Source organism: Poecilia mexicana, unplaced genomic scaffold, assembly GCF_051168715.1.
Source record: "Poecilia mexicana isolate PSO_F unplaced genomic scaffold, ASM5116871v1 scaffold_16, whole genome shotgun sequence".
NCBI classification, from domain to species: domain Eukaryota; kingdom Metazoa; phylum Chordata; class Actinopteri; order Cyprinodontiformes; family Poeciliidae; genus Poecilia; species Poecilia mexicana.
In genome coordinates this window covers 10233602-10366372 of record NW_028263385.1, presented here as the reverse complement: position 1 = coordinate 10366372, position 132771 = coordinate 10233602, and the positions used below count along the sequence as shown (strand labels likewise).

Genomic DNA, 132771 nt, shown 5'->3' with positions numbered 1-132771 from the left:
AGGGTCTATACTGGTGGTGAAGGTCGAAGAAGGATGTGCGGCTGAAGAGCCAAGAGCTGAAGGTGGAGATGGGGCGGAGGTGGGTTGATCGCAGCTGGTAAGCGGAGGAGACCATGGATAAAGGTCCTTATCAACTGGAGCTTGATCGATGATTGGCCATGGCGTGTCTTGATCCAGCGCTGATAGGTCCAGGGTGATGAGGGGGAGGCACTGATTGATGAGGTAGGTGAGGCTAGAGAGTCTTCCAGATTGAATTTGCGCCAAAGCTTCATTTGGAAAAAATGAGGATTTATCTGCTGAACAAGAAAGCAAAGTTCAAACTACAGGGAAGATAATGCAACTTTAAATAATAATAAATATATCTCTTTGTGATGGCACGTATAACTTGAATACATAATATATGCAATAAATAAAAAGTTCAAAACTGAGAAAACATAAAATCTTACCAAGTATTTTTGGTTTAGTTTCTAGTCCACACTTGAGATAAGACAAAACTAACTTACAAGTAACTTTTCAGGAGTTGTTTTAAAAATTAATTAATGTTGGTGTGGAAGTACTTGTTCTAATGTCAGATTATTACATTTATAAGAAGGGAAAAATCTTTTATTAAAAGTGAAATAATAAAGTCAAAATAGATCAAAAATACCTGGTAAGATATTATGTTTTTGCAGTGAAAGGCTATTTTGTAGGGTATTTTGTAGTTTGTAAATGAAATTAGAAGTGCTTTATAGGGGTTGTGACAGACTTCCAGGCAGAAAAAGTTTGTGGTGAAAGTTATTTTCAAACTTTATGGCAGGAGTCCTGAGTTTATTTTTTGCGTCCAACCCGCCATTGGCTGCGGCTCAATATTTTGTGATCACGCTGTGAATTCAGTTTTCATTTTATTTTCTGTCAGTTTTTGTTTTTGCTCCACAAACTGAACAAAACGTTCTTGGTGTAGATCCAGAAATGGCAGAGTTGTGTCCAAAAATAAGACTGGAGAAATTATAGTGCTCTGCCTTATTTTTGACAGTGCACTCATTGCACTTAAACCTTTTAACCTCCAGCATTGTTTCTGATGAGCTCCGGCAAGCCACATGAAGGAAGTGGAACCAGACAGGTCAGATGTGGGACAGGATTTCTTGGGTGTGAGAGGAAAGTGGAACAAAAACAGCTGTCATCAAAGTTTTGAAATGGCTTTGGAGTTTTCCAAAGCCAAGTTATGTTTTATGAAAAGATGTTTTATAATTTAACAGGGAAGTTGCTGCATTTTCAGTAAAATATCTATAATATTGCCAAACTTTAAACTGATGTGATAGATAAGATCTTCAGGTCCCTGAGGGTGTATCCTGGTGCTGAGCAGACAGTGATGAAATATTCTGAAAATCAGAAGAAAATGTGTGTTAATACAAATCTCAGCTTCAGAATGTGAGTCTGCTTCCGATCTGCAATAATTTCCAGTCAAAGAAACGGGACATACATCGGCAAAGTTTGCAAATGAAACGTTTAAGAAGTGAATTGTTACTTTAATGCACACTTTGGCTTTTTGTTAAATTCCAGTCTGCTACATGTCTATTTTCCCATTTCTAGTTGTGTTATTTTTTTTTGTTTGTTTCTGTGCCTTTCTTTAGCTTCCCAGCAGGCTACAGATGGAGCTGCAGGGGAAGCTCACATATCAGGTGGAGGTGAACCTAAAAGTTGCATAACCCAAGCTGGAGATGTACCAAGATGTTTTATACAAAAAAAACACCTTTTTTTATTGTCTTCCTTTCTTGGTTATTAGTTTTTATTTATTTATTTATTTATTTAAATTTAGCCTTAAAACAAAATTCCACTCAACATGTCTATTATAAATGTATAAATGACAATAAAGTCTGTCTATCTCAGAGATAGGAACCATATTTGGCAGCTTTGAAGACCAGACATGTTTCCCCTGGAGACTGTAGAGCCTAGCGAAATATTTTTATCTGCAGACATTGAGCTAATGTCACAGACAGTCACACCACAGAGTAAGAAATCAGCACAGAGCCACAACATGTTACACCATAGTGCTAGTTTGAAGATGACAAACAGCTATATTGTGCTCCCGTTTACTCTCAAACTTTCTGTCAGCACACTGAAAATAGAAATGTGATTAATACGTATTTAGATTTGTTCGTCTCATTTTCCCAAAGGTGAATTGAAAAGTTTTGAAGGAGAAAAAAAAAAAGAGACTATATTGGGACAATGCAAATCATTTTGAAGAATAAACTGTTTCAGCTTTTTTTTTAATGGCAATAAAACGTTTGTATTTCTAGCAGCAGGAAACCCGTGAGCCACAGACAATAACATCATGCAACATGAGTTTAATGATGCTAACATGCTGAGTTTTGCAGGATATATAAACTGTTCATCATCGCTACTTGTGAAGAAGGATAACAGTGTCTAATCAGCACTTCAGCTGACAGGAAAGTAATTATGTTTGCAAGTTTTTAGTCATAAAGCTGTCACTGTGAAGGGAGTAAAGGTTTGGATTCGTTCTCTTTGTGAAACGAATTTCTCTTTAAAGACGCATGAAAAATGATCCTCGCTAAAAATCACTTAATCTTTATTTGGAGAGCCTGAGTCATACAGAAGAGAGTAAAACGAAGTGTTTTGCATTGAACATAAAAAAGATGACACTTCTAGACATTTTAAATACAAATAATTATCAAATAAGAAGAATAAAACAATTACAGTGAAATAGAAAAAATATATTGCGCAGTGAAGAGAAACTGGAAATAGAAACATTTAAAATATTTTTAAAAATTTGATGACAATACCAACTGATTAATGACCAAATTTGAAGTCAATATCTCAAAAACCTTATGAAGAGTTTGTTTAAGTTCAAGGTGAGTAAACATCAAAACCCAGATTGGCCGCCTTCCTGTACTTTCTTTGGCTTCACAGGAATATATCTTTGTACCAGATCTCTTATGTAGCCCATTCCAGATTAGGGGGCGCTGTAGAGCAGTTTTGCCATCCCCCTTTTTGATTTCATTAAAAACATTTGATTTCACAATTTTGGGCCAAGTTTGTTCAGTTTTCGCATATGTTCAGGTACCAAATTTCCATTTTTGGAGACAGAATGACAACAAATCCAGCGATTACATTAGGGCTTTGCAGCACTTTTGCTGCTCAGGCCTAAATACAGAAGAAACAATCAAAGTTTCTTCTCATTATGATCCTAATCAATAGAGTTTTCATCACATAATTTTGTCAGTAATCAGATTAATCAGAGAGGCATTGCCAGGCTCAGGGCCCTGACTGGGTTGTGAGGAATTTCTGAATAGCAACGAGGAACAGATGCATTAAAGCGTTAATAAAACAGGACTGCATGCTGACAGCTTTCTGTTATCTCGCAGATGCACATGGACTCAGACATTCAGATTTCTGTTTATATCATGAGGACTGGTTCGCTGATTTTTAAATATCTTAAACTGTGACTCCAGCTATTTGCTGCTGGATTTGTTCCCCAGAACCGTGTCCATACGAAGGTGATGTTAAAGGCCTGACAAAAAGGTGAATGACTGGTCTGGTGTGATTAAAGAGAAATGTGACTGAATATTTATAATCAAAGGCTCAAAGACACTGATTTTCTAATTTGTGTTCAGAATGTCTTAACCTTTGCAGACTCTTTGAGACATTTTGGAGGTTCATTGGTGGACTGCTAAGTGTTTCATGACAAGGTGTCATGTCTGCTCAGTTAATTCAAATCCAAAGCTTTTATTTATCTCAAAATATAACCATCAGGTCTTGCTAAAACATATTGGTCTTTTTGTTTTTTTAATACAGAATAAAAGCTAGAACTTCTGACTCGTATAAAACTCCTTCAATACGAAAATATGAGAATTAAAAATCAAAGAGCATAATAACATTTGTGGAGATGTGTCAGAGATAGTTGACTCTGTGTGTGTGCGTGTGCGTGTGTGTGTGTGTGTGCGTGTGTGTGTGTGTGTGTGTGTGTAGTCTATAGCCTGCATGTAATCTGTACCCATATACGTGCTGTTCCAGTAAATATTCTCTGCCGGCATCATGTTGACAGATCATTGAGGTTTGAGGATAACATATCTCTGAAGCTGCAGGATATTTGACTTCTAAGCTCCTCTGAGAAACTCAAACAATTATTTCCAGGCTTGATTTAGTCTTCCACCTTCATACGTACCGTTTGCAGAGTTGCCATCACCTCTCTTGGACCTTTCGTTGATCCCTGACACCTTTTTTTCATTCTCACGTAGTCTATGTTGCTTTGAGGGCGTCTGATGTCATGAAGTGGGCCATGGGGAGAAATAACAGAAAAAAGAAAAAAAAAAGCCCTGTTACAACCAGTGATTTATATACTGAGGAAAGAAAGGAGAATGACACTGAATGCAGGTGAGGAGAGCAACACTTAGGGAACATAAATAATTAACACAAAGGAAGCTGAACAGGACACAAATAAACTACAAGCAGGGAAAGATTAACACCAAACGAAGAGAAATAAACCTAAATGAACAGGAAGCACACAAAAAATGGAAACTAAACTAAAGTTAGCATGGCAACACCTTTCAAACATTAATGAGCTCAGAGAAATTAATTGTACACCAAAAGATCTTTTAAGCAATAATAAAATTTAAAAAAAAAAACAACTCAGAAATGATCAAAACACAAAAACAAACACTGAAGGACTATAACACCTGAGTGGATAATGCTACAGGAATCTTTTTGGGTCAATATGTTAAGCAGAGGAGATAAAACTGTTAGAATATGCTAACTAAGACAATGAGAGTCATTTTTTACACTATCTGCCACTTGAATGGCATTCTCCCTTGTTTTCTGATTCTGAGAAGTATCTAAGAAAAATCCCATTATGTTCATAACTTGGGGGAAGCAGGAAGTCATGGATCAAATATAACCTCATTAACAGTTCCTGGACACTGTATGTTAATACTAAATAAGAACATACTATACACATTTTAAAAAAAAACAAAAAAAAACGTAACAAAGGCAGAAAAGGCTGCAGATCATTTATGCTTGTTGGAAAATAGCCTTGGTTTTATTGAATGTTTGAAAAATATTGTGTTTCCTGTAATTATGGAACGACTTGCCTTTGCAGGTTAAAGAGGCCCCTTCACTGTCCACTTTTAAAGCTCATCTTAAAACCCATCTATTTTACTTGGCTTTCAAATCCAGCGGGATCTAGTTTTCAATTGTATGTTTGTTTGGGGTTTTTTTAAACTGTAAGAGTTGGGTTTTCTTTATTGTTATGTTGTGTTTTAATGTACAGCACGTTGTATCAGCTGTGGTTGTTTTAAAGTGCTTTATAAATAATACCATACCATAATAATATGGTATGGTATGGTATGGTAATAAAACAGTACATTATGGCACTGGTGATTTGTTGAGAACCTTTCATTTTTAAGATTTATTTATTTATTTTGTTGTTGTATTTTTAGTGCACTGCTGTGCTTCTGCAATAGATGATGAATTTATTTAAAGGCTTTTTATGCATCTTTACTAGTGCTGTTAATAAATGGGTAAGACTCTGTTTTAGTAATTTAAATGTCATGGAGTAAAGTTATTCAATGAGTTACTAAATTAGCATATAATAATGTAATTTAAACAGGACCTAGTGAAGTCTTGAGTTATCTTTTATTCCTTTATATTTTCTTTCTCCAGTGATCTCCTAAGAATCTCTGAATTATTTTGAAGTGGTCTTTTGTGACATTTCTTCAGGTTTTCTTGGAAACACTTTTCTTTGGATGCTTTCCCCTCAAACCACTCATTCAGTCCAGTTACTGATTAGTTTATAAGAAACATTATTTAACTAAGTATCTTAAAAATAGCTCTGTAAAGCATTCAGACATAAAACAAAAATAATACAAATACAAATACATACAAATACAAATAAAAAAAAGTTAGCACAGTTTGAGTTAAAAAAAAAAACAGAGCACCAATAAGACTAATTTAAACATACTCACATTGTTGATATTTGAAATCTCTCTTTTTCTCATTGAATCCATACAGAAGACACCTGGCTTACAACCATCACAACCAACAGGGAACAGTCCTACATCTATACAACCATGTATCTAAAAATGATGGAATTGGGAAAAGTAGCAGCTTGAATTTATATTTCTTTTCTGCATCTACTAAAATTGACCTGTGTTTAGTATCTAGTGACCTTTTGATTACTGGACAACTCAGCCAAGCTTTGTCAGATCTTAAATTCACATTTAATACTGTTGATCACATTTACGCAGGTGACATCCAGTTGTATTGTTCCTTTAAGGATTTGGTGTTGCAAAAATAATATTGTTTTTAGATTTGGCCCTCCTTTCTGTTTCAGACACTGATCTGCTTTCATTTATTTTCACTACACCAACGGCTAGGCACAAGCACTGGACAGAAAAGTGGGGAAAAAAATCAGTCAGAAGACCCTTCAGAAAGCACAATGGATTATAGAAAAAGAAAAGTCAGAAAAGTCTGTCTCCTCGTTGGCTTGAAACACTTACAGATATCTACAGAGAAAACAAATGGATTTTTGTGAAGGTCTTGTACAGTAGATTTTGAGGTAATAAGAGCAAAAAAAATGACTTAGACACCTGTGAATCCCAAGCCATGCCAACAAAATTGATAAAGTAACATTAAGTCAATGTTTCTGTCTGACAGCAGCCAGCAGGTGCCAAGTTGTCTCTGAGTATTTCTTATGCAGCTGGAAGACTTTCTACCACAGCCTGACATCTGATAATTACATCTGCAACAAGATGATTTGTCATTTTACAGGACAGGAGACAGGAGGTGTGCAGCAGGAGATTTAAGTAATGTCCTCTCTATATCATCCACAGTCCTGACAGAAGCTGCGAAGGGGCTCCAAAGCCAAAGGAATTGTTTCCAGACTGCTCATTTAAACCATCAAAAGAATACCTAAAAGTTACACATATGGTTAATTATTCCTAATACCTAACCAGTTGTTAGGTATATGTTGAGTATCTCAGCTTAAACCTCACTGTAAGTGTGTAATTTCAGGTAGCACACTTTTACATCCTGCTGTGCATTAGTTCACAGGAGGTAAGTCTCAAGCATCTCAGCTCTCCAGCTGGTGTCAGCTGATCAAGCTTCTCACCCAGTTCTCTGGGTGAACTGTTCCCTCTTCTGGCGAGAAGTGGAACTGCAGGATTGTAACGAGATGGCGGTGGAATGAGTTGTCGGTCTCAAAGTTTGCTAAGCACCACTTGAATTACACTTTGAGGGCCACGGATTTAGACAAGCCAGGACTTACAGATTGTATACTCACAAATTAAACATTATTTCTTTACACTGAACAGTCATGACACTGAATTTGACAATATATTTAAATGGGAAACAAATATTTAGGAATAAATTAGAGCAATAAACCCTCCTTCAAAACAATTCTTTTAATCATTCTTCAAAACACAGTTTGAGAGTTTCAAATGGTCTGTGGTTTTTGAAAAACCAAAAGAAAATACATTTTGAGCTTGTTGCATTTTTTTTTTTTTTGTTGCCATTAGATGTGATTCAGATTCATGCAAGTGTAAAAACCTCATTTCAAAGATTGGTCAGACTGTTTCTTCAAAAGCACATTTTTATTCTGTAATAGTTATGATAAAATTGTAAAAGTCAAGGAGTTTTTTTTTTTTCTTTTCATTTCAAAGCACAATGAGGGACTTGCCTGGGGCACTGTTCATGCAAGAACTACCACTGTTTGCAAAATAATTTAGTCAATGAAGGCATGGTGGGCTTTTTAATAATGATAATAACAACAACACACCAAAATCTGCTAAACTGACACGTTTATGTGTGTTCACCTAACAAAAGGTCTGTGTCAGGTTGCTATTTCACTAAGCATGACCATATCACTGATGAGAGGGTAATCATGCAAAATAAGGATTCATCAAATGAACAAACACAATAGTTTAATATCTATTTTTGTTTTTCTGTGGATGAAGCTGTGACAAGAGCATTTAGGCTTATAGTGGGACATCTGGTTGCTCACGTTTCTATCTTATTTAAACAAAGCAAAGAAGCAAACACCATCATTTTTGTCAAATGGATGTAACCGATGTAACATCTTGGCACACAGGGACTGACAGCCAGAGTGAGAACATAATCACTGTTCAGCCCCACCCTACGGAGCATCTGGTATTAGAAAACCTACTTTGCCACATTTTTAATGACGCTGAAGCTCAGCACTGCTGTCTTGTCAGTTGGTTATTGTTCTCTCATCGTGCTGCTGGAAGCCAAATGGCTCCCCAGATTTCTGGGTTTTCTCAAATAAATCTGTGGAAACAGTTTTATTTAGCTTCAAATGAGCTAACATTATACTGATTCATGAGGAAAGGGGAAACAAAATAAAAGCTCGATTATGTGTGCTACACAACATAAAATTTAGCTGGTAAAACTTTATACCTAATAGCTGGTGTCGGCTTGTTGGTTGAAGTAAATTCAGTGAGGTACTTCTTGTAGTTCTCTGACATCTTCTTGAGGTCCCACCCATCACTTCGCAACTATGAGATGCTTGCTGGGGGTCTTGGATGTTCAAATTGTTTAAATTCACCCCACATTATCTCAGATCAAAGTCTGGCCTTTGTTTGCACCCAGAAGTTTCCATTTCGTAATTCTAAGCCAGTCACTGGTGGATTTAATTATATGTTCTGAGATAATGTTATGTTTCAGGGTCCAGTTGTGCTTCAAATTTAAAATGTCTTATGTTAGTGATCATCCATCCATCCATCCATCCATCCATCCATCCATCCATCCATCCATCCATCCATCCATCCATCCATCCATCCATCCATCCATCCATCCATCCATCCATCCATCCATCCATCCATCCATCCATCCATCCATCCATCCATCTTCTTACACCCTTGTCCCTTAGTGGGGTCGGTAGGGTTGCTGGTGCCTATCTCCATATAACGTTCTGGGCGAGAGGCGGGGTACACCCTGGACAGGTCTCCAGTCTGTCGTAGTGTTAGTGATCAAATATTTCAAATTTAGACCCGCTTGTCCAAAGAGAACTATTCAAGAAGTCCAGGGGTTTCAAGTACAAGAGATACACAAATAAGTAATTTATAACCTTTTGTATGCAAAAATCTTTGCTTTATCAGTAATGTACTGACGGTGGAAATGTGTGCAGGCCCACAGGAACTCCAAAGGAAGTCAGGGTGACCAAGTGCTAAATCTTAAGGCTGAATTTCCCCCTCAGCATGTTATTCAGCTCTGCGGCAACATGGCAGCGAAGCCATTCACAGAGTGTTGTATGCCCTAAAAGTTACAGTACAGTCACTTTAGAGAATTGAACTTGGGTACCCCTATAACACATTCTGGTAGATATGTTTCTACGCTTAAGAAAAGATAACATAATCCTTTATTAGTCCCAAAAGTGGGAAAATTAAGCTTCATGGCAATGGCAGAAGGTGGGTAGTACAAAATACAAGTAAGAGAAATAAAAAAACAACATAGTAAAAAACAGAATAGTGAAGAAACACCACACAAGCTAACTAGAAATATAAATGAAAAAATATAAATCTATATACGTGTATAATCATAAATAGAAATGTATAAATGAACACTGCCCGTTTTGGCGACACCCAGAGGCTGCGCTGCGAAATTGCATCAGACTTGATGAGCCTGTAAAAGGTGGTGCAGAAAATGCATTAAGCAAAATTGGCTTTTTAGTAAAAGAAAAAGAAATATCAAAAACAATAATTTTATCTAATTGAATGTAATTATGATACAATAAAAGTTAGGTAAAAGCCTGCAATTAAACAAGAATAGGGATTAAAATAAAACAAATGTATTTCAAAAGTTGGACCTGGGTCATTTCTTCAAACAGTTGATATGAATGGGTTCTCTCCTGCTTCCTCCCACAGTTCAAAAAGATAATTATTAGTTAACTTGGTCACTCTAAAATTGCCCTCATGAGTGCACACGTGTGCACGGTTGTTTGTCTCTGTGTTGCCCTTTAAGAGACTGATAAATGGGTTAAGACAATGGGTGGATGATTGTACCCAATGACCATACGGCAGATCTTGTTTAAACCTATATAATCTTTTTGCGACTAAGCTAACTGCACCTTTGAAAAATACACGTCAAAGCATAAAAGAAAAACAAATTTCAAGCATTTTTAAATCGGCTCACGGGTGTTTTCAACTACTTTGACTTGTTAATACCCTACGCTCAGGTTTGCTGCATGGGGTATTATGTGTGATCTAAACCTATGTGGTGCCAACAACAACATAATTGTCAGGGGGAAGGAGGGATGTGGATCAATGTCAGTTTTTATGCACATGTGCACAGAAACCAGGGGTGGGAGGAGTGCAACTCCTACCTGCACTAGGTAGGAATAGTGCAGGTAGCTGCACTATTCCTAGTGCAGCTACCTGCACTATTAGGAATAGTGCAGGTAGCTGCACTATTCCTACCTATTCTCACTTCTTTTCATGCAATCAATGAGAGACACCAGTAAATATTGCAGCAGTGGATCAAAATGCCAGCTCAGGGTGTGAAAGGATGATGGTCATGGTATATACGCCATGTTGCATGTTTGTTTTTTTTTACACATCTTTTCATTTACAGTTGTGCTAGGGCCTCTAGCTCAGTTTGAAAATTAATAGCTTGTTTGAAATTAACATTTTAAAAGCATACAATTCCCACCCATAAACAAAGCAGTAATTGCTCAAGTTTGAATTTGAACACGATGAAGATTTATGTGCCGATTTGCTCGGCGCAGAGAAGGAAGTAATAAATGTTGTCAGAGAGAGAATAGCTTGGAGCCCCAACAGACCCCAGGATCTAAAATTGCTCTGTAGCTACAAGATGCCACAGTGAGCATGTGAATTTGTGACAAAAAAAAAAATTATATCAAAGAAACGTGTAGACATAATTTAAACTGTGCACTTTATGGTGGTGAGTTGTGCAGTAGCTGTGCATAGCGACAGTGAATGGAAGCCGTTAGAAATCGGACTTTTCTAAACCATAATCAGATCATGTTTAACTCCATTTCAGTAATGTTATTCCAAGAAAATCATATTTGCTCTTCATTATTCTTGAATGGAAGTTTTCTGACAGGATCCAGTTGTCGGCTTGTGTATGCTTTGAATTAGTAGTCAAAAGCACCATTTAAAACAAAAGAAAAAGAACAATGTCTATTAGGTGATAATCAATTTTTCGTCAGTTGGATATAAAAGACTTATGAAGATTTTTTGGCCCATTAGACCACTAACATTACATTTCCGTTTTGTGGAAAAAAGTGGTCCAAGCAGAACCTTCCTCATCCTGTACATGGAAAATACACCAAGTCTGCACAATGTAAATGTTCTTTCCATTTAGGTCAGGTGGTTGTTCTGCCAGAGTTTAAACTTATTACATCCATTTAATATATATGATTTAGTGTTTTTAACACATTTATGCTACTTGGAGTTACTTTATCAAAACAGTGGCCTAAATTCTTATTTTAATTTGTTTAATGACATTAATTAATTCTTAATTATTTAAAAATAATTCTAGCCTTAGTCTAAAAAACATCCAACAATGACAACTGAAGTTAAGCAAAGCATTTTATTGCAAGTATTAGTCAAAGATACACTTCAAACTGAAGCAAAGCAACACTAAAAAGGCCAACAAACTATATGAGGGTTACAAAAGAAAGACATTTAAAACTTAAAGGAATAGAGCTGTTGGTACAACAGAGCCTTTGCAAAATACTGAGACATGGATCGTCCGTTTTTTATGTTTGACTGCTCAACATGTACGTCCGTTTGCTGGTGCCTCACTCAGAAGTATCAGAGCCCAGGATCTCTAATTTGCTACAGTGAAGACAAAAATAAGGATATTCAAGCAATCAGAGTATACAATGTTTTTTTTTGTTTTTTTTTTCAAATCCTTGGCCACTGTTATTCATCTTTCATCAAACCATCAAGTGTGTACAAGGTAAACGGCATCAGGAGCCTAATCTCATCTGCAATATTTGGTTTGAAATCTGCTGGAATGCAAAATGCAAAAAAAAAAAAAAAAAAAAACAAGAAAAGAAAAGAAAAAGGTGAAACGTGGGCTAAGAGAGTAAACATTCTGGTAAACATTTATTATACCAAAATGAATTTGGTTTAAAGGACAAAAGGGCCTATTTGCTTTGGAATATGTTTAACAAAACTTGAAAAGGTCCATGTCTCTGATCCTCCTGCAGGCTCAGGAGTAACCAATAAAAAAAAAAAAGAGAGGGAGAGAAAAAATCAGTTCATCACAACACAATTCATCCTTGGTTTATAGTACAGGCACAGGTCTCTGTGATCCAGTAGGCTGGGGGAACCTCATGGTTCTCATAAGGCCAAGGTCAAACTGTATCTGAAAATACTGTTCTTTGGATTTGCCATCAGTGATGAGACAATAATTGGTTGTAAAAAAATAAAAATCAAATCAAATTAAAAGATTATATTATTATCCTGAAGCAGACAGTGCTGCTCATCAGGTGGAAACAAATGCCAAGAAGGGTTTCCAAATGCCGTTTGACCCAGACTTGGCTTCTATTCTGCCAAAAGCATTATGTAAAAAGCTTACACTTCAGAGTTCTTTAAAGAAAATAAAAAGCATGTTAGTGGTTTCTGTGTGAAGTGAGCAGAAATGAGGACACCGGTTCGGAAGTCATGACAGATCAAGTACGCAGGCTAGATTACTTGGTAGGCCGCCCAGGAAAAGGCTTTGCAAGGTCAACTCTGTAAGAATGCATTTAAGGCTCAGGCATGTCTTCTCTTGTGGAATGAGACCTGTTCCTGCTGTAAAATATTCTGGCACCAGAAAGGAGACAATTTTAAGAGAATAGAAGCTAAGCCTACTTAAAAGAAAAAAATAAAAATAAAAAAACTCAACATGACCCCAAAAATATTGCCTTTTCAGATAACTTTCCTTCCTACCTCCCACTCCACTCGTCCCGTACATGGCTAACGTACCAATTAGCAGCTTGGGATGAAAATAAAAGTCAGCTTTTTGACACTCTGGTCAGTGTGGTTGAGAAATGGTTCCCTTCGTCAGAGATTAGCTATATGTGGGGGAGGGGGAAATCGCCCTCTCAGGTGGTAAAAACAAAACAAAAAAAGTCAAAGCGGAAGATAATGAATAAGTAGAAGAGTGAGCCCAACGCACGGCTGTAACAAGGCAAATCTTTCCTTCACCTCACACCCCCTGACAAATTGTTGTGCTTGCTTGTCTAAGAGAATAAGGCATCAACATTTAAGGGGAGGGGCTTAAAGAAAAGAAAAAGGGCATCTTCCTCTTAGCTCCGCCCCCCCACCACACTGCGAAAACGATGCGGAGACTCCAGCCGCTTCAACGCGCTCTCAATAAATACACCATAAAATATTCCGCATATATTTCATATATGTATATATTTATATATATATATATTGAAAGAACAACACATTTAAATAGGACAACAAAAGTCGGCTCAAGAACAATCTTTTTTTTTTTTTAAATCAAATGAGTGTTAAGACAAAACAGAATATTTTGTTTTTCTTTTAATATTTTTGTTTTACAGTTATAACTATTCTGACTCTAAAACAGTTACCGTATAAGAATATCGCAATCAGGCATTACTCAAGCATTATATGTCGTAATAAAAGCCATTTGCAGTTTTCTTTCATGTAGTATAACATATGCAGCATACCAAGGTAAATGAGGTGCAGTGTTTTGAGATTTCTTGTAATAAAAAGATTCGACCCTCCCCCTCCTGTCCCCGCCCACCCCCTTCGGAAAGAGAAGTCCCTCGGTTCTTAGTTGTTGCCATAGCGGCTTGAGACGAGGAGGACTGTGCTGGGCACACGTTCCCTCCATCAGAGACGACACACACAGGCAGGGTGTTGCATCGCGATGAAAAAATTGCCACAGGTTGTTGCTGCTGCTGCTACTAGGGCTGGGCATCATGTGTAAAATCTCAATACTGACACAGAACTTGCTTTTCTCACGGTTGGCTAAAAGGACACTTGACTATTTTTTCCCCTGCTTATTCAAGCATGTTGAGATCGTATTCGTCTTGCTTTCTTCAGTCGGAGAGAAACCATTTGAGAACATGATGTTTGTCAGTGCAAAATTAGTAAAATACATTTGCTTCAACATTTTAGGCCCCAACAAACTGTTAATTGATGCCCAGCTGTGGCTATAGCGACGCATCGAGTGGCAGTTTCTGAGAGGAAACGGACACAAGAGAGAAGGCAGACTCAACCGAGCCAAACGAAGCCACGAGAAAACGAGGCACACTTTAAATAACCGAGCGACGGGTTGGGTCTTCTCCAAGCCGGAAGGAAAACTGGAGGAACAGGGACTGAAACCTCTTGGCCATATGTCTGAGTGAGAGTGGCAGTCTCTAAAGTGCTGTGCTAAGTTCATCGCTCGTGATCAGCGTCAAAGAAACGACCCCCGCCGCCACCCATGCTCAATCCACGCAAACTGACCCCGAACCACATCCCACTGTCCCAACGAACCTCTGGTCCAAGACACCGAACATCCTACAAAGATCTACTTGGCATTATATTCTCCTATTCTACAGACTCACTGTCTCGGTACATTGACTTCCTGTTTGGATTGCCAACAAACTCTTGGAGAGCAGTAAAGTGGCCACCGCTGAGGAGATTTTATAAGTTCAGTTTTACATTTTCACATAACAGCACCATCGAGAGGAAAGGCACTTTCAGTGGACTTCTTCTCACTCCTTTGCTACCTCCCTGAAACAAGCATAGCAAACCAGGTGGGCCTATCAATTACTACAAAACGGTTAAATGTAGCTACTTCTACAACACAAAAAAAGGAAAACCTTATCTTCTACAGAAAAATCTAAGAGAATTAGGTGTTTTATTCTTTATTCTGCGCACCAAACTATTTCAAATCAAATAACATAAAAAAAAAAAAAGAGTAAAAAGGAAATGTTGGTTTCAGGAAAAAAAAAATACAATTGAGCGTTTACATCGGCAGGCCTGAAATGTTCTGGTTGTATTTGCAAGGAGCAGCTGATGGCATTAAAAACATAAGACAGGCAAACACATCCGCCATGTAAACATGTGTTCAACTGCCCTCAACATGCGTTTCAGCCTATGGAGATACAATCCTCCTCCTTCTTCTGCCATGCACTCATTTGTTCAACTTCCAACATAATATACCGCATAAAGCTTTCACTGATCATTTAAAAGTTCTTCCAAAAACACGCACACTTGAAATCTCTGGAAAGCCCACTAAATTGCCCTTCGGTTTCAACCTTTCATTTCCAGAGTGGGGGGATTGTACGGCCACTGAATGTAGTCCTCCGGCATAAAGGAGAACCTTTATTTAGGTGTAAAAAATGAGATTACAGGCTTTGTCACACTGATTTGCCGGTAGTCCGACGCTCTGGTCATGGAAGGGGCTTGAGGCCAGTTTTTGGAACAGGGGTTGCAGTGCGACGCAAATCCTTAGAGGATTTAACTCAAAGGAACTGAGAACTACGGCTCAATTGTCAAGTTATTTCCTTGATCATGTGGATTTGAAATGGATCACAAAAACTGCTCTACCCCGTCTTTACAAGGAGCAGTCAACACATTCAAAGGTATCAACAGCAAACTATTGACTACTGACTCTTCTGTCCTGAAATAAAATCTGCTCAGAGCATGCAAACATCATTTCATTTACTTTTCCAGCTGTGATAAAAAAAAAAAAATTAGAAGAGCATCAAGCATCTTGCAAGCTTCTTTTTTTTTCTTCTTTTACCCAAACATCAAAGAAAGCGGTGGCTGAAGTCCACATCCCTACCGATAACAGTCCAAACACGTCACTAGGTCCAACAACCCCACCGCTGGTCATACAGGTACTAAACGTCTACACACTGACACAGGAACGAATCAACAGTCAGCTGCAATAATTCAACTTTGTTATATCTTTTTAACCTTTACTTATGATACATTAATTACTAAGATTAATAATTAGACTACATCTTTTCTGTTAGCAAAAATAAGTGGTGTGCATTACAGAACTTAAAATGTACAAATATATTTCATAATCTGGCTTTTTAGAAAGGTACTAGTGAAATAACGAAGGCTCGAAACACTGGCCTCCAGACTGCAAGGCTGCGACAGCGGAGGCAGGACTCTACATTATACCTCACTGTTCAAAGGAACGTCTGCCGTTGTACCGTTCACAAGATCTCAAACCCCAAAAATCTAACCTTAAATTATTTGTAAATCTACTCTTTGCATCAACCATAGCAAAAGCACCTTATCCTGTCCTTCCATTCTGAGGTTTTCTTTTTTTTTCTCACCCTAACCTGCTTATTTAGAGTCTCGTGCACAGAGGCTCAGATTCAAACTCTTAGAGTAGCACCGTGCCTGTGTTACATTTAGAAACACATGCTTCTTTTAGTGCAGTTAACTTTTTAAAAACATGTTCCTGAACAAGCTTCAGGTCTTCAACGGAGAGGAGGAGTAACGTGGGGGGGCCGCACTGTAAACACTTCCAAAGAAAATCACAATCATCAACCCAAGCCCAGAGGCGTACGGTGGGGGTCAAAGTTTTTTCACTGCTGAAATGCCTCTGAGGCAGCAACAGAGGGAGCCACAGACTACACATTTAAAATGGGACGACAACACTAATGCTGCCATATTGGAGACGTTGTTTGCACCAATAAGGCACATCTGATGTGTGAAAAAGTCTTCGGTGACCAAATAGCTGCAAATCCCCCCACATAACTCCTCTGCTCTGTTTTGAGGCCACTTCCTATTCAGGGCCAGTTAGATGGGCAGGAATTACACCTGGTTGACGTCTTCCAAAAAAAAAAAAAAAAAAAAAGTTTCCTGAAAGTCTTTTGTTTCATCACAAGTTTAACTCCATACCCATAAATCCAGTCCATTATTTTAAAAGCCCACTGTAGCAGCTGGATTCATGTTTTTTGAATACTAAGTAAAAAAGGCAGCTCTAAAGGAAAGCTAACAGCTAACAAAAGAAAAAAAAAAGGGAATAAATATTTTGATCTATAGTTGTTTTAAATGAGATGTATAGACAAGTCAGATGGCTGTGGACAAAAATGACAGGCATCAGGTGAAAGTTTCCGCTTGTGACCTCTTTAACTGATTGAAATGAAATTCTTACAGTTTTTTTTTTTAAATAAAACATTTCTGCCAGGCACTTAAATACTTCTTCTATATGGCCTTTACGCTCCACTTTGCTGCCATCTGTTGAGAATCTTTGAAAAAAGAAAAAAATCTCAAACACAATCACGATTGGGAGTTTTAAAACCAATTATTCTCTGAAGCTATAGTGGTGCATAAATTCCTTCAGTTCAAGTTGAAAGATAATCACCATAACTGTGGTTGCACCATTTTTACCCAACAGCAATAGGTGACTCAAACAAAAATAATAATAATAATTACTGCCTCTTTAATTCAGAGGAGCTACAAAATAAATGAGTTAGAAGTGGGCGAACTTTTCATTGAAATATTAAATTCATGAGTCATTTAAATCCCCTAAATTCCTCTTCCCTTCGTTCAGCTGATTATTGCACTAAAGGAAACCATTGTCACAATCAAATTATCCACCATCATGAACAGGGAAAATGCAAGATAAAGCACTGAGGAAAACGAATGCACGATGATTGCTAAGAATGCGAACAACACTTACATAATTCATTAAAAAGGACAAAACAATAGTTTTCCGCTGTATGCAGATGAAATGACTGGATTAAAAACAGTGTTATACTTAAAGATACATGGCTGCAATTCAGCATTTCTTCCTTTAGATCAGCCAATACAAACTGCCCCAGTTCAAACCCGACAACTGACCGTTACAATAAATCATAAATCAAGACGACTTTTCGTTGTGACTTTTAGAGGGCATTTATACCTCGTCGCCAACAGATGGCAGTGTGCTCAAAAAGCATTTGTCTTCATTAAAGTAACACACTGGGTAAAAGTGACAGAAAAGGGGGGGAAAGTGGCAATGTGACGGACCTGTGGTCCATAAAGGTACACTCCGAATAATCATCTCTCTCGTTTCAAACCTCGGGGAGTATCGATAAACTACAGTAAAATTGAAAGAATGTAAAAGTGCTGCTGCTCAAACTGACTTGAGGTACTAGAGATGGTGCAGGATGAGACCAGTAGGAAGGTCTGTGCCGAAGGAGGGGAGAAGAAAAGAAACAAAAACACCCACAAGGTCACAAACGAGGGAAGAAAAGATAGGATGGGCCTGGAAAGGGTGGGAATAAACTAGTTGGCTGGTTTAATATTGCATAATAGTTTCTGTCTTGTTTGTCTTTAAAGCAGCGTTTGAATCCTCAGTCCAGTGTAGGGGTGCCTCCTCCCCCCTCCCTGCTCTCTCTTCTGCACAGTGTCAGGTCCACATTGACTCGGCATGTTGGGGGTGGGGGGGGCTGGGCATGCACCTATGAGGACTCCTCGACTGGCAAACCAGGCGTGCATGGTTGTTTTTGTGTTTGTGTGATAAAAGTGATCATGGTTTGGGGAGGGATGTTTGCTCAGGCGAAGTACATGGTCCTCAGGGTGTCGTGATGAATCTGAACAGCTTTGGCCAGCGCCTGGGGGTCGCGACCGTTACTCTGACCCGACACATGGCTGCCTTCGGCACTGAGGAGAGAAGAACAAACCAATGTCTGAATATGAGGCAAAAAAAAAATGTATTTTTTTTTTTAGAGGTTGCTTGCTCATCTTACCTGTCATGCTCTTTGTCAACCAAATGGTAGCGGGCGCGGAAGGCCACCAGGTGGGCGTAATAGGCGGGTGCAGGGATGGAGACGGAACGGGTACAGCGCACGTAGGTGTGGCACAACTGGTAGGTGAGCAGCTGGAACTCGTCAGCAGTAAAACAATTGTCATCCCACAGTACATGGTAGTGGGAGGGTCGGCTGGTGCCCTGAGAGGGGACAATTAAATGGTAGAGCTGTGTAATTACTAGCTTTTGACCACAATAAAAAAAAAAAAAAAACTCCCACAAGAGAATTAGAAAGATTTTCAGTCAAATATTGGTTAGATTACAACGCTGAGGTTGTGATTTTAGTAGATTACGAAGACAGAAGGTGAAACATCTGCATTATGAAGACAACCAAGGTTTAGCTATGATTTTTAAAAGTAGTATTGGATTAATATTATTGATTGTTGATAATGAATATTGATTAATCGTTAACTGGAGTATACAGACTCAAAAAAGGTCATTTTGCTGAAAACACAACACACTCAGAACAGTAATTAAGTTGAAACCGTACAAAAAATATTCATTTGTCTGTAAATATGTTCGACCCAGAACTCAACAAGTAGCAAAGTTTAAGTTTTACATGTTTCAAGTTCTACAAAATAAAAACCCTTTATATTAAGCTACTTTTGGCTGTTCAATTATTAATCAGTTAATCAAAAAATGGCCAACAGATCAGCCCTGCACTGTATTTATGTTCATTTGAGCAGAAAGGGCTGAATGTTTTACATGTCGATATTAGAAGTATTTTTGTTAGCTGCAGATGTAGCTTTTGCTACAAATAATTAAGTATAAGATAAAAGGAATGACATGTTGCATATTAGCCAAAAAAAAAAAGTTTTCTTATTTTAAAAATGAACTGAATCATTTCTTAATTTGCATTTTTATGCATTTCTAATGTATAAAAAACTTCAGTGGTAAATGAAAAATCTGCAGCGTGTGCAATTTTTTAAATAACTAATCGATTGTCAGAATAATTGATAGATTAATCGGTAATAAAATCCAATAATAAGATCCAGACCCACATTATATATTGAAGACTGACAGCATTATTTTTTTAAACACATCTTCATAGTGTAAATGTCAACCACAACTCAAACTTCAAATTGTCCAAAACAGGACACTTGAGTCATCTTATCTACATCATCAAATCAAAAAATAAAAGCAATGTGATTTTTAATCAGCACGTTTGAATTGATTCTACAGATAATGATAAACAAGTGCAAAAACTGCACTAACCTGGATTCCAGCGTGACTGCAGAGGTAAAAATCAAACTCGTAGGGATGTGTGATGTCTGTATCCACAGTAGTACCAGCAGGAATGTTTCCACTGCGTCCAACCTAGCAAAGGATTTAGTCACTCTCAGTTATTCTATACTAAGGATTTTAGTATTAGGAGAAAAACTAAACAAAAATCAACAGCACATCTAACAGGCACTCAATACGCTGAAGTATTTCACAGAGTAAAAGTTAAAAACAGAAACAGTTCATGGAGCAACAAAGGCAGACAACAAAAACAACCAATTAAAATCCCAGTGCCCTTGAGAGCCTAATGCTCTGTATGAGAGTCTGTGGAGAAAATAAGGTTATTACTGGCTTCAGCTCAGTCTGGAGACCTTGAGTACCACTCCAGAGCGATTGGTGAGAGCCCTAATGCTTTAATCGAACGCAATTACTCAGGTCAGGAGGGTTAATAATCCAGTCATTTAAAAAAAAAGACAAATAAAGAAGCATGTTTTCAGTACTTACCCTCACCATCCTAATTAACAGAGTAAACCAGAATTACCTCCTAATAGTTAAAACGCATCAAGAACCAGTGAGGTTGAGGTTTGTTTCTATGTTAAACTACAGAGATACTCTTCTTTCTCTCTCCTGCAGAGACTGCACCTCCTAGACTAAACATTGAGAAACAATAACATGGTAAACACAATGCTTCTCACTTATCATCGCTACTGTGGGAGCAAATAAATAAAAGGACTTAATATGATAATAGTTTTAGGTTGGGACTTACTCTCTCGTTTCGGTCGGCACAGAAGAGGCGAGTATGGTGGCGTTTTTGCACAACAATGTAGGTGATGCCCGGCTGGTACTCCTTCTCCAGGCTGATGCAGGCCTCCCGGATGGCCAGCAGCTCATAGTACAGCACCTGATGAATGAGAGGCATCCTTCTTAATGACTTTCAGTAAGAGGAACGAAAACGTACAGAAGTACTCTCAAATCACAAAATTAAGCTCAAATCAAATCCTCAATCTGCATCAAATGTTTCCTTCATATGATGGAAATGCAACACTATGGGTCGCTGTTAGTCTTTATTATGAGTTTTGGTTCTAACGGAGCAAACAGCCAACAATATTACAGGCAAGCAAAGTATAAACTAATCTCAAGCCTGCAGCAGCTGCAGCACTGATCAGCAAAGCACGGCTAGCAGCTGTTGCCTGCACACAGTGATGCGATCAGTGGGATATTCAAACATGCAAAGGTCTGGTAAAGCAACTGCAATAATCTAAACACATTTTATATAAGGAAGTTCTCCCATTTTTATTTTTTATTATTATTTTTTGGTACATGCAGCTTCCATAGTCACTTAACAGCCATGTTATCCAAAAATGGATAACATACTAGAAAACATTTCATTCGAGTTCATCGTTTTTAGATTTAAAATTCTGTCACATGAAAAGTTGAAAATATTAAATCTTCTATGTGACTGTTGGTAATATTAGCAATTAACATTACATAAAACAGAAATTAGCTTGTTTAACAATACATGTTCTAAAACAAACAAACAAACAAAAAAAAACAGCCAAGATTAAAATGTTCCAATGTACAAATATGTCATAAAAGATTAACAATAGGAAAAAGCTACAAAACAGTTTTTTATATTTGGGTTTCAATTCATAATCGGCAAGATTAAAGGCAAAAACAAACCAGGAAAATCCTCTTTCAGCTACACCAGATTATCCCGGGATAAATCCAAAAGCCTGGGGCAACAGATTTTTTTCCATCCAAGTAAAATTAAAAACAGTTTGAAGAAATAAAGTTTGTCAGAGGGAGCGCACCTGTCTGAACTGGCCTTCTGAAACCCCGTCCCTGTAGAAAATGATCCTGGTGGGCTTGTAGCGGGTCGACTTGTAGAACTGGATGAGCAGCTCCCGCACCATGGAGGCCAGATCCTGGATGACCTCCTGCCGGGGTCTTTGGACACGCACCGTGGCACAGTACCTGCTGGGGTGGGCGTCCATACTGCCAACCACCTGAGAGGGAACATTTGAGAGAGGAGTAGTAATGATGAATCACAGGAAGGGAAAAAAAAAAAAAAAAAAGAGAGATCAGGAGAAACAAACAGGAAAATGTCCAAATCGACATGAAACTAACCGCTGCAATCGAAGGCTTCTTCCCATCACCAGCTGGCGGATGTGTAACGTCTGCCCCCAAGAAGATAACTGGCTGCTGAAACACTGATGGCCTGAAAATAAAAACAACATGATGGTCAGATTAATCAGAGATATTTTAAACAAACTGTGAAGAAAGAGTGTGAAAATTCGTCATGACCAACCGTTGGTGAGGAACCAGGATGTTGTTTATTCCTCCCAGCTTCACGTTGATCTTCAGGCAGAGGTTGGAGAGAGTCTGAGGCGACGTCTTCACTACATTCTTCACCTGAACACATTGAGTCGCCATGCCCAGGAGGGTGTCTCCCACTCGCTTCACTTCAGCTTTGGATGATTGAACAAAAACAAAAAAGCACTTTAAAGGATCTTGTACAGTTTTTGTTGCTGGTTTATCTCATAAAAGTATTCAACTTTATTTTCTAACTACAACCACCTGTGAGCTATTTGCATTTTAAATAAAAAAAAATACTTATATTTGAGTAGTTTTCTAACCATAGACCGGAGTCTTTCCAGGCAGGATGACAATGATGAGCTGCAACCCAGCGTAGGTGTTCTTCAGGTGTCTGAACATCGGCTCCACGCTGTCGGCCCCCTGGGCGTACTTACAGAAGCACGGCTGGCCTTGGATGGGCATCCCAGCATCCTTTGAGATTTTACGTAGCTGGTCCGTGAAACCCCTGCAAGCAAGATTGAACGATTCAAAAACCACTGAGCAACATTCATCTAGAAAAAAAAAAAAATAAATAAATAAATCAGATAATCAAGGCCAAAAAAAAAAAAAAAAAAGTAACATATACTCCTGTGGTGTTTAAAGTGACACACTTTTCTTCCTTAGATACCAGACTGAGGAAGCAGCCTTACTTGAGAATTTCTTCCCGGCACTGTCTTTGTGTGGCAAAGCAGGCGATGGCCCACATCTTTATCTCCACTCCAGTGTGGAACTGCTTCCCCCTCATGTCCCAAACCCCGTGGCTGGGTGTGGCTACCGTGCGGTTCTGGAACGACATCACACACTCAACACATGGACTGAAGATTAAGTGAGCAAAAAATGTTCAGAAGACTCACTTGAACAGACAAACAAAAGTGACAACACTGGGAAAAATAAAAAATAAATAAAAAAAAGCACAAAACTCATGCACTCACCAACTACATCACTTATTCACTGGAGATCACACTGAGACAAGCAGCAGCTGGTAAAAGTTGTCAAACAGCTTTAACTTTACCACATTGTATCTCGTTACAACAGCAAACTTCTATTCTTGGGGATTTTATGATTGGAAACTTTAGATTTCTCTTTTGAAAAACACTTTTGAAAACTGTTTAATTTTTTTTTACCACTTCACATTTGATTTGTGTTGGTCCATAACATAAAATCCCAGAAAACAAGAGAAATTTGTCACTGTAACTTGACAAAAATGAATTAAATAGTAAATAAAGGTATTAAGAGATTCTAAAATAAGATTTTAAATTCAAATGTCACAATAGCTTATTGCAAAGAACTCTAAATTTTGGTACGTTGCTGGTGTGATGCAATAAAGTGTCTGAGAAGCAAATTTTGGGTGTGTGTGACTGATTTGAATGAATAAAAAAAAGGTGTGTTTCCTCCAGTAGGATAAACAAATGTTAATCCAAAACATAGTTCAGTCTCAATAGGCTGCCTTTTCAGTTTATCCTAACTAAATAAAGCTGTTGCATGTCATCTATGCAGACAACCATTAATACCAAGATGCTGGGAAATACACCAGTCAAACATAATTTGGGAATCCAAAACAATTTTTCTGATGCTTAGTTTCATAATTTAAGTATTTAAGGAATACTTTGGATCTAGAAAACCTTCTTTTTTTAATTATATAAATTGGATTAAAGGTTACACTATTGAGACTCAACATGGGCAAAAAAATAAATAAAAATAAAATAAAATAGGACATCAAATACAAACAGAAGGCAGTGATTAGTTCCCCACAGAGACAGAGGGGCAGAGCGTGTCAGACAAACGGAGAGAATGGGCGTGATTTAAAAGAAGGGTACCATAAAGTGCTCAGTGCTCACCCTGCCGCCGTACTGCAGCATGGGGGCGGGTAGCACTCGCCCCGTCACATGAGCCATCTCGTCGCGCACTTTGAACTGGAACTCCTGCACAAACGGGTCCGCCTCGTAGTTGGCACTTCGCACCTGCAGGAAAAGGGAGGCGAGGGATTAATTAATGGTCAGCAAGGTTGATGCTGGGCAGCTAATCACTGCATAAAAACACCTGGAGACTGACGGAAAGAGAACTCCCATCTAAACATTTTACGATTTTGTCTTCATCTTCTATCGGATTCATTATGTGGTTCTCACAGACACGCTTTATCAGACTGAATTTCTTTTTCATCCTGTAAGTTTCAGTCAGTAGAGCATGAAAACACTGTTTGAAGCGATCTCCTCCGCTCTAACCCAGCCATTTTTATTTTCAGAGAACAGCTGGGGAGTGTAATAAGGTAACGGCGCATTTACAATGCGTATTGTTAATCTGCCCTGGGCAATCAGTGCAGTTTTTCAGCCTCTCTTATAAACAACATGCTGTTGAGACGGTCGCAGATTCACATTAAAGCCATTTAGGCTGGGGCATTTTTCTGACCTTGGGCAGATCTGTGCTGTAATTGCCAAATGTGGCGGAGAAGCACAGAGACATGCCTCCAGTAATAACACAAAATGAGAACAAGGGAGAGTGAGGTGATTATAAAACCAGTAATTTACCACAGAGATGGGCAGAGAGTATTATGGAGCCGAAGATGTGGACCTTCCGTTAATTAGCTTCTGTTCAAACATTCTATAGTAGAACTAGTAGAACTCTGCAGTAAGAACTAGACTTAATGCAGAGAGAAAACATGCTGACAACTTCGTCTAATTATCGTCAAACATTTCATAAATCTTTTCTACAAAATCATTTCATACGGTGCAGAGTGACAGAGGCTTTGTATTCTATTCGATTTAATGTCACGCTAATCAATCGTCCAATAATTAGAAGTAAATTTAAATGCTGTGAATTTTATTTTGAGCAAATATATATATATAGATATATATATATATTTTTGTATATATATTTAAAAATCTCATACCAGAAATGGTCTGCTGCAGTAGTTTATAAATGGTTCTCCAAAACTCACCAGCCTGCTGATCTCCTCCTGCCTGTCGGGCGCAGAGCGAGCTGTGGCTTTAATCATAGTGGAGGTCTGATTATCCGTCAGCTTCTTGATGCACCGCTGACCCGCTACAATGTTACACACCTGACAGAAAACAAAAAAGCTAAGTTTATTTCTCTATATTTAGCCAGTAAAGGACTTTTTTTTTATCCAACAAATTTTTACAGCTGCTCAATTTATTTTTCTAATGCAGGTGACACAGATTTGATTAAAAGAAAAAAAGCTGGTTTTCTCTTACCTCCAGGGGCAAGTAGGTGTGCTTTTGCTCCTGGCCCACCTGCAGACAGGGCAGATGCGGGTACTTGAGCTGCAGGTTGTACTTCTCCCTGAAGTACTGGGCTACTGTGCGTTCAACTGTCTGACCGTTCTCCAGCTGCAGAGGGAACCTAAGGAAGTAAAACACTTATATCAATATAAATCACCGATCCATTTTCATACGGTGCCATCCATGAGTGGAAACTCTCAATTCCATTTAGAAACTTCAAATTATACAAACTCATAGATATGTTATAGCAATGGTAGCAAAACAATGAATTATGACTCCTGAGTTTAAGCGTTTGCTGATCCATTTTTATGTTTTTAGCCAATAGAAATCAAAGCTGGGTTTTGACAGACTGTTCAGCCATAAATAAAATAAACAATCGAACGAGTCTGCTCCTGTCTGCAGTGTTTGGTGAGCTGATGATGACTTCCCAATTTGAGCCCTGTCCCCTGTCCTCCCCTCCTCTTTTCATGCCCTACTGCATGCCAACACACTGACTCACGTTTGATGGCTGGCAGGACGACGGGTCACGTTGCAAACACGGTACTTCCTCCGCATCGTTCCACAGTGTGTCACTTCCACCTTTAAACCTGGTGGACATCACCAAGGTGTCAATTAAACACAAATGCTCCTGTGTGAACGGCTGTGTCACGCGCTAAAGCTAATCTTGCTCAACCGCTCGCCAAGCAAACACACACGCTTCAAACTGAGTTAAAACTTGATTTATGACGTGGAGGCAGATCTCAAATCCCCTGCATCACCTTTGATTTCTTTGGTGAATTTGACCCTGTGAGAGTCTGTGAGGGGGCGAGGCTGCTCATCTATGTTGTGGATATCCAGCACTTCGCACATGAACTGGATAACTGGCTGGGCTTTGTAGAAGGCTGTGGCAGAGACTGAAAGACAAAGAAAGAAGAATTATTGATTATTTAATAGATTTGTCACAATTAAAAACTTTGCTGCATGATAAATTCTCCCAAAAATTACAGCACAAAGTGAGAATAGTGTTGTTTTGAGACAAATTTTAAATATGATCATGTTAATAGAATAATAATGCAGGTTTGCCCTCTCAAAGATCAATAAACTTTAATTTACAAGGAGCAACTTACACTGGAATTAGAAGACATGTTAACCAAAATAAATTAAAAAAAAACCCTAAACAATCAAAAAATTGGAATAACCAAATTTAACAAAAATGATTATGAAGTCTGTTCCCTTCAGCAAACATTAAGCATTAGAAATGGTGCAGGAAAAGCAGGTAAAACTTTTGTGATCATCTAGCTCATTTTAATTTATCATGCAATTAACTGATTTGTTGCAATTAACTTAGGACAGAAAAAACTATATCTGAAAAGAAAATTGTGAAAACCTAATGCATTTAACATTTCTGACTGTCACAGTATCAGTGAGGCGTTTTAAATAACAGTGATACAAAAAGCTATTTAAAAGGAAAACTCTTTCCTATGATGAGTTTACAGGGAGTTGATTCTGCGAGAGAGACAGCAAGTTGTCTAGTTGATAAGAGGTACTGAAATGTTGCCATTTTTGAAATCTCAGACATGAAGTCCTGCAATCTCTAGAAAAAACACAAATACCCGTTTTAGAAACGCTAGCCATGCTAACAGTATTAATGGCCACATTAAAATGTCAACCTTTTGTCCTCGTTTTAAAATCAGTGTAAAATCCTGTTCAACAACCAGTACCCAGGCACACACACATACACAGTAACATTGCCTTTGCTCCAAGTGCAAATAATTAATGATGTGTCGAGGCAGAAAGGCAAGAAAAACAGGCTCAATGTTGTATTTAAATCAAGGTTAAGGAAAATTGGAGCCGCATGAAAATTATATTGGCAAGCTAAAGCTAAAAAAAGAAGGAAAAAAAACAACAACAGATCGGTAGTTTGCCACGTTTTAATTGGTGCATCTCTTGTTGGCATGACAACTCCAACTACAGGGTTCACCATTCTGCAGGACCATATGTTCATGATGACTTGGTTTTGAGTCATAGGCTAACAAGCTAAATCAGGAGGTGATAAATAGATATCAAATCATTTGCAACAGAGACACAGAATAAAAGTTCCTGAATGAAGATTTATACAGAAATCTTTTATGATAACTTCTACTGTATGCTTACAAATACACCACTTTCACGATTGCCTCGTTAAGGTTTGAACAAAGCTCAGGGAGGAAAACAAAGACTAAATGCAAAATACAACAGGGTGGGTTTTGATGTAAAATAAAATGCATAAATAGCTTTTCTAAAAATTAAACAAATGTTATGATCCAAAAAGAATGCAACCAACGTACCAAACCTCCAATTTTCAAAAATAGGAGGTGACAACACTTCAACTGCAACTGACCTCCCATGCAATAACCTTTTACTTTAGCAGTTATGATGAATGATCTAATCTAACTTCACTGCAGCTACACCTATCTGGACTTTTCATGACAGAGTGTGTAGGAGGGCAGATTTGGTAAAGAGATGAAAAGGAAAAATTACCCACTTGTCAAACGATATTTCCAGTACATAATTGTAATACTGAATGATTTGCAAACAAAGTTCTTGTTACAGATGGAGATTAGACAAGTCTCGGGTCAGGCAGCTGTTTATAAATGTTGTCAGACTCCAAAAATAGGGCAAAGAGGGGATCCAGCTATAAGAGGCAAAGACCTAAACTCAACCAGGGGTTTTAGGCATTCACAGCAATACAAAAGCTGTGTTAAGGAAATGCCGCACATAGCTAGACTCCAACAACCCACGACCACCCACAAGTCTCAGCAACTGAAGCAAACGCCGACACATTCATAGCTTCCCTCGGTTTCCATCAACTGTCACGTCAAAACCACTGTTCCTTTTCCGAGCTCTCTGACCAAAGCAGCAGGTGCAAAAACCACATTTTAAATTTAGCACTTTCAGGGTCTCCATAAAATTAACTTAATTCCCTAAAGTAGTGTTTTTCAACCGCTGTGCCGTGGCACACTAGTGTACCGTGAATGACTGTCAGGTGTGCCGTGGAAATTATCCAATTTCCCCTACCGTAGTTTCTGGACGATAAGCTCCTACTTTTTTCCTACACTTTGAAAATGCGGCTTTTCTGTGGATTTTTCTTCAACCACCAGGGGGCTCTTTAGCAGGAAGTGAATCATTAGAAGTCAAAATAGGAAATCAAAGAAGAACGCGATAATTTTCATTTAGAACAAGCACATGCTAGCAGCAGTCACGACGGAGAAATGTTTTCAAACTCATATGATGCAGCTTCTAAGTTGAGTATCGATCTGGCTGTATAGGAGGGAAATAAAGCCGCTGCACGTAAACTCGGCGTGAATAAAACCGGATTTGTAGACAGAGAACTGCATCCTTAATATATCCAGCAGTTATTAGGACGCAGCCCTCAGCTGGGTCCTTATGGGAAACCGAGAGCGGCAGAGATACCAGTGGCCTGTAGCCCAGTGCGGCTGATATATGCAAGTTTCCGGGGGGGGGTGTTCAAAAAATGTGAAGGTGCGGTTTATAGCATGGTGCGCTCATAGTCCGGAAAATACGGTAATTGGTCTTAAAAGATTTTTTGAAAACGAATTAATTATCTGCAAATAATGCCATCTTTGAGTGTCTTTGCTGTAGTAGTGACTAGCGGCGTAATCATGTAATTTTTTTACCACTAGATGGCAGTAGGTACAGAGCATTTTATATTAAAACAAGAGAATTAGTGATGCATGAATGTTACTACGTTCATGCATCACACACCACAGTGTTGTGGCACTGTTCAGGTGTATTTTTGAAGTGGACATGTTAAGTGCAATTTGAAATAAGAAATGTAAAATATGATAAAAATACATTTTTGTGTTTATTTGATTCCTATTCAAGACATTTTGATAAGAATGACTTTATATGTAATATGGGCGGCTACAGAGCATCTTTATTTACATTTTTGGTTGGTGGTGTGCCTCGTGATTTTTTCAATTAAAACAATGTGCCTTGGCTCAAAAAAGGTTGAAAAACACTGCTCTAAAGTAACTGGTTCTTTGGCCTCAGCAGAGTCTTTGACAACTACTGTGTAAGTTTGATCATTTGTAGCAAAGATGTAACTGCAGCTAAATAAATACTTTGTCAACATGTAAAAAGGGCCGGTCTTTCTGCTTGACTTAACAGATTAGACCTACACTGTGTTGATGTTGACTATTTTTCCAATTAAGTGATTAAAAATTGGATAGCAAAAGTTGCTTGTAAGCAATCTCGCTTATTAGAATCTCAATTCCCAATAACAGAAGAAATGGAATCAAAAAAATCTACATGACTTCACATAAGCTTGGATGTGTTTTACGAAGTCTGTGTAAGTAAACAAAACGAAAAGTAGAAGTGGTCTCTCACCATCAATGTTTAGCATCATCTTCCACATGGCAGGGCGCACAGACTGGTGAAAGCCAAACCAAACTTCCCTCCCTCCTCCCAGAGGATGGTCATAGCCCTCTGGGGCTGAGAAGAAAGATCGGCCAACTGGAGTGTACCTGAACGAAGTGAGGGAAGAATTATTAGAGAAAAGCAAAATGATTGAAGACGGTTTAGAAAATGTTTAAGGAATCTTAACACAGACGTGAAAGTGAACAAATCAGCAGACTACAAAAACGATCAGGAGGTAAAAGGAAAATGACATCCTAACTTGAGAGCGTACATCAGAATGTTTTGTTACGGTGTCACATTCAGCTTATCTTGAATATAATCTCGGACAGCATCAGTGAAATGAGAAACTGATGACACAGCCTCAGCGCATCCACCTCTCATTACTTTGCACAAAAGACACATTAAATTCTGCATGTAGGCCACATTTTATTCTGTGACTCCTGCACTGATGGTGTGTGGAGATACCAAAGTAATACCTTCAGCCTCCAGCACCTGTGAGAAGAGCTAAATGAAAGGTGCTGATAAAAACAACCTTTTAATAACCCTTTGAAAGAGTTTTTTATTACAGCTTTGGCAATATTGTGTAGAACTCCGTCTTGTGCTGAGCCTCAGGAAAAAGCTATTGACTGCAAGATAGTATGTTGTTTTGTGAGCGTTCATAAAAGATGTGTTTGATTTCCGTTTGGATCAGAGTGCTGATACTAGAGCCACTATGGCGACACAAACACATGACATTTACAAAGAATATCTAAGGGGACAAGTTCTATTACATTTTTCTATTTTAAGTCACGATAGTAGAAGTTGAGTGGAGAAAACCCAGGATAGATGGTCTAGTTTCTTGAGGGTAAATTTTTCAATAAATGTTATTTATCTAAGACTGCTTATAAGTTATCGAAGATTAAAACCTTAATTAGAAAAGAAGCCAGTGAAGGAAATGGATCTTTCCAGAAAAATACAGGTAAAAAAAAATTATAATATTAATTTAACAAAAAAAATAAAAATAAAATCAGTAGCAGCTCACTTCATGGAGGGTAGGTGTCGCAGGACTACATCCACGGCATGCACAGGGTTGGTGCTGATGGGCTTGTCCAGTTCAAGCGGTTCAGGCATACTGCGGCCCGTCAGCACCTCGTGCAGCATGTGCCAACTGACCAGAGACACGAACTTGATGGAAACTTTAAAGGGACGGTCTTTGCCTCCCTCGCCTGGAAGGGTGACATCAAGGTCCACCTGTGGGATGAAGCAAAAACAGTCAAGAAAGACCAAAAAAAGTTGCAGTTATTCAATCGATCATTCATTGAACATTTGTATGATTATATTTTGGCTCACCCCCGTCGGTGCCACAGGCAGTGGGTTGGCTGTGTACAAGCTCTTCTTTCCATCATAAACCGGCCTCCGATCTCCAAAAATTGTGACCTTGAAGTGCTGCACCATGGAGTCGACCACCTCCCTGTATGGCATGAAAAAACACAAGGTTTTATTGCCGTTTTCAGCAAGATGGGAGATTCCTCAAACAATAAACAACACAAACCACAGGCTGCTTCAAATGCACAAAGCACACTGCAAAATTAAAGATGAAAAAAATTATGATTTACTGTTGTATAATAATCTAATGTTGGTTTCTTGGATATGCTTGGAACATAATTTTGAGAAACACATAAGAAACTACAGCATTTATTTCTCCCCAGTTGCTTCTTGTATTGATAATTTAAAGGTCAGACCACAGCCAGCCATCTTCTACTGGAGTTGGGTGATATGTGGTGTTAAGGTTTACTGAGGTATCTAAAATGAGTAACTATTGATTTAAATGCAATTATTTAAAGCTGCTGCAAATCTGGTGTGTGTCGTGCAAATCCAAGTTTAACCATAACAGCCTTCATTTGTTCCTGCTAGTTCTTCAGTCATTGTTGCTGTTGAGTGGCATTTTCTGAAATGCATCAGTGTGTGGGAATCACACTCTCTACGAAACAGAGGCCTAATAAAGGTGCAACTTGCTCCAATGTAACGCTGAAGCTAACAACTATTTTAGTAATTGATTAAACTATCAATTATTCCGATGATTAATCGGATAAAAAAAATTTGCACATTCTGCAGATTTTTTTTTTATTCACCCACTTATGCATATTTTGGAAAATACTAGAAGTAAGTTAAAAACGCTAACATTTCAATTCCTTTTTTCAATAAGAACAAATTTTTTTTGTCTAAAATGCAATGACAGCATTCCCTTAGCTACAACTATTCCACTTGAATTCTGGGTAGAACATATTTACCGACAAAAAAAGTTGTTTTTTTATGTTATGAACATGAACTGTGTAATTTTGGCAAAGTTTTAGTTTTGTTATTGCTTTGGATAGGTAGATATCTCAGCAATTTGCTTTTTTTTCTCCAATGACTAGAATATGTATACAGTATATACTTAGCTGATTATTTCAATATTCAATTCATCATAATTAATCTGACTTATCGCTTCAGCCCGACTCAATACATTGATTCAGTAACAATTTATTTGTTTTTTTAAATAACTCCTTTAAGTCGTAAAACTCAAAATAAACAAGGCAATAAAACTTTACTGCAAAAAAAAAAAAAAGAAGAGGAGAGCAAAACAAGCTAAGTAAAACCAACAGCCTCAACATTAAAATACTAATGTGGGAAAATGAAAAGGACAAATAAGAAGAGGACAGAGAAGTATTAGCAGTAATATGTTCTGAATATTCCAGAGAGCCTGTGACAGACAGACTGTGAGAACACACTTAGTGCTCTACTTGGAAGGTGGAAATATTTAAGTCTGGTGAAGAGGAAAAGGATGCCATCACTGGCTGAACTAAAGCCCGGCAGGAAAAAGTTTAGGTAAGCTAGATTTCAACAATAAGAACAGATTAATGGAAGGTAAGTCAATGAAAAAAAGAACAGCGGTCATGACATTACAAGGGCCTTGTGGTTCACAGGAATTATGAAAACATTTTGAGATGAAAAGAATGCAATCATCTTTAAAGAAGTCAGTTAATGTGTGAAAACATCTGGACTACTCTTACAATTTGCATCCTGGCTACTCTCCTATCCAACTTCCGCCATCAAGAAAGAAAAACTTTAAACACAAATTTTTGCATTAGAAAATCTGCCAAGGTTCACAAAGAACCAAGTCTTGGAGCAGTTTAAATTCATTTTCCTGGAAGTGATTGTCACAAACAATTAGAACATTTTCTTCTTTATTTGGTTTCCTCAAAGATGATTGTTCACCGCTATCCTGTCAGATTTTACTAAGGCGGTTCACAGTTTTAGTCATTTCAGCAATCTCCTCTTTATTGTTTGTTGCTTCACTAATAACTGGAACCCTGAGAAGCACAAGGACACATTTTCCACAAATACAAGTGGAGTCAACAGAGTACTTGAGAAAAAAAGCTACTCCCAGCAGCAGTTAAGGTTAAATCCCTTGATGAATCATAGCACTACTTTGCCAAAAGCAGACTAACCCATTTCTGCTTAGCTGAATCCAGGTCGGGACGCCTTGTTTTTTTTTTTTTTTTGTTTTTTTTAGTGGCACTTTAGTCATTAGAACAAATTTATAATAAAAATACTTCAAATTTAAAACGCAGGATGTGGTGTGTGTCATGGTGTGCACTGACTCAGGGCGTTGATGGCTTTTGGAAAAAGCTATTCATGCGTCTAGTAGTCACACATTTTAACCGGCTTGTGGCGCCTTTAGCAGGGCAAAGGGTCAAACGAGTAGACGACAAGTTGAAAGCTGAACTGAAGAAAAGAAAAACCTTCTGGCTCTGGGACAGTGGTGGATGTTTCTAATGTTCATCACTCAGGGAAGAACCAACCAATGATGTGAGTCATGTTCATGAACATCTGTTTAGCTGGAAGTGATTTTGAGTTGGACTCTGTCTCTAAAGCAGCTTCTGACAGGAAGTGGTCACCAGTACCTAGATTTATATGTTAACTAGACAATACAAACGAATGTACCCACTTACTGCCAGCTGTGCAGCATTAGATATCAGTAAAATGCCTCGTTTTAAACAGATGTGATGAAGTGATTTCCATTAACAGAGCCAGATCTTACCTGTTCACTCGTCGTGGGCACTTGTCAGGCTTGATGTCGACCTCGTAGAGGTAGACATCCATCTTTGGGATTTCCACCTGGAAGCAGTTGGCCAGCAGCTTGATTGGCTTCCCCATGGTGCCATAGCCAGGCCGCCGAGGCATGGAGAACAGGGCCTGGGGCCCAACGGCTCCTGAGAGGAGAACAAAAATATAAGGAATATAATAAAAACAGTCTTTGTGTGGATCAGATTCAAGTCACTCAGGCCAGAAGCATAAAAAAAACATGACTCATAAAACATACTAAAACTTGAGCAATAGTAACTTTTCAACAGTTCTGTAATGCACACTACATACAGCGCAAAATGTATTCATACCCCTTGATCTTGCCACAACCACTTTAATGGATTTTGTAGGGATTTGGTGTGATAGAGCAACAGAAAGAAGTGCATGACTGTTTAGCAGAAAAAAAATGACAGGTTTGCCCTCATCTAATCAATTCATAGTAGAATCACCTTTTGGTCCAATCACAACTCCAAGTTTTTTGGGGTCCATCTGACTAATTGAAACTGGTGAACAGTTGCCTCATTTTTATGTTTTTTTTTTTTGTTTGTTTTTTGTTTTTTCTTGCAGCCTCCAACAGATTTTCTTCCAGAATTGCTTTTCTAAAAATCAACTGACCATCCTCCCTGTTCTTCATGAAGAGAAGCAAACAGCATTGTGCATCTATTGATCCATCCATCTACTGACTACGGATATTATTTTTTATAACCTGATGCTCCTTTATACTTCTTCACAACTTTATTCCAGACTGTCTGGTGTGGTTGTTGATCTTCATGAGCCGTTTGCCCAACAATGTTTTCTAGCAAACCACTGAGGCCTTAATATAGAAACAAACATCTGTATTTAGACTCAGATTAAATTACACACCGGTGGACTATTTTCTAATTTGGTGACTGAATACAACGGGCTGCTCTGGATTTTACTTAACGGTATCAGACTAAAGCTGACTGGAAAATAATAACTCTTAGGGTTTTGTTTGTAAAAATATATTGTTTTCCTACACCTTTTAATGAGGTACTATGTGTTGGTTTATCTTTCAAAAAAATTACAAAACAATTCACTGCGGTTTGTGATTTTAGTGAACGGTGTAAAATTGTAAGGCGTATTAGTCATTTTGTTTGACTGTGTAGATGTTCATTTAATCAATTCTACTGTTTTTGCTGATAATCAGATAAATGTTTATTAATAAAATCACTTTAAAATAATGAAAAGTTATTAGAAAAACAAAAAAAACAATAGTGCACCAAATGATTAAAAACAGAAATACTGCACTGGTCGGAAGAAATTACACATTAATGAGGTTACTGATGATTTAATCGTTTCTTTTTTTTTTTGTAATCAGTGAAGTATTTTAGAATTTCAATTGAATCTGAATGACTGTCTCACTGTAATTACAAAAAGCAGAGAAACTGAAAATGTCACGATAAGGTTATGTGTATGGGGGAAATGCCAACAAATACGACACATCACATGCTGACATTTCTAATCATGAAACACCCACAAACACACTGCACCCTCCACAGAACTGCATCTTTGCAAGTTTAATATCAAACGTGATCGACGCTGACGATTAAAACCAAAGCGGAGAATTTCTGGCATTTCTAGGCACATCAACCCTGAAGGAAACCCTGCCAACTTTCAGCGTTGGTTTATTTGAATATGTTAATCCAGAATTGAGTGAATCAGCAGTAAGAGACACAATCAAAACGTTTGCAAAGAGCTCTTCCCGCTGCCATTTTAGACTACCAATTCTATTCCATTTCACCGTCATGCAGACAGAAAGCATATGCCTCAAAGATGTAAATATCTGATGAAAGTGTGTCAAGGGTTTCAAAACTTCTAAGCTCTAAGGGACAAAATTTAAGCACATAATGACTAAAAACAAAAAAGTGACACATGGCTGCTTTTAGAGTGGTAGAAAAAAAAGAGACGCGAATGTCTGAGGCATGAGTCACTTTGATCCTTAAACTGTTATTTTCCACTTTAATCTGCGACAATCTTGTTGAGGCTATTTAGGCTCTGCTGAGGCTTGCAAAGCCTCATCAAAGCCGAGAACACTAACTCTTTGCTGACATCACAACTTACTGTACCGTTTGTACTACTCCAACGATTGTATCATTCTGCTATTGTTATGAAACATTCATCTTTATACAGGAGCTCACTGAAGGCTCGCCTATTTGCCTGGGTGGTGCTGCTTTGTTTACTCTCCCTCCCCATCAACCCATGGTGCTTTCATTTCAACTTTCCCCACAGCTTCAGCGCTCCCGACCAAAAAAAAAAAGGTGCCTGTTATGTGTCACTGAAAAATAAGAGTCATGTTTGAGCGTGTGACTCATCTCCGATTTGACTCACGGGTCCCACATGTGTAGGCTGCAGTTGAAAGCTGCGCTCAGGGGGAAGTTCATAGAAAATCTCCCCACAACAAAAAAGAAACCTGAAGTGAGGTAACAGCACACAATGTGAGCTTGTTTATTTACAGTCGGGACATAGCGTGTTTTTTGTTTTTTGTTTCCTGTGGAAAATGACTAGGTTGATGAAAGGGTAAAGACTTAGAATTACTTGAATAAAATGTGCAAAAAAAAAAAAAAAAAAAAAAGCATGAGGGAGGGCTGGGAATTCTGCTACTCACATGCGCAGATTACGTGTTTGGTAATTTGTGAAACTTGTGTAGTGAGCCCACACAAAAGCTCTGAAAACAGGCATCTATTAAGAGGTATTTATAGAAATAAGATGCTGCTCTTGATTTTCTAGCTCACTAAAAATGTTCATCCAGGATAGTTGGGAGTGGCATGATTATAGAAGAGGCGGGGTTGATGTTCTGTGGTTTTTATCGGCATCTTGGAACTGGCCTCTACTCGGTGTGAGTCACAGGGCCACCACCACAGAAGAAGAAATGCACTAAAGCACCCAGCTTTTGAACTCATCAATAGATTAGGCCAAGTAGTAATGATAGCATCTTAAATCTTTAGAAATCTCCTCCTACTGCCGCCAGTTGGTTTGTCTTCAGCCAGAAACCCACACATATATTAATTTATAGATGTGGTATTAAACAACAAGACTCCAGGAAATTTTGTTTTTGTTTTTACAGAGAACAATACAGTCAGAGTGGTACTTTTTTTGGGGGGGGGGCATTTTACACAAACTCAACCACATGATTTTCAGCTTCAAACAAACTCCTTTTTACATTGCAGAATTACTCATTAGATGTTCAAAAACGTGCCTCTTTGGTAAATGGAAACTTACTACAAGCTGAGGTGACATGCTCAGATTCAAAACAAAACCTCTTTAACCAATTCGCACCCCCCATTTTTTGTATATCAGCTTTGTCATTTTATTCATTCTTATTTCCCTCTTAGATCTAAGAAACCCAATTTATAGTAGTGCGCTTACTTTTGTAGCCAAGCATTTTCATGTGTTCTTGATTAATAATCAGAATCGGCTTTATTGGCCAGGTTTGTGAACAAAGAAACAACCACCAAGGAATTTGACTTCTGTTTCACCCAACTACAGCATACAGACAATAAAAATATATAAAACTTTAAAAATGAAAACAATAAAACGAACACGCGTAATACACCTAATTTTAAAATAAAGAAATTAAATAAATATTTGACTTTTACTTATTTAGTTGTAATTTCTTTTCTTTTTTTTTTTTTTTTGGAAAGAAAATATTTTTTCCTGTGAACTGCTGTTGTCTAAATATAGCAAGCTTCTATCCTGTAGAGGGGTTATTATTCAAAATCCAAATCTCAACAGAGAACACGCAGCACAGTGGTTCACACTGTTCCAAAATACCAGGAGCTTGAGAAAACCCACTTTAGTCAAAGCACTCATTCACCTGTGAACACACAGAACTGCTTAATAATACACACGTGGGAGGCAACAAGCTGAGAGCCTGAAAATCTAACAAGCATGTCACACAGATGTTTATTGAAGGCATTTATGAACCTGGCAGTAATGACTCAACAAAACAAAGCCGATAACGGGATCGCTATGTACCGCTTCAAGTCTTCCTTCAGGGAGACATAACAAAGCGATCTTCTAAAAGTAAAATAAACGGCAGGACTAGTTGCTCTGAAAGGAGGGATCATGTCTAATCCAGCAATAGGAGAGTTCACTTTTGATGAAAGTGTTAATTTATGCAAGTCCAGCCGTGTTCAACGATGTGATTTTGGCAACTGGAAATTTGTCTTACTTGTAAGCAACAGAAAAGTGCAGTCAGTTGACTGACGGTGTGCAGCAACAGGTGTTGCATTGCACTATGCTTCAAAAAGCCGGAGAAAGCTGTGGTTGTTTCTATAGCATCTCATTAAGATCAATACGATGGAACATTAGTGCACAAGATGCTGCACACCTATGAAGACATGCCATCAAAAGGTTACAAAATCTCCAGGCTGATATTACAAAATCAGGCATATTTTGATTAAAAAAAGAAAAAGAAAAGAAAAAAAAGACCTATTGTTTGTGACATGATGCAGTTTGCTAGAACAAATGTTAAGTTTCAGCAACAAATTCACTCCTTTACTCCAACTGATTGTTAGTAATTTCCGTGAACGACTTTAGAGAAATCAGAAGTTTACCTAAAAATGCTGTACCCAATGTTTCTGCTTTAGAAATCGAGAGTGAAAACTTGGATGTACTTTTGGTTAATTACCGGAAGGATATGCCTTCATAAACAAAGGCATAGGTCGAGGCAGATCAGATCTTCCCACTATACATCAGTGTGGTTTCGTTTCCTTAGACATGCAAACAAAAAAGTGAGAGAACATTTTACCACAATCAGCTTGCAAAGTTTCAGTTTTCTGCTGTTTAATATAGTCAGCTGGCATTATGCGAGCTTTTTGTGGTCTTACAACAACTATACTGACTCCGAAGATTCTAAGGGAGATTTCACAACTGATAATCAGGTAGACTCGGTTCGATTGGGGACCAATGTTGCAGCATTTGTTACATATTCAGCTGGTGCAATTCGCTTTCACACTGCACCGTGTCAAACCAACAAAACCCTTTAAACAACTTGTTCATCCCCTCGCCTGCGGTGGCGCTGCACAAAGAACCATTAAAGAAACAATGCAAAAACCTCTGAAGACGACACAGAGGTACTTTCTTCTCCACAAAATGTAAACACAGGTTGTAGGACTTCTCTTTTGTCTTTGGCAGAAGATCTCGAGTCATTTCTCCTCCTAGCGCTAGACTCAAGTGTTTGTTTTGGTTGAAATTATCCAAGATACCTTGCAATAATTGTTCCTTTCTTGGTTTTGGAGTGAACACCAGTCTACTTGACATTCATATATGCATTCGAACCACACTAGAGTTCACTTTAATCAAACAGAGACCACAGTTTTTAGTTGGACCATTGTTCACCTTTTTGGTCAGCATTGTCGATGGAGAACACATTCATACGTCTGCAAATGAACCAGACTTTCTGGGGAAAAAACTAGACTTTTATTAAAGCAATTTTAACAAGGCAGGTGTGAATGCACTTCAATAGTATCTTTAATGTCGAAAATCTCAGTATTTTCATACTCAACGTATAAGCTCAATGCATTTCTCAAACCTCTGTGTTTTTGTTGCAAGTCAATCAGACCGCTCATCAAACTAATTGCGTTCAACATGAGCCGAGTCTGGCAGCAACACAAGTGCCCACTTAACACCAAAAGCTAACCTGATGGAATAAATTATTTAGTAGAAACGTCAAGACGCGCTGAATAAAAACAGCTACTTTCAACACCACCAAATAATCACTTTAGGTTTTATCAAATGATTATTATGTAGCAAGAACAATAAGGAAACTAAAAATTGCACGCATGTGTGCATGTGGCAGAAATAATTCAGTTTTCAACTTTATAGTGCAGCAGTAATCGAGACGCATTTTTCCTTGAAAAATGTTGCAGAAACATCTCAGCAATGTGAACTCATTCCACTCGGTTGCCTTGTAACACAACACAGTCACACTGTAAACAGTGGGCCAGGAGCCAGGGAAACTGCATGGTGAGAAGCTAGGCTGACATCCACTCACTGCAAACCCCCTCTGCCACGTCCTTCCCTTACACAAACGGCCACTCTCACACTGCTGACGCCAACACGCAAGTCCACAACGCAACACACACACACACACACACACACACACACGCACACACACACACACACACACACACAATACAGCTGTTGTACTTCTAATCCGGAGAGGCCTGAACGTTGGGAACAGGACGAGAGCTCAGTAACCAGGCACAATGGCGTCAGTCACAACCGGCCGAACCTAGAGACGCGCTTGCTCACAGAAAGACTGAAAGCTTCTGGGAGGACTGATGCCTGTCCCACACATCGCTACTCCTCCTTCCCGCTCCCTCCATCAACCTCAGAGAGAGCGTGCTGCATCTCGCACCCAGGGGAGTCACTGCCACTCTTAGCTACGGATAAACACCAGTCGGCCGTCACGTACCGACAGGCTGACAAGGATATGCTCGGTCACAACAACGTGCAAATATGTTGAAATCCCTTCTGCACCACCTTCAAGGCAAAACCTGGGCTTAAAAAAAGAGCAAACAAGTATCTTACACAAATATTTTCAGAAAGCGTGTGAGGGAGGAGTTAGTGAGCCTAATGCCAGACCCGAGTAGGTCGCAAAAGGGAATTCATGGCAGTTTGACAGTAGTAGGTGATGACTGACAAAGAAAAACTAAATGAGGGATGCCAAAAGTGTGGCCCAGGGCCTATTGAGGCCCTTGGAATAATTTTGTTTGGCTTCAAACCATAGATGAAGTATGAAACAAATTTGGTCCTCCAGGAAATGGAACTGCTGCAGATGACAGCCTCATATGTCATCTTAAATGGAATATTTTTGTTGTTTATATTTATTAAGGCAAATATCTGAGACCCATTTTGAGACCTTCAATAACCAGTGGCCTAAATGAGGCCTTCTTCTGTATTGCTGGTCCAGCCTGACAGGCTGAGCAGACACAGGCTCGTTTACTTATAATGTTGAGTTAAGTGCAATTAAAGTACACACAGGTACTAAACCAGGGGAATTAATTAAATCTTCAATTATAATTAATAATTCAATTCAACTAGTAATTCAATTATGGCTTTAAACAATCACAGAACTATTGGCAAAAATATATTATAAAAAGAAGGGCTGCATAATATTTTGAATTGCAATCACAATGTCAATATCAATATTTGCTAAGTCTAAATTGCAAAGGACTCCTAGGATGCAGTAGTTGATGCGGTATCATATTTCAAGGCCACGCATTTGTACTCTGCCAGCCAGTAATATATTTGGCCAGATTGAAGGGCAATAGTAGTGCTGGATGCTCAACCTGTCATCTGTAATGCCCCCAAGAAAATGAACAGAAAATCGTAAACAGGAAACTGTTACTTCAAGATAACTGATAATTTAGCAACAGTATCACAATTAAAGGGTTTTGTGATTAATAAACGTAAAACTAAACCTAGTCAACATGTGGATGCTGAGATGATATTAATCATCTTAACATTTAAGAGGCACATTACAAATGCAAGATTCTTGTAACAGTCAGGGGGGAAAGAAAACTACATTTGGAGTAACAAGAAGTCTGAGCCATTCTTTGAATAATTAACTTTGAACAGGTTTTGTATCTGAAAATAAAAATGTTCTTACCTGCATGAACTTTACTTCCTCTAAGTTTTTATTTGCACTCTTTACACCACACTGAATACATTAACACATTGCAGAAGGAGCCCAAGTTAACATTTAAGAGATGTGGTTTCTAATCAACATTTCAACTAACTTTTGATGCACTGAATAAATTCAAATGACCAACAGAGTGATTTTTATCATTCAGTGAGGCTCAAAGCAGAAAATGCAGGCTTTCACTTCAAGGTCCAATTTTCCTGTCATAACTTTTCTATGCATTCTGTTAGTGTAGAAACAGTATGAGTAATTGCTACTTTTCTGTTTTCATATAAATGTAAATAGATTTTGTAATAAAGCTAATCTAATTTTTTGTAAATATTTTGAAAAAAAAAAATTAAGCTGGCAATGCGATACAAAAATGTAATGTTTTAAGCCAAATTTTATATGAAAAGGATAATGAAAGAAATATTAAAAACAATATATTAAGCATTTAAGAAAGCACTAATCTTATGCAAAACCATTAATAATCTGAATGAAAAACAAACTAATCCAACAGCAGTTACCCTTATTAAAAAAAATTGGTTAGATCCAATGTCTTTATTATCAATGATACATTTTTGTTTAGCACAGCAATGAACACCCCCTTAAAGACTATAAGGTTTAAGTGCTTTCTCCATAGAAACCAACAACAATATGCCGATAGTTAGCCTTATGGGTGGTTGGGACCGCAGATGTGGGGGGGGGGGGGTTAGACCATTGTCAACAGGCAGCTTGAATGAACTGAGTATTATGAGGAGAGACTGCAAATCAAGTGCTAAGCCCTCCCTCAAAGCCGACCCTACTGTCTGTACAAAATCCACAGAGAATCGACCTACAAGGAGAATGACAGGGAAGGCAGAGTTTCCCACTGGGGCACAGAGAGGGAAACAGAAGCAGTAACCAAGGAAGAGAAAGAGGAGTTGGGCTGGGGGTGGGGGGTCGGAACAGTCTGTGGAAAAAAAAGAAAAAAGAAAAAAAAAAGAGCGGGAATGAGAGGACTGAACTGAACAAAGGCAGCTATAAAACAGGAAAAGAAAGTTGCAGGAAAATGAGAGCATGCTTAAAAACACCAACAGGGTTCTTATTTTAGGCGTCCAATAAATACATTTCACTTCTGTGTTTTCTACAAAGTCCACCTCAAGCTTTAGCTCATATTGAGCTGATTAATCTCTAGCCAACTCAAATCCCACCTGGGTAAAATGTGACAGGTGGATAGTTGAAGGTGGGGATCCCCCCTTACCCCCCTTCTGCCTGCTGTGCTGTGAAAAGCCATCTCATTGTCTTTCCAGTAAATGAACCATCACATGTAATCCAAGGTTTAAACCAGAAGCAAGATAGTTTCCATCTTAACTTTGAAGACTTGTGAATGGATTCTGTTCAGTACAAATCAACCAGCCAGAAGAATGAGACAGAAATCTTTAGATGGAAGATCATTTCTGGGCAAGATATCTTACCTCATGAGGTTTTTGACTGATAAACATCAAGAACAAATCAAATTTAAGAGCTTTGCTTCACACATTGTTTTTCAGGAAGAAATAGCTGCCTTTCCCAACAAAGCAGAAGAATAAAATCAAAGAGTCTAATGCTGTCTATATATATATATTTTTTTTGTTCCCAAATATGATTATCATGGTAAAGGTTGGAAAAGCATTCTGTTGGGGCTGAGACAGATTCATTATTGGTGGTTCTCAACTCTGGTCCGCATGAGCCTATTAATCACACATTTATTGAAGCCAGGTGTGTGGAAGCAGGAAAACACCTAAAACATGCAGGACAGTGGGCCCTGAGGACCAAAGTTGGGAAACACTGCTTACCGATTCCCTACTTTAAACCAATGCTAAAATATTTCCATTTTAAACAGGATTCATTCATGTGTTACTAAAGTTGAAATTTGACAAGTTACTGTAGTATAATTTTGTAGATTATATTCTTTGTGATCATCAGAAACAGCCCCACCAGAAACGTTGCCAAATGTCAACTAATTACAGCAGAAGTAGGATTAAGGTATTTCCCTTTCACATCTTGTTTCAAGTAAGAGGATTATACAAATTAGAATGTTTATAGAAAATACAAAACAAAAACAGATGGGCCTTCACATTTTTCTTAATATGTTTGTTTTATGCCATGGCAAAATAATGTTCACCATCTGATGTGCTGTGTTAACATCAATGCTGTTAAATTAATTTCATTTTTTTTAAAGCTTCAAAAGCATTTACTTCTTACAGCCCTCATGCTCTTGGGAACGATGGCCCCCATGGTAAATATGCTTGGTACCATTGAGACGCATCTAAACGGGCGAAGTGATCAATAAGCATTTTCCTCACACCATTCTCCAGACCACAGACTGACCAGTGGAAGCCACCCCCCCCTTTTAAACATTCACCCAAGATCAGACCTCAACGGTCAGCATGCAGAAACACAAGATGACCAATTAACAAACACAGCATGTCATCGACACAAACTATTAATGCATTTCAAAATGAAAACACCAGCAATGTTTTTTAACTAACTAAATGTCAAGTTGGATAGTGGTATAGTCAGTGAAACTCCATGTGTTGTGTTCTCAGAGCCCTGAGCAAACACATCCACTAGTGGCAGGTTTCCAGGTCTGCTTTTATGGCAACCGTGCTGATTGAGGAGCTGGTGGGGTAAACTACAATAAACAAGCCAGGAGTTTATTAGGATATTGGGTTAAATATTTCCCAGTAATCGCTTTCAAGCATTCTACTGTGCAAGGCTTTCAGTGCGCCTGTCAGAATGCTAAAACTTAGATAAAAATAACAGAATTTCAATATGAGACACCAAGTTGTTTCTAGGATTTGGATAACATTCATTCACTTCTGCATTTGTCTGAGGCACCCGTCTGTCACCATGTGTTGGTGGGAAAACACCTTGCAGTCCCTGTTGCTGTTAATGCTGGGAAGCTGAAGGAGGCTGAGGCGCTAACAGGAGAACAGGCAACAGAGAGGGATCTCCTCTCGAAGGAGGCGGGAGTGGGCAACGGACCAGCTCCAGTATCACGTATCACTGGCTAATCAAGAGAACCTTGCATTCAGTTTATGGTCACAGAAGAGGAAAGCTTCCGTTACAATGGAGACAAAGCCAGGTGGTTCAAAACTGTTTAACGGCCACTATGATCAAGGTGACTGCCGTTTGGTTCTCACCAGGTCTGGACAAAGATGAGTAAAAGTCTAAATTAAACATTACGGTAACTAAAATGAAATTTTTTAAAATAGGAGTTTTTTTTATTATTATTTTTAAAGTTAGAAGAAATCTATTTCAGTTTCTGGGACAAAATATTTTATAAGTAGAGGATTTCCGATGATAAAGTAAACGAATTTATTATACTTATTATTATTGTTATCATTATTAATTCCTGTTCGTGATACAATCAGTGGTTATTGTTTATTTTTTGGTCCAGCAAAATTGTGTTGGAAGAATTACCAAAATACTCTTAATGTTCTTTATCAAAAATTCACTGATTTGATATGTGAACACATGCTTGATTATCCCACACAATGTCCGAATATCATGACATTTTTAAAAATATATATTTTATATGATTTCAAGATTTATTTTGGAAATAATGCAAGAATTTAATTTGTTTCCAGTCAGAGCCTGTGACCGTTTTCTATACTATTAAAAGTAACCTCTGGACTGCAAATCCCCCACAGTATTTTTACAACTAAATAGGGCAAAATATTGATCTGTCATTAGGCGAATATTTTTTTTTTTTAAATTAAGCACTTTTTTGTGATTTTGGATCACAGCTTTCCAATATGACAGACCAGAATTAACCCAAAATATTAACTTTAGAAAGACTTGTTTTATTTATTCACCTACATACATGATCTTGATAGCTGAAAGGCAGCTGCTAAATATGTTGAGGTCAGTTTGGAGGGGTCAGTCCCTGAGTTCAGCTACGGTCACATGTTGAGATGACCAGCAATACGAGGTTTCAGGGGAATGCCAGGCTTGTGTTTGAAGCCCACACCTGACCTGCCTGATGATGTAAAATCAGCAGAGCCACCTCCTCAGTATCGCCAAGGAACACGAAATTGAGAATAGCTAAATTATTTCCCCATGAGATCCAAAAGAAAAAATGTACACATCTTGTCCATCCACTACACAATGTCGTTCTAGTGATCGAAACCTACGATCGAGTATAATGGATCTATTACACCTATGTTCCATCTCACCCCTACTTGCGAAACAGCCAAGAAAAGAAATGCTGCAAGATTAATCACCTGTAGTTCCGATTTCCATTCATGAGGTCTCTGCCCGGTTCGCTCCCCGGATCACAGATGTCAAACGTTCGGGACTCCTCCGTTAAGTCCGGTGTCTCCTTCGGGAGTGCAGCGCCTCTGCCTCCTCCGCTGAGTAACAGCGTGTCCTAACCCCCGATATCCTCCTCTTTCACTCCCACTTTGAAAAGGCAACCCTCGCTATGGTTTTCCGTTGGCTCCACAAACCACCTTCTCCGCACGCCGACTACTAAAATCGGATTTCACTGCCACGGCGAAGGATAGTGGCTACTGTGGGGAATGAAAATCTGCTAGTTAGCCAAGTTAGCTTGCTAGCCAGGCTTTGGGGGAAAGTGGCTGGAGCAGACGAGAGGAGCTGTCAGGAGATCATCACAGCAGGGTCATTGAGTCCAACTGAATCCCCACCGATGTATGGCCGTCCCCAGGGACGACATAAATATTAAACCACGGGACAAGGAGTCGTAGGAGCAGCTAAAGTGGTTAGCTCGCAGGCTAGCTCTACTGATAGTTGGAATTCTGACAGACGACGGCCACTTTTTATCGCGTTAAAAACAGCTGCTTCAGGCGGGTCGCTTTTCCCAGTTTCCGTCTTCCGCAGACGTCGTCGTCTGGAAGTAGTGTCCAAGCGTCGAAACGAAGCTGTCAGCCCCGCTGTGTATCCGCCGATAAGTGTCGGGATTTCCAGGCTGGTTGACAGAACAACTCTGCAGGGCTTCGGCAAGCCAGCTAAATATGGTGAAGTTGCCTTTCTGACACCGACAGGAAGAGGTGGGCTCAGTGTTGCCAGACGTCAGAACCAAGAACTCCGCCTTTAGCTAGAGGTAATCCTACGTTTATGAATAAATCAGTGGAACATTACAGGTGCATTTGAATATCGAGTTTAAATTCCGTTTTACCAACACAATTTAAAAGGGAAAACTCAAAATGTATAGCTTTATTACACATCGTGAAAACCACCAAATAAAGTCAACATAAGCCACACAAACTCTTCACTGTTTATCCAAGCATTTTCATAGAAAATTTAGTAGAGAAAATTATAGCTAATGAAAAGGGAGGGCACTACAATCTTGAGAATTGTGAAGTGAAGTCCATTCAAAAAGACTGAAAGGGATTCACAAGGATTTCTAAAATAGGAAACACAATTTTAAGGCATGTAGCTAAGGCGAATGTCGCCTTATGCCTCCCTCGGGCACAAAGGATGTATACACCATTGAAAGGTCTGCTAGTTCACTGAATGCAGCATCCAATAAAATTAATGAAAGGTTAATTGGAAAGGATAAAAATGTGGTCGAAAAAGGTGCACAAGAAGCAAGAATAACTGCAAGTTTGAAAGGATTGTGAAGCAAAGCCCATTTAAGTGATTTGAAGAAGCTTTACAAAGCATGGATAGAGTCAGTACTTCAATAATCACCAAACTAATATATCATAACATGGGCAACCAACAAAATCATATATCATTTGCATGCACCAATTATTAAAGAGACTATTAGTCAGTGGAAATCAAACTCCCAGAGTCTATAGAAAAGATTTGACTGGAGCTGGTCTGCTGCAATATCAAGTTCAGTCAGTAGTTGTGTATTAGGACATTTTAATACATTTGCCGTTTCCCTCCGTTGACAAACTTTATGGAAATGCTGATTTTATAGAAAAATGTGGCCGCTGTCCACACTGTCAAAAATACAAATGTTCAATTCTCCAGCAACCGTACTTATTTTAAAGGGCATGCAGTAATTCATTCAAAGAGGAGCACCAACCATGTTTCAGTGCATACATGAACAAACCTTTCACTGGCTGACATTTCTGTTCTAAATATGACTGTCATCTAATATAACATTTTTTTGAGTGACTGAATTCATTATTTTATTAGCGATAATTCATAAAAATGAACACCAGAAATATTTCAGCTTGTGTGCCAAGTCTTTAAAATATAAATCTCCCATTTTTGAACTGAATTACTAAAATAAAATACATGTCCAATCAGTAAGATGTCAGACAAAATCATCCAGGAAAATTTAGGTGCAACTGAGGTGACTTCTTTTGCTGTAACATTGAAATCAAGGAGATTTCTTTTGGATTAATGTGGGGAAAATGTGTGGGGGTGAAAGAGTGGATTGAGATTCACCCGACTAGAGTGAGAAATTGAGGAAAATGTTTGAGTCTCACTCGTGAAGAGTGACAATGACGACTGCAATACATTAGAATAAAAAGTAAAACTTTCCCAGCAAAATGAAGAAATCTATTTACCTTTTTGTCTAAATTAAAATAAAGACATCAAATCACAAAACATTAAAAAAACAAATTTTATTTTCATTAAAAAATAACCCTCCCCAACAGAGTTCCAATACTATCACACACAGAGCCAAAATAATATGCTTCCATGTCATTTCATTCATATCTATTGGGAAGTGCTATGAGAAGGACTGTTCTTGATCAGTGGCTTCAATATTGCTTTGACAGACCGTGAGGCTGTGTGGAGAGGAACGGACTCTCCTGTGTCCACGATACATTTCTAGGGTGACTGCAAATTTTTGTGTCTCCCCTTTGCAAGGTGCTTTTGTGGCTTCGGCAAATGAAGAACTGCATCTGGATTTAGTGGTGCCCGGGAAATATCCCCAGGCTGGTATTTGTCGAGTACAGAACGAGCAGTAAAACACTGGCCTCAAGAGTGAAAAGGCCCCGCGTGTGTTGGGCCAAAATATAACATGTAAATATTATATATTTATATATACAAATCACCTTGGACACAATGAAGGATCAGTAAAACGGCGTACAAAGGCATTCTGATTACGCAAGTTCATAAATACGATTTTAAAATCAAACTTGTCTGATCTCTTTTCTCACAATCCCTTTCGACGTTAAGAGGGCTCTGACCATCAGACAAGATTTGAGGCGTTTTAAGGGCAGCTGAGGTGGAATTTTGAGACCGTCTCCACAGTGCCCTCTTGAGGAAACACTGACAATAGTCACAATATTCATAATGACAAAAAATAGCAGTCTTTATAACCACTACACAATCGAGGCAAAACAATTAACAGGCAGTGGCGAGCACAAGGCTCCTACCTCTAAGAAAACCAAAGTAAGGTGGCTCAGAATATCCAGTCAATAAAAAATAATAATTACATGCATTTTTCCCCCCCTATAAATCCAGAGAACTACACGATGTAAAAGGCAGGGCATATTAAGTAGTAGTAATAGAGGCCCACCCTGTCCAATGAGCAATTCCCCGTCTGTGCCGCCCATGCACACAGAGCACCAATAGAAATTTGGCAAACACAGACTAGGGGACTGGGGCAGAGGATGCTGAATGTCTATAACGCCAAACAATTGGCAAGGAAGGAGTGACGGAAGAGGCCAATGCAGTGATAGTTTGGCCTGAATGGGACATGAGACAAGTGCATTGGCTTAGTTTTTTCTCTACAGGCCGAGACAGAAACCAAGAGCTCAGATATGTGTGCTTTTGTTTTCCAGGCAATGATATGTAAATGCCTGCAGTGGGAAGAGCAGGACAGATGGAAGATAGGTGTGTACAGGTATGACAAGAATGTTGTGATCCAAAGTGTTAGAATGCACTGTGTGGCTTCACTACCACCGATACGAGTAGGAATGATGATGTGCAGAACGATCAGAGCAAGGCCCCTGGCTGAAGGCGTGTTCAGCTTTGCAGCACTTGAGTGATCACAGACTTTGTTTGCCTGCTTTCAAATGTCCAGGATAGTTCAACATGCCAGGATAGTTGGCCTTGCATGTTCCCTTTGTTCTGAAAGCAATGCAAGTGTTGGAGTGAAAGTTTAAAGTAGTTTGTCAAGTTTCTAAGTTCATTTTGTAAAATAAAATCAGTAAGTAAACAAAAGTGCCTCATAAATCCTTAAAGAGCATTGAATACAGAAGTAAAAGATTATCTTCCTGTTTAAGTGCCCCTTTTTCATTGGTTGGCATCACTTTTGGCTGGTTAATAATGCTGGTTTAGGTGCATGGGGTGCAAGTATATTTGATACACTCTATGCAAATGGTCCCTCTAGTGTTACGCTACGCTTGCGTCTATAGGCTAAATCTCTAGGGACTAGCCAATCAGGACTGAGAGTGCAGCAGCATCTCTCTCCTGCATCTACAGTCGCTACACCCGCTCCTTCTGTTGGTGCTAATACAAAGACCAGAGGGCTAGCATCGCATGACTACCAAACTCTTTATGTGCAGGACTGGTGGCACCTACATGCTAACACTAAGTGCTAATGTACCATACCTCAGACTCTTCAAGGCCGTTTTTTTAAACAATAAACATCATTTAAGAAAAAAAAAATCTAAAACATGAATGCAAGTCATGAAATAGTTAAAAATTATATGTGTGTGTGCATGCTCAGTACCGCCCAACTGGAGGATCCCCACTCTCAGGGGCTTGGAACACTGGCATCCGTCTTTCGGATGGGTAGAGGCAGCATTGTGGCGGTAGATAAAAAAAACAAAACAAAAAAAAGTTTAACCATTTTTTTTTTTTTTGCCCTTCCTAGAGCCTATTTTTCCTCCCATCTCTATTGCATACTTACATTGATAGGAGTGTGAAGGTAGCATACAATATAATTACATAATATTCACTTAAAAAAAATTCAACATAAAAAAAAGCAACTGTCCTGATAACGTAAAAACAACAAAATGATATTCAAAACCTATCGAGTGCATGAGGCTGCAGACTCAGCCCGTAATTACAGGAGGACGTTGTGTTTTTTTGGATTGAAGAAGACTGGCTGGCAGGTCTGTGGAAGTGTGTGTAGTGGGTAGTTGCCAGGAGTAAGGGATGGGGATGAGGTGGGAGTGGGCTTTCCGCCCGCTCAGGTAAAAATGAGGTGGAAGGGAACAACGGTGACGATGGCTGGTGAAGCTCAGGCAAAGTACATGGTCCTCAGAGTGTCGTGGTGAATCTGAACAGCTTTGGCCAGCGCCTGGGGGTCCCGGCCATTACTCTGACCCGATACATGGCTGCCCTCCCCACTGCAAGGAGACAGAAAAGGAGAGAAGATGCAGCAAACAAACTAGCAACATGTGTACCTCAAAAAATAGTAGAAAAAGGTTGATTCTGTTATTCAATTAAAAAAGTGTGATATTTTCCAAGAATCTATTTCTTTTCATTTGAATCATTATGGCTTCCAGCTAATAAAAAGCCAACCTTCAGATTCTCTGAAAATTAAAAGATTACATAAGACCAATAAAAAAATATATTTTTTTATTTCAGAAATAGGATGGCTATTTTCAGCTTACAACTACTACTGATTTGAAAGATGTCCAGTAGTCGGCCACAGGCAGAGTAAGCCACAAAAGGTCACTGCTTAAGAAGCTAAAGCGCCATCTCCAGGCACATCACTGAAAGCTTAGTGGAAGAGAAATATTTGGTAGGAATGGCTGCACAAGCAAGTCACATTTGCATTTAATTTGAAAATCAAGTTTCCAATGGCGAGAGGGGTGGAGAAACTAAGTTGTTTGAGACCCAGTGTGATGTTTGAGAGGGAGTTATGAATTAGGGAACTATGTCATCTGATGTTGGTTCACTGTATTTAATCAAGCCCAAAGTCTACTAGCAGATTTAAAAACACTTGTTGCTTCAATCTTCAGTCAAACTTTACAGAGATTCTAATTTAATTTTGCCTACACTGCCAAGACTACCAAGAACTGGTTTAATTGTCATTATAACATTGTGTATGATTGAACAGCACAGATAATCTATTTAGTTTTATTAAAAAGAAAAAGACAACAGATGAGCTAAAATTAACTATTAAAAGTAACCTGGACCTCAGCAGGGCCACAGGCTGATGGCCTCCATGCTACACTACAACGATGAGATCATACAAAAACCTCCCCAAGTAGTGCATGCATTTACTGTACAGCTCATTGACATACTTTTCAGTAAGTTGACATTTCCGTATTAAATTTTATTTTTTATTTCAAATTGGCCTTATATAATTTTCCAATGTCCAGAGAAACTAAATGCTTTACACTAGTTGTTGGCTATAATGATAAAAATAACTGAAATACACAATATTTGTTTTTAAACTATATAAGTTTTTCATTTTGAAACAAATAACTGAAGTTTACTTTTCAATGATATTGTAGTTTACCGAGATGTCCTCACTAAACTACAGATGCCTTTTCATTAAAATAAAAAGGCAACTAGATAATGCCCCAGTTTGATTTCCATCATAAGCAAAAAAATATGCCAAATATCTTTTTGATGTTGAACTGTACATAGTACATATATGATGAAGGAAATCTCTTTAGATATCCCATTGGTCTTCCCAAACTGAAATATGTCGTGCTCGCGTTACACACGAACCTGTCATGTTCTTTGTCCACCAGATGATAGCGGGCACGGAAGGCCACAAGCCGGGCATAGTAGGCCGGCGCAGGGATGGAGACTGAACGGGTACAACGAACGTACGTGTGGCACAACTGGTAGGTTAGAATCTGCAACTCATCTGCCGTGAAACGATTGTCGTCCCATAAGACGTAGTAATGAGACGGCCGGCTGGTGCCCTGGTGACACAGAGGAAACAGGAAATCAACTCAACATCTATGTTGTTTAAAAATGAGAGAGAAAAACAATTGGAAAACTCAAAAAGGGTTCAAAGAAGCTGAGGAAGTCAAAACGGGTAGAAAATATTTCTGCTAATCTTGACCTGTATGCCTGCGTGGCTGCACAGGTAGAAATCGAACTCAAAGGGATGAGTGATGCTGGTGTCCACTGTAGTCCCTGCAGGTATATTGCCACTCTTCCCAATCTGAGGCGGAAATCAGTAATTAATTATTTCTAAACAATAAATAAAACATTAAACTTTTTTTGCCTAGAAAATGAAGAGCTCACTCTTTCAGATTTGTCAGCACAGAAGAGGCGTGTGTGGTGGCGTTTCTGGACCACGATGTAGGTGATACCAGGCTGGTAATCCTTCTCCAGCTTTATGCATGCGTCTCTGATGGCCAGGAGCTCATAGTGAAGAATCTGAACAGAAGGTACTTAATTAGGTCTAAAGTCGAAGAAAAAAAAAATGACATAATCATATAAAGTTAATCAAAAGACAGTGGCTTCATGTCAAGCTGTTTTTTTAACCTGTGGCAGCTGTCCCTCTGGAACCCCGTCTCTGTAGAAAATAATCCTGGTGGGCTTGAAGCGCGTCGACTTGTAGAACTGGATGAGCAGCTCCCGCACCATGTAAGACAAATCTTCAATGATTTCCTGCCGGGGTCTCTGGACACGCACCGTGGCACAGTACCTGCTGGGATGGGCGTCCATACTGCCTACCACCTGGAAGAGGGAGCAGCAGGAGGAATAAAGACAGCTGCATGAGCCGTTATGAGGCACATTGTATCAACTCATCTATTAAGGAGAATATGAAGAGTGAAATTGATGTTAACTGAATAACGTGTTCAAATGTTCTCAAAAGGATTAAATGTTTAGTTATTTGAGAATGTAAGCATTTGTCTGCATTTCTAGACAATACAGAAAAATTCTTAAAACAAGTTTCCCTTTATTGAAAGCATTCATACAGCTTCAGTCCTGCTGTACTGAGTCATTTTTCCTTTTCCTTCCTATTTGCAATTGTATTTCTGAACATAAGCCTCCCCTAAAGGCCACACCTGGAATATGCAAGAGGCTCAGCATTAAACGTCATTTTCTATTGTCCAGCATTTACATCATAGTGATCTATTTCTACAAGTTGTCTCCTTCTGCCGGATCACTCGGACGTACCCACTCACCTCTCCATGCGCCGTCTGTGTGACTCAATCATTTGTCATTATTGCTAGGCAACAACCCAGCCAACCACAGCTGAGATGAGGTCAAGTGTGGACGAGGGTTGACGTCATTTCCTATGAACGTGAGTCAATGATGAGCCATTTGTTTCCCAGCTCCGCCCTTACTACTTTTTGCCTCCTTTTGTCAAAGATTACACAAAAACTCAGATTCATCTTAGACGATTGTCATGACATGGACAATAAAGTAAGTTTAACCATTTAATAGATCTAAAGATAACATTTTTCCTTTCTTTTTAAAATAAGCTAAAAGTGACCTTCATAATTCTATGATTAAGTTTTCAATGTAACAGCTAAGAAAAAAAATATTTTCTTTGTCTTGTAGACTAAAGGTACTGCAGCTGTTTTTACCTTTTAAAGCTGTTCTGCTCCAAACTGAGATACAGAGCGAAACAGCCATCTATAGTGTCACAGTTACCAAGCAACCACAATCGTGCGAGTTTTCATAGAGATCCTTAAGTCCTTTGCATGATTTGCATGTCCTTCCTACTTTTGTTTGACTATAAAAGGATCACTCTGGCATTACTGAAGCCAACACAGGACGAAGGAGGAACTTTGCAATGTGTTGGAAAACATTTAGAAATCATTAAACGTGACATTAGCTAAATTTATGGAACTGTGGCTATAAAATGCACATAAAACTAATTCAATGCTACAAATCTTTCAAATTGTTGGCTGCAGTCAGTTTCTTTTGTATCCAGCATTACATCGTTTTCCAACTTAAAACAATTCAAAATAAGTAATAAGTAGTAATAAATTTAGATGTTGGACAGTTACTTGTATCGGGGTCTCCCAAGGTTATCAAAAATTATGGTTTCTCATTATACCATTTCTACAATTTAAAGTCTCTTAAATAATATTCTAGAGTTTTCTTCAGCTGTAGGGAACAAAAAAAAACAACGCTGCCCTCCTCCACCTGTTGCTGCACATTGCTGCTAGCTAATATATATATATATATATATTTTTTTTTTTTTCCCCCATTTGGACAGACTGTTATAGTGTAAAAAGCAAAGGAGCACCATCTATTGTACCTGGCAAGCTAAGTGCAGCATGTATGTTAACCTGCAGTCTCTTAATATTTACTTTGCCTGTAAAACAAAAACCTACTGCCAATTAATGAGCAAGTCTATCTTTTAAAATAGAAATGAATCTATGTTAACTGTAATGAATATATCATCATAATAGCAGTAGGCATAATGGTAAATTTATTAGACTTTACCATTATGCTATAATGGTAAAGTAAACCATTATATAATGGTAAAGTCATTATTATGTTGTATATTTTTGTTTTAGATTTGGATTTCAATATCATGAGACTGTAAAACACGGTTGTTATACTGGCTCAAGTCAACCAGTTACCAGAGCTTAACCAGAAAAGTTCACCCAAAGATGGGTTTAGCTCGCAGATTTCATGGGGAGCTTGGTTTTCCTTCTTTTTCTAGAGAAAATGTAAAAATCCCAACCAATATCCAGGGACTTACAGCAGTAATAGACGGCTTCTTGCCATCTCCAGCTGGAGGATGCGTGACATCTGCTCCCAGGAAGATAACCGGCTGCTGAAACACGGCAGACCTGCCGATGCACATGGGAGAGCAGATGCAAATTACGACTGCTAATCGAGGAAGGACGGGTTTGCTTTTTAGAGTTATTTCATAGGAGAAAACAGAAAAAAAATCTAACTTTCAAAAGATTTATACAGAGAAATCACCATTACATTTCATGAAATATATAGACAATGATTTTATTTTCTTGATAGAAGAGGCAGACTATGCCCCAAGTAAGCTAATGTCCTGTGTAAACTATGGCAGCAGTAATACAAACATGAGTTGTTCACAGCAGATCTTAAGTTTTATTCATCTAATGCACCAAATGTAAACGTATAAAAACACACTCAAACAGAAGCTCACCTTTGGTGAGGGACCAGGATGTTGTTTATTCCTCCCAGCTTCACGTTGATCTTTAGGCAGAGGTTGGAGAGAGTCTGAGGCGATGTTTTTACGACATTTTTCACCTGGACACACTGCGTGGCCATGCCGAGCAGAGTGTCTCCCACACGCTTCACCTCCGCTGGAGCAGACAAGAGTTTGAACATTAGAAAGTCATTGCTGTGCTTGAAGAATGTGGGAACATCCTTTTGATGCATGCACTTAGTAATCTGATGTGTTTACAGCCTTTGGTGACTGCTGCTGCCCTGCTCCTTTAAATTAAGGGACATAAGTATTTACTCCATTACCGTTAGCCAGGTTGTCTTTCCCAGGAAAAAAAAAAAATCATAAAAAGGGGTTTAAAGTGGAAAATAAAACTGAGTTATATTATATATATATATATATATATATATGCTGCTCCATATGTAAAGAAATATGTCCATGTTTAGAATAACATCCCATCATTTTTGCTCTTAAAAGCAGAATTTGAAAATTAAAACAGTGAATTTATTTCCTAACATTTTCCAGAGCCTCCTTTGTTCTATTTTTGCCTGTCATAATGAGTCAAATGTCCTGAGTGGGTGCTGAACAGGAGGCAGCTGGCTCTTTTCTTGGCTACTAGCTTACTTGCCTTTGTAAAAATGAGAACACGATTTCACAACAACAGAGTGCACAAACATTTAAAAAAAAAAAAAAAGGAACAACAAAAGAGAAACAACCTGTCAGAAACGACATACCATAAACGGGAGTTTTCCCAGGTAGGATGACAATGATGAGCTGAAGTCCAGAATAGGTGTTTTTCAGGTGTCTGAACATGGGTTCCACGCTGTCGGCTCCCTGGGCGTACTTACAGAAACACGGCTGGCCCTGAATCGGCATCCCAGCATCCTTTGAGATCTTACGCAGCTGGTCTGTGAAGTTCCTGAGTTAAATCCAAAGTTTGGTTAGGAAAAAATTCAAAATAAAAACGGTGAAGGCAGATTACAGCAGCAGTGCTTTACAGTGGTATTCACCCACTTTTTATAAATGTTGTAACGCTTCAACCGAAATAATGTTATTTTCCATGTACCTGCCCATAAGTATATTACAATGAAATAAAAACTGTGTGACATGCATTCGTTTTCAGCTCCCTTGACTGAGATGTGTCTTGCCAAAGATCTACGGTTTAGAGTTTCTTTTCAACAGATATTATCGTCCTTAGCTTCTGATGCCTTTGCAGAAACATATTTATACTGAGTTTAAACTACACACAGTTGGACTTTATTTACTAACTAAATTGATTTTTTTTTTTATCCAAGGTGGTTTTCAGACGTTTGCTTGTCAAAAATTTGGAAAGCTACATATCCATGCCTCATTTCACTTCGCACTGGAATAGTGCACTTACTTGAGCACCTCCTCTCTGCACTGCTTCTGGGGGGCAAAGCAGGCGATCGCCCATACTTTGATCTCAATGCCATTGTAAAACTGCTTCCCCCTCATGTCCCAAACTCCCTGGTTGGGAGTCGCGATAGCCCGGTTCTGAGGAAAAGAAAAAAAAAAAAAAAAACAGCAGTCAACCAGGATTTAGTTTGTTGCATTTGGAAAACATCACCAAACGGTTGCATGGTTACTGATAAATGGGCTGCGTTTACCCGTCCGCCATACTGTAGAATGGGAGCTGGCAGCACCCTGCCTGTCACTTCAGCCATGTCGTCCTTCACCTTGATCCCAAACTCCTGGATGTATGGGTCTAGGTTGAAGTTAGCGTTCTTCATCTGTGGAGAGTGAAGGACATGCATCACATTTCACTGCCTGCACCACAAATCACTGAGACGCATTATCTCAGGTCACAAGCATTGGCCTCCACGAAGCGTTCTCCAGAACTCACCAGCCTGCTGATCTCCTCCTGCCTGTCGGGCGCAGAGCGAGCTGTGGCTTTAATCATAGTGGAGGTCTGATTATCCGTCAGCTTTTTAATGCACCGCTGACCCGCTACAATGTTACACACCTAGAAAGAGCAAATGCATAGAGTCAGTAAAACAACTTAAAAGTTTGCTGATGATTCACAAAAAGTACTAAAATATCATAATTTTATCCTTCAACCGGTCAGATTTCCATAAAGATTTACCTCCAGGGGCAGGTAGGTGTGTTTTTGCTCCTGCCCAACTTGTAAACAAGGTAGGTGGGGGTATTTAAGCTGCAAGTTGTACTTCTGCTTGAAGTACTGGGCCACTGTACATTCTACCGTCTGCCCACTTTCAAGCTGAAGGGGAAACCTAGACGTAAAAAGATTTGAATCAGTATTGCACCTGTATTGACAATTACCATTAAAAAAAAACGTGTGAAATTGTTTAAATCCATTTGGAAATTTTCCTTAAACATTAATGCATCTGACATCTCATTTTCTCAATTGTTTGCATCTGTTATAGCCATTTAGATGAAAATTGACAAAAATTTGTCAATAAATGTTATTTATTTTAAAGAATAATTTTATTCTTTTTAATTTACAAAAACATGTTAATCCCTTATAAAGCAGGTATACCATTTCCCAAGTAGAACTATGAGTTTAACTTTAGAGTTTTATAACACCATCATTCTTTATAATAAATCTAAATATACTTCAAAATCATGACACTCCAAAGTGGCTCTGTGCCAATTTAATTACCAAGATAAATTGATGATGTTGGAGTCATTAAAAGACAACAGATTCATCTACTTTGTTGTGGTTAACACTGGGGGCACAGAAGATAATGAGGTTGCAGGAGTAATGGGTCTAAAGAGCATTTACGTTTGATGGCTGGCAGGACGTCTGGTGACATTGCATACACGATATTTTCTCTTCATTTGCCCACAGTGTGTCACCTCGACCTTCAGGCCTACAAACAAAAAGGTTTGAGAACCACCGACATGAACAGACAACTAGGAGTAAAAAGAAATCAAATATAACATACATGTACATACCGCATCATTTCAAGGCCAAAGTTTCACATTTCTTAGATTATCTTTGTCATTTAACTATATCTAAGCCATAAACATAAAAAAACTTAAACATAAAAGCCAAAGTATTTTTTTTTTCGGTTCAAATTTCAAATTTTAAAACCACCTTATTATAAATTTGACCTTTAGTAAAAGTACATAAAAGGCATGAATAGAATATAGAATAAAAAAAGAATTTCAGTTAGAAGTAAATAGTAAAACTTTAGTCTGACCTGGTTATTTTTAAGAATGTCAGATTTTTATCTTCAAGAAAAATGGGAGAGAGATACAACCTTGAAATAAATGAATGTTTATCAAAATTATTTAAACATAGAAATGACTATAATTAAGTTATATATTTCTCCAGACTTTAAAACTGTTTAGGAACCTTAAATGAAGGAAGGAAAATAAAACTAAAAGATAAAAAAAAAAAAAAAAAATCACACAGAAGTATTTTTGCAGTACATATTACCAACCACACAATATGGCCTCTAGGTTTTCCTACAATTAAATGGAGTCCTGAAATAATAAAGGTGAGAAAGTTTATTCCTTTATGATTTCTATTATGTTTTGGAGGTTCTTTCTTTCTCACCTTTAATTTCCTTTGTGAAGCGAACCCTCTGTGAGTCTGTGAGGGTCTTGGGCTGCTCATCAATGTTGCGAATGTCCAAAACCTCACACATGAACTCAATTACAGGCTGGGCTTTGTAGAAGGCCGTGGCAGACACTAGAGGGAGACAAAGAGCAACAAAAATAAAATACTACCTGGAACATTTAAAGGCCTTTATCCAAGTATTTTGAATATAATTTTTTTTTAACAGAGAGAGAGAAGAAATGTAGACTTCACAAATAATGTTATGAACTGTTTAATGTTTTTCTCTCAGAGTGCATATTACATTTCTGTGACAGAGAAACTAGTCACGGCGGTGTTAGTAAAAGCCACTTAGAACACTGAATGGCAACACACACACACACACACACGCACACACACACACACACACACACACACACACACACACACGCACACACACACACACACACACACACGAATGTTGTTGTCAATGACTCACCATCAATGTTAAGCATCATCTTCCACATGGCGGGACGCACAGACTGATGGAAGCCAAACCAGACCTCCCTCCCCCCACCAAGTGGGTGGTAGTATCCTTCAGGTGGGGAGAAGAAGGACCGACCCACTGGAGTGTACCTAGTTGGAGGAGAAAATGATGAGTGTGCATATTTAGGCCATGAATACATCATGAGCTCATGTCCAGGAAAGGGGTTACTTCAGAGTGAGATAAGGCTTTCCAAAGAAAAACGGAGCAAACATGAACCGATCTTTGCCACAAAATCTGTTGTATCTAACTTAACTACAGTGTCTTGTAAACATATTCATGCTTTTTTTTTTTTTTTACTTGTTCACATTTTGTAACATTACAACCACCAAGAGGTCAGACCACCATAAAATAGCATGAAACCAGATAAATGTTCTCACCAAGTTTTCTGGTATTTAGCAAATAGAATGTTGGTCATTCTAACTAACCTAAAACAAGATAAATTTGGTTTGATTTAACTTTAAGAAAAAAAATTGGTATATGCATTTTCAGTATATATGTCTCTTCTAGCTTTGCACATTTAGAAAAATGTAAGCCCATTCTTCTGTGCTAAACAGCTAAATCTCACTCAGATTAACTCCAAACATCAGTTTAATACTTACCACAGACTCTCATTTGAATTTTGACTGAATCATTCTATTCAGTTTACATCTTGAAGTCAGCTATTTCATTGATCAGAATTGTTAAATACTTGTTAGGCAGTTTCAAAAAGATGAAGACTAACTTTGTTGATTCAGGTCTAAAGCATGATTAACACAGAAGTCCACACACTGAGCCTGAACACATCTTAACTGTACTTTAGGTCATCAAAATAAAAAGGACAAAAAAAATAAGTACAATTTACAGTAAATCTGTAAAATTTACAACTAGTTAAACTACAGATGTACTTTCTAAAACATAAAAATACAAAAAGAATTTCTAACTGACAATCTGACTGAACAGACGGACACCCCATGCATGTTTGGATCCGTTCCTTCCAACTGGAAGACAGAGGGTTTGCTATGGCGTACCTCATAGAGGCCAAGTGGCGCATGGCCACATCCAAGGCTTGAACTGAGTCGAGGGGGACTTGCAGTCGACCACTGACGAGAGTTTCCTGTAGCAGCCGCCATGACACTTTGGCCAACCAGCGGATGGAAACCTTAAAGATTCGATCTTTCCCCTCACCAGGGATAGTTACCTCAAAATCCACCTGGAATAGCAACGAGGTGGGGAGAACATGATTCATTTAAAAAATATATATATATCACAGTTAAAGCTGCAGTATATAACTTTGTGACACCATGGTATGGAACAAAAAAAAAGGACTACTCTGCTTTCTCCCAGTGCCAACTAGAAACAACCAATCAGAGTTAAGAGGAGGTCCTTAGCGCTGTCAATCCTGCTGCCATCTCCTCCTCTCCAACCATATTGGTGGATAAACAGTTTTTCTATAAAGGTAAGTTGTTTCTCTGCCTTTAGTACACCGAGCAGCTTGTACACAAGCATGTTTGACAGCGCTAAACACCTGAAATTCAATCCAAACAAGATTAAAGATAAATTTAACGGATTCATGAGAAGCTGATGGTAGTGGCATGGTAAAACAAAACTTAACTTACCTTTTCACTCCCAATAGGAAGTGCTAAGACGGTGTAAATATTCTTCTTGCCATCATACACTGGCTTCCTGTCACCAAAGAGCTGGGGCTTGAAATGTTGAACCATGTACTCCACCACCTCTCTGTAGGAATTAAGAATCATAGAATGAGCTTAAGAAGCAACAGAACACATAATAATCATATATTATTATGATATACAAATATATATCATAATAATATGATAACATCATCCCAGTGTGCCAGCAACCTCAACAAGAGGCTTCATTGTCACAGAGAGAGACAGTTCACAATGTGATCACGGTATTGATCAAACAGGATACAGCTGCTGGGTGCAACATGGTGGTCATTGGGGGGCAGCGGCAAGACAAAGAGTGAGAGAGTGCAGGTGGCAGTGGGGGGGCAATGTTCAACGCATTGGTTTTCATTATGAAGTGGGGGGCGAGGAGATATTCCTAAAAAGAAAAGGTCAAAGGCCTCAACCTTTGCATGCCTTCTTGGTTCCTTTGTGTTTCCTCTTCCAAAGAGACTAAACCAAGTTCTTTGGAAATTCGGAAGTGAATTTTATAGAATGTGCAGTTTCTAGGGATTATTCTACCAAAATTTAAGGGTTTTGAAGTGTCAAATATGATGTCTTCTTTAAAACCTACTTAATGGTTTAAATCTCTGCAAAAATATTACAGCTGGCAGATTTACACAATTCATTCATACGGAAGCTGTTATTCCGTTAAATAAACACAAGATATTGAAATCCTTTAAAGTGTAAAAGTAAATAACTTTCCACTTTTGCAAACATACATCTGATGTCAAACAGGCAAAACATTATGTCTGGCATTCCTCTAACATAGTCTAAATGTATATTAGTAATTATCCAGAGCCCTGAGGCAATGATCAGAACACAGAGAATGAGTCTCCGTCACAGCTCTGGGGTTAGCGCCAAACTGAATAAACAAGGTTATTGTATTTCTGCTAATAGCCAGCGCTGACACATGAGACAACTGGGAAGCTTGACAGACAATCGGATGGTGTCGACAGCCACCAAGCTTAGTTACAAGCATGATATAATTTCAGAGTGGTCACAAAAGTAAAGGATCATGAGCTAAAAAGAGACATCTTTCTATGACGGGTGAAGCGTCTTAGATCAAACATGAAGTAATGCCAGGCTGCCAAAAGCAGATGTCACATTTGTTTGTTTTTTTTAAGTTCACTCTCCAGAGAGATTCTTGTTCCCTTTACTCTCACAACCTTAATATTTATTTTTATTCCATACAGCAAAGTGATTAAAGTTTCATATGTGAAAAACGGTGAACATGGCAGGTCTTTTTCTTCCAGTTTGTTTCTTAATGTGCTTTGGCAGGAAAAGAGTGCCGAGTCAATATAAATTATCATTACAGTAAAGGTCTGAGTGAAGTCTGTAAGAGTGGAACTGTTAAAAATAAAAAGATGTATGCAGAAAATAGATAAACTGATTCAGTTACTAACCAACGATGTCAATCTCACACATATTAAGGGAAGAAAGTAATGATAAATCAAATGCTGATGATGGTAAATGTGTCATTTAGTAACGTGTTCATCATAAAGACAAAAGCATTTGGTAATGAGCAAAATTAAATTTTTTTTTTTTTCTTTTGAGGTGGAAGCGAGGTTGCAACTCAATCTTCCACCTCTGTGTCATTTTATTCTAACCGACTTCTAATTTACACCTGTAAACAAACCATTTGGTATCCATGCATCCAAAGTATTCTTAATTTTGTTTTTTAGCAAAGTACTTTCATGAATTATGGAGACAGTCAATCATATAATTTTGATATCCGTGTTACTTTCTGAACATCTGTAAGACATTTGCGTTTTATTGATTTTGTTTCTGGCCCATGTTTGACTCAGATTACGGCCCCTCATTAATGTGAAGTTATTTTGTTCCTGAAAAACTTTGCTGCTGGAAATCTACTTTATTGATTTGGTTTTATGGTTGTTTTCAGACCTTTGCAACCTCTGCACTCAGGTGGAGCCAGCTGATGAAAGCTCCCTGGAGCAGTGACAGGATTTTATAGTAATCCTATGAAGTCAATAAGAAACAAACTCTGCTAACCATTCCCTAAACAGTAGGCTAAACTTAGCAAGTAGGAGGTTTTTTTTTTCCAGTGTGTTGGGGAAAAAAAATCTCATCACATTACAACCATAAACCTCAGTGTATTTATTTAACTATAAATTAAAAGATTGTTTTCTCAATGTCTCATTTTCTGTTTACTTTACAGTTTTGGAGCACTTTTTGTTGGTCTACAACATAAGATCTTATTTTTGAAAAAGCATTTCTTAAGGCTAATAATAATGTAATAATGTTAAAGCCTATAAATAATGCAGCAAGTTACTTGCATCCAGTTCAGATGTTAAAAGTTAGTATTTTATTGATAAATTACAAAACTGTTAAAACAAACACCAACCAAAGTGAAACAATCCCATATGTTTGGACACATTTTTGAGTCTAGCATCCAGTTCAGCTGGTTGGACCCAGCAGCACAGGAACAGCAGCTTAATATTAAAGAAGCTCTGGCAGAAATATATCATTTTTATCCTTTCATTAAGCCAAACCCAAAGACACCAATGTTGATTTCAAAGCATAAAATCTTCCATTATTAAACATGGTATCCAGAATATGATTAAATATGGACTATTTGATAAAAGATCTACACAAACCAGAAGTCACATTAGAATTTAGTAGAACAGATTTTCCCTCACATGATGCATTATGTTTTGCCTGCTAATAAAGTCAAGGTAAAGAACTGGATGGCGAGGAATCTTTTTCTGCCTCAGTTTTTATAAATTAACAGTTTTTATGCTTAATTTGCATAATTCACTGCTTTTTGAAAGACTGGAAACACAGGTAGGCATCTAATATTCAGTTTTAAGCATTACAACACAGCAAGTGTTTGCTTCTTGACATAAGACTTGAGAAGCAAGCTATAAAACGTGTATGAAAAAATACTTTGTAACCAGTCATTAGTTCTCCTATTACCTGTTGACTCGCCGTGGGCACTTGTCAGGCTTAATGTCCACCTCATAGTGATAGACGTCCATCTTTGGGATTTCCACTTCAAAGTAGTTGGCCAGCAGCTTAATGGGCTTGCCCACGGTGCCCATGCCCGGCCGCCGGGGGGCATGAAACACCTGCTGCAGGGGTGGGGGGAAGGCCCCCAAGGGCACTGGACAGACACATTACAGGGAGGCATCCACAAGAGCAGGAAACAGATAGAAAGAAGGTTAAAAACGAAAACAGACCGTGGAGAAAGTAGAAATTCACAGTAAGAAAATATTGGAGTTAATTAAATAAATGAGGAAAGCAGATCCATGAGCGGAAAAGGAGAGGAAGTTGCAACGAAAACGGTTAAAACAGAGAAAAGGGCAAACAGGACCACAAAAGTAGGTGTAAGGCAGGAAGGAAGCGTAGGCAGGGGCCAAAGTGAAATGATTAGTGGGCATGAGTCCCAGCAGCCGGGACAGGAAGGCAGGGAGAGGGATGATAGGAGAGACAAGAAACAATGTGAAAGAAAAAGTTACATCACAAATGAGTCAGAGTGAGGCAAGTTGTAAAATAAGAGGTAAACAAGGAAGATTTGATAACACATAAAGGACAAAACAAAGATTCAAGGGGGAGAAGAAGGGAAAGAAAAAAGACAGAGGGAAGGGAAACAATGATATTGATTAGCAAAATATTTTTTATATCAGAATTACAACAACAATTCTAATATATAAAGGTTTATTATTGAAGAAGTAGCATGACAAAAAACGTATCAAAAGAAAGCTAGGAACACATATAGGTGCAACTCAACAGTTTAGAAAAGGTATATTGAACTAGGGAGACATCAAACAGTTACAGGAAGCCACCACTTAAGGACGGGAGTTGAATAACTCTGGTTTAGAGAATTAAAAAGTTTTTTTTTTTCCTCTCTGCAAATGCTAAAGTGAAATTTATGGAGCTCAGTTAAAGCCAGATTCACCAGCCTGTACCTAAAGAGTTGATTTCTGGATATTTTGATGATTATGGCTTAGCTAAAACAATTGAAATCCTTATATTCTGCTTCTCAGAAATTTTAAACATTTCATCTGCATCCTATTCCTAGCAAATTATTGGAAGGTTAAGTGGAAGGAAAAAGTGTAGTTCAAAAAAGGTGCACAAGCCACCGGGACTACAGCATTAGCAGGATTGTGAAGCGAAGACCATTTAAAAGTTTGGGGGGAAATTCACAAAGCGTGGAGTGGACTCCAGCTGGAGTCAGGGTTTCGAAGCACACACCACTGTAATGTTATGGGGTTTCTGAACCAGATAACATCAGAAGCATCTTATGAGCTAAACAGTAAAGAACTGGACTGCTGTTCAATGATCCAAAGTAATCTTTTCAGATGAAAAAAAAAAAAAAAACAAGTTTACACTTCATTTGAAAATCAAGGTCACGGAGTGTGGAGGAGAAGTAAAGAAGCAGAGAATCAAGGCTGCCTGGGGTCTAATGTGATGTTTCTAGTCGGTGATGACTTTTGTTGATGCAGATTTTATTTTCTAGCATGACGTGACACCAGTTCACACCGCCAAAAGTACCAGCATCTGGTTCACACTGCCAAAAAGTACAAGCATCTGGTTTCATGAGAGTTTTGTTACTGTGCATTATCCAGTACATCTGACCCACACGCCAACAACAGAGAAACTGAAAGTCACTATAGAGCAACCAGAGTTTCTTCAACATCTCAGCAGAGCTAAAAGCTTGTACCTGCCATCCAATCCTCCACTTATGTAGCACTTCATGTAAAAGTAGCCCTGACCAAAAACATATGCTGCACACTTTCAGCAGATTATAGATTTTATGCTTTATTAGATTTCTTTTTGTAGAAGTTCAATTTTGGCTTTTCATTAGTTTTACGCTATAATCATCCAAAATAACAAAAATAAACACAGATTTTAATATATTTATACAAAATGAGTTTCAGATTTTGATGAAACAACAAAGCTTTTCATTTATACTTTTGTTCGAATTTATGTTTTAAGGATATCACCCAAAAATAAAATAGTACATACATTTACAAATAGAGAACAGAGAACAAAAAACACAGCCTGAAAACCCATATAATTTTCAGACAACAGGGAATAATAAAGTCAAACTCTATAATTTTCAACACATCACTTTGTTTTACCTCCTAAAGAGAGAAAGTAGGTTTGAGTTAAGGTTTGGTTTGGAGGGGGGCCTGTGGGGGCTATAGGGGGGCATCCCAGACTGGGTCCTTGGTGTGAAGTTAGCTCTGACTCCTGCCTGAGAGGGGCCCACTGCCGTAACCTCTGGGTCCCCAGAGAGCAGCCCTCCTCCATCACAACAAAGACCCCAGCTGCCCTGCTCCTCCATCTCACACACAGAGATACAGGACGGAGGGAGAGCGCTTGCTACGATGAACACACTCACACACACACACAGGAGGAACCTCCCCCCCCCACCCGCCTCCCCTCTCCTACATTCCCAGCCTCACCATGGAGACACCACAGCAACACAGTATTGTCATGGATATCAGGGGACCTGTGTGTGTTCATGTGCAAGGCTGCTGGAAAAAATGTGGGAGGAGGCAGGGTGCCACTGTGATCACGCAGAAAAGACCTTGGCCTTTTTGGTCCCTCTGCATTAGCCTATTCCAAACTAGAAAAGCCCGACTTAAAATAGCTGCTATAGAAACGCTTGGTTTAAAAATACCACTTAATGTTTCGTTCACAAAGTCGTGAGTCAGGAAGAGTAGTAGTCCTAATGTGAAGAAGGATGCTCTGCCTACAGAGAGTGCACGTGTGTAGCATCACACGTCGAACAAACGCAGTAAACACAGATCCAAGACATGTGGTGAAGCGCGCAAACTCGGAGCTGGAGAGGATACATGTGTGTAAATGTGCGAGCACGTTGTGATTGGTGCCCACTAAGCGCACAAAGACGCACACTTCTCCCTCGTGCCAGTGAAGGCAGATGGTGAGAAGTGGAGCCAGTGCTCTCACATATCCCAACACAATAGCAGACTCTCCCGGGCGGCGAGACTTAAACCGGAGCCCCACAACACGAAGACGCTCGCCGCTTATTGTCTTTACAATGACGTAATGAGCAGCAAGACGGAGACACATTAGGACCGCTAATTTCAAGCCAGATCCTGCCATGTATCTGAGGATTTCTGAACTTTCCTCTAGTTCTTTGCTGCTCATTTGGTGAAGTAGCTTGCTGATGTTTTTGTTCAGACTGAATGAATTTATGAACAACTTTACATAATTTTTTTTTAAAAGTATTAAATTAAATACTGTTTTACATATTTGCATGTAGTTAAAATTTAAATAAATCTTATGAAAATGTAGAGAATCTGGGTAGTACTTTTCAAAATGTACCTCAATCGGCAAGGGATTTGAACCAATTTTTTTCTTGAGTAGCGATAAGCAGATAAAACACTAAATTTAAAAAAAAAAAAAAAAAATCTTGATTTTTCTCTTGATTCATTAAATGTTTCAAAACTAAAAACTCCCACAATCACCACTCCATAAACTCATCAACAGACATTATGCAATATATATAAATTTGACAGAGGTTGGGATAGACGGGACTAATAGGGTATTTTCAGCAGCATAATTTTTTCACCTTTTACATCTAATATTAACTTAGGGAACAAAACACAGTCCAAATAGGAATCAACAGTATAAGACAAGTTTGAGCAAACCAGTTCATTCTTGAGCCAGATAAAAACTTGTCTGACCAATCTGGGAAGACTGACAAATTGAATTGTCACACTTCAAACACAAAAGCAGAATATGAAATGGGGAGCCTTAGGGACCCTCCCCCCATTCTACAAATTAGCTCAAACTTAAAACAAGCTAAATTAGCTATAAGGACCAACTGTGTGTTCTTTATTTCTTTGATCTGGAAGCAGAAATAAACCCAGTTTAAAGTTATTTAAAGACAATTCCGAATAAGCAGTAAAACCCAAGTCATAAAATAAGTTACGAACTCAGACTAAGGAGTCAGCAGATTTAAAATTGGATTGATAGGTGCAGAGTGAACTATTTTCAATAATAAAACAAGCATTCGGAATGTCAGCTTCTTCCTATTTCTGTTTAATAGGAAACAGAAACAATCAATATTTAAATGTCTCCAAATAAAGACAGTTCCTATCATTCGTGAACACTGATTGCAAATCTGAAATATGCTATGTCAACGCCAGCATATACAAATCACAATTGTGTATTATTTTGGGATCTACGTTCATGAATAATTCACCCTTTGCTGCAGACGGTGGGCCTGAGTTGCTCTATAATGTTGCATACGAGTTGCTGGTGTTTAAACACCGTTTAAGAAAGCCACTTATGACGTGAGGAAGAAGTAGTGAGAAGGGTAGGCTGCTGTGTTGTGGATAAGCCTGCAAGAAGCAGCCAGCTGCTGCTGAAGGCGGGCTTCACCTCATTCCTCCTCACCACAGATTTCCCACGACCTCCATGCCCCCGCGCATGGCTCAGTGTTTTGTCAGCACTCGATAACACTTGTATTAAAATCTAAATTAACAGAAAACGTTGTCTTGCCAGGCGGCAATATCTAAATCTCAGCGTCTCCTTGTCTCCTCTCTATGCTACGGTGCAACGATGGACGGGTTGTCACACCAAGCCTCCTTGTGCATCCCCCCCCCCCCACTTAAAGCTGGGTCGGCTGCGGCGCCCAGCTTTTCCAACTGAAATGTGTATCTGCAGCTATTACTCTTACAGTCAAAGTGTATTTAATGTTAATGTAAAAATTCCACCTACCAGCGCCAGACGGTCCCGGCTCCATCCCATTCACTTAGCCGCGAAGGTACAAGCTAGCTAGTCCGGGGCTGCTGTGGCCAAACCGCCGGCCCCTTCAGGCTGGAGGCGTCTCAGTCTTCCAGCCCCCTCCTCTCGGCGTGTCGTCTTCTGCTTGCTCGGTGTACCCCCGCCCCCTACCCCTTACGAGGAACCCCCCTCCAGATTCGTACGGGACTTAAGGCTAACGGTGATAGCCGCTGGCAGATGCTGCTTTGGCCGTTAACCTCGGACCTGCTGCTAACGGTGGAGCAGGAGGAAGATAACTTCTTGGTCCTAACGGCTTTTCTTCCACAGTTCCTCGTCAGTCCCTCCGTGCTGTGATTCGGCCGAAGAACCCACACCACAGTGATTTATCGTCCTCTCGCTGTTAGAGCAGGACTCTCCAGCGGAACAAAAAGGCCAGCACCTCAGCCCCCAAAGATCCAAAACTTCTTCAGTGCCATTAAAAAAAGTGCAAGCGAATTGATGATAAACCTGCTGTCACACCCCAGAGGCTGAAGGAGGAACTGCACTGCAGGTATGCTAATCACTGTCAGACTGAGACCAGCATTTCTCAAACTTTCATGCCAACTACCATCTTTAATAACATCACCATTCCAATTACCACCATTATGATGGATAATAATATAAATTACGCATACAAAGTAATATTCATATATGCTAAACGAGAAATCTGTCCAGACCACCTTTGTATGAATACACTATTTCATGTTTTATGTTCATTTTGCTTGTATCACTTTTCTTTTACAACTTTATCTAAAGTAAATAAAAGTTCCTTGAAAATAAGTGCAGCTTGGGTAACAATCATACATTCCTGCTGTTATATGGTATTATATAACAGCATATGACAGTTATTTTATGCTGCTATATGCTGCATATATTGCTGTTATATATGCAATATATAACAGCATATAATAGCATATAACAGAACTTCTTTACAAGAAGTTTTATCACTTCTTGTAAATAATATGTTGCCTTTCATGCACATATATGCATATTTTGAAATTATTCACCCCCTTGGGTGCTTTACCCACTTTATTGCTTTTACAAATCAGCTTTTCTTGACAGAAAAAAAGATACCATAAAACCCTTCAATGTTTAAGTAAATTAATTTACTTATTTGATTTATACATAAGGGCAATTAAATAAGAAAAAAATAACATAACTCAAATGATTCCATAATTATTCACTCCCTTTAAAGTAACTGACATAATTCAGCAGAGCTCCAGCCAAGTCACACAGTGAGTGTAATGCAGTGCTTCTCATTTCCAGTCCTCAGGCCCCCCTGCTCTGCATGTTTTAGATGTGCCTCTATACCAGAACAGCTGATTCAAACAATTGCATGACCATCAAGTACTGCAGAAGCCTGTTAGTCACCCACATATTCAATCCAGATGTGTGAAAGAAGGGAAACACCTAAAACATGCAGGGCACGGGGGCCTGAGGACCAGAATTGAGAAACACTGGTGTAATGGAAATCACCTGAGTACAGTGCCTGTCTCTCAATGAACAGTTCAAGACACCTGTGTCTGGCAGCCATACAGCAAGAAGACAAAAGAAGATTCTCCTCAAATCAGAAAGAAAATGTTATTGAAAATGTTGTTGGGTTTTATTGTGGGTAAATTTTTTGCAATAATTGTAAAATATAGACATTTTAAATTAATACAAGTAAAGAATATATTACAAAACTTTAAAAAAATAAACAATTTTCCAAATATATATTTTTTTCCTCATAAAACTTGTGAAACTAATACTAAATATATAGATAATGATACAAAAGACTCAGCAGAGAGAGAAAAAACCATTAGAACAACAGAGGTTTTGTACAGGTCACATTTTTTTTTCAAAACTGCGGGTGTGTATCTGCATCAGGTGCATTTTTGGTCAAAATGTGTTTGTTCTTTATTCAGTGAAGACGCTTGCAGTGGGTTGAATATCTGGAAATGTCACTCAAGTGGGAGTAGTAATACATCATAATCATATTTCTCAAATAAAAATATAGTATTATAAAACTTCTTAATGTTTTTTTAAGTTCCTGAAGTAAATGTAAATGGTTTCTATACACCTCTGCTCAAGACCTGTACTCTGTATCTAGCTTGACTTTTTTAGTGAACAAAACAATTAACATATTTAGTAAACCCTTAAATGTCAAAAAAATAAATAAAATCTGTTGTCATTCAAGCAAAATATACTGCAAGTAGTCTTGAACTACAAATTAACTTCACAACACACATTAAAAGAATTTAAAGTTGCTTATTTGATTTAGACCTCAATCCATTTTTGAATATCTTAGTTATGATTCTGAGAAAGAGTTGTGAAAATTTCATGCCATGATAATTTTGAGTCACTGTGAACATAAACAGTCAGTATAAATGTGCATAAAAAACAGGCTTGCATTTGTGCCCAAATGGCAACAGTCACACTAGATAAAACATTTCTGTTAGTCACATTTAAGTTTTCAGATTACTTTGAAGTCTGTCAGATGAAACCAATAAAACCAATAATGTAAATTAAATTAACCCAACTTTAAATTGTAAATAATGTTGTTACTTTATACAAGAACTTTATATAAGATTTCTAAATTTTAAAATGTGTATTGTAAAATTTAAATATATTTAGCTTTGAAAAATTATTCAGGATTCAACCATCTATCTGGGTGTTGACAACACGTTTGTTTGCAAGTAACTTAATAGAGTTCAGCGTAAACTGCCCCCTACTGGCCAACAAGTCTAAGCTTACCAAAAACAGCTGGCGGGCAGTCAGTCAGTCTGACAGAAAATACATATCTACAATATGAGATCCTCACGTGTAGAAAGTAATAACATCAAATAATAACAAAAAGTAGAATAATTTAAGTTTTAACGTTTTGGTTTTATCTTAGAAGAAAATTACAGTGAATTATCTGTCTAGTATTATCATCAATTGCTCTCATTTTACCAATATTTCTACAGTACTTAATTGCTACTTACAATCTTTGCAACCAAAATAATAGTTTATGCTGATTAATTGATCTATGTTTTAATTAACAGTGTTATTTTTTTAAGGCTGCAGTGCAGTAAATGATAGCAAAGTGGAGTTTGTTTAGGTCAAATGAGGATGCCAGTGCATAGACGTTTCTCTTTAAAAAAGGATTGGGAAATACTAGATGAATGATGATGGAGCTGGGGAGGAAGACAGCCAAGGATGTTGACATAACTAAATTAGTTGAAGAAGCTGAGGATTTGCCACCTAACAAATTCCATGACAAAAGAAAGCAACTATTTTATAGTGCAAAGAATCAGCTTCATTGTGCTGACTTGATTTTGTTAATTGTTCTGGCAGATTTTTATAACAAATTTTATGTATCATCACCAAGATCATTGATGATTCTTTATTCCACAAAGCACTGTGCAATAGAACTGCATCCAGTACCCATAGTATTTTCATCTTTTGGAAGGATGGAGCACTATTCTACGTTCAAGGTTAGGTCAGCCCAATTAAAAGTTACAACACTGATTAACTGTATCAGAAATGTTAGTTCTCAGACTCCCTCTGAGAAACCTTAGTGATAAGACTCAGAAAAGTAGGTAGAAGGTCTAGTAACAAGAGGTAGATTGAACAGACACTGAGCTGATCTCATATGTCTGCTTGCAAGAATTAATAAAGTGTTGTTTAAGTGAAATTCACAAATCTCTGCCTGGTAACTAAAAGTGAGAGTTCATTAGGGGAAAGTCATTTTTTTATTTAATATTTTCTCTATTGTCAATGCTTTAACGAAAACAACTCTCAACTTTTTAATTACGCATAATCACTGTATAGCAAACATTAACATGGTGATATATTTTAGACAATTTAATGCAGACATTACAAAAAAAATGCTTATTAACGAGTTATTGCTTTTTAATCTTTGGATAATTTATTTTTGTAACTCTAATCACTCAACAAATGTGTTTATTGCATCTTTTGTCAGACAAAATTTCCGCCTTAACTTTGTTTATTTATCTCCCTTTAAGTGTAATACTGACTACACCCGGAAGTTCCAGTCAAAAATAACCACCGCGATATTGTCAAATGAGGGTGGTTAATGTGAAATTTCACATTCCTGCTCTTTTATTTAATTTAATATTGTTAAATGTTAAATAAAAAAAATCGTGCCTAAAAAGAAGTGCTACGTTGGAGGAAAACCTTTTTCATCTTATGGTAGTCAAAATTTTCAAGTTCAATTTTCACCCGAGTCGTTTTTTTGCTCATTATGTTTTATTCCGACTAGTCTGTCTTTTCGCTCATCTTTTTTTCACCCCCACAAAAGTCACGTGCTTACTGGGTCCATGCCCATATTCTGAAAATCTCCTACCGCGTGACAGGAAGTCGTCATTGAACTTCAGTGCGGAAGTGGTCGTCATCGTAAGAGCTTGTGAGTTGGAGGCTGAGCTGAGAAATGTGAGGAAACGGCCGCAGCTTTGGCAAAAAAACAACTTGTGCTTCGGATGTTTGAATGAAAGAAGGTGTCTCCACTAACGGTGAGTGCTTTCTGAAGGATATAGTCTGTATTTGTGCTTTTTTTAGCCCCTGTGCAGCTCAAATCATTGCATCTCCCCGGAGCTTGCCTGGCAGTTGACGGTCTGAAATCAAATCAGTGTCTGCATATGAAATATAATATCACAGTAAATTTGGTTCCTATATAAGGTTCCTTAGTGACGTATTTTTAGCAGATTGAGCGGATTATATTTTGTTGATTCATTAATTGTTGAAAATGTTTTTATATTTAAATTTTCAGATCGTTTGAAACCTAAAAATGTCGTGGATACGAGAAGGTGAATTAAATCTCCTTGAAAAGATTTCTGCAAATATCCTCATGGTAAGTGTGTGTGCATCTGCTCAGTCTATGATTGTAACTCTCACACATTTTTCTCGTTTTTAATTTTTTTGAATAAAGTAAGCATAACCTATTTACTTTATTCTAAAAGATTACACAGTCCTTTAGGGATCCCTGAAGATGTATATAATCCCTAATGAATTTTGGAAAACATTTATAAATACTATCTCGCGTTATGTTGTTTTACTTTGTTGAAGCTAGAAATGTCATGATTCACATACAAGTTTGGTATTCTAGAATAGAAATAATTGATCTAACTGTCCAGTATTTACTCCAGAATTAACATTGAATAAAGTTTATAGGGGGAAAAAAACTCCATACATTTTTAATTTTGCAATTCTCTTTTGAACATGAGACACTTTGAATGATTTTAAGTTATAAAACATGTGCAGACCATGACTACTGCTAGTACAGCTTTAGGGAAGAGATGTAATTTCATCTTTTGGTATCTTTACAATGACACGTTTGTTTTTACACAAAATGTGCTTTTGTCAGTCCAAGGAAAAGTCAGTAATTTAAACCAATTAGTTGCTATGGTATTCTCTCTCTGATCCATAAAATGGCAACAGCAAATATGTGTAACCCTGACTGAAGTATGAAAACACTTGTAGTAATAGCCTGGTAATGTCCAGGGCACATCATAAATAATGTAGGAAAGATTTAAAACTATTTCATTCAACAATTCTAAATACTTTGGTCACTACTAAGAGTATGGTTAAAATAGTTTCTTTTCCCTGTTTTCCTCCTTTTCTCTCTGCTTTTTGGTTCTGCCCTACATCCATGAAGCCTCTATTATAGGAATCTTTAGGAATTTGGGGTCATAGTCCAAGTGTTGTACCAATCAGCAGCATCAGTTGTAAAATGAATATCCTGTTGCCATTATAACAACTGTCTAGAGATAAAAAGAAAAGAGTATTAAAAGAACATTTCATGCTGCACAGTATCCAAAATCAAAGGGAATAATTGTTCAAACATGCAACGACAAAAAGAACAAATCAAAACTAACATAGCAGAGTTACCCCAACATGCTGCCACCATGGGTGGTGCAATGCTATTAACTTAAATATATATTTCAATAATAGAATATAATAAGGTGAATTGAAGATGTCTTTTTTAAAATTTATTCATTTTTAGTTTTGCTTTTTCTTTATGAAAACCGTTTGTGTTTGCTTAATTTCCTTTTTTTTTTAACCAATTAGCCATTTCACATATTGCAATACTATGCAGGCTCGTATAGTTTGCCTTTGCTCCAGTAACATATTCTGCAAGTCCTATCCCTAAGGACCTTTTGAACTTTGTGCAATATCTGTTTAAAAAAACAACAACAGATATTTCTGTCATAGTTAGAACAGACCCTCAACCTCAGAGCATTACTGAAATGAAAGGATTGGTTCATCCAAATGTCTAAATATCTCTGGGACCGTTTTTTTCCTTTTCTTTTTTAAGATTCTAAGATATCTAAGAAGGAACTCTTATTGAACTTTGTGACATTGGTTTAGTTTTGTTTCATGTTTTTGGGTCAACAAAGAAAAATAACTTCCAGTTCAGTCAGTTCATATTTTTGCCAAATTAGATACTGATTTTTGCAAGTGTCAGGCAATTAACTCAAAAAAAAAAAAATCATATTAGGCCATGAATAGACACTTGGTCCACATGAAATGTTCCTGGGGAAATTGGCTTATTTTCTACGGCAATGTGAATAAAATAGCAACGTTAAAATGATTCCACTGTTCCTCGTTGTGTTCCCCAGGCAGGACCAATGCCCAAACACGTGGCCTTCATTATGGACGGTAATCGACGTTTTGCACTTAAGAAAAAGCTGGAACGCCATGATGGCCATATGCAGGGATTCAACAAGCTGGCAGAGGTGGGTTTTTGTAGTTTATTTCAGAACGCACATTGCGTCAGCACATATTTAAATTGTTCTTGCAAGTTTTACTCATTGCCAGTTATTTTCTGAACCAGACCTTACGTTGGTGCAAACACCTCAACATCCCAGAAGTGACGGTGTACGCCTTCAGCATCGAGAACTTCAAACGCTCTAAAGAGGAGGTGGATGGGCTGCTGGATCTGGCCAGACAGAAGTTCGAGAGGCTGTTGGAAGAACAGTGAGATGAAAACGAAACATTTCCACCGTGCTGTTAGTGACAGAGTGACATTAGGACATCATATGATTCACAGCTTCCTCAAAATACACTTAGATCAGTAGTGTGTCTTTTCAACCAAAGATTTTTCTGCTGTGTGTGTATTGTAATGCTCTCAGCCAAAATAAACTGGGTTAAATTAAATGAAATTCTAAGCGCTGAAATGGATTTGGATAAAAACGTGTTTCTCTGAAGCCAGAACTCACTCCTGCTGTGGGTGTTTCACAAGCTGAGGACTAATGTCAGGATGACCAAGACAAATATAGCTTGACTGAACATGGGGGCTGTTGTTGCCATTCACAGATATTGACTCTCACGTTGTTGCCAAATGCCAGAATGAGGGTTTGACCATTTTTCTAGCCTTTAGTCACTATAGATGGTTCATTTTTCATATTTCTCACTCTTTCAAAAAGCAGACCTTTTTATTCACTTCTATGATTCTTGTTAAATGTATTCATTTGTTCATTTTTTTTTATCAGCTTAGATGTTTTTCTTAAAGATCTTTGAATTTGTTCAGCAGAACACGAGTATCATTTTAGAAATTAGTTCAATTAGCAATTGGAGAAATTAAAAACAATATTTGATATTTTGACTGCTGTCTTATGACAATAAAATTGGAAATACACCCATTATGGTGTGTGGAAAATTTCTATTCTTTCTTTTTTAATTATAATTATTTAATGGTTTGAACTGAAAATATGTTGCTAATAGTTTTGGTGCAAACTACTATTTGCATTGTAAATTGATTAATATTTCCTAGACCCACTGGCGTGTGTTTAGAGGGGCTTGTAGGTTGAAAAGTTTTAAGACATCTGATGTATTTGTTTTACATTATGCTGATGTACCCTTTCTCTGACATTGTTCATTTTTATAATAATTTTATCAGCATTTTAAAAAATACCTACATAAAATTAACCAGCTTTTCACACGCGACATGTGACTGTGAAATCCAGCCAGCCATTTCTGCTCTTTGTTTTAATCTTCTTGCTTCCTTTTTTTTTTGTATCTTTCTCTCCTCTCAATGCCTCTTTTTGTCTTCCAGGGAAAATCTGGAAAAACACGGTGTTTGTATCCGGGTGCTGGGTGACTTGAATATGCTGCCGTTAGACCTTCAAGAAGTTATTGCCAAAGCTGTGGTAATGACAAAGAACCACAATAAGTATGCCTCAACTATTTCTACTTTACTTATGATTAAATAACACTTTGTTAAAATGCTATAAATGACTTTGACAAATGACACTTTTGTTTTCCAGATGTTTTCTCAACGTGTGCTTTGCATATACGTCAAGATATGAAATCACCAATGCGGTCAGGGAAATGGCTTGGGGAGTGGAGCAGGGCCTGATCAAAGCAAGGTGAGCAATGCACCAGACACTTGTGGGTTAATCTTGTCAATACTACATGTTTAATAGCATTTGGAAAGATAATCCACGAAGCTGTGGCTTTAACAAGCTGCTTTTGTTTCTGTCATACTCAGCGATGTTTCGGAGGCGTTGCTAAGCGAGTGCCTGTACAGCAGTAACTCTCCCAATCCCGATTTGCTCATCCGCACCTCAGGAGAGGTGCGCCTCAGCGACTTCCTCCTGTGGCAGGTATGGGACAAATGTGATCAGTATTCTATGGGTTTTTAGAAATTATGCAAGACACCTGAAATGACATGACGTAATTTAATCAATCAATCAAATTTTATTTGCATAGCAAATTTCAGCAGCAAGGCATTTCAAAGTGCTTTATATAATTAAAGAAAAGAACAAAAAATAAGAACAGACTTAACAAAACTTAGCAAACTTAACAAAAAACTGTACTGTTTATTGGTGCTGCTGAGTGAGAAAGTTGTAACCAGCAGTTAGGCATGTATTTCAGGTTCTGTAGCTGAAAACCTGTCTTCACAGGCAAACAAAATACAACATGAAGCGGCTGTTGCGTTCTGAATCAGACCTACTATTTTTTAAAGAGCTAAAATTAAAACATTTGTATAACATTTGGTGCCGGTGAGAAGTCATCATGGGCATAGTTATTTTATTTTGGATTTAAACGCATATCTGAACCATTTTAGGGTGATTATACAACTACATGGAATTAAAAAAAAACTAGAATTAAACAAATTTGAATATATTGCGAACTTTCTTTAACCTCCATGATCAAAATTAGAAATGTCTATTATATGCATATTGCATAACATCCACTAAAATTTACTTAAAAGTCCTTCTGTAAGTTGTACCTCAACCTAATGCTTCTAGTAGCCATCAGGAAAAACTCTTGTTTGGGTTCCAGGAACAACACCAGCTTTTAGACATCGTCCAGAAACTTTCATTTGTTTTGAGAAGAATATTCCATAAACTTAATTGTAGCTTCTTTTTTTTTTTAAAATCCATTCTTAAACACATTTTGGAAACATTTTTATGAGACAAACTTGAACAATTTATTGGTAGTCCAGGTTCTTTTTATTCAAAACAGCCCTGTAGCATGATGCTAACACCTCCCTTCTTCACAGTTGGTAGAATGTTCTCAGGTCTTAAAGTCTTATTTCAACTCCTCCAAATAGATTTCTTGTCATTTCGGGCAAACAGATTAATCTCTGTCTCATCTTACAATTAAACCTTTGTTTTGAAGACATTTGCCTTGTTCATTTAGCCAGCTGCAAAATTCCAGTCCTACATAAAGATTTTGTTTTTGGAGAAGGCTCTAACTGCTTAGTCGATTTGTTTCCATTGAGATGATAAAATCGCCTCGTGGTGTGCAGATACACTTGTGTTGAAGCTTTTTCTAGTTTATGATATTGAACCTTGGTGGTTCCTGAATTGTTACTAATGATTCTTGTCAATTTCTTTTAATTGAGAATAACAGTTTAATTGATAATAACAGTTAAATCAATGTCTAAAACTTGGACACAATTGGGTAGTTCAATAAGCAACTACAAATGATCTGGTCTAAACACATTTTAAATGGGGCTTTGTTGGTTGGTGGCTTCAGAATGTGTTATTCAGGTGACAAATATTAGAGGGTTTGTATTAACATGGTGATAAAGAGCAGGAATGTTATTTTGAGCTCCTAAGTATAATTCTGCATTGATTTTAGAAAATCCACAATAAATTAAAATCTCTTCAGTCATTTAAGTTGTTTTGTAATCATTACACCCTAAACATAGAGCAGTTCAGATGATCTTCAAAAGCTCTTAGTGAAATCAAAACCCATACAGCAATGGTGCAGTATGTTTTAAAAATATTTACTATGTTCAGGTAAGAGGTTTAGGCTTTATTATTTCTGAAGATGTAAATTTGTTGCCTTATTTAACGCTAGAAAGATTTGAAACACATTCAACTGAAACTGATTTTTTTTAACTACTCTTTAAATATAACCTGGAAAATCACCCAGGAAAGCAGTTTAAGGAATGTTACTCAACATCTTTAGATAGCAACAGTGAATGCTTTCAGTGCTGTATTGAAAGCATTCATTTCAGTTTAATGCTGCAAGCAAGCTTAGGTTTCATACCAAACGCCAAACAATATAACTTTTGAAACTGAGAAAGCATCAGTTGATGAACAATTTAAATGAATTACCTTCGTTTTTATGTTTCCCTTCTCTCCAGACATCCCATTCCTGCCTTGTGTTTCAGTCGGTTCTGTGGCCAGAATACTCCTTCTGGAACCTGTGTGAAGCTATAGTCCAGTACCAATTAAATCATAAATCCATCCAGGTAATTCCTCATGTTGCACACAATTTGTTTTTGACTTGATGAGAAATGTGGCTCTGAGACGAGTTTGCAGGAAGAGAAAGAACAGGGACATTTTGGTATTGTTACAGAATTTCTGTTAAAGCATATTAACACCCGTCTGCCCCGGGTGATGTTGATGAAGTACTATTGCCAAGTGTCAGATAGTGGAGGTGGAACAATACCTGTCACGTCACTTGGTGCCTAAGCAGATGGAGAGTTCAATAAGTCAGACCGACTCCTCTCTCATCAATGACAGTCTTCCAGCTTGTGTTCAGTCCCCTTGGTAACCACTTGCCGTATTTCTAGGTGTTGGTCATTTATGGTTCTTTTCACCACTTTCATTACTGCTTTGGGTTTTCACTCAAATATTCACCAGAGCATCAGGATTCAGGATTTGCATCTGACTCCCCACTTTGTTGGATGGATGGAATGATCTTTGCTGTCAGCTTGTGGCTGAATGCAGCAATGTGGTTAGAGAGTTTGTTTAAAATGAAAACAGCTGTCTAATACTCATGAGTTTATGTGCTCATATGCATTTATATGAGAGCAACATCACACAGAATGCTAGAGGTTCCTAGTAAGTTCTCCATCCATAAATCTGCTGTGGTGGAATAACCATCTGACTGGTAATTTAACTCGTGTGTTGAATACCTTGTTTTAATATATATAACACCTGACCCTGCGCTTTTAATTATTCTTTTGTAATCTTTATTTATACAGACTCAAGGCTTGAGGTCTCATTTTCAAGAGATGTTTATACCATCATGCAGTATATTCTTAGACTCATTGAAAAGGGGCTTTGCAAACACGATTGCGATTTTCTAACATATTGTGGCATCTTAATTATAACCAAAATGACAGGCACCTTAAATTTATAATAAAAAGTGATGTTGAAATGTTCTATTTGCATATTTTACATTGTAAAAAGGTGATGAAACTGACTTAAACAACTTTGTGGTGCTAAGTAGGAGGATAATCTGTTATCAGACTATCTTGAAATGCATATTGAGACCTTTCTAATTCCTGAATGTTTTTTAGAAAAAAGTATGTAACTTGCTTATTTGCAGTGGAAATGATCACCCCTCCCATTTGATGTTTTATTTTCAAGCTATTTAATTTTGTACATGGAGACTGTCTACACTGCAATAATACTAGAGGCAGGTGAAAGATGACGACATTTGGCTCGTGACAGTTTGAAATGATTATTTTGAACTGGTCACTGAGGCAAATCCTACGTCTTTACTAAATCCAGGATTTTGTTTTTGATATGTTGCAGAAAGCCAGAGAGCTCCATCGAGAGGAACAGGCCCTCCAGCAGCTGGAGGCAGATTGTGCCTGCATAGCAGAGCACCTGCAGCATCAGGGGAACGGAAAGCCAGCTGATGCCCAAAGAAGACAAGAGGCACTGCAGCACTACACTGTCGCCCGGGAAGAACGAGTTCAGGACTTCCTGCAAGCACTGAAGCACAAGAGAGACACTTTCTTTACTAACTTATGCAGTGAAACCGTCCTGACCTAGGGAAGTTTTAAGGAACTAATCTACAGGTGTAGTAGGAATAAAACACTTCCAGTCGTTTTCCCCAAATCACTTCCGAGGACCAAGGAAGCGCAAACAGCGATTGGAGGTGGTTTTATGTTGTTGCTGAGTTGTATAAAACAAGAGGACAATGTTTACCCCTATGGGGCTGTAGACTAATCATTATATATTTATGATTGTAGATTTGCAAAAATCTAACATGCGGAAATGTCTGGTCAAGATGTAGTAAAATAGTTGTGCAAACTGTCTGTGAAATGCATGTCGTTGATTGAAAAGTCAAAGGTGAGTGGAAGCCACAGTTCTCTCCAGCACCTAATGCAGTTTGGTATTTTTGTTGCTGAAAGTGTTGTTTGTCGAGTGTGTTTTTTAAAGACAACTATATTTTGACCAGCATTCTCAAACAATAAATCGAGAACTATATATGAGAAACTGATTATTTTATTTTAGGATTTAAGCCATTTTCCATTCTTTGTCAGCTTCATATAATTACATTATTACAATTTGTTTTATAGATTTCAGAAGAATAAATGAAGCAAGGTTGAAGTACGCTCTCTTGCAATGCCTTGCAAAAGTATTCATTCCTTTTGGACTGTTTCCCATTTTGTCAAGTTACAACCATTTCAGTGTATTTGTCAACAGAAAGTAATGCATATTTGTGGATAGAAAAGAAAATGCAAGTCATGTCTAAACTTGTGGAGAGGAGTAGAGCAGGATTATATTATAAAATGATAATCCAGCCTTTCAACATCTAACAGAGGGAAATTCAACTGCAAATGTGGATCTCTGCAGCTCCTCCAGAGTAGAGCCCTCCACCAACCTGCAGTTCACGACTAAGAAATGTGGAAGAAATTGATCTGGTCAGATGAGACTGTTTTATCTGGCTATAAAAAATGCTGTGCATCACTTTGAACATACCACATCCACAGGAAAACTGGTGGCAGCAACATGCTGTATGAATAAATTTCTTCAGCAGGGATGGGAAGGATTGCCAGAATTGCTTAAAAGATGATAGATGCTTAAGAATTAGTAATATAAAAGACAACTAGAAAGACTAGAGTGGAACTGATGTTTGTCAAACAAAAAGGGCAACAAGAAGCAGAAGGAGCTGCAATGAAAGTTTGACAGATTTTACAGAGAAAAATGTTTACAAATGTCAGTGTCTGGGCCCAGAGGAGACATAGCTCAAACGAAGAACAGCTGTATTCACAGAGATGGCTACATGCCTCACTTTTCAGTTTTTTTAAAGTTTTGAAAACCATTTTTTTTTTTGTATTGGTCTATGTCAAAAGTTCTCAATAACATACAATGAAGTTTTAATATAAAAGGCAGAATATAAGTGTATTTTTAAACCCGTAATTCATCAGCAACATGTAGTAAGCGCCATTTTCATTTTACGTTTATTTTTTTCTGAGAAGACCCTAATTCAGTCGAAACCACCGGCACAGCGCCCCCCTGAGGCGAAGGTCAGACTTTCACCAGTTCGCTTCCTGCCTCTTTAACAAGTGGGAGGTCCCTGGAACCACGTGTCACGTTTCTGTCCAATGACAAACGTCGAAATAGAAAACTGGTTCAAACCGGTTTCGTTCTTATATTTCACTGTATAAACTACAAAAACATTCGTTTCTATTATACATTCGCCATTTTACACTGAGACTGCACGGTCGACGTGTGACATCTCTTCGAAAAAAAGCTTATTTTTGCGGCTGTATTTTTTCAGCTTTCTTTTGACTTCCAGCCAATACCATGGGAAAAGCAAAGGTAGGATTTTTATTTTTATTGTATTTAGTTTTTTTGCGTCTTCTTGTAGGATTCGTGACGGTGTCTTGAGGTTAACGTTGGGCTGCATTTATTTTTTTCTGCATCAGAGGAACGTCATCATCTCTAACAAACGTTATAGCAATGGCGGACGGGCAGCAGAGACCTGTTCAAGTATCGTCTTAGTCGTCGAAAATTAAAGTGTTGGTCGTCGATAAATGCCTAAAATATTCACCAACTGGTTTTAAAACCTCAGACGGCGTAGATATAATTGATTTTACTTGTAGTCAGGCTCAGACTACATTCTCTTCTGACATTGCGCTGTGCTGATTAAATCCTGTCATCGTCTGCCTTTTTCCCTCTCTGTGGCAGTAGGCTGGGCAAAAAAAATTGACAGGTTGCACCCAAAGACCAACTTTTCATGCGTCGAGTTACGCTATTATTTCGTAATCACAATAGGAATCCAAGCAGTCAATATATATTTTTGCAAATTTACATTTTGGGTGGTTGGTTGAGTTTTAAGATGCTTTTAGCAACCTGCAAATTTGAGGAAGGAGTGGGGGAGGGTAAATGAAAATGATAAATTTTCATCTGTTTTGAATGATTAAATTGCCCTCCTATTCATAGAAATTCAACACTGTTGTAAATTTTCATCTGTTAGTTGAATGTGATCAGCAATGTATGCAAATCATCAATTGCGCCCTTTATATTAGACAATGCGTATTAGTAATTTACGCAAATTCTTCTCTAAAGAACGTGTAGCAAAATATTGATCCAAATAAAGACGTAGTTTTGCTATTTTTATCTGAACTATGGAAAATTTTATGGTTTTCTTAAAAATATTTAATTTAATCGTCATAGTATGTTAATAACTACTTATGAGAACTACTAAGATTCGCGGTTAAAAACAATTTGTGGTTTGGTCTGCAGATTCGTTTTTCCTTGCATTTCTTGTGTAGCTGAAGATTAGTAAAGTAGTAATCTTATCAGTTTCCCCCTGCAGCTGTCCGTAGGCGCGCACTGATACAAAACAAAGGAAGCTGTCAGGGCGCCAAAGCGCTGTCATGGTGACAGGACAGCCCAAGTTTGAATTCAAAAATGCGCGGGAAGTCCTTTGTGACTTTCAAGTTCAGCAGCTCGATACAAGTTAACTGTGTGCACTTTGATTTAAGTTTTCTCTGATTGTTTTTTTTTTGTCTGATAATAAAATTGATGTACAACTGGAGTTCATGGAGTTTAAATGATTTTGCTGTCTGAATGTTAATACTGTGCTTTTGTTTCTTTTTTTGTTACAGCAAACCGTTCCCCCTGAGGTTTGTCTTTTTTCTACTTCATGCTTTATTTTAGTTTGTTTTATTGTTTTCTTTTTTGACAAACTATTTGACTTTTCTTTGGTTTTCATATTTAAATGAATTAAAATTTCTTTATGTATTTAAACTTTAAATATATCTTTTGTCTGTAGCAAAGAAGAACCTCCCCACGACTGGCACTGGTAAGATTTTATCTTGGATAGCAGTTGTACCGCTTTTTTTTTCTTGCACTTACTTTTTAAAGCTTTTGCACAAAATCACCTCTATGTAATGTCAAAATAGTAACAAACTTTTTTATGGAATAATGGGAGCCTTCTGAAGGGCGACTGACTATATAAACTAGTTTTCCTTTTTTTCCAGTCATAATTATTATTTTTTTCTTATTCAGAAACCGAAGGCAGCCCCCGTGGAGACTAAGAAAAAAGCTGCTCCAAAGGTAAGTAATCTCATAGCAGATAGTTTTATTGAAGAAAGTAATAAGATGTCTTTGATTCAATTAATTTATAGTGGGTTTTTTTTATACAGTTGCTGTAAATGTAAATTTATTTGCTTCTTTGTTTTGCAGAAGGCACCAAAAGCAAAGAAGGCCAAGCCAGCTGAGAATGGGAACACCAAGGCTGAGGTATGTTTCTGTTTTGAGAAATACCTACCCTAAATTTTATTATTGATTGGCATTCTTTATATAATGCAGTTATTTTTTGGTTAAGATATTAATATGACCCACAAGATTTATTTTGAATTAATTTGCTCTTCAGATATTAACAGTTTCATGCACTGATTCCTATTGTCATCCCAGAAGTTGGAGTTTAATTGTTCTGTGGGACAAAGTTGTTTATTCTTGTTGTCTTTTTTTTTTTTTTTTTTTTCCTCAGGAGCCAAAGGCTGAAGCCACCGAAACCAAATAAATAATGGTTGAAGATGTGCTCACTCTGTGTACTTGGTGATTGTACAGTTTTAAATAAGTATTTTTTACCAAGTTTTATATTACAAATATGTCATTTATAGGTTTGTTCTGGGCTTGCACTCAATGTAACAAGACTTTGTTTTCACATTCATATCCATTTTTTTTGTTATTTTTATCAACTTTAAAATGATTACCGTCCATATCTTGTAGGCGTGGCATTTTAGTTTGTCTAATCTTTGTTTTGTTTTTTTTGTTTTGTTTTTTTTAAACTGCTGATGGATAGATATTTTCAAGTCAGGTTTTGAATCTAATTTTAAACATAAGGCAGCTAAAATGTAGTAAAACTTACAGGAGAATAGGAACTTTGCCTTTCATCTCTCTGTATTTTAATGTTTGACTAATAAACAGTTGCTTACCAAATTATTTAAAGCGATGTATGTCAACGTAAGATCTAGTCAGTTATAATGCCACATAAATTTAGTGTATTAGGTCAAACGTTTGGTAGATCCCCAAAACATGTACCATGTAAATCTGGTCTTCAGATTGGGAAAAAACAGTTGTTAACTTATGTTTCTGTAAGGGGAAGTGGAAGGTTTTTTTTTTTCTGACTTCAGTGGTTGATCTAAATGTTCTTGAATAAAAAAACTTTAAAATGTTTGTTTGGTTTTCTTAGATGTGACTTTATTCATTTTAGGTGAATTGATTTGACAAAAACAACTGAACTACATTTCATGATGTGCAACTAAAACTGTATATTCAGTTTTCACAATATTGCAGTGAGAAAGTATATATACTGCCATTATTATGAGGTTATAACCACAGATATGTTACTGGATATTTTCATCCAGGCATGTGACAGGAATTTACAAAATGTTTTCAAACATTTAATGTTTCCGTCATTTATAATAATTGATTCAGAATTTTTTTTTTCTATTACTGATGTTTACTTTAATGATGAAATAAAAATAAATTCTGAACTGATGGAGAAAGCTTAAAGAAATTAGACCAAATGTGGAAGAAAACTGTAACTACTAGAAACCTAACTGCAGACACTTTTGAAAACTAATAATCCCATATTCCTGGTTTTAAAAAGCCAAATAGTAAAAGTCAGAAACTGAAACAGAAGAAATATATCCATTCCTACTAAAGTGGATTACCCGAGTTCCCCTATCAAACCTTTGTGATGTGGCTGCGCTGTTTGTATTATTGTCTTACCTCGAGAAGGTTCTGGGTTGGGATCCACGTCCATCTTTCTGCAAGATTCCCAAGTCCATGTTTCTTTATGTCCTGTGATGAACTAACATAACTGTAATGTTATTTGGTGTTTTTTAAATTGTAATTAGCTATGAATTCATAACCATGGATGTTAGTCTTGTGTATCCTGGTCTGTGATCGCCTGTCCAGAGTATAACATGTCTCTACCCTGAGACTACTGGAGGTAGGCACAACCCTACAAGGATAACAGGACAGAGACAAGGATAGATGGATCTAAAACCTAAAAAAAATGGTAGAAATTAGGTTTGAGCTAACATGTATTTTTGATGTATAGCAATGATGTTTCAAATGAAGGCAAGCACTTTTCATAGATGAGGTAAAATCTATTTGGGATGTGGTGTTTTATTCCCTAAAGTGAAGTTACAGTTGTTACTGTCAAATACAGATTGTGTGTTTACATGCAGATAACATACATTAGAAATCAAAATAGCTTCCCGGATGTTTCCTCACATTTGGATTTGTGGTCTGCTAATCCTGAGTCCTGTTCTCGTCGCTTGTCACCAGCAGGGGGCAGTGTGCTACCACATAAAGCAGATGTTCTTTGTTTCTTCAGCGGGATTCCTCTGCTGGCTTCAGCCAAGCTTGAAAGTCGGTCAAATATGACGCGTTTGTTGTTTGCAAACACTTCGCTGAAATATGTTAAAGCAAATATAGTTTCCAAACGTGGCTCATTGAGTATTTTCTGTTATTTGCTGATTTTGAAGCGGGCTAAATGACGTGTTTGAAGGCTGTAGAGACGTAGTGTCAGATTATTTAGTGGAAAAGAATACATAAAAAATAGGACCTGTTAGTCTTGGAACTTATCTTTAGGAGACTTAAACCGAAGCTGTCACTTTTGATTAAATGTATGGTGTGAATTCTGATATATATGTTTGGGAACTCTTGTTTTTTATGTGAATGTCCATATAGTGCATCCTGTTACTGTTTTCTGTGCATTTGAACTCCCAGAAGAGATCTGTGTCAGCTATTTGCTACAGAGCTCCAGGGGGAAGAAACTAGTCATATACTTCACAAATCTGACCTTCACTGAAGAAAGGAAAGAAGAAAACCTTTGTTAAGAGAAAGTAACAGAAAGTTCAATTTGTTGTGCGGTAGGGGGCACTTCAACCTTGTGAAGAAGGAGGTTTAGTCAGATGAGACAAAAATAACATTTTTTTGGCATGCAAAAATGACTGGTAGAAAACTAACACCTCACATAAACATGAACACACCTTTACCATCTTGAAATCTAGTGAGCTGAATATTGTAATCCTGTAAGAAAATCTGTTTAAAGTTCACCTTCCAGCACGATGATCTTAAACAGAGCTGTAATGCACTGGTTCAGATGAAAACATTTGTATGTGTCAGTCAAAGTCCAGCGTTCATTAAAACTGAGAATGTTCAGCTAAATTTGTCAAATGCTGTTAATGGACTTTAAACTGACCGAGTTTGAGCTATTTTACAAAGAAGATGACAAGATTTTTTTTCAGTCTCATAGGAAGACCATTTTGCAGATTACCTCAAGCTATGGTCAGACATACTGTAATTAAAATGTCTTGCAGCTTTAAGCTGTAATAAGGTGCATCTACTGACTAAATGAAGTTGCAAGTAAAATAAAATGTGAAATTCAAGTTCAAGGCACTGCACACTTGTAAATTGATTCTGAGAAAAAAAAAAGGGTTAAACTTGGTGCTTTTTAGTTTCCAAAGTTAGGACTGACACTTAGTAGAAGTTAAAACCCAGATAAAGTTAGAATTGCATTACTTCCATGAAAACACAGAGTCCGCACATCTCTCTCCTTGTTCACTTGTTTCATATTTAAACCTAAACACACCCCGGAGCGCCTGCTATCTAGAGGACATGTCACATGTGCGCGTATTTCTTCCACAATATTTCACGCAAAGACAAAATGTTCCTCCGCACGCGGAGGTAGCGAGCCAGCATTAAACGCGGACGAGCCCATTTCTCCTGTGCTGCGGGGATCTGCGTGGTTCCGTATGAACAGAGGCATGTCTGAGCGCTCGCAGTGCCCCTCCCCTCTCGCTTCTGCCACACACAACATGCATACCCAGCTTCCTATAAAAATCTTTTCAAAGCGAACACAGTGTACCATTTAAGCGCAGGCTGGCCGAGCCCACAGCTGTTCCCCTGCACACACGCCCTACCCCCGAACAGCTGCAGGTAAGCGCCCAGCTTTTGCGGGACAGGATGGACGGGGAGGACAGAGACATGACTGATGAGTCTTCGGGAGTCTGCAGCGCTAAGTTTAAAACAGCTCAGTGGACTCCGCGTCCTGCTTTCTAGCTGCGCCAAAAAAGTTCTGTTATTTTATCCCAAAGTTTTATTAAACGCGCTCTGATTTTTTTAACCGCAGTTCGTTTGTTTCAGAATAAACCCGACGGTATTCGTTTTTTGCAATTTTTTAATAAGAAGGAGTTAGCATCTTAATGTGTGTGTGTGTTTTAAGTGGAAAGTGTTGCGCTCAGCTGGATTTAATCTGAGATGAGTTCATCAGTGGGAATCATTCCAGATATGGACATTTAAATGGGGAGGATATTTCCAAAAGTGCAGGATATAGCTTGGAAAAAAAAAACCCCTACATGACATGTTGTTTTTTCTTACAGTGATAAAAGTTTGATTTGAAGAAGCAAAGTTAAACTTATGATTTGGTTTTGCTCAGTGTTTTCCAAAACAAGTTGTGCACTAAAGGCTTTGTTTCTGTCTCTCATCAGAAAACTATTAAAAGCATCCTAATCTGAAATTTACAGGTAGAAGAACAAAAACGTTTCATACTTTAAAAAAAGTCAGCAAACTTTTTTGGTAAGATATTTTTTGTCCTAAATTGCTATAATTTGAGTAAATGTTTCCTGGTTTTAACTTTTCTGATAGCAGGATTATTTTTATGCACATTGCATGTCTTTGCAATTTACACTTTGTTCCTTCCCACTCCGGCTCACTAGCTGTAGGGGAATTTTTTTTTGGAGGTTTTGCTTCCTAGAGTTCAAACTGACATGCATAAAAATAATTTAGGTTTGGTGACATTTTTTTATGCTGATTTAAACTGACAGTTTAGAACAAAAAATCTCCTTTAGATGTTCCTTAAAATTGAATCACTGGCTGGATTTACAAAGGTTAAAACCTTTGGTCATCTATTCTCCCTTTAAGTGGATTAAGACTTGTGTGTGTGTGTGTGTGTGTGTGTGTGTGTGTGTGTGTGTGTGTGTGTTTGTGTCAGCTTTGAGAGTCACTTTAGAGTAGCTTAAAACACTTTAACTCATGGCTCAGCTCCTCTTTGTTCTGACCTAAGCGTGCCACAGTATTCCGTCAGTTAGGGACCAAAATAAAATGTTTGATTGACATAAATTCCCAGACTTTGACTGGAACATGCAGGGAAATGCCTTATTTCTACAAACCAATAAACTTTCATAGTGTCGTTGTCTCCAGAATCTCAGTTTATGCTGGATCTCTTGGGTTTACTCCAAGGTATTTCTGCTGCAACTGAAATACTTTAACATTTATTTTTGTGATAATGTAATTGTGATCATGGTTTGAAACATAAGCAGAAGCAGAGTGCAATTTTTTTTTGTACTATTTTCCATTTTTATCCCAAACTATTTTTTTTAGAATCCAATTAGATGACCTGTTTATTGCAGTCCCAATGACTTTGTATTGGTCTCACAGCACATTGTTTCCAAGTGTTCGGGTTTCTAAAGGTGTGGCTGGAATTTAATGAGTTTGGTTTTCAAATGAACATGAACAGGTATGATGGGTTTATTAGCCACTACAGGTTCACTTCACAAGAACTTGCACACATTAACTAATTGACTCTGACACCAGGGCGACAATAGTGGCGTGCCATTGTCATGACTGTGGAGGATGTCCAGTCTCTGAGCTGCTCCTGTGGTGAGGCAGGCAGATTAACGGCGCTGATGTTACACTGAGGCTCTTTGTGCTGCAGGAGGTTGTTTTAGTTGGTCAATGGTTCTGCTACGGTTGCAGATGGGTCCATCTTTCACATGGCTGCTCGCTACAGGGAGCTGGGGGCTGAGATGGGAGGGATGGAGGAGGGGATTGAAAGTGACACAACAAGGCGGGACCAAGATAGGAGGAAAGGGCTGACGGTGGAATTTCATTGGTTGTTTTGCAGAAAGTACAGCGTGTACCAAGGCGAAGGAAATACTTATGTACCCGATAGATGGCCGACTATAGCTTTCGAGGCATATTGACAACCACAAGCGCTAAAAAGCTCATCCCAAAAATGGCTTGGGAAGCCTGTCAGATTTTAGTGCAATTTGAACACATCTGTTTACTTCTGAATCCAATATTCTTGTGTGCTTTTGACCATAACCACAATCAATTTTCCCAGCTTCCCCTCAGATCAGTAGCTGGACTCGCTGGCAGTTGAGGAGTTTTGCACAGCCACAGGTGATGCATGCATGGGGAAACGCCCTCCAGCTTTCATGTTGATCCCTAACCGTAACATGAATAGTTCACAGATGATTCACTCGGACTCTTTCCTACACATGATGTTGACCTCTCCCTGTTTCTGACTCAGCTTGGCCTCTTACACGAAATTCCTGACAGTGTCAATGGGTGCTTGAGAAGCAGCCGTAAACATCTGAAGAATTTGATCTACTCGGCTAATTTAAATGGGCTGGCCAGTTTGGTTTCAGACCGTACTACTTCCTGTACAATTATCACCCAACTTATTCATAAACATTAATCATGTTTTATATGTTTGCTTCAATCAGATCTCATAAAGAAAGGTTAAAGTGCCACAATCTATTAGTATGTGGCAGTAATAACGGTACCCTCTATAAACAATTTGATAATTTTTAAACAAAATATAAAGTAAGTTTTGAGTTGAAATTACCAATATTTTAGTAAGATTTTTTTCTATGTATTATTATTAATGCAAGATTTCACAAAGTCAGAAGTGTATTATTGGACAATGAAAGTATTGCAGTAATGTGCATGCAAGAGTGATCTGGAGGAGTAACCTCTGGCTTCTCAGGAAGAACATTTCATTTTTATTGCCAACATCAGCAACATGGCACTATGGCGTTTTAGTATTTCCTGATTTAGCAACTTTACTGCTTAGCTTCAGATGTTAACATTAACATTTTTTTAAATCCCAATTTAACTCAGACTTCTTGCTATTTTGGTTACTTTTGTTTCAGTAAAGCATCTCAAGTGTTGAAATGCACATACTGCAGGACTTCCTTTTAATGAGGTCATTCACAAACATGCCTCTAAATCTAAAAATGTCCCCTATGTAAACCAAGGTTGTGTTTATTTAGTGTCTGTAAAACTATTTCCAGGCATTTGACATGCAAGTGAGATCTCAAGTAAAATTAGCAGGCTTCTCCTTTAAGAGAACAAGATACATAGCACAGTGGATACTTTAGTGTAAGAATACTTATTCACTATTGCCTGATATCTCTTATTTGATCATGAATAGGAATGATGAGAGATTCAAGAACATTTTAAGAACCTAATCTAAGATTTTTTTGTTTGACCAAAGAATTAGAAATTGTCTCTCCTCTTTTATATTATCTTTAGAAAGACATTCACAGTGAAAAATACTTTTTGATTGTTTCAGCTCTCTGTCTGTCTTGTTGTGCTGTTTTTAAGATTTTAGAAGCAAATCTTTAAGTTTCTTTGCTCTAAGTTTTGTTTACGCTCACTTAGCTTGAACCAGACTGAAACAAGTTATCAGCCAAATTATCGACAAGTCATATCAAAACAAAACATGCTTATGTTAGCATAGCATTTCATTCCTCATAGAAAATGTTGACTGGAAGATGATTTTGCATCTTCTCCTTTTTCTTCACATGTTCTCATATTGAACCACATGAGTCTTATTCGTAATTCTTCTTTTAAGATACTCTGCTTAGTTTGATCTTGGTTGCTGAAAAGGGATTGGCTGCTTTGTGCTATTGCAATAAAGTGGGTGTTGGAGTATTAGGTGTAGGTAGCTGTAAGACATGCTGGGTGTTGCATTTCTTAAACTCTCTGTCACGGAGCTCCATTAACATGCTTGCACTATCATTAGTGCTGGTGCGGTTTATTCACAAAATGTTTGTAGTGTTTGGGTAAGGTGTGATTTGAGATAGCTCATACAGTTTCATGCAGAGCTTCTCGCTGTTAGAAAGTGAGCTGATGTTTTGTGTTAGCTGCATGACGTCAGATCCACAGGTTGCAGAAACATTTTCGTGCCTTCTGGACCTCATGCAGGGAGCTCAGGTTGCATGATATTAAGTGCAGTTTTGACTCTGCAGAACTTTGTGAAATGTAGTTTTATAATCAACTACATGATTTACAAACCCGCCCCCCACAACATTATTGGTAAATTTTAAGAAGCTTAAGTAGTTATTCTTTTTACCCACTTGTCGACAGTTGTGGGGTCAACTAGATTTCTGACCCAAACTGAGATTAAATGTGCACATCATGCTGGTTATGTAACTCAATACGCTGAAATCTCAGCCCAAATAATTCTTCTCTTTATTTTGCTGTTTATTTCCCTTATTCTGCCCAAGTGAGCACGTTATATCTGACTTTTTTTTGTTTTTGGAAGGAGGAGGCAGTAGGCATTTGGGAAGCGACCCACTGAGAGTAATGAATTTGGACACCGGAGTGTATGTGTTGCTGAAGTGGGCGTGTGTCGCAGGCGAGCCTGAAGATCTGGTTGGGTGAGAGCTGAGCTGTATAAAAAGGCGGAGCGCAGCGCAGACGCTCTCTCTCTGGTTCAGGTTCTTCTCTGTTTGGCCTCTGTTAGGAGTTTCTTCTGTCATTTTTTTCCCCGTTTGTGGAAGCAGAAGATCCCATTGTTGGGACTGGAGTGGTCCTTTCTTCGTTTTTGCAGATGGTGAGAAGTCCATCTGTTTTCATAATCAGCTCTTGACTTGAGGAGTAACTACACAAAACTTGGAATCACTATTTTTTTTTTTCCATAAAGGGTGTAACTCCACAGGTTGGTGTATTATTGCTTCACGTGTTATGCATCCTCTTCGGTGATTATGCTTCCTTTTTTTTCTGGAACATGGATCCCAGGATTAACATAAGTTTTCAGTATCAAGCCCAACATCTTTTTTCACAAGCCATTGTACATAATTATGCTTGGACAGGTTTTTTAAATTTTTTCTTTCTTTATTTATTTTTTTTTTATGAGATGAGCTCATTCCGTCTCCTGTTTTTACCATCAACGCATTTAATTTTTTTTTTTTTTTTACAGTTTGCGCCTCTGTCACAGTGGGACTGAAAACCATCCCTTTGTCTTTCTTCCTTTCATCTAGTTAGAATCTCGCTGTCCAGTTGTGTAACGCAAAGCCACGTGATCACTAAAGTTATAACTCCATTTGTCTTTATACATGAAAATGACTTTAGTTCTGCAGTGTCAGTTCATGACGCAGCATGAATACAGTCTCTGTTGCTCTGACCCAGATCTCCTTCAGGCATGATGATTTAATAACTCAGAACTGAGGGGAGGGCAAAGGGTGGCGGATTTGGGGGCTTCCCGACTTTGAACGTGCAGAATGAACAGAACTTGTGGCAAAAGAGACAAATCGGAAATGGTTCCGGATAATATTTTCGATCACACATGTTCTGCACACGTGTGCAGTTTTGTGCCACAGCTTCAGGCGAAGGATGTTCCTTCCTCATGTTTTAGTTTATTTGCAAGCCAGCACAAAGCAGTACCCTCCTATTTTTGATCTGACTTCAAAAGCTTAGTTTCGCTTCTTTGTATGTATTGTTTGTTTGAAACACATAACCTACATTTACACTTTTCATTTATTTGCCTGCAGGTCTTGAACCACCCCGGGGGTTCACTGATCCATCATTTTAGGAAACATGATCATCAGACTGGGCAGGCTTACACCTGGATACTTCCGCCTTCTCCAGGTATTCGGTATGAATATAAGCATGAGTTGGTGTACGCTGAGCCTAACCACAGAGCTTTCACTGCATCATTGTATGAAGACAGGGTTATCATCTTATTGATCATCACAATCATTTTTTTTTTTGGACTCATAAGCTCAAATAAAAATGTGGAGTTAAGCACCCATTAAATGTTACGTTAAATTGAATTGAACCTTCTTGCTATCTCAAGCTGATTTGAGCAGGTTAATTAGTCGGATCTTGCCCGCTCTTGTGTTGGCTTTTTATCAGAAGCGTTAGTTGTAGTCTGACCAACTTTAGTTTTGAAACAAGATTACCTTCATTAGGGTGATGCAATGCACCTTTGTTTTTGTCTGTCGTAATCAGAAATATTTCTTAAAAGCCCAATTTGTCTCTCTTGTAACCAAAGGAAAAATGTTATAGCCTTCTTTAAGCCAGCTAATCTTCAGTGCGCAGCAACAGGTGGTCAGGGTCATATCCTTAGGAGGTTATAAGAGGTTTCTTCATCACAGTGTAATTGGGGGAGCTTATGATTATCATCTCCTTTGTTTCTTTTGTCATTGTAATCCTCTGTGAGGGTGGAGGGGTGGGGGAAACATATGTCTCCTCCATTGTACATCAATTCTAATTCGGCCATTTTCACTAATTCACAAACAAGGAGCGTTTCTGGATGGCTTTAAGAAAACAAAAGAAAGTGACTAGCTTTTAATTTATATCTGGCCCTGTAGTGAGGTTATGATAATATTTCTAATGTACAGGCTGGTTGTTAGTTTAATGATTTCAGACAATTATATGCTTCAGTGAGCGCATTGTTCAATATTCTTTCAAATGAATTTTACTGGAAAACATTAGTAAGACTGGAAATTAGGACTAGGGTTATGTCATCCTCAAATATGTTCTTATTGACAAAAAAAACCTAAAGATTATGCTTTTTGTAGCATAATGTGTTTTTTTTTTTTTTTTTTATCATTTTGTTGAAAAATGCAGCCGAGCCTTATTGAATACATAGATCTCACTTTATCTTTTTGAACAACTCATTCCATAAATGAGCTGTTATCTCACAGTGTGGGCAGCTCAAATACCTGATCTGCATGTAGAAAAGGGTGGAGCTCCACCTGGAGAAAAAATACATTGGAAGGCATCCCTGTGCACAGGACACTGTTCCCCTTTAATAAAGTATCATGCTAAATCTTTAATGGCTGTTTCTGCTTGGGCACATAGGGAAGATTTCTAAAATTAATCTTAAGCTTTTCAGAAGAGAACCTGTCTGGACATGCAGATGCATCTCAAAAAACTGAAAAGTTATTTCTATAATTCTAGTCAAAAAAGCGAATCATGTGTAGACTGTTGTACTAATGTGCATTTCTGCTAAAAGCTATGATGTTCCAATATTTAACATCTTAAGACATTAGAGTATTAAGGGAATATATAATATGCCTTTCGGTGTATTAATTTAGTGATATGGGGAAGACCGATGACTCAACTGGTGTCCAGCAGAAACTCACTGACACCGTCCACAAGGAGGGTAACCCACAAAAAGCCATGGCTTAAACAGATGTCTGTCCAGAGTTGTGTTTCAAAGAATATTAATGGAAAGTTAGGTGGAAGAAAAAAGTGCAATTAATGAAGTGCAATATACCCAGTAACAATTGGGGAAGGAATCCATTCTGCTGTTAGTCCATTGTGTGTTTTTATTTTATCTTTTTCCAAGTTCAAGTCAGTTTTCCGACAGAAAAGCTTTATCCCTCGGCTGTCAAAGATTTATGAAGATGCTGATTTAATTTCCTGCCAGAAACTGGCATCTGGGCTTACTGCCAAAGGTAACTAAAGCAGGTTTATTGCCCATAGCATAGTTGTTTATTTGGCCTCTACTCTGCCCTGATCTAATTTGAAGATAAAGATGAGAGACATCAGAGCCAGAGCAGCTAAAGGCAGCTGTTGGTGCAAGCTGAGCTTCCTTAACACCTCAGCAGAACCACAGGCTCATCACCTCCATGTCAAGCTGCATTGATGCTCATTGTGATTGATGCAAAGTAAGTCTTGACATGGACATAATCTTCAGCGGGCTGACATTTCTGTATTAAAAACAGACTTTTAAAATTCTCATTAGCGATTTTTCAACATATACTGAAAAATGCTTGAAATAATTGTTTTCATATAATTTGAGCTTAACTTTTTCATCTTAGTTAACATTCTAATAATATTTTAATTTGAGACACATGTGTAAGTACCATATAAGTTCATGTGTCCAACCATTTTCTTTTCCGTCTCTGCAGAGGCAGGTCGCTGGTGAGGTCCAGACGCAGCCGCATGACCGCACCGTCAACCAGATCGCCATGATGCTGGCCATCATGGGTCTGAGTCTGTCCTACTACAGTGCCAAACAGATGACAGAGAAGGTCCAAGTCCGGCCTGCAGCCTGAAGAGGCTCTGTCACTCCAGAATCTGGAGATGACAGATGAGCCAATGAGAACCAGAGGGAGAAACGGAGGTAAAGGGAGGAAGAAAGGCACGGCAGTGTGTCTCGGGACAGCACTTTTCTCACCTTAGTCGTTGATCACGCTCTTCCACTGACTTCCTGGGATCCCTCACACATCACCAGCAGAACTTTTCAGGGTCAAATAAAAAAAAAAAAAATCCCATTTTCTGGTGCCAGGACCTTCAACAATTTGAGAGATTTGCTTATCTGGGGTTATGGGGAGAACTGGTTTTAGTGTGTGGAAACGAGCTCACTGCCAAACGGGTCTGAGCATTAGTCATTGTGCAGGATGCCATCAGTGCTATAAAAAGGAGAAAAACTTTCACTGTGAATCAAATTTAGTCCAAAAAGGGTTCTGTTTTCTGAATTCTCCTTTATAAGGGATGGCTGACTGAGCGGTGCCTCCTGATGAAGTGATGGCAGACCCAGAACAAGACTAAAAGGGGATCAGATGTTACCTTTAATTATTTAGACTTTTTTTTTTTGCTTGTTTGTTTTTTTTGTTCCTCCTCCAGAATTTTGTAGAGCCTCACAACAGATCAGAATCTGTGATCCTTCGGTCTACATGCCAGCTGTGTCTGCCAGTAAATATTTGCACAAAGCTATCGAAACCTTTTGAAATGCTGAAGTGGAATCTGCAGGGGGACTCCAAAGTACTCGCTGTTTAATGTGTGTTTTCATTGTTTTAACAATTCACAAGTCCTCTCTGTGTTCGACTGTTGATGAGAGCCTTTTCTTGCAGGATCTACAAATGTTAGTCCAATTGTGAAATGTTAGTGAAATGCATGAACATGTAGGATCGTAATCTTTGCATTCTGCACGAGTCTTGTTTTTTTTTTTTTTTTTTTTAATTGATGAATGAATGTATCACTTTATTTTTGCAATGATTTAATAAAACTGTGAATATTTTAAGAGATTCCGAGCGGATGTTTGATAACGGAAGAGTCTCGAGGTTGGCACATTGAGCTGCAGCGTGACATTGTTTCCTGCGTCTGAGAATCTGTGGTGTCATCTGCACGCAACAGGATGCGGTTGGCCCGACTCGTGTGTTATGTCTCTTAAGTGAGACTGCATTTTAATTTTTTTTTTTTTTTCTTATCCTGCTGGTGCCCCATTTGCAAATGCAAGTCCTAATGTATAGCTAGCTGCAAACATGTGATTTTGGAGGATGCAAAATGATCTTTAGGATGTATGTTATGGGAAAAAGCCATTTAAGCAGATTTTTTTTTGTCACAGAATATTAATGCAGCCTCCAATACATGGACATAAAGCATAGAAATTCAACAGAAATGGTCGACAGCTACTCTGTTTTCCTGGTTATTTTGCAGGGCGTGGGGTTGTTCCGTGTTTGCATGGCTGCTCCAGGCTGATGTGATGCCCTGTGACAGTCTGAGTTCTCGTTGGGTGCCACGTGACCCTCCCGAAACCTCTGCCCACGCCACTAGCTCCTCCCCATTCGCTCTCTGTCTTGCATATCACTGGGTAAAAATCTCACTTTGGCATCTACGTGATGATGGCATGAGGACAGAACCCCAAATGAAGAGTGACCATTGGTTGACCGCTGATGCGTCACGATAATCGGCCTGGTTCTGTGGCGGAGAGACAAAAGGATGCGGATTAGGTCACTGGTGGGGATTGTGGGTGGGATTAGCATTCAATGTTTAGATTACAGGTTATAATTCACAAAAAAATATATGCGTTTACAACACATATCCAAAATCTCAGAGTGAGAGGTTTGTTAAATTTGTTTTGAGGAAGAAGACGGTTTGAGTAAGTAGTCTAAGAAAGATATAAATCTTTCTCAGATATAAATTAAATCAATTAAATTAAATCAGACTGTAAAGCTGTTCCTGATCTAATTTTTATCTTTAAATAAACAAATGCCGACATCAGGATCCTTGACGAACATAAATGTTGACAAATGGGGCTTACAGTTATTATCAATGGGAGAGTTGCTTGTTTTTGTACCATGTGTGTTGGTTGTTTTAAACGGATGCATATTTACCCAGATGATGAATGTAAAGCATTTGAAGCACTTTTAGATCAAGAGGCACTGAACAATTTTGATTTGTTGCTCATTTTAAATAAAGACTTTACATCTGATGCAAGACCCATTTCTTGGCACAGTTTATGTAAAAAGTCTGCAGATAAATCCTGGTTTTATTGCAGTAACTTGATCTAATGATGATTTTGGAAAAATCCAACCTTCAACTTGAGAAGGGGCAACCATTATTGTTTCCCTTACTCCTAATACTTTTTATATTAGCAGTACTTTTGATTTTCTTTTTATGAACGCATATTTGCTTTGAGATGTGCTTTGAACACATCAGCTCACATTTAACCCTCCCTACTGCAGTCGGGCTGAGGAGACGGCAGCATGCACGTGCCAGGTTTGAGCATGTTGCCGGACTGGGGGGGTGCGCAGGGGCAGCACGCAGGGGGTGGGTCTCTCTGGGTTAGTTTCCACATGGGGAGCCGCTGATGTGGCTGCCGTCAAACGTGCAGACTGCAGAGAACACAGTGTCTCTGAGATCCTGGACTGTCCCGCCCTGCGGCACAATCAGCAGCATCCATTTTTATCTGCTGAAGCTGAGCCAATCAAACAATATAGATTTATTGAAAATACTCTGTACTATAAACATTGCCTTTTTATTAAAAAGAAATAAAGTTGTGCTCATCAGTCTGCTCTGTTGGTGATGTGTAGCTGCGTTCTCTGTCTCTTAATCTGTTTTTTCTCCCTGTGGCTTTCATTTTGTTGGGATTAACCACAAAGCTGCTTATCTCTGATTTAAGAGCATTTTTCCCCAACAGAGTTTGTTTTTTTTTCTCCTAATGACTTCCAGATGATGTCATCCAGCCTCAATGGAATTAATAATTGATATTGACAATAACCAGGCTTGAAATAAAAGCGGACAATGGGAGCTAATTTTCATTTTAAATGTTTCCTGGAGATTTCCATTACGACAATCTAAGTTATACTGACCACATATGGCAAACTACACATTAAAGCTGCAGTGCGTAACTTTTAAAAAAAGTATATTTTTTTACATATTTGTTGAAACTGTCACTCTGTCATGACAGTATAGTATAAAACAGATAATCTGTGAAAAAAAATCCTCTGCCTTCTCCTCGTGTTCCCTTTGCTAACTAGACACAACCAATCACTCAGGACAAGGGTGTTAGCGTCGTCAATCATGTTAGTATATGTGCCACTCAAACTTACCCATATTCATTGCAATAAGAAGTTTTTAATCAATGAGACTCACAAACAAGCATGACAGGTTTTCATGTTTATGCCGTAACTCTGCGCTGATAAGAACGATGATGAAGGAAGAAGGAAAAAAAAAACTGCCAGGAAATTTATTTTCTTTCCTGCTGTTACAAACAGAAACATGTAGCAGTTGTTAAATAATACAAGGAATTTATCTTGGAATCATACTTTTGTCAGAGTAAGACTGAAGGCTAAAATTTTCAGCCGTAATTACTTAAAATGGATTTGATGTGGAAAAAGAAAAGATTTTGTCGAACAGCATCTCATGCCATGTTTACCCAACAGTTACATATGATGTGCTATGGAGTCTCTCTCTGGCTTTCTTCAAAAAGTTCCTGGGAGCTTTGTCAAAGAAAATGACATGTTTATCTGTCCAATGTATGAATTAATTCTACAGAAAATTCTGGTGACTTGTTCAAGAAAACTAAAAATGTGTCATTGCTCGATTTTTCTCCAGGATCTAACCAGCATAGAATATAGAGTTCTTAGATTGTTTCTAGAATTATTTTAGTTTTTTTTTTTTTTTTTGTTGCTTCTATTATTTTTAATTTATAATCATCTATCATGGCTGTTATGAATTCTTGACATACAGAAAAGTACTTGTTTAAGTTCAGTATACACTATATATTGTAAATATATATAAATTGGTGAATAAATAATATTGATTTATGGAATGTGTCCCATGTTCAAAAGGTGACAGAGCAATTTCAGCAAAATATTTGGAGATCCTAACAATAGTTCTTGCAGACCACTTATCATTTTGTGCAGCAAAAAAATTAAAGATAATTCATGTTAACTTTGACTTTTTTTTTTGTTGCTAGTTTCATAGTTTATTTAAGCTAAGTTTCATAATCCTGAAATCATTTCTGCTTTTTTATCTTGCACAAAGCTACTTCCCAGTTGTCCTTCCCCTCTCAGCATTTACTTTATCAGTAAATAAGTTTAACCATTTCATATTAAAATTGTTAATTCAAAAATCATAGATTTTCCTGCTCCAGCATTTTTGAATTGTCTCCAGTCTGTATGTTTAGACTGTCCTACTGAATTGTATTAGGTTGAGTAAATGGACATTTGAAGATGTTCTATAAACAAAATAACACTAACTAGAAAAGTGTTTCCTCATTGTTTAACCCCCAGTTATGAAAGCACTCATTCTGATTCAGACAGTTCCCTTTGTTAATTAAGATCCACATCCTGAGATTGTTGTTTCAATCCCCTCATGGTTTTGATGGGCACGGCTTTCATTGAGCCGCTGTACAAACGAAGCACAGACTCTGATTTCCTGACTCTGCTGCTGGGGAATGCTTTAAAAACACCAGCGGCTGTGGGAGCCAGAGCTGGAAATAGGCAGTGGTTTGGGAATTATAGACTCTCTCTCCCTGCCTTTTAAATGCTCCGTATTCTCTTCTATGCTGCCCCTTGACAGTTATTTCTGTCATTAAAAGTAGCATAAAATGTCACTTAAGACCATAAAAAGCATTTGCTGAGGTTTTTCTTTTTATTTGAAAGTAGATAGCCTTGACCAGTTTACCACTTTTTATGTGCAGAAATATTTACCAAAGGATTCTGGGATTTTGTCTGTTTATTTCATTTTTGATTGCATGTTGCTTCTTATCTTTGCCTTTAACTTAGTCCTAAAGTTAGCAAACTTAAAGTCAGTAAGTTCTTAGGAATATCACCTCTCTTATCTTGTTTGGACTTAATGTGCTGTCCCCCTCAAAATAACGTATCTATAGATCCAGTGACATAATTCTCAGGTACATTTACATTTATAGTGAGATTAAAATGCTCACAATTGGACTGTTTATTCTATGTATTACATCAAATACAGTGTCTTCACAATAAATGCCTGAAAGATATGTTTAAATGTGTGTTATTTGTTTAAAGCCATGTTGTTTTTTTGAAGATGTGACGCCTAACGGTTACGTTTGTGCATTGCTCTGTTCATCAACCTAAATTTTCATGTCTGCCTAAACTTTTAAAGTAGGCTCGGTGATTTAAGGTGAGCTAATATTTCGCCTTTATGTTGGCGATACTACATAATGCATTTTCTACATGCCGTCTGCTTGTACCTGCACATTTTTTTGGCTTTATTGTGTGAGCTTGCATGCTGGACTCTGTATTGAGTGTACACATCACATTCAAAAACAGTCCTTTTAACCTGGCTTACATTAAACACATGCCTGGATAGCGCCACATATGTTGATCAGACCCCAATAGCAGTTGCTCTGCTCTGTTTACCAATTCCCCTTTTGACACCCTTTTCTCCATTTCCTTTTCTATCACGGCTGCATCGTGCAGCACCTGATCATGTTCCAGCTACACCATGTTGTCAATCTGGAGTTCCACACCCAAAGCTGCTATAGAGAGAGAGTCCTGAGCTGAATGATAGATCCCAGTTTCTAATCCCTTCATGTCATCTCTTGACCCATCAGAATCTCTGCATCTAATCTTTCCTTGGCAGCAGCCTCGGTCGCTTTTTTACAGAGGCAAATGAGGCCAGCGTAGGTTAATTTTGGATCAAACATTTGAAGACAGGTGTGAGTAGACACTGGAGAGCAGAGACACGTGGGGATTCGTATGAATGTAGGCCGTAAACTCAGTGGCTTTTTACTCAGCACTTGAAAATTTACTGCCACTGCAGTCTTGTGAAATAGCTTCCGAACAAAATTGGCTCCTCATTGAAAGGAGAAGCCGTCAGTTCAGAAATTAGGGCGTAATCCCCAGTATTACAGATGAGTGAGGCTGCAGCTCATATGTTAAGTAAATCGTATTTGCACAGAAAAACAAAATCCAAAACTTCAGCTATAAGGACTTATTTGTGTAAATTCTGGTCCAATATTTTTATATGTAAACAAATGAACTCTTGCACAGCAAATACAGATAAAGTGGGAAGATGAGCTTTCATGTTGACATGCCAGTCCATTCATATTTCAAAGACTAGGAAGCTGAACTGGAGAAGTCGCTTCTAATTACAGGATTTTATCTGACTCATTAAGTTCATGAGGTAAAAATATAGTTTATAATGATCTGGTGTTTTAAATCCGTTAAAGGTCGACAGTTGTGTTTTTGACTGTTTTTAGGTGCCATATTTCTGTGGTTGGTTGAGAACGCGGTCAAGGATGGAAACACTGAGAAGTCACACCCTGGCTTTGTTCTCAGTCGGGCTTGTATGCCTTTTCATTAGCCAACCCTGGTGTTTAGCATAGCTCAAGAGGAAGTTGGGGCGAGGATTTTTCTTCTCCAACACGTGTGTGTATTCGGGCATATCTGAGTTTCGCAGGGAATGTTTGTACGTCTGTGATTCTTAGGCGACAAAAAATACAAATTTACACTAGAAAAGATTCAGCATCAGCTTACACTGCTTTACTGCAGCAGACGCTTTCACAGCAGAAGTAGCAAACATAATCAATCCTACACCAGTGTTTCTCAGTTCCGGTCCTCAGGGACCGCTGCCGTGCATGTTTTAGGTGTTTCTCTTCTGCCACACACCTGACTTGAATAAGTGGGTGACTAACAGGCTTCTTCAACACTTGATGGCATGCAGAGGCGGTCATCTAATCATTTGAATCAGCTGTTCTGGAACAGAGACACATAACCCATGCAGGGCAGTGGTCCATCAGGACTGCAGTTGAGAAACACTGATCTACACCAACAAGGTTAGGGTCAAGGTTAACGCTGGTGATTTTGTGACTGGTGCAAATGTAAACAAGCCAAACACCAAAGAAGATGCTCACATATCTTCACAAACTGACCTTTTCTCTGTTGCTCTTCTCCAGAGCTTTCTGTCTTTTCTGAGCATGCTCAAATTGTTTTATGCTGTGTAAAACCTAAGTGTTTTTTTTTTAACTGTCAAAAGATCAGTGTCAGAACGAGAGTGTCCAGGTGTTATTCTGAGTCTTTCTTCATTAGAAATCTACTGTGTGACTGAATGTGTGTTTTTTTTCCTCTTGATTCTGAACTTTAGAATCCTGTTGAGCAAAATGGCAGGCCTTGTGGTTGGGGAAGCGCCTCCAGCTGCGCTGAATGTAACCACGTAGCCGGTTTGAACAGGTTTACAGTCGGGAGGAAAAGACATGTTCTGCACATAGAATATGAAAGGATGGGGTTGGGACTTGAAAGCACTGTTGCTACCCAGCAATAGTGACCTTGCAGTCTTGTAACCAAATAAATGCATATGCATATCAGCAGACAAGCTCTCAGGTGCATTAAAAAAAAAACATTCATGGTGTTTTTTAATTTTTTTTTATTTTGTGTGTGCGGCCGTTAAAATCAAACGCGTTACTTGCCAAGTCCTGTGACTGCTGATTCCTCTCACTAAAATAAACAAATTGTGTCACATTGCCAAATGTTCCTCCTCTTACCAGTGATACTTCACAACAAGGAGACTATTATTGCACGCAGGCATGATTCTAAGATCTTGTTGTGACTAAAAGTAGATCTGAAAACAAATGAGAACAAACCACTCCGGTGGAAAACAGAGGTTTACTTATCAGTTGCACAATGTACCAGTGTACCATTCATTTCTATCTTAGTTATATGCTCCATGTACAGGCACAGAAAAAGAGACCATCGTCTCTTTGTCCTTCATAGGTGATGTTGGCTAGTGAGACTTTACTTTGAAGAGCGTTTTTATAAGTACAATCCAGTCATGTTGCATTTCTTGCCCCATCCAATAGCTTTTCTCTGTACTCTTTTATGTCATTAAAAGAAGTTGGCTCTAATAACTGTGAGAGTTCCTTTGTAGAACCGGAGCCTGAAGCCGGTTTGATGATGGAAATGTGACAGCAGTAAAATCCTGCTCTGAAAGGTAAGCGGAGATGCTTTATGTGTTACACAATCATTGGCATGATGGAATAGGACTGTGCTGAAACTCAAGAGCTCTGGAGCCTTATTAAATAAGAGGGAACATGGAAAAATATGTATAAGCAGAAGAGTTTATGCAACAGGATGTCACAAAAATAGATTTATGGTCATTCACATGTATGCAGACATGGGCGTTTGCAGTCCTTTGCTTAAGAGATTTATTTGTCTCTCAGGGTCCCAGAAATTTGCTATACCTTAGACGTGTTCTTGATCTTTTTGGGTGACTGAAGTGATCAGGACCAAACTGGTTTTATAATATCTTTTTTGTTTTTTGCTTACCGGCCTTCTTCGTTCTTGTTGCAGCTTATCTCACCATTCCAACTACACTTTCATTGCCTTATGGGTCAATTATTGCCCCAATTTTGCATTCATTAACATTACATCCCTTAGATTACCTTAACCCTTTCATGCATAGTGAAAGGGTTAAGATTGCACTATGCATGAAAACTTAACCCTTAACCCTAAAAGCCACTTTTTTGTACTTCTTGCAGATTTTTATGTTATAAATGCACACAGACCACTAAAGTGGACACTAATGCATCATAAAAAATACACTATCAACTGCTGGCCATCAGCTGCAAATGCAAGAAATTATTTTTGTTAAATCCAATATGGCCGACAGACAAAAAAGCATGCCAACCGACCCAGTCCCTCCTTCTACTGTAGACGACTCTTGTAGGTAAAAAAATTTTTTTGACATCAGATAACCCTTAAAGAACAATACTATTGATGTATTTTTCAAATAACTTTGTATTTGGAGATTACAATTGATCACCTAAAAAGAATAAAATATTTATATATATATATATTTTTACAATTTTTTTTCCTACCATTTTTGTATGCTTTAAGAAAATAAAAAAATCTGGAAAAAAGTCCTGACACAAAGGATCATAATTCATGCATGAAAGGGTTAAGTTGTTGTTAGCAACCAATTCTACACTCATCTAACTAAGCCATGAGAGTTCTTTTTATTTTTTAAGTTTTATAATTAACCATTTTCAGCACATCCTGAAGCACAGCTGAACTTCACAGTAAAGTCAAAGCAAAACAAGGTAAGTTCAGGAACAGGGGAATCAAGGTGCTTTACATGATGAGAAGACAAAAACAACAAACAGGCAACACACATTCAGTTCTCAAATGTCCTCAGAAGTCATTATAAAACAATATAATTAAAATGTTGCAGTTATTAATCACAGGAATCTCAAACAGTTTTAGTTTTAGTCTTGATCTAAAACAAATCAGTGTTTCAGCATTGCTGTAGTTTTCTGGAAGTTTTTCCAGATTGTTTTTTTTCTAGCAGTTTGACAGCTGCACTTTTTAAAGCTTTGAGGGGGGACATCTCATAGGAGGAATGAGCTCACTATTTAAATCAGATCAGGTGCAATGAAAGACAGAACCTTCAGAACCTTCTTAACCCTTGTGCGTGCGGCAAATGATACAAATTTTACATGTGTGGGGTCGGTTGGACCCCATTTCCACATACAAGGGTTATGGAAATTTGATGTTGAACATCAAATCTATATTTGATATCCTGTTAGAAAACTTTTTTTTTTTTAGAATTTTCTCAGAAAAGAAGTTAGCAAATTAGTTGCAGAATCCAGTGGAGCATAGTCCAAATGCCACAGTCAAATTGGGTTGATTGTAAATCTTTCAACCTTTTAATCAATGTTTTTATTAATATATAATATAATAATTCTTTTTCATCTGTTATTAGAAAATTTGAACGTAAAATGGTAGGTAATGTCAGCTAAAAACCTTATGCATGTATCAGTTTTTTTCTGTATCCTCCGTTTTTTCCCCCCACAGTCCAGAAAGCATGCTTGATAGGTTAATTGGTTGCTCTAAATCGGTCGTAGGTGGGAGTGTGGGCTTGCATGGTGATTTCTTCCTTTGTTAACCATCCAAAGGACTGACAAGCAGAGAGCAGCCAATGTCACGCCCCTTTGACACCCTGTCGGGCCTTTACTCCAAACAAGACAAAGGGTGCTCAGAAAATGAAGTAAGTGAGAATTTGTTTTAAATCAGTCCAAGGGCCTCCAACTCCAGCGCTTTGGAGTTATTGTCCTGTAGCTATTAGATGAATCCCTGCTCCAACACACCTGAATCAAATGACTCGATTATCTCCTCAGTGTGACATCAAGTTCTGCAGAGGCCTGGTAATTAGCCATTTGATTCAGGTATGTTGAAGCAAGAATTCACCTTAAAATTGCAGGACAGTAGCTCCTGATAATCAGAGTTGAGAAAATGATTTATCCGTTTGATTAATTTATTACATTTAAGCTAACTGATGCCTTCAAAACTCTGTTTTCAGCCACATCAACTTCAGTACTTTTTAAAAACCGGAGCTAATTTTAGGTGTCATAGCTCAGAGTTAGCTTAGCCTAGCAACTGTAAAGGCTCCAATTACAACTGAAGAAAATATGTCTAACTGAACCCAAAGTCATCCATAAAAAGAAAAATACATCATAAAGTAGCTGGTCATGGTAGAAAATGTTTTGAAGACTGGCTACACAACATAACTACCAATACCACTTCTGAATGTCCTGCTTTGTAAGGTAAAAGAGTCCCTCTCCTAGTATTCCTTTACCATACCTTTAGCTCTCCTTCCAGCTTTTTATAATATTGATCCCACTAAACTGCTCTTCAAAAAAGGAAACAAGTCGTTTGAAGTCGCTGGTGTATTATATTCTTTAAAATAAAAAGTTATTCTTTTTCGTAGTAGTGCAAAATGGCTGTTATAGCCATTATCTTGGCTATAACAGCTGACCTGCTTACTTGGGTTTCCCTGCATCAATAATGTCATCAGCATTTGCAGTTTGAAAGAGAAAAAACATTTATTTCAATCTGACATTTAACATCGTCAGGGCCTTGACCTTCTCCATCATATTTTTATCATGCAGGTATTTCTAATACAGGACCTGGCACCAGATACTGGAGCAAAACGCAACGGGGTTCATTTCACACCCTTCACCTATTAAACACACGTCTCATCCTGTCTTTGTGTTCTCAAATGAGTGTCTTTACATTCACATCTATTTTGGTGTGGAACATCCAGAGTGTAATTCTGAACATGCATCAGCTCTATGAAAGTTTTAGCCCTCCCTTCACACGTAGACTAAGTTAACAAGTTCTTGGAAGCGGTTATGTGGATACTAGTTGGAGGGAGGAGGTGACAAAATCCTGCAAACAGGGCGCTTAGATGGATGAGGGCAGATTTATCATGTTGTGTGTACACACCTGCACCCACTTTGACAGAAATGAGATACAGAATGATTTTTATTTTCATTTTATAGTGTGTATTATTTTTGATTTTTAAGGCACAGCTATTTGTAGTTAAAGGTAAAGTTGATTTGTACTGTAAAGCAGAGAATAATGGTCAAAGCAGGACTGCATCTGTGAGGCTGCAAAGTGTGAGAACAAATATCCAGACATAGAAACTATAACAAAATATGTAAACGTATGGAAAATTTGTTTTCAGTGTTGAACAAACCTCAGAGGGTGAGATGTTCTTATCACCAGTGTGTGATGGCAGAAAGCCCGGCAAAATTTCTGCTCTTCAGAATGTGTTTATGACTTGTCATCAAATCTAATTTCTCCTGACACACAGGACCTTATAAATATAACTGAGTTCTTTCTCAGATTTAATAAGTGGTGAAAGACAACAAGGCATCTACTGACTACGAGGAACTACTATGTTTTTATTTACTTTTTTTTAAAGATTTTTTTGGCTCTAGTGGCCCCTATTTGATAGTTAATTGACAGGAAAGTGGGCAAGGAACTACTATTTTAACTCCAGATTCATGCTCTTTGCTACATTTCAGAGTAGGATGTACTTTTGAAACTTTTCCCCCCCTTTTTTTATGCTTAGTCAAACACGCATAGACGTATTTTATTGAGATTTTATGTAACAGATCAACTGAAAGTAGTGCATTATGGTATGTTGCATAGAGGAATAAAAATGAGTCATGATTTTCACATTTTATAACAAAACAAAAAATTAGCAGCCTCTTGATATGCGATGCTGGTAGACACAGCAAAAATCTTTTGCAGGAAAAAGGTTTCTGAGGAACAAATGCAAGGCATGAGTTTGAAAAAAAAAATGCTTTTGTCACATTTATTCATTCTTGCACAAAAAATTGAAGTCAAATGGGCTAAATTGGTGTTTATTAATGGTGCACAAAAACAAAGTTTCCTTAATTTTTTTTGCAAATTTTGCAAACATGATTATATATTGTTACTCAAACAAGCCTTTATCATACTTTGAATAGCCTTCGGTATGGTATAGAGGAATTTTTCTGCCATGAAATCCTGCTTTCAGACTGAAACGTGTGCTCTTGGATTATGGCAGAAAAATTCCTCCATACTTCGGTTCTTAATTTCCTTATTTCCATGAATTTTGGTGATAATTCTTCCATCTGTCGCATCAAGTTTATTGTCATAATTTAGTTTGCTGAACGTTAACAGAAGGAACCAGTTTGACTCTCTTGCTTCTGTTTAGCCCTCTGGCCATATTTCCAGCTGCTCTATTGAATTTCGTCGACAATGAAAGTTCTTCCCTCCTTTAATGTCCGTCTCAAATGCTTTGAAGGTTTGAGGTCTGTTTAGCAAAAATGAATTCATCAAATACATCTTGAAGTTTAACTTTAGTCATGTTTTGTTTTTGGTCCCGTTTTCCTCTTGGAAAACAGAACTTTACTTTCCCTCGTAAGTGAAATGCAAACCTTACATTTTATAGCATTTAATCTGGGAAGGATAACACAAATTTGAATAACATTTGATTATTTTGAGTCGTGCATGCGATACTGTGGCATGCAGATGTATGTGAAAATGTTTTCTCTGTTTTGTACATTCTGTTCCACATCTCTTAAGTAACACTCCAGAGGATGGGAGTGTTTTACTGTCGCCACCCTCTGGTGGTAAAGAGAACAGTGATGACAAGTCTACAGCAAAAGAATCAACTACCTACAGAAAACACAAAAAGTGCATCTACAAAAATATGTTATTTTAAAAATAGCATAGTATTTGTTTAGATTTAAGTAGAATTGGGTCGTTCTCATTCTTAAGTCATTCAAAGTTTCTTGCCAAAAGTTTGCAGTTTCAAAAGAAGACAAGACTTAACCAAGTCAAGAACTATTGATTACATCTGTTGTGAGGAGCTTCTGCAGAAACACGTCTTGTTGAAAAGGAAAATATTTAGTTGAAACATGCAATTTGAAAAACTTATTTAAACATTCACAGAAAATATCAAGAAAGATACTGCTTTCATATCCCTAAAGATATTTGGCCTGAGGTCCAAAACTGGATTTTCTTGACTGTGACAATAAAAGTAATAATAAAAAAAGAGAATAAACTATAAGACGGTTACAGAATTAAGATGATCAACTTGTGATAAATGTGTTCAAGAAATAAAATTAGATTATGTAAATACTGGTCGTCAGACTTTAGCAGCTGCATGTTCAAGCTGAATTTTAAGCTAAGGCAACAAGATTTGTGCAGTATTTAAATTATGACCCCCCCCCCACCCCCTCCAAAAATAGTGATGCTTTCTCTTTCAACATCACCAAATCCAATATGAACGTGTCAAAAATCTCTGGAGCCATCTGGTGGCCGTCTGAGTCTCTTCGTGTTTAATCTAGAAAACAAAAGAGCTGTGGAAAGAAAATATAAAATAAATATTTATTTCCAAAAACAGACATGTTAACTATGTACTATTTATGTAAAAACTTTCTGTTTAGATGTTGTAGTACGTACTGTTGAAACGGTAACTACTGATGAAATTGTCCTTTTATAGCATGAAAAGCATAAGAAGGCCTTATGGCAATAAAAATGTCAACATGCTGTTCAGTAACCAATAAACTTTGACGATGACCCATCATGAACAACTTTCTTGTGAAAGAAGTACATTTTTAACAAATCCATATTAAGTTCAGAACATCTCAAACTTTAGATTATTTTTTTTTTTACTTTAAAGAATGCAAGCACTTCCATAAGTACTTCATGAGCTGGTGTTTTTAGGGTACTTTAAGTCCCCTAAAAATATAAGTAGGCCATCCACCAAACCACTCTGCACTGTCCTGTGTGTCGGCTCTGATAAATCATTGGGTGTGACCTTTATTTGCTGAGTGAAACCTGAGCAGCCCCAGCAAATTGGCTCCCCTTCAAAGAAGCAACAGATATTAGTGTTGAAGTAGTTGCGTTGTTTACTCACTTGAATGTATTATTCATTTTCAAATGATGGATCTGTTTGACTTATCAGCTTCATCCCTGCTAATCTGTTAACAAGAGCAAGACAGCAACACAAGCTAGATCCCATTTCTTTGCTGCGTAATCAAGGCTATAATCAGTCCTTTCTTTTGGTAAGCAACAGGAGGATAAATTTATTAGTTTTTACCACAACAAATACAAGATTTAAGTTTAACACAAAAATATTTGTTAATCAGGATGAATTGAGTCAAAAAAGCAAAACTTTGCTTAGTTCTAGTGAAACACAATCATTGGTCAGAGCTTTATGCATCTTTATCTAACAGCAGCAGACAGCCTTCTCAGGTTGCCAGGTGTCAGAGTGAGAAAAAAAACCTCACTGCACACCTGAATCTCATCTGTGAAAAGGATGATGAGGAAGTGGCCATGTAACAGAAACACAACGTGAAGGTGAGTTTCCATAAATACACACAACTCAGACTCAAGTTAAACACTAAAAGATTTAGTAAAAACAGAACTAGGATTTTATGTTTGTGTCGAACACAAGTCAAGAATCCACATGAAATTGAAATAAAAGAACATTTCAGGTTGTCTTTACCAACATACCCATGTCTGTAATTAGCTCGTGTGTGTGCAGGAGCCGTCCTACCAAAGTTGGCAAACAATACAGCTCTGGCTCTGCAAAAAGAGACCCTCTAAAATATAAATGAGGAAATCCACACCTGTTTCCAAGTAACCAAGGCAGGTATAATGTAGTGTGACGAATGCCAGTGCATGTGCATTCACACTTGTTTGGCTTCATGCACGAGCAACACGATTTCCTAGTTTTACCTGTGCAAGACGCCGTGTTGGAACGGCAGCTGCCGCTGACCTGTTTGTCCTGAAGAAATAGACCAAATCTGATCAAAGGGAGAGTATGAGAATACTCCAACGTTCATTCTGAAGAGGTTTTCTGTGTTTGCCGCCCGCTGAACGTTTTCCCACATGGAAACAGGTCTGCTGAGGCCCAACTGAGACGTCCTGAAGCTGGAAGCAGAGACTCGGTGGAGGGTGGGCGACTTGGAGCGGCAGAGGTCTTCACAGGTGTTTCCTCTGAGCGTTGAGCATCAGTTTGTGCAAACATGAATCCCATGTGGAAGGTTTATAAAGGCAAAGTGATGAAGACTCTGAATCCTGAGTATGAGGAGGATACTGCAGAGGAGGTAAAGGATTTACACACAACTACGAGATAAACGATCAAATCTGAGAAAGCTCACTTGATTGACACCAAGATCGGGTCACTTGCTTTATTTTTGTAATATTTGAAACAAAGTTAGCTACAACTTGCAGGATGATGTCCTTTCTATGTGAAAGAAACTTGATGAAAGATGTTATCATGTCTTGTCGTTCGTCTTGTGCATTTTAACTCATTTATGTGTTGAATATTGTCTGAGACTTCAGACATGGAAATATTAGTTTAGAAATACTAATTATATTTTAACATCATTGCTTTTTGAGTTGTCTACTAGGGTTGAATGAAATTCATATTTTGTAACTAGGAAAAAAAACTGAACACAAGATTAGCTTAAGCAAGAAAAAAAAATCTCTAAAACCATTTGAGGAAATGAATATATTTTTTTAACTTCTAACCATCAATTCATCTACAGGAGCTAAACTCTGAGGCTATGGACACTACTTCTCGCAAAATGGCTACAACAATCAAATTTCCAAAGCATCTTTGGCACTTTTTCAAGAGTTTTTTATATTTTGAAGAACAAAATGCTTGTCTATTTCCAACTGCAGCAGGTTTAGTTCTTGCTGGAATTGCTGCCGCTGAAACAGACGGTGCTGTGCTGACCCAGTTCGCTGCAGAGCAGAGAAATTCGATCTCGGGATGGAGCTGAGCAGGCGGATTAGTTGGCCTTCCATTGCCTGACTGACAGGGGATGAGACAGATAGCCAACTCTTCAGCGCACACTCAGATCAGATCAGCTGACATCTTCAACTTGTGCTCTCGTTGAAATGCTAGAGTTCCTGTTAGGACGAAATGATGCATTGCATGTGTGGAGAAGGTTAACAGTTAGATCCTATTGCTTAGCAAGTCAGTTTAGGGAAGGTAAGGTACATTTTCAGCCACAAGGCAGTTCAGAGTGCTTTGCATGAATTGGAAGGAAATACAAACAAAACAACAAAACTAAAAGACAAGAAAATAAAAGTATAAAACTAAATATTAGTTCCCCATGTTTAATAAGATTAAGTCCATAATTTATAAACTAATAGAGGTTTCTCTGGATCTATTTTTGTCACATTTAAACAACTTTTAAATTATTTTGCAAGGTAATGGAGCAATAGATAAAAGAAAACAATGTATTTTTTCCCCAAAGTGTCACACAATGAAATGTATATTCTCGGAAGGCAACAATTAATGAGATCTTCTAATAAGAGTTTACCACAATTTCTGCAGGTTGCAGTATTCAGAACGCACACTAGATGGCGGTATCTTTACAGAAACTCTGGTCTACGGCATTAATTGAACACTGGAAGGTGGAAAGGTGAAGTTGAACATTCATTTTGTCCAATGCTGTTGCAGGTCACAGAGGTAGAACATGACATGAGTCCAATACAGGAGGATGAAGGGCCCAACGCCGTCTCTCAGCTGGCCAGAAAGGTATGCCATCAGTCGACCTGAGCGGCGATAAATGTCAACATACAATGACAAGTCAGTCCAATACCTGCGTTGACAGTGAATGCAATTAAAGCTCCTCTTTTGAGTTTCTAAGCAAAGAGGTCTTTGTTTTTTTTGTTTTTTTTAGAAAAACATACATATATCCTATTATATGAACTTTGACCTTTGCGTGTCTGCTTTTTCAGATGCAGGGGGCCGGCGCTAAGAGCTGGAACAGGTTTTCGTCTCTCTTCAACAAAGAGGATGAGCACCAGCTTCTGGAGGAGACCGAGTGCCCGCCTGTCGCTGACCAGTGAGTCCAGAGCGGATTTACATTCCAGCTTATTGGTGTCAAAATCAGAGGCATTTTTTTTGCACAACTGGTTTAAATTTATTGATGTAAAATCTGTAAGACCTTTGTATAAAATGTTTCTCAGAGGCCCTAAAATACAGTAATTTTATCATTGACAGAAAATCTCAGGAGAACTTCATCATCTTTATCCCAAATATATCTAGTTCAGTTCGTCTGCTTCGAGATTGAGCATTTCTCATCAAACTGAATAATTTTGATTATATCCACGTTTAAAAAAAAAAATAATAATCTAAATTGGGATACATTATTGAAGCACAAGGTCAATAACACCCATGACTTTCCTGAACTGTCAGCCCTCTCGCAGCAAAACCTGAAGAACCTCCTCGACCGACCAGGCGCAGTGGATTCTGGGATAGTTTCGCAACCAACTTTGCTGCAAAGAAGCAGGCCGAAGCTGCTGCTGCAGCAGCTGCAGCAGCAAACGAGGGTGTGGCAGAGTCAGGTGAGGAAGGAGCGACTCAGGCCACAGGGGAGGAGCAGCAGGTCGGCCCGGCTGAGGAGACGGAAGCAGGAAGCAGCAGCAACAACAGCTTCTCTAAATATGTGACGCTGGGAGGGAGCGGCGAGGACGCCTCCTTTAAGTGGAACTTTGTTACCAGCAAGCTGGCAGAGCTGAAAACGAAGGGCATGGTGAATAAGACCAACTGATCGCTACAAAGATGTCTCCTAACATTCTTACAAAATGTTACAGCAAATCGTATTTAGTTTAACTTTATTTCATTGTAATCTCATTTGATTGTTTTCAGGTCTTAAAGGTAAAAAGACATTAAAACTTTTTTTTTTTTTTTTTTTTCAATCAATGAACCATGAAAGGTGGGACGTGGTGTGTATAAACATTGATCCTGGACTAAATTTTAAACTGTGGATTACTTCTACTTGCAGAATAAATGTTTAGAGTCTACTTATTAAAAAAAAAGCCTAAATGTTAATCTTGCAACAATTGAATTTGTGCCTCAGCAACAGGGCAGGAGAAGTGTGCATTCCTCTCTCCTAGTTTCGATAAAGTGCTGCTTGCACCGTTCCATGATGTGGGGTAAACGGAGGTTTATTGTTGTTTTCAGTAACGCTTGAAAACTTTAAAATGGAGTTTGTGTGCGGTCAGATTTTCCACCACAGTGCTTCTTCAAACAAGACAAAAGGGGCCCCATCTACCTTTCAACAAATCTAACCTAATCCGTAGTTTAGGAGAAAACTGGATTAAAAGATTAAAGGCAACGTTAGCTGGATTAGCCGAGGATCAGATCACTTAACCTGTTCTCAGAGAGAATTACAGCTAAAAGGTCTTTAATTCTGGTGAGACCCTTTATATGGGCACACACTTTCTAAGAACTTCTTCCTTTGTGATGTGAAATGAAAGACTAAATTGTGTGTTTGGTCATAAAATCTGAAACCATGACTTGAATTTTCTAATCTTTGACTGAGACTGGAATGTGCAATGTGTGAATTGTTTTGTTTGTGACGGGGGGGAAATTGGCTGATGTTCTTACTTTGGTGTCTTTTGGGTTTTGACTTGTATGTTTCTTTTGTTTTTGGTCCTGATATGACAAAATAAAGACCGTTTTCCCTGAAGGTTTTGCGGTCTCATTTAAAAAGATCTCTAAAGCACAACAGTGCAAAATGTACTTGGATGTTTTGTGACTAAAGCAAAGTGGTGCATAAATGTGAAGTAGAAGATTCACAATTAAGTCTCTTCAACTTTGCACATGTAAAGAAATTTTGCAACATGTTGCAAACCTACAGTGTGACCATCATATCCTTGACGTAAAACTTTTGAAATCTAACCTCTGACAGCTGGATGTTTGATCCTTCTAAATGTCTTACACCCATTCTGTTGCCTCTATAAAATATTTAAGTCAAATGTACCTAAATACAAATTCCTGTAAACTTTACAGCATATCTGCAGCTCTTTTTCCAGTTTAACTTTCTTTTAAATTAGATGTTAAATAGTTCAAATTCTTTTTTCAGTTATTTTCCCATATCTCAAATATTCAATAAAAAAAACGGACTCCATAGTTAAAAAGTTACTACCATTGACCAGCAGGGGCCGCTATTCTCTTCGGAATGGAAAAACCTTGATCAACTCTTTGTTTTCGCTGCGTTTTCCTCCACCACCAGTAGAAACGTATGTTTTATAATAAACTTTTAATACAAGCCATTGCACTAAATTTCCGTTAGATATCAAAGTATTTTTTTTATTTGAAACTGATTGTATTGTGAGTCAGAAATAGCTTCCCTCATTTCCTGTTTCCTTCTATTCTATTTCCTGTTTTTATTAACCCCCATTTCCTCCCTAACTGTAAGGTGTTGACTCAGATAAAACACAGCTTCCTTTTCCCTATTTGGGACCTCCAGGTTTCCATTTGAATTTGATATTTCACCTTTTAAAATAAAAGATAAACAATTTCAGCAAATGCACCAGGAGCACAGGCTGGTCTTTTTTTATCCATCTCCAGCATCAGTCAGATTTGAAGCTGTCATCATGGATTCTGTGAGACTCACTGAGCCGCAGTAGCTCTGTCCACACTTCCCTACAGTTGTCAGTCCCACTTTGAATCACAACAGATCTTTCTCTGCTTTCAGTTAAGCAACATGTTCTGCATTTGGAACTTCTTTTTTTTTTTGATTAAGTACTTATATAATGAGGTTAGAGGAGAATCAATTCCCCCAAATATTGTGTTGAACTACATATTTTAGAGATATTACATTTCGCACAAAATATCTTAAAAGTTCAACATAGAAAAAAATTAAAACATGAAAAATCCTCTTCGTTAGTCTTTTCTAGCAGCATCCGAGACAACATCTTGACTATTCTATCAACTTTAAATTCATTTGAATAACAAAAGATATTTGTGTAATGTGCTGCACCCAATTTGAAATTTGGATGAAATGCATGTTTGTTTATTGTGTGAATGGAAAGTTGAACTTGTGTAAAATGTCAACAAAAACGTATGCTTAATATGAAGGAAGCAAAATCAAAGTTTAACTGTAGTGCAAAGAGAACAGAAGAGCAATAACAAGAGCAGCTCCACACCACTCATAGTTTCCTAAGGGTTTTGGAGATTGTGAAAATGAAGAAAACTGATACAGATCAAGTTTAGGTTTTATTAAGTTTCTCTTGTTTTGCTTGTTCTTTTGCTTCTGTTCTTCAATGTTGCGTGTTTCTCGGTTGATTTGTTTTTCTGCTGCCTGAACACTGGGTTTCATTTTACTAATTACCAAACCTGAATTCCTTTGGTCGTTATTATCCACAGAGCTCTCAGTCTGGTCTTTGTTTTTTGGGGTTTTTTCCTGCCCAGTTTTCTCCTTGGATTCCCCACTAGTGAGTCACATCTTATTCATGTGGAAAGTGAGCTCAGCAGTTCAGCACACCTGCTGCTTCTGGAGCCACTGTTTGAAAGAGCAACACCACTTGAAGGGTAGAGTTGACTTGACCACTGCAACTGTGGTACATGGGCAGCGCACTGACTAAAATCATTTATGCTGCTGGATAATGTATTGTTAAGTTATTTCAGAGTTCGTTAATAAAAACAGGCCATGCAGCTGACATGGTCGCCATCTAACCTAAACAAATGATGCAAGGAGGGATTGTGCAGCATATGTCTGCTTTGATTTAATTTGTTTTGTGAAAAATAATTTCCATAATTGTACCTTTTGGGCTTTTGATGTGTGGCGTAGATATTCGTGGAAGTTGCTTCTATCTTTTTTCATTTAGCCTTTGAAAAATCTATCGTTAACATACACTATGTTGACCCAAAACAATTGAATTCAGTCACCAGCTACAGCCCTCAGGCCTCATGTGGGCTCCAGATTAGCTCCAGATCTGTGCATAGAAAACCTTTTGGAAAGGGTTTCACTGTCTAAGCAGTTGCATCCAAGCCTTATGATGTGATGCAAAGTGTAAACTTTGCAGCAAAGAAGAGTTAGTGTGGGACTAATTTTCAGGGGTTGGGCTCAACACCTAAGTTGCAATGAACAAACGGTTCCTGTTATAACATAATAGTGAATCAGTGCACAAAGTAACTCCATAAGGATGTGGTAGAGAAGAACTGAACTGATCAGAGTCCTGACTTCAACCTGACTGAGCTCTTTTGGGATGAGAAGCCTTCACTTCCAACATTAGTGTCTGATGTTCCAAAATGTTATTCTGGAAGAAGGGTCAGAAATTTTAACAAATACGCTTCTAAATTTACAGACAGTCTTCCTGACTGAAAGATTCGTAGCCTTGACATCCAAAACTGGATGTCAAAGTCTAATTTTAGTATGAAAGAAAATTCCCAAATAGCTTTAGAAATGTACACTACATTAGGAAGTGGCAGGAAAATAAAAGAGAGGCTGCTTTACCACCTAATATTAAATTCACTTGAGGATAACAGGATTGGGAATAAGTTTTAACTTTGTTTTTTTGGCAGATAGTATATGGATGGATGATGTAACAGAGAAAACTGAGATCCAACTGAGATGACGCAAAATTTCAGTTTAGTTGCACACACTTACAGTAGACAGGCCAAGTTTCTAACTCTGAGTTTTACAGTCCTGTCAGAAAGATATGTTAGGGCCCAAATTTCTCTCCAAAGAGTTTATTTTTTTATTATTTTGTTACTGTCTGTTCTCTGTGCACAGACATTTCCCTTTTCACAGAAACAGTACATACAGCTTTCTTAATCTCACAAAAGGCATTTTTGTCATGCATTTAATGAGGTGAGAAATGCAAACAATTCTTGTTTTTTTTTCTGTCCTCAGACTTGTTTTGTCTCTAAAATTTGAGACGAGAAGTTAGTCGGAGAGATGATTTATAGGTAGAATTATGGAAATGTCTGTAAAAATCAAAGCTGCTTCCATCACTGAGCCCCACAGGCATGTCTGGCTTCACTCAGGTGTGACATCGTTGCGGTGGGCGTCTCAACAGACACGGTGACTCACAGACTGGAGCACCGGTTGCATCTGGAAGAGAACTTGCAGCAGCAAAGATCTTTTCACAAAAACTATGTTGGGAGATTCATTATAGTGACCTACATGCAACTTTCCCACCTGTTCCAGGCGAGAGGGAGGAAACACGTCTGGGGGAAAGCCCTCAAACACTCAGTGTATTCACTGTGTAGTCTAAAAGCACATAAGGATGGTGAAACATGTCTCGCTTATTGCATACCAGAGGGAAAATTAAAGGTTTCATGAACATTATACAAAATAATCAACACAGGGTAAAAGAGAACGCAGACAAATCCGTTCCAGCATTGTATCTTATTCATTTCTGTGATTGGGAAGCCCAGTTAGTTTGTTTTTAAAACTCTGCAACACTTTGGTACCCAATTGGTACCCAAAATGTGCCTAAAATCTTCTTTATGTTTGACCAGAGATGTCTACTGCATACCTGGTTGTACTGAGTGGTTTTTGGGACAAACATTGCTTTTCTAACCGACATTAACAAGACATTTTTTGTGTACACAACTGCGTCTCAATTTTTTTTGAACAATTTTCTGCAAATCTGAGCATCTATTCCTACACCTCTCCCAATCAGTCCCAACAGACTAGCGGCAGCAGCAATTGGCAAACACCTGATGGAACTTCATGTCTGCTGAGCTAAACATACAAAATACTTTGCATTTGCTCCTAAGTATAGTTGCAAATGGCATAATGAGAAGCATCGTTGTGATGAAGTGCAGAAGTGTCGGAAGGAGTAGGAGCTTCTTAAAGAGACAGAGGCCCAATTTCAAGGTAGCAAATTGCACCGTCAAATTTCTTTTAAGTTAAGTACAACATTTTTGTAACAACTGAAGGTGGCATAGCTACTTGATTGTGCTACAGAATGGAAAATACATGATACAACCTTTTAAATGTTTTTTTCTATTTACAGCAATAACTCTAAAATCACAAAAATGTGATAACATAAATGCTTCAGAAAAAAATCCAGACTGAAAGATAGCTTTGAACTGATAGTTTTATCATCTAAAAGCAGGAGGTCAACCAAACAAACATGCAAGAAAAACAGGATTTTTTGCAGGATTTATCTGAGCTGCAGAGATAAGAAGTAGACAATGTGATTTCTGAAGTGGGACTGACCCTCTCCTGGATAACCACGACCCCTCTCTTTCAACCTGCAACACACGATAATCCTCAGGTGATAATGTGAGGACAACGCAGGAACAATATTATTCCAGTGGCAGCGGACAGACAGCTTGTCATTGATTTAGATTTTTAAAGTAGCTTTTAAACTTTTGCAATGTTTTCCAGATGAAATGGGTTGGGAGAGAGATGTATTCTCCATCCACTGTATCACAAGAAGTTCACACATTATGTTTCATTACTGTGATCTACCGGCTCATTCACAGAATTTAAAAGAAAACTTGCTCCTTTTTCCCAGCAGAGGGTTAATCCCTCCAAATCTACCCCTGTGGTCACACCACAATCCACAGAAAATAACTAAAACACACAGACACAGTGGTGACCTGTCGGCTATCTGTATGATGCGAAATCTGATCCCCACTTGCAGCTCTGCCTCCGAATCTGCTGTAAATGCGTGGATTTTTCTTCACTCATTGATTCTACTAAAAGCTCGGAGTGTAAACAATTGTCTAGTGAACACAAGTCGATTGATTTTGTCGGAATGAGTGTGTTTTTGACTTCGTTCATGTTTGAATCAGTTGAGTCTGCTGGTTGTTTTCACACGGTGGCGACCACCTACAACCAGGAGTCTTGAGAATGGCAAATATGAACTCTGATTCCTGTCTGAGACAGATTTCTTTATCAACATGAGGGCAAATGAGGGAGTTTCAGGTCATCATGCTTTTGTGCTGGTTCATGTAACATTTTGACGCTGTTGCTTGTTTTCGCTGCTGGGATCCAGTGTAATTCTTCCATCTTCCCCCCCAAATCTGAAAGGCTCAGGTTACTGTTTCTTCAGCTGTTTAGGGTTGTTGTTCTTTGGCTTTGCTCCCAACCTGCTGATAAAACCTCTAAGTCAAAACACACACCCTCCCACACACACACACACACACACACACACACAGACACAAACGCAGGCACACAAAGTGTGAGAACTACCCGATAAAGGGGTGGGAATTCAAACAAATCCATACAGAAAAGCAGGATTTTTCTGACTCACTCAAATAAAAACTCTTCTCTTCATTGCTGAATTTGATATCTGTACAGTATTTGCTGTCTGGTCGGAAAAGTATCTGAAAGTATCTAAAAGTGTTAATCCTAAGCATTAAATGAATCATAACACCAATAAAAAAGAACATAATACACCCTTGAAACAATGTTAAAATAACATTGTTTGTATTTTTTTTACCTGTAACTGCGGGGTTACATTTCACAAGACAATTTTTTTCTTCCTATCTATAGTTTTAAATTAAGCTTCTTTAATATTTTTTAATTAAATCCCTCCACTGAAAAACAAACTGCAAAAACATAAATTCCAGCTTTCCCACCACTTCTGAAGCAGCCTTCATGCACATGGCAAACCGGTCATGCTTCCTTGCCCAGGAAATCGAGCCTGAGGGGAAAGGTGACCCTTATCGGAATGAACAAGTCGGAAATCACACACCGATGCACAACTGGAAATTTCACTACTTCTGTTTCTTGTCGTGGTAGAGCAGTGCACGTTTAGAGACACTGAGTCACAGCTATACAAACCCACACACATGTCCTGACAACCTGCTCTTCTTCTTCTTAAAGGGCCGCAGCCCCCCTTCTCCCATCCAGCCTTTCATCAGGACATCATTAAAGATCCCTTCTTTCCTCCATCTGCTAGTCAGACCTCTAAAAAAAAATCCCCCCACTCTAAGTGTCTTCTTTGAGTCCCTTTTCTCTTCCTGTCTGTCTCTATTTCTGACATGTTAGTCTGTGGTGTCACAGCCTGTCTGGCTGCAGAGGAGGGAGGGAGGACCTTGATAAGGCACTTGATAGAGGCTGTCAGGAGGTAAAGCCATTGTGGGACAAAAGCCGTTGTTAGAATGTGGCATTTACAAAGACTGTGTTCACAGAAAGAAAAAAAAAAACAACAACAACCATGCAGTCAGTCAAAAGCAACCATCATCATGTTGCAATTATAAGAAGAGCATTGCAATTTTGTCTGCTCTGGGTCCATTTTTCTTAACTCGTGCCACTTAAGCAATTTAAAATCACCGTAATATAGGTTGTTACGGTTGTTTCTGGAACAGAATCCTGACAGACAGATCGCATTTAAAGTAAAAAGTCTTTCACAAATGACAGAACCTGTCTGCTTCCTTTGACATTTAATTGGCATATGGATGCCACTGCAACATAAAAAGTCAAATCAACAATTGTCTCTATACGCTTCTCCTTACAGGGTCATGGGGAGCTCATGCTTATCTCCATCTGTCATTGGGCAAGAGGTCACCAGCCCATTTCACAGTTCACATTATACATTGTTTAACGCAAACCTGAAAAGTACACCATTGCCATCAGCCCTCCTACCAATGGTACAACTCTACCAATTTTGCACATCTACAATTTTTGGTTGATTGCTTAGTAGTTTAAGCTGGATCACATCAGATCAGATGATCTACAGAAATGGGTCAGCCTTGCTACAGATTCTTAATGCTCTCCTTACTCAACCTGTCAGTTCAGAAGGATGACCAGTTCTCACTGGTCTCATTGGTCATCCAATAATATATCATTATTTGTTCGTTGCAGGTTGCCCTGTCCAGCTGATGCTGTCTTAACTCTTCTGACACAATTGAAAAAAGCTTTCGGACTCCTGAGGTCATCCTAAAAATCAGAGAAGAACTGCAGAGTATCGGCAAATGGACACTAATCTGGACGAGGCTGAATGGGGAAGAACTGTCATAGTTATTACAACATTACTCTTTGTTTGGTCTCTCATGCAAAATCACAATGAAACACATTGAAATACGGGTTTGTAACATGACAAAATGTGAAAAATGTCAAGGACAAATACTGCTGAAAGGAACTGGGAAGCTTAGAGCTCAGTTTTCTTCAAAAGCTTTTAAATCTTTTTTTTTTTTTTATCTCTGAAGTTTTCAGTCTGTGGGCAGCATTGGTGCCGAAAAAAACAACATCACAACCGGGATAATCCTTTCGCTCAGCACCTGTAGCGATCATGAACGCTTCCTTCAGAGTAACTGTGCTGTAAGAAGCTCTTTAGACCTGAGTGAATGACCCTCTGTTTTCCAATTAGACACCTGGATGCCGCACACCTGGACTTCAACACAGCTCCAAAAAAACACATAAGAGACCCAGAAGAAAAGCACAAAGGAAACAAAATGATAGTTTAGGTCAATTTATCTCCTGCTATTGTTTAACACATCAGATGAGCGGATGTGTTAAGATGGAACTTTGAGTTTTGTTCGTTATTATGTTCTTTCAGAGTCATATCTGATTAAAAGGATGAGCAAAAGTCAGAAACGGACTCAATATTTCTATCTGTGTTTCAGTTTATGGCACCATTGGTATGCAGGTCAGATAATCTGCTAGATTTGCATCTGAGGGCTACATTCCTGAGCTCAGAAATGTTGACAAGTCATGAAAGATCCTTGCAGCGAACCAAAGGATGTAATTAAAGGACTTATACATGATTATACCTCAGTAGGTCAACGTATAACATGACGAATTTGTTTTCCAAACTGCAGTTCTGCGTGTACTTATCAGCCTTTGGGACTTACACCTTGAAAAGTCGCTCAAGATTCAAATGAGAATTGTTTTTATATTTTAAATTGTTGACTAGTTTATTTGACTTTATTGGTATTATATTTTTATTTTTTAAATTTTCCTACTATTACAATGACTAAAAATTAACATATGAAATGTTAACTTCTCTAGGTGTCAATCAAAGAGAAGTTGTAGATATTTAATATTATTTTCAGTAAGGATTAATAATAATAAATAAAAACAACAACAACAACAACAACAAAAAAAACTGTAACCATCAATTACAGACAAGACATTAGAGGAACCGAGAGAAAAAAAAATCTTCCAAATTTGGTCATGACTGACATCTGCTTTTGCTGAACAGGATCCTGCAATTAAATCCCTTCAGAGGACGATACATCAGGTGTGGATCTCCCGTGGTTTTGGAGGGTTGTCAAAAGTGGAATCCTCTGGGGAGGTCCTGCCCAGCACGGCGCCACGCTGAGGGGCCTTCCTCTGCCCTGGCGACCAGACTGGGGTTAAATTGGGAATAGCAAACCCAGAGCTGTGGTGAAGACCAGGGCGAGGTCAAGTGCTTTGGTCTGCTTTGATGATGGTTGAAGTCGGAGCAAACAGGCACTCTGCATCTGCAGCCAACAGATGATGGACCAGCTGCTGCTGTAGCTGCTTCTGCGTCTTTGTATGTTATTTATTTCAAACGTATCATATCAGGGACATAAAGCAATGTTACATTAAAAGGGGAACTATTGTCCTGCCTGTACGCTCTCCATGGCTGTTTCTGAATGTAAAACTTTCACTTCTTGTTTTTACAAGAACATCACTGGCTTTAAAACTGATTTGTCATTATGACTGTTTCATCTGACATTCATGTTTCTCTCCACTGTGTTTATTCTGCTTTATTTACAAGAGCGCTTCGTGGTGAAATGATATCTGCAGCTACTTGTGTGAGAACAAACTGCAGCAAATCAATGACAGGAGTGTTCATTTAGAATCCATAGTTGTTATGGATCCCAGGAACGTCTTGCCTACGATTGGATCATACAAAGTAGGTTCATTTTTTTATATATATATTAAAAATTTATGTACTCCTATCCCAAAGCCATAAAGTTTTTCAAGTCGGTGGAGAAGCAGAAAACCTGGAGTTTCTCTTTACTCTCTCAGGATTTGAACAAGGTTTTGATTTTGCGCTTTTATCACACCAAAGCTGTAAAACACCTTAAAACGATCTCCCCAGTTCCAGCACTGAGAACAGCCTATGGCACACGTGGGACTATGGGATGTACTCAGGGAGAGATGTTGAAGTTTTGGCAGTATTTCTTCATCATGGGAAGCAGAAAAGAACAAGGTGTCATTAATGGATCTGTTCTGTGTTTCAACTCCTCTGGCAGTGGATGCATAATGCATACAAATCTGCATTAAATCTCCTGTTTATTTCTGTACTGTGATCATCTGATCTTTCTTTGTACAAACAATTTAATTTCTTTTTTTTACTTTGTAAAGCATATAATTACATTGCAACACAAATAATAATAAAAAATAAAAAAAATCTTAACTTTGCAACTCTTAATGTTTTGGATCCAAGAAGCTCATCCAAATTGACTTTGATCTAAAATATTTTTGAAAACTAGTTAAAAGGTTTTTCACATCCTCCATAAAATATTTCAGATGTTAACAATGAAAACCAGCAAATTGTGTTGCAGCATGTTATAGCCAAAGTTGAATTTACATTTTCCACAATAATAAAAAAGTTGCAGGACTGACCTCTAAAAGAGAAGCATATTGATACCGCCTGCATGCACTCTGTGTAAACTGCAGGATTCTCAAACACTGTGAAATTCTGCCGTCTCTGCTTTTAGCTGAAAGGAAACCTTTAAAGCTGGGTGAATATCCCTTCAGACATCCACAAGGTAAAACTGGAGGCAGCTGGGGGAAGCTGTTTGAAGCTCAGTCCAATTCTTTTTTTTTCCCCCCCTTTCCTTCTGAAGTGAATAAATTTTCCCGGACAAATTTAACCAGCTATGGAAAAAAGCCAGAACTGCCTCCTAAAAGGAGAAGATCCTGTCACTGGCCGTAGCTGGGTCATGTTGTGAAACATGCAGTCTCTGGAGATGCTTTGGGAGGAAAGACAACAGCTAAGAGTGAAAGAGGATGCGATGAAGTTGCCTATAAAGACTCCATGATGGAGTTTAGATGATCAGCAGAGTTCTCATGGGAATCAAATATCAAAGAGAGCAAGACTTTTATTATAAACGCAGACGAGGAGCGAGGGCCAGCTGTCGACCTGATGTTCCCGTCTTCCCACACGACCAGGAATAGATTCGACTGTGTGACGAGGCTGTTTTCTCACCACAGTGTGGCCATAAAGGTTGACTCAGGAAGGAAGACAATGCATGGTGTCACGGTGATCGATGATACTCAATTAGATTTCAAAAGTGCAAACATAATGAATGAAGTTTTATATATAAAAAAAGAGACACTCTGGTAAATGTTCACTTTTTTATATATCGATGTGCATTTTTTTACATCTGTTAAAGCTAAATAATTGGATTTTAAAAAATTGTTTCACTTGTTAGACAAAATATACCAAGAAGTTCCTACTTTGCGCACTCACAGCAGCGTTCATGGTGGATCGCACCATGGAGGACTGGCCAGGTACTTGTGCAGCAGTAAATCCTCAAATTGTGATGCTTTAAGCTTCTATGCTTCAAAGTTTGTATGAGTTTCTTTTCCTGAAATCCTTTATTTGGTTTATGCCAAAAACATTGGTTATTAAAATGTCCAAATGATTCATTTTTAAGACAATCTTTTCAGAAGTCCTGATCTTTTTCCTTAGTCTCACTGGAAAACTTTTAATCTAGACTTTATGTTTTTATTAGAGAGCACACCTCCCATGAAACGTGTGTGGCCTCATCTGATTTTAGAGGAATGTGTTTACATATCAACAGTTTAAGAGGCTGTGTGATGACACATAAGAGTTTTTATTGGTGTCCTGTGGTCTGTTTTCAGTGTAAATTTATTTGGACAGGCAGACCTGGGTATGTTGAATGTTGTTTTGAATGTTCTCTGCTTTTAGACTCTTTTCTGTGCAGTCAAATGGCTTACTTCCAGTTTTATTTTGGACTTCTTTCTTCAGGCTCTCATAGGGGTTTATACGTTTTTCACATAACTACGTATTTATTTGTTGAAGATGGCAGACGAAGCTTTCTGCCACGGCTTCCAAATGGTGTTTTAGTGTGAGTCGCCTTGAACGTCTAAACACCTTACATTTCATAACGTTCGCTGCTGAAAATAATAAATAAATACCTCTCTGGAGATGTGAGAAAACAACTGGATTTTGAACATCAAATCACATCTTTTTTTATTTTTTATTTATTTCTACAGCCGTAATTACTGGCTAGAACACATTTAGATCTGATCGTTGCTCATCCTTGCCACCCTGTTCACTAACATCATCGTCCAACTGGTGAAAGTTATAATTTGGCTCATCTTTGATTTATTTTCATGTTTTGTTTTTTTTTCTAAATCTGTCTACTTCTTGTGTTTATGGCCATCTGCTCTCAAAATGCAGATGGCCAACTCCAAAAGCCAGAAGTTAACCATGACTGCAACAAGACATGGCTCTGAGGGTTATTTTTTTTTGTTTTGTTTTGTTTTGTTTTGTTTTGTTTTACAAAATTGCAAAATGTGTGTTTATTATAATTGGCCCTGTTTACTTTAATATCCTTAAATAGAACTCAGTGCAACAAATTATGTTCATAAATCACCTGATCAGTTAATAGAGTACATTTTTGTATAAATGTGTCTCAGTATTAAGTACTTTGAGTTATATTTTTGCCTCCAGCTACAAATGTCTCATTATTTCCTTCATGTCTAACGGAGAGAAAGAACCAGGCATTCAGACTGTAGCAGAGACAAACAGCTTCTAAGATTTTCAGCGACTTGCCACACGGACAGAAAAGTTGCTGAAACCAAGACTAAAATAATCTCCAGCTGAGAAAGAACAACTTGCAAAGCAATAGTCAAACAAACCACCCGGCCTAGCTGTTGCTCCTTTTGTCCAATTCTGTGATCACAAATGTTTTCTGCTGGACCTCTCTCTTATGTTTCTGCAAAAGGATTTGTTCACATAAAAAAAACTTTTAGCAGCAATTAAAGAGATTTATAAAACTGTGCATGAGACTGATTTCTAGACAAAAAAAAAGGTCAATAGTGCAAATAATGAACTTTGCAACTGCATCTGTCAACACCTCTTATGAGAGGCGGCCATGTTTGCTCTTTGGTCCCTGACTTTCTTGGTTGGCATTATTATTTTGGAGGGGACATAAGTTAATTTTTACATAATTTCTTATACAAATTTGCGAGTTTGCACAAGACTTCAAACTGGAATGCCACATGTAACTGAATTTGTTCATAGTAAATATTATCTTATCACTGGCTGCAAACTAACTGTGCTCTTAGTAACACTGTACATTTAAAAAAAAAGAGAGAGAGAAAAGGTTGCTTTGTAATGTTTTCATCACAGGAATCTTTTGTTGAATTTTTAGGATATTAAAGTTTCCTCTCTGCTGTCACAAGCATCAGTCTTGGATGTGAAGAGTTAAAATGATGCTTGAGTTTGTGGTCAGCTGAGAAACCATTTTTAGGAAGCGCTTCAGAATCCCTTTATACTTATTAGTATAAGCATAAACAAATACCAACACATTCTGGTACGTCAAAGATATCATTCATTTTTTCCCTAAACTTAAAAATGCACCTTTTCATTTGTGTTTTTCCTGTATTACTGATTCCCTGCATATAGGATTTACTTTTAAAGCTGAACAGAAGTTGAAAGAATCTAAACTAAACAACACCCAGATCAAGTAACAGGAAATGAAAACAAAGTAAAAGGAAGTCAATATCCTTTTCAGTGGGAAGATGTTGTTCTTTTACAATAGTGAAGGTCAACAAATGTTTTTGGGTTTTTTTCCTCACTGAAACACATAAAGCATCTTCCTCCCCTTCATTTATGTTGCAGGTGGGTCGAAGGCCTTCAGGCGGCCCTTTCTGACGTCACTCTGTTATTTGAGGAGACTCTGCTCGGGTTTCCCACGAGGCCCAGACTCCTCTCTTCTCCCTGACCCCCCAGGAAGCAGGGGTCACGCATCAGAGAGGGGAATGAAAAGGACTCTGATTTATGACCCACTGTAGATACCTTCAGCTCAAGAGAGGGTCTTGTTACAGAAGTTGCAGCGGCTTCTCAAAATGTGAAGCTCTGACAGTTTGAAGGAGAAGTAGACATCCTGAGCTGTGAGGCATGTTACTGAAAGTTAAAAACAGCCTTTTGAATGTCTTTGTTCTGTGTCAGGACAAAAACCAGGTACAGTACAGTGGATATTTTCACTGCATTCCTGGATATAAACCACCACTTGACTTTCTGTCATTCCTAAACTTCGTCTTAAAAGATTTTATCTCAGTCCGTCAAAAAACATTTCAGTTTAAAAACTATATCTGGATTAACTCAAACTGTTTGGATTCAGTGCCTCAGCTGTTATTCATAATTTCCAGCCACAGATTGTGACATTTATTTAAAAAATAAAACAATCCACTTATTTCTACTTTTTGAGATTATATTAAGCCCTAAAATCTGTCAAACAGAAGCAGTTGCCTATAAACATATGTTTTCTAATCTTTTTTCTTTAACCACTCACTGTTTCTCCATAACCATGGATTAGTGGTTTAGGCAGCACAAATTCATGGATATGGACTCTAAGCAGCTTCATTTCAGTGAGGAAAATATTTGAGTTTGTTTTAAACAGTGTCACAACCCCTATTCGCCTTGTCACGGTTTAGTATTCGAGATTAGGTCAAAGGCTGAAGCGTCCGCTTTTCTTGTGGAATGTATTTCCTAATTATTTGCAGAAAATCTTGCAGATTTATTTTTTTCATAAAACCTATGTAAAATATTTCAAAGGAAGTACAGCTTGGAAAGTTGAAACACCTTGATGCATATATAATCACCAAATTAAATCTTTCATTTAGCCGTTGGGCCTGTTCAGACCGTACATCAACAAGTGCTCAAGCTGATTCAGATGTAAGTGGACAAGCTGAACAACAACCATTCACATCTGGAATTAAAATCCTCCTCACTGAAAAGATTTCTCTGTAAAGGTCATACATTGTTTCCTCTTTTCATACAATCTCTAGTTATGACTAAGTTACTACGTTGATTTATGTTTTTTTTTTCCCCCAAAGCTCGATTTAGAGATTTTGACTCAACAGTGCACAAAACCACTCCTGCTGCAACAGACAGTCTCACCTAGGTGTACTTTTTAGATGTTTTGAGAACGTCTTTCATTAAATTTGCACTCGCTAATGAATGGTTCTGTCTGGATGTTTCATGTTTGAGTCCCTGAGTCATGAACCGAGCTCCTCTCTCACATGGGCAGTCTGCTGCAGCTGCTGATGCAGAAGAACTAGGCCAGATTTGACACACTTCACAACCCATGCTAACTCTGACACACATTACTGCTGCTCAGGGCACAGAGGAAAAAAAAAAAAAAAAATCAAAGCTACAAATGTCATCGCAACAGGAAGTCCCTCAAACACACACACACGAAAAAAATCTGGATTCGATCTGAGCCCTTTGATTTTTGGGGGCTTAAAAAGTTAGCACAAGTGTCAAACTGCTGTAAAGAAATTTTACTAAAATGATTGTGTAACAAATTAGAAGTGGGTGAAAACTTTTTTGGTGAACAAAAGTGCAGAGTCAAAGCCTGCGTGAGAGGAAAAACAACAACAACAAAAGCCTCTGCGGCTTCAAAGCTCAGACTCCCGCTAGTTTGCCATCCTCTTTTCAAACGACCAGACCATTTTTTTTTTCTACTTGCAAACACACTGAGTCATAAACAGGTACACCCGACTCGACTTCCTCCCACCCACCCCACAAAAACTTTGCTTGCTCAGCACCAGACTGATGTAAACCACGTCGGCTGTGTAGCAGTCAGACCCGAGTAGCTCCCTGCCAGCTGTTATCTGTTTATTTCCAGTGCAGACAGAGGGAGAGGAGGCCCAGCTCAAAACACGACCATATGCTTAAAGCTTGTCCCGTGAACCCAAAACAGGATGTCACAGCAGGCCCTCTGGTCAGAGTAAGTGACTGAGACTCAGCCACACAGGAGGGATTTGGCTTTATTCTGTGTGTGGGAAGACAATGCAGCACAAAGAAAACACTGTGTTCATGGTTAAATGTGAAGTTTTTGTAGTTATTACAAGCTTGCAAAGTATTGTACAGCCAGCAGCCTGAAGTGGTGCTATGAGATGTCTTTGAACTACTTTGTGTGTCGGTTAATGAAAAGTTTCAGAATGTGATCAAGTCTCTCCTCTGAGCTGTTCTGCTAAAGGCTACATGTTATTAGTATTTTGAATTATTAATACTGCTTCTTTGGTTGTCAGATTAATAAAAAGTATTATTATATTTCCATTTTGTGAAGAATTTAAAAGCTTGACTGCTACAAGACCAGAGGTGTGTAACGTTCTTGAAAGTAAAAAATGAATTTTGTTTGAAATTAATATGCAAAAATTGGGATTTTTTTTTCTTGTTTTACTAAATTACCATGAGCAAAACATACAAATATTTTAAGTTACCAGGCAAAGTAAATCATCTAGACGTCATCTCTTTCAGGGAAGACCCGGCATTTTTCAACAAGATAATGCCAGACCACATTCTGCAGCAATAACAACATCATGGCTATGTAAGAGAAGGATCCGGGTACTGAAATGTCCAGCCTGCAGTCCAGATCTTTCACCTATAGAGAACATTTGGCACATCATAAAGAGGAAGGTGCGACAAAGAAGGACCAAGACGATCGAACAGTTAGAGGCCTGTATTAGACATGAATGGAGAGCATTCCTATTTCTAAACTTGAGAAACTGGTCTCCTCTGTCCCCAGACGTCTGTTGAGTGTTGTAAGAAGAAGGGGAGACGCCACACAGTGGTAATAATGACCTTGTCCCAACTTTTTTGGGATTTATTGATGTCATGAAATTTTGAAACAACATATTTTCCCTTAAAATGATAAATTCTCTCAGTTTAAACTTTTGATCTGTGATTTGTGTTCTATTGAGAATATTAGATGTTGGCACCTCCACATCATTACATTCAGTTTTTATTCACAATTTGTTTAGTGTCCCAACTTTTTGGAATCCGGTTAGTACATTGTATGAACATGATCATTTATTGTGCTAACATCAAAAAAAATATTGTTATAATAATGTACTTTGATTTTAGAATGTAATTTTTTTTTTTACATTGGGAGGCAGGTCACCAAATATTATGTTCTAACAAAAAAAAACATATTTTAATATGACAATGTTGCTCAAAACAAAAGACAGTTTTCATGTTTGTACAATGGATTATCTCATTGCAACATTAAACATTTATTGTAAGAACTTTTTTTTTCTCTCTTTAAGAGTTGTATAAATACATTTCACAGGCAACAGGATCCACTAGCTAATGTTTCACTTTTCATTTTTAGATCTCAAAATCAAAATGAAACAAAAGGGACGATCAGATATACCTCCTAAGATTTCTAGCCGGCCACATTGAGCTGGAATGTCTGAAAACAACGGCTGACTCAGAGAGGGGGACAAAGAGTGTCAGGAGGAGGCTGCAGACAAGGTGGAGGGTTTGCTCCCAGATGTAGCATCAGGCCACACACAGGACTCCTTGTCTTCCAGCTCAACCTGCTGCAGCTCTCCAAACACCATGCTA

The 132771-nt window shown here is 38.1% G+C and overlaps 4 protein-coding genes and 1 long non-coding RNA gene across 8 annotated transcripts; 3 read left to right on the top strand and 2 right to left on the bottom strand.

Moving 5' to 3' along the window:
- Positions 1 to 11545: 11545 nt before the first annotated feature.
- Positions 11546 to 46919, bottom strand: ago3a (argonaute RISC catalytic component 3a). 3 transcript variants are annotated; one of them, XM_014984918.2, is made up of 19 exons: positions 45954 to 46917; positions 34012 to 34183; positions 31278 to 31398; positions 30970 to 31178; positions 29919 to 30055; positions 26309 to 26443; positions 26050 to 26137; positions 25524 to 25671; positions 25250 to 25369; positions 24132 to 24275; positions 22965 to 23098; positions 22596 to 22780; positions 22268 to 22427; positions 22087 to 22177; positions 21771 to 21965; positions 20726 to 20860; positions 19954 to 20055; positions 18680 to 18879; positions 11546 to 18593 (listed from the first exon to the last, which is right to left on the bottom strand). In XM_014984918.2, exons 1-19 carry the CDS (start codon positions 45970 to 45972, stop codon positions 18485 to 18487), a joined length of 2604 nt encoding a protein of 867 aa, XP_014840404.1. In that variant the 5' UTR covers positions 45973 to 46917; the 3' UTR covers positions 11546 to 18484. The 3 variants fall into 3 exon arrangements, with proteins under 3 accessions (XP_014840404.1, XP_014840413.1, XP_087870374.1); XM_014984927.2 differs by having other exon boundaries at positions 24153 to 24275; positions 45954 to 46916; XM_088014248.1 differs by lacking the exon at positions 11546 to 18593 and having other exon boundaries at positions 18676 to 18879; positions 45954 to 46919.
- A 1338-nt stretch (positions 46920 to 48257) lies between these two features.
- Positions 48258 to 69693, bottom strand: ago1 (argonaute RISC component 1). Its single transcript, XM_014984907.2, has 19 exons — positions 69147 to 69693; positions 64365 to 64551; positions 61356 to 61476; positions 60768 to 60949; positions 59713 to 59849; positions 59235 to 59369; positions 58455 to 58542; positions 57795 to 57942; positions 57555 to 57674; positions 57319 to 57441; positions 57072 to 57205; positions 56425 to 56609; positions 55670 to 55829; positions 55244 to 55334; positions 53062 to 53256; positions 52819 to 52953; positions 52634 to 52735; positions 52291 to 52490; positions 48258 to 50954 (listed from the first exon to the last, which is right to left on the bottom strand). Exons 1-19 carry the CDS (start codon positions 69169 to 69171, stop codon positions 50846 to 50848), a joined length of 2577 nt encoding a protein of 858 aa, XP_014840393.1. The 5' UTR covers positions 69172 to 69693; the 3' UTR covers positions 48258 to 50845.
- A 3829-nt stretch (positions 69694 to 73522) lies between these two features.
- On the top strand, positions 73523 to 81865 carry dhdds (dehydrodolichyl diphosphate synthase). The gene is made up of 9 exons (XM_014984940.2): positions 73523 to 73684; positions 73942 to 74022; positions 75791 to 75907; positions 76006 to 76148; positions 77227 to 77343; positions 77438 to 77539; positions 77662 to 77776; positions 79774 to 79881; positions 81176 to 81865. Exons 2-9 carry the CDS (start codon positions 73960 to 73962, stop codon positions 81416 to 81418), a joined length of 1008 nt encoding a protein of 335 aa, XP_014840426.1. The 5' UTR covers positions 73523 to 73684; positions 73942 to 73959; the 3' UTR covers positions 81419 to 81865.
- Positions 81866 to 82998: 1133 nt separating this feature from the next.
- Positions 82999 to 86062, top strand: LOC106916570 (uncharacterized). The gene is made up of 6 exons (XR_001418006.2): positions 82999 to 83194; positions 84487 to 84504; positions 84654 to 84683; positions 84890 to 84937; positions 85067 to 85123; positions 85374 to 86062. It is a non-coding gene; the product is annotated as an uncharacterized LOC106916570 (long non-coding RNA).
- Positions 86063 to 111726: 25664 nt separating this feature from the next.
- LOC106916584 (uncharacterized protein C1orf232) lies at positions 111727 to 115961 on the top strand. 2 transcript variants are annotated; one of them, XM_014984983.2, is made up of 5 exons: positions 111727 to 111825; positions 112370 to 112577; positions 113945 to 114022; positions 114226 to 114332; positions 114686 to 115961. In XM_014984983.2, the coding sequence occupies exons 2-5, from the start codon at positions 112497 to 112499 to the stop codon at positions 115038 to 115040; spliced, it is 621 nt and encodes a 206-aa protein (XP_014840469.2). In that variant the 5' UTR covers positions 111727 to 111825; positions 112370 to 112496; the 3' UTR covers positions 115041 to 115961. The 2 variants fall into 2 exon arrangements, with proteins under 2 accessions (XP_014840469.2, XP_014840463.2); XM_014984977.2 differs by having other exon boundaries at positions 112013 to 112577.
- The last annotated feature ends 16810 nt before the right edge of the window (positions 115962 to 132771 follow it).

Bases quoted from the DNA above. Each gene is read 5' to 3' on its own strand.
- ago1 (XM_014984907.2), bottom strand. From the start codon at position 69,171: ATGGAGCCGGGACCGTCTGGCGCTG. The intron at 55,830-56,424 runs GTATGTCGTTTC...TGTCTGCTCCAG, and splicing joins TGGGAAAACTCCCGTTTATG to CGGAGGTGAAGCGTGTGGGA. The intron at 50,955-52,290 runs GTTCGTGTGTAA...GTCTCCTTGCAG, and splicing joins GTGGACAAAGAACATGACAG to TGGGGAGGGCAGCCATGTAT.
- ago3a (XM_014984918.2), bottom strand. The intron at 31,179-31,277 runs GTGAGCCAAAAT...TTCATCCCACAG, and splicing joins TGCCTGTGGCACCGACGGGG to GTGGACCTTGATGTCACCCT. The intron at 20,861-21,770 runs GTGCGCTCCCTC...CTCATTCATCAG, and splicing joins CAGAAGGCCAGTTCAGACAG to GTGCTGTACTATGAGCTGCT.
- dhdds (XM_014984940.2), top strand. From the start codon at position 73,960: ATGTCGTGGATACGAGAAGGTGAATTAAATCTCCTTGAAAAGATTTCT. The intron at 74,023-75,790 runs GTAAGTGTGTGT...TGTGTTCCCCAG, and splicing joins TTTCTGCAAATATCCTCATG to GCAGGACCAATGCCCAAACA. The intron at 77,777-79,773 runs GTATGGGACAAA...CCTTCTCTCCAG, and splicing joins GCGACTTCCTCCTGTGGCAG to ACATCCCATTCCTGCCTTGT.
- LOC106916584 (XM_014984983.2), top strand. From the start codon at position 112,497: ATGAATCCCATGTGGAAGGTTTATAAAGGCAAAGTGATGAAGACTCTG. The intron at 112,578-113,944 runs GTAAAGGATTTA...ATGCTGTTGCAG, and splicing joins AGGAGGATACTGCAGAGGAG to GTCACAGAGGTAGAACATGA. The intron at 114,333-114,685 runs GTGAGTCCAGAG...CTGAACTGTCAG, and splicing joins TGCCCGCCTGTCGCTGACCA to CCCTCTCGCAGCAAAACCTG.